The sequence below is a fragment of the Acinonyx jubatus genome, chromosome A1, assembly GCF_027475565.1.
Source record: "Acinonyx jubatus isolate Ajub_Pintada_27869175 chromosome A1, VMU_Ajub_asm_v1.0, whole genome shotgun sequence".
Taxonomy (NCBI): Eukaryota; Metazoa; Chordata; class Mammalia; order Carnivora; family Felidae; genus Acinonyx; species Acinonyx jubatus.
In genome coordinates, this window is record NC_069380.1 from 122,601,896 (window position 1) to 122,746,074 (window position 144,179).

The 144,179-nt window shown below is 36.6% G+C and overlaps 1 protein-coding gene across 7 annotated transcripts; it reads left to right on the forward strand.

Moving 5' to 3' along the window:
- Positions 1-17,608: 17,608 nt before the first annotated feature.
- On the forward strand, positions 17,609-103,236 carry DDX4 (DEAD-box helicase 4). Of its 7 annotated transcripts, none has more exons than XM_027041810.2 (22): positions 17,609-17,739; positions 18,502-18,597; positions 33,059-33,119; positions 49,334-49,411; positions 53,383-53,433; positions 54,967-55,017; positions 59,117-59,176; positions 68,136-68,237; positions 69,402-69,482; positions 70,472-70,519; positions 76,488-76,535; positions 76,646-76,693; positions 76,917-77,059; positions 77,721-77,873; positions 78,877-79,031; positions 84,184-84,313; positions 85,584-85,750; positions 89,772-89,917; positions 100,401-100,500; positions 101,683-101,953; positions 102,102-102,212; positions 102,910-103,236. In XM_027041810.2, the coding sequence occupies exons 2-22, from the start codon at positions 18,526-18,528 to the stop codon at positions 102,994-102,996; spliced, it is 2,163 nt and encodes a 720-aa protein (XP_026897611.1). In that variant the 5' UTR covers positions 17,609-17,739; positions 18,502-18,525; the 3' UTR covers positions 102,997-103,236. The 7 variants fall into 7 exon arrangements, with proteins under 7 accessions (XP_026897611.1, XP_026897619.1, XP_014928040.2 ...); XM_015072554.3 differs by lacking the exon at positions 53,383-53,433 and adding an exon at positions 53,236-53,313 and having other exon boundaries at positions 17,610-17,739; XM_027041818.2 differs by lacking the exon at positions 59,117-59,176.
- Positions 103,237-144,179: the final 40,943 nt, after the last annotated feature.

A 144,179-nucleotide genomic window follows, 5' to 3' on the forward strand; every position in this document is an offset into this window, starting at 1 on the left:
AACTGGGTGTCCTACCATTTAACTCAATTCTGATGCTATCTACCTGGACACTGAACCAGATTACAGGTTAATGGCTCAGTCCTACATGAATTCTCCCCCACTCCTCCACTCAGACACCCCTTGAAACTACAGATTGTTCCTTGTACTTGTGACCAACTGGCTATAGATCAGAGGTTCCCATGACTCTCTCCTTGGGTTTGACTAATTTGCTAGAGTGATTCAGAGAACTCAGAGGAACATTTTACTTAGTAGATTACTGGTTTATTATAAAAGGCTATAACTCAGGAGCAGCCAGTTGGGAAGAGATGTCCATGGGGAAAGGGTATGGAATTTCCATGCCCTGTCTATGTGCGCCACTCTCCTCAAATTCCCATGTGCTTATTATCTACCTGGAAGTTCTCTGAACTCCATCCTTTTGAGTTCTTAAGTAGGCTTCATATTACACAGACAGTATTGATTAAATCATTGGCCCCTGGTGATTGAACTCAGCCTTTAGCCCCTCTCTTCTTGCCAGAGGTGGAGAATGAAGGGACTGAAAATTTCAACCCTCTAAATACATGGTTGGCTCCACTGGCAACCAATCCCATACTTGAGAGTAGCCCAAAAGTTACTTCATTAACACAACAAAAGATATCTTTATCACTCTCATCACTTAAGAAATTTCAAAGTTTTAGCTCTGTGACAGAAAGGGGTCAAAGACCAAATATATATTTCTTAGTATAAATCGCAGTATCACATGGGCATATTGGTCATCATTGATACCTAGTCTCCAAGCTCTTTAGTGAACCATGTCTCCGGTTTTCATGGCTTCATACAGTTCCCTCTCCTTGAATCTCCATTGGCTCTGTGATTTTTTTTTTCTCCAACCAACAGAATGTGGCAAATGTGACACTGTTTTTTCTTATTCTAGGTCTGAAGAAGCCTTGCAGCTTCTGACTTGATCTCTTGGAATGCTGTCTTTGGAATGTTTGTTCACTTGGAATCCTCACTCTGGGGTAGCTCAAAGAAAGAGAGATAGATGCCTGACCAACACCCAACTTTTCCAACTATTGTGGCCAAGAGATCCGAGTAAAGAGGCCATATTGAATATTTAATAGAATTAAATTGGGAACTTAAGGTGAAATAAATTGCAGACAACATCTGATTATAACTACCTGAGCCCACTCAATCCACAGAATCTTGAAAGATAATAATACATTGTTTTAAGCCATTAAATTTTGGAGGAGCTTGTTATTTTTTTTTTAATTAAAAAAATTTTTTTAATGTTTATTTATTTTTGAGAGAGAGAGACAGAGCACAAACTGGGGAAAGGCAAAGAGAGAGGGAGACACAGAATCCAAAGCAGGCTCCAAGCTGTCAGAACAGAGCAGGGCTCCGAGCCCAGGACTCTCAGCCCATGACCTGAGTTGAAATGAGATGCTTAACTGACTGAGCCACCCAGGCATTCCTGGAGGAGCTTGTTATGTAACAATAGATAAGCAGAATGATGACTTCAACTTTGATCCCTTGGTTAAGATGGTGTCTGCTTGGTTTCTCCATTCTACAGTTACTGTTTTTTTTCTTTATAATTAATAAATAATTTATGGGGGACACTTTAAGACCTTATTAATGTCCTTTTCTTCACCAAACTGTTGCTACAAGTTTAATAAGCCAGATTCAAATATTACTGTGGTGGTTGCAAAACGATGATTTAAAAAAAACCCACAAAACTCTACATGTATTAGTTAACATTTTGCTGTAAGAAAAAGCTTTGTTTTCCTTTTTCTTTACTTATACATTACCAGTACATATGTATGGGTTTTTATTTTATTAAATGTATTATAATCTGTTATTATCATTTTCACTCTGATGCCCTAATTGTCCTGCATTTGACTAGTGGGAACCCATTTCATTTGGCTCTTCAGTGCTTTGGTAATTTTTGAAAGCTTTCTTACTTTTTGGTGCAAGATGATGTTTCAGACTTATCTTGTATATTTCCAACCATATTGCTGGTATCTGTTTTTTCCCCCAGAGTTGGTTTTTTGTAATGGGAAATGGTATCTAGAACCACAGTCTGTATGCTGGCTAGCTCCTTGCTAATGGGTTGGTCATTGTTTACAGGCTTTTTCAATAGAAAGAGTTAGGAAATACTTTTTTTTTTTTTAACATATATTTACGTAAAGGAGATTGTATATCATGAATTCATACTATTGTTTTCAATTCACACTTAGGAAAATAGCATTATCACTTACCCTCTTTGATTTTCTATTTCAATCTTTTTTCTCTTACACTGAAAATCTTAGTTCTTAAACAACATTAATTTAATTATATATAATTTTATTACTAATAATATGATTATAGAATTAGTTTACTTTTGCAGGTTTGTGTATGTTATTTCGCCTTTTGTCCCACTAAAGACAAATGGTCAAATTACTGTATTTTGGATCACTTGGAATAATTTTCATTGTGTGACTAAATCATTAACTCAGTATGTATTTATGTGTCTTTGTTTCCTTTGCTTTGAAATTTAATATTGGTTTTTAAATTTTAACTTAGTTTTGTTTTATAATTTTGCATAACAATCGTATGATTTCACAATCAAATCTACTTGCTCAGGGAAGTGTAGCACATATTCTTATCCTTCTCAACCCGTTCCCTCTTTTTTTGTCATAAGTAGTACTTTTATAAATTTTGGTGTATCCTTCCATTTTTTTTAAAAATATAAGCAAATGTATCTGTTTTTAGGTAAATGCTAGCATACCGGACATGTTATTCAACCTGCCTTTTTCTAATAAAATAGATCCTAGTGATCATTCCATTGCAATATATAGAGATTATCCTCTTTTTTTTTTTTTTAATAGCTGCAGCGTTCTCTGAAGGGGAGCAGAATATGCCACCCACAATCATGCCACTTTTGGATATTGATTATATTGAATTAAAGGTACTTTAGAAACAGCTATGCAGGAATGACTCTCTGAGCCTCCTTTGTGTCATCAAAAGCATGTGAAAGGTTAACCACCCTTCCCCTTCCCCCCACGTTCATACCAGGAAGGTGAAAGGCATCCTTATCGCCAGAGATATGGAATGTGGAGTCGAGAAGGCTGTATAAAGAAAACTTGTTATTTCTTCATCAATTTATTACCCTAAGTCCAAACTTTTTTTTCTTGTCAGTTCTTTAAAAAACATTTTTTGGGGAGTGCCTGGGTGGCTCAGTCCATTGAGTGGCCGACTTCAGCTCAGGTCATGATCTCACAGTTGGTTTGTAAGTTTGATCCCTGTGTCAGGTTCTGTGCTGACAGCTCGGGACCTGGACCTGCTTCGGATTCTGTCTCTCCCTCTCTCTCTGCACCTCCCCTGCTCTGTCTCTCAAAAATAAATAAACATTAAAAAAATAATTAACATTAATTTTGAGAGAGAGAGACAGAGTGTGAGCAGAAGGGCAGAGAAAGAGGGAGAGACAGAATCCAAAGCAGGCTCCGGGCTCTGAGGTGTCCACAGAAACTGACACAGGGTTCAAACCCACAAACTGAGTGATGATGACCTGAGCCCAAGTTAGATGCTTAACCGACTGAGCCACCCAGGCCCCCCTGTTTTGTCAATTCTTCACGGATTTATTGCTTGTCTAAAAGGTAATAAAAGCCTCCTGCTTTGGTCATTTCTTTGAATCTCATATTTTTGTAGGGCTCCTGTACATATGACTTAACTTGATTTTCCCCTTGTTAATCATTCTTATGTCAACTTAATTATTAGACCAGCCAAAGAACCTAGAAGGGAAGAAGGGAAAATTATTCCACCCTGCATGCGTTGATGTTACAGTCTGCCAATGAGGGACTTTTGAGTTTTCCAGTCTTTAGGTTTTAGTTCTGCAATTAATAACTTTGTGTACATACGCTTTTATATTTACTGACAGTGTATATTTGAGATAAATTCCAGAAATAGGAGTAGGGAATCGAAGGGCAAGTGCACACGTAATTTTGCTAGATATTGTCAAATCCCCTTCCCTCAGGACTAGAGGGTAGTGCATCACCAACAGAAATATGAATGTGACTGTTACCTTGCCGCCTCTCTAGTAGAATACATTATCAAATATTTGCCATTTTAATTTGTGAAGAATTGTATTTTAGTGTAGTTTTAATTTGCATCATTCTTAAAAGAAATTGAGTATTTCTCTGTATTATAGATATTAATCCTTTTTTGGATTATGTTAAAAATAATTTTTCCCAGTTTGTCATTTGTCTTTTGCCTTTGCTATTTATTTTTTGTCATGAGAAGTTTTATTTTTGGGATGCCTGGGTGGCTCACTTGGTTGAGCATCCAGCGCTGATTTGGGCTTGGGTCTTTTCTCATGTTCTTGGGATCTGACCTTGCATTGGGCTCTGCACTGACAGTGTGGATCCTGCTTAGGATCCTCTCTCTCCTCTCTCTCTCTACCCCCTCCTGCACTTTCTCTCTCTCTCTATCTCTCTCTCTCTCAAAATAAATAAATAAACATTAAAAAAATAAAAGAAAAGAATTTTAAGGATTTTTTAAATGTATATTTATTTTTGAGAGAGCATGTGCATGGAGGGACAGAGAGAGGAAGAGAAAGAGAGACAGAGAGAGAGAGAGAGAGAGAGAGAGAGAAAGAGAGAGAGAGAGAGAGAGACACTCCCAAGGAGGGTCTGCACTGTCAGCACAGAGCCTTATGCGAGGTTTGAACTCATGAGCTGTGAGATCATGACCTGAGCCTAAACCAAGAGTCAGGTGCTCAACCAACTGAGCCACCCAGGTGCCACAAAAGAAAAAAAAATTTTTTTAAGTTTTATTATTTTTTCATCTTTATGTAGTCACACTATATAAAATTATTGCTTCTGGATTTTGATTGCTTCTGGATAGGTAGAATGTTTTTCCAAGTATAGAGGAATTCACTAGTGTTTTCTTCTAGTATTTGCAGGGTTTTATTGTTTGTTTTTAAATTTTTTATATGTAATTTATTGTCAAATTGGTTTCCATACAACAGTCAGTACTCATCCCAGCAGGTGCCCTCCTCAATGCCCATCAGCCAATTTCCCCTCTCCCCCACCCCCATCAACCCTCAGTTTGTTCTGTTTTTCAGAGTCTCTTATGGTTTGCCTTCTTCCCTCTCTGTAACTTTTTTTATCCCCCTTCCCTTCCCCCCTGGTCTTCTGTTGAGTTTTCTCAGGATCCACATATGAGTGAAAACATACGGTATCTGTCTTTCTCTTCCTGACTTATTTCACTTAGCATCATACTCTCCAGTTCCATCCATGTTGCTACAAAAGGCCATATTTCATTCCTTCTCATTGCCACGTAGTACTGCATTGTATATATAAACCAAAATTTATTTATCCATTCGTCAGTTGATGCACATTTAGGCTCTTTCCGTAATTTGGTTATTGTTGAGAGTGCTGCTATAAACATTGGGGTAAAAGTGTCCCTATGCATCAGTACTCCTGTATCCCTTGGGTAAATTCCTAGCAGTGCTATTGCTGGGTCATAGGGTAGGTCTATTTTTAATTTTCTGAGGAACCTCCACACTGCTTTCCAGAGCGGCTGCACCAATTTGCATTCCCACCAACAGTGCAAGAGGGTTCCCGTTTCTCCACATCCTCTCCAGCATCTATAGTCTCCTGATTTGTTCATTTTGGCCACTCTGACTGGCGTGAGGTGGTATCTGACTGTGGTTTTGATTTGTATTTCCCTGATAAGGAGCGACGTTGAGCATCTTTCCATGTGCATGTTGGCCATCCGGATGTCTTCTTGAGAGAAGTGTCTATTCATGTTTTCTGCCCATTTCTTCACTGGATTATTTGTTTTTCGGGTGTGGAGTTTGGTGAGCTCTTTATAGATTTTGGATACTAGCCCTTTGTCCGATATGTCATTTGCAAATATCTTTTCCCATTCCGTTGGTTGCCTTTTAGTTTTGTTGATTGTTTCCTTTGCTGTGCAGAAGCTCTTTATCTTCATGAGGTCCCAATAGTTCATTTTTGCTTTTAATTCCCTTGGCTTTGGGGATGTGTCAAGTAAGAGATTGCTAGGGCTGAGGTCAGAGAGGTTTTTTCCTGCTTTCTCCTCTAGGGTTTTGATGGTTTCCTGTCTCACATTCAGGTCCTTTATCCATTTTGAGTTTATTTTTGTTAATGGTATAAGAAAGTTGTCCAGGTTCATTCTTCTGCATGTTGCTGTCCAGTTCTCCCAGCACCATTTGTTAAAGAGACTGTCTTTTTTCCTGCTTTGTCAAAGGTTAGTTGGCCATACATTTGTGGGTCCAGTTATGGGGTCTGTATTCTATTCCATTGGTCTATGTGTCTGTTTTTGTGCCAATACCATGCTGTCTTGATGATTACAGCTTTGTAGTAGGGGCTAAAGTCTGGAATTGTGATGCCTCCTGCTTTGGTCTTCTTGTTCAACATTACTTTGGCTATTCGGGGTCTTTTGTGGTTCCATATGAATTTTAGGATTGCTTGTTCTATCTTTGAGATGGATGCTGGTGCTATTTTGATTGGGATTACATTGAATGTGTAGATTGCTTTGGGTAGTATTGACATTTTAACAATATTTATTCTTCCAATCCATGAGCACGGAATGTTTTTCCATTTCTTTGTATCTTCTTCAATCTCCTTCATAAGCTTTCTATAGTTTTCAGCATACAGATCTTTTACATCTTTCGTTAAGTTTATTCCTAGGTATTTTATGATTCTTGATGCAACTGGGAATGGGATCAGTTTCTTTATTTGTCTTTCTGTTGCCTCAGTGTATAAGAATGTAGCTGATTTCTGTACATTAATTTTGTATCCTGCGACTTTGCTGAATTCATGTGTCAATTTTAGCAGACTTTTGGTGGAGTCTATTGGGTTTTCCATGTATAGTATCATGTCATCTGCAAAAAGCAAAAGCTTGACTTCATCTTTGCCAATTTTGATGTCTTTGATTTCCTTTTGTTGTCTGATTGCTGATGCTAACACTTCCAACACTATGTTAAACAACAGCGGTGAGAGTGGGCATCCCTGTCGTGTTCCTGATCTCAGGGAAAAAGCTCTCAGTTTTTCCCCATTGAGGATGATGTTAGCTGTGGGATTTTCATAAATGGCTTTTGTGATGTTTAAGTATGTTCCTTCTATCCCGACTTTCTTGAGGGTTTTTATTAAGAAAGGATGCTGAATTTTGTCAAATACTATTTCTGCATTGATTGACAGGATCCTCTAGTTCTTATCTTTTCTTTTATTAATGTGATGTATCACATTGATTTGTGAATATTGAACCAGGCCTGCAACCTAGGAATGAATCCCACTTGATCATGGTGAATAATTCTTTTTATATGCCGTTGAATTCGATTTGCTAGTATCTTGTTGAGTATTTTTGCATCCATATTCATTAGGGATATTGGCCTATAGTTCTCTTTTTTTTGCTGGGTCTCTGTCTGGTTTGGGAATCAAACTAATTCTGGTTTCATAGAATGAGTCTGGAAGTTTTCCTTCCCTTTCTGTTTTTGGAACAGCTTGAGAAGGATAGGTATTATCTCTGCTTTAAATGTCTGGTAGAATTCCCCAGGGAAGCCATCTGGTCCTGGACTCTTATTTCTTGGGAGATTTTTGATAACTGATTCAATTTCTTCACGGGTTACGGGTCTGTTCAAGTTTTCAATTTCTTCCTGTTTGAGTTTTGGAAGTGTGTGGGTGCTTAGGAATTTATCCATTTCTTCCAAGTTGTCCAGTTTGTTGGCATATAATTGTTCATAGTATTCCCTGATAATTGCTTGTATTTCTGAGAGATTGGTTGTAATAATTCCATTTTCATTCATGATTTTATCTATTTGGGTCATCTCCCTTTTCTTTTTGAGAAGCCTTGCTAGCCGTTTATCACTTTTGTTTATTTTTTCAAAAAACCAATTCTTGGTTTCGTTGATCTCCTCTACAGTTTTTTTAGATTCTATATTGTTTATTTCTGCTCTGATCTTTATTATTTCTCTTCTTCTGCTGGGTTTGGAGTATCTTTGCTATGCTGCTTCTATTTCCTTCAGGTGTGCTGTTAGATTCTGTATTTCAGATTTTTCTTGTTTCTTGAGATAGGCCTGGGTTGCAATGTATTTTCCTCTCAGGACTGCCTTTGCTGCACCCCAAAGCATTTGGATTGTTGTATTTTCATTTTAATTTGTTTCCATAGATTTTTTAATGTCTTCTCGAATTGCCTGGTTGACCCATTCATTCTTTAGTAGGGTGTTCTTTAACCTCCATGCTTTTGGAGGTTTTCCAGACTTTTTCCTGGCTGATTTAAAGTTTCATAGCATTGTGGTCTGAAAGTGTGCATGGTATGATCTCAATTCTTTTATACTTGTTAAGGGCTGTTTTGTGACGCAGTATGTGATCTATTTTGGAGAATGTTCCATATGCACTTGAGAACAAAGTATATTCTGTCACTTTGGGATGCAGAGTTCTAAATATATCTGTCAAGTCCATCTGATGCAATATACCATTCAGGCCCCTTGTTTCTTTATTGATCCTGTGTCTAGATGATCTATCCATTGTTGTAAGTGGAATATTAAAGTCTCTTGCAATTACCACATTCTTATCAATAAGATTGCTTATGTTTGTGACTAAATGTTTCATATATTTTGGGGCTTCGAATTTGGTGCATAAACATTTATAATTGTTAGCTCATCCTGATGGATTGACCCTGTAATTATTATATAATGCCCTTCTTCATCTCTTGTTACAGCCTTTAATTTAAAGTCTAGTTTGTCTAAGTATGGTTACTCCAGCTTTCTTCTGACTTCCAGTAGCATGATAGATAGTTCTCCATCCCCTCACTTTCAATCTGAAGATGTCCTCAGGTCTAAAATGAGTCTCTTGTAGACAGCAAATAGATGGGTCTTGTTTTTGTTTTTATCAATTCTGATACCTGATATCTTTTGGTTGGAGCATTTAGTCCATTTACATTCAGTGTTATTATTGAAAGATATGGGTTTAGAATCATGGTGATGTCTGTAGGTTTCATTCTTGTAGTGGTGTCTCTGGTACTTTGTGGTCCTTGCAACATTTCACTCACAGAATCCCCCTTAGGATCTCTTGTAGGGCTGGTTTAGTGATGATGAATTCCTTCAGTTTTTGTTTGTTTGGGAAAACCTTTATCTCTCCTTCTATTCTGAATGACAGACTTGCTAGGTAAAGGATTCTCAGCTGCATATTTTTTCTGTTCATCACATTGAAGAATCCTGCCATTCCTTCCTGGCTTGCCAAGTTTCAGTAGATAGGTCTGCTACTACCCTTATGAGTCTACCTTTGTATGTCAAGGCCCATTTATTCCTAGCTGTTTTCAGAATTCTTTCTTTATTCTTGCATTTTGCTGGGTTCACTGTGATATGTTGTGCAGAAGATCTATTCAAGTTATGTCTAAAGGGAGTTCTCTGTGCCTCTTGGATGTCAATGCCTGTTTCCTTCCCCAGATCAGGGAAGTTCTCAGCTATGATTTGTTCAAGTACATCTTCAGCCCCTTTCTCTGTCTCTTCTTATTCTGGAATTCCTATGGTATGGATATTGTTCTGTTTGATTGCATCACTTAGTTCTCTAATTCTCCCCTTGTACTCCTGGATTTTTTTATTTCTCTTTTTTCTCAGCTTCCTCTTTTTCCATAATTTTATCTTCTAATTCACCTATTGTCTCCTCTGCCTCTTCAATCCGTGCTGTGGCTGCCTTCATTTTATTTTGCACCTCATTTATAGCATTTTTTAATTCATCACTATTTTTTAGTCCCTTGATCTCTGTAGCAATAGATTCTCTGCTGTCCTTTTTGCTTTTTTCAAGCCCAGTGATTAATTTTATGACTATTATTCTAAATTATTGTTCCATTATATTGCTTAAATCGGTTTTGATCAATTCATTAACTGTCGCTACTTCCTGGAATTTCTTTTGAGGAGAATTCTTCCGTTTCATCATTTTGGCTAGTTTTCTGTCCCTTGTGCATTTTAAAAGCTTGTTGTGTGCTCTGCACCTGCAAGCACTGCTATAGCAAGCACTGCTATATATTAGAGGAGGGTCATACACTGTCCAGGGCCTGGCCCTTCAGGAGGTGTTTTTTTGGAGATGGTTACTTGCTCTCTGTTGTTGTGACTTTGGTTAGTTTATTACCCTACTCGTAGTAATATTTTGGACCCTCCACCAGGTGTGCTTTGATTTGTTCCTTGGAGTAGCCCTGTAAAGGAAAACCTATAGACAAACAGGAGACAAAAACACACAAACACACAAATAACACAAACAAATAAACAAGAACAGAAAACTAAAGACTAAAAACAAAAAACCCATAAACACCGACTACAAGTAAAGAAGAGGGTGGAAGCGGTGCTGATGGAAGAGCACATACAAAGAGAGAAAAAATAAACATTGATTAGGCAGAGAGACTAAAAGGCTTAATCCAGAGACAGAAAGAAAAATAAAGACAGAGGTGGGGAAAATGGAATGAAGATAAAGTTACCCAGACAGAGAAACTATATGGGTTGATTATTCCAGAGAGAGAGAGAAAGGATTTTAAAGAAGGAGGTATAACCAGCCTAGGGGAGGGAAGAGATAAGGAGGAGAAATGGGGGGCAGGGAGAATATATCTATATATCCAGAATTGACCTAGAGTTAATCTAGGCAATGCTGCATAGCATGTCGGGAGTAGCTGTCCACAGGGTCTGTGCTGCTCCAGTGGATACGCAGTTACCCAGTGCAAACGGGCGTGGTTTGGCGTAATCCGGACACACCTCCTCTATGGGCCTCAGGGTGTGATCCCTGAGGCCCAGCCTTGGTGATGGTGGTGGGGGGGGGAATGGTGATCCCCTAGTCTCTTCTCCAGGGACCTGGACCAGTGGACTCAGTTTGAGTGTACTCACTATGCTTCGGAAGCAGACAGGGCGGTCCTTCTCTCTCCACCAACTTCCCTGACCTGCGCTTGGCTAGGATTCAAAGTCCTGCTCCCTGTGCTTTGGCACTGGGGAAGTGCCTCTCAGTGTGGTGATATGTGGTCTGGACTGGTCTTGTCTGTGCTGCCGCACTTCAGGGAGGACACCAGTCTGTTTGCTGCAGGTCTCCTACTGCATATTGAGAGCCACCGCCCTTGCAGTGAGTCCCAGGGTGGCAGACACAGGCAGGCTTTGACTTTTCCCATAGCACTCCAGGGAGACAGCTGCCTTTTCCTCCTGCAGACTGCGCCCTTAGCCCAGCCACTGCTCCCTGGGGTGGCAGACGCAGGCAGGTTCTGTACTAATGTGCAGCCCTCCAGGGAAGGAACCACTTTCTCCAACTACGGACTGAGCCCCTGACCTACCACCCCACCCAGGGCTGGCTCCCCTCCTCCCCATGTGCGTGAAAAGGGAGCCAGCTCCAGTCCAAAGAAAGCCCTGCAGTTAGAGATTGGATCCCTCTCAGTCTCAGTCTGAGGTCTTTCTCCTGTCCAGCTATGGTCCTACACTTCCCTAGCTGCCCTTTCTCTTCCCTTTGTCTCTCCACAGAAGGGGGTCACTCCCCTCCGTGCCCATGTGACCTTTTTTTTTTTTTTATCTCCCCCAGTTTGCAGTTACCCACCTATCTTTTTCCCAGCTTTCCCATTTTCTTCCTAGTAGATTCAGTTTGTTTTCCTCCCAGGCTCTGGTGTTCAAAGTCCTTTGGCTTCTGCATTTCTTTGTTTGAGAGATGTGGGAAGTATGGATTTCCCCTACTTCTCAGCCAGGTTAGCCAACTCTGGTTTTATTGTTTTTACATTTGAATTTCTTATCCTGTTATATCGTATGAAGAACAGATCCAATTTTATATCTTTCTATATGGTTATCCAGTTATATTAAGAAAATTTTTGTAAAGAAGTAGTCAACAGTGTCAAAGACTAATAAAAGACCTGTTAAGTTAAGAATTGAAAACTGTCAGTCAGTTTTAGAAACAAGGAGGTCAGTGTTGCTATTGACCTTGGCAATATTGGTAAAGCTATGGGGTAAAAGCCAGAATCCAATGGGTTCAGGAATGAAAGGCGGGGAAGTAGAAAAATCAAGTACAGACAATTACTGTAGGTCCTGAATTAATAAAGTCTTTTCATTAGGCACCATATAAAAGATTCACAATTCTAAAACATAGATTTCAGGGAAAAATATTTTCAGTAAAATCTTTTTGTAAGTCAGTGACCAAGTAGGACAACAGAAACCATTACAAATATGTAAATAGAAGGAATTAGAAAATTGTAACTTATGTGGATGTATGCAGCTCTGCAGTGCATGGCGTGGTAAGTAGTATGTAGGCTGAGGTCAGCTCCTTCTTGCCTCTTGGCTTGGGGCCTTTGTGTAGGGCCTAATCATCTCAACTATAGCTGGTTAGCCCCATTTTACAGACAGAGTGATTAAATAACTTGCCCAAGTTCACATAGTTATTAAATGGACAAGTAGAAATTATCAATAGTGACTTCATAGTCAACTGCTATTAATTTCTTCCTCCCTGCTTGAAAGCTCAAAGTCTTTAGTCTTAGTAGGGGTAGGTAGAAAGAGATTTATCCCTGATTGAGTTTCATTGATTGGACCTGGTCACTACTTCTCTCTCTCTTTTTAAAATATAATTTATTGTCAAATTAGCTTCTGTACAACACTCAGTGCTCATCTCACAAGTTGTCACTACTTCTCTTGAGGTGAAATACTTCTCTCTTTTATATCGAGGAAGATTTACAGTGATGAAATTGTGTTTCCTTTGCCATTTGGGATACAGAAAAGCCAACTTTCTTTGTTAAGTACAGCTAACATCTAGTGGGAATGGAAAGGGCTAGACTTTGGTAATACTATGCTTTCCTCGTAACTGTTTACCATCTTCCATTATTCACTGGTGAAACACTGTTTTGCAGTGAAGGGCCAAGAAGACCGCTTTGTCTTAGGAAGGACTGCACAAGGTACACAGTATTTGGCTTGTATTATTCACTCACTTTTAGCTCTCATTAAATACACTTGTAAAACTACTTAGGGACTACTGGTATGTCATCTAGGAGGTCTGGTTGATTGCAGTCAGGAACTTTCAGGAATGCTATTTAAATAAGACTGGTTTCTAAACCAGAATCTCAAAATGTATTCATTCGTAATGGGGAGCAATTAAGGCTTATATGTCTTATCCACTGCACCTCCTTTCTTAGTATTGAAATACTTGGGGAAGTTGAACTATTATTTAGGAAGTTGCTAAGTGAGCATAGAATCAGAACAGGTTATGATGAAATATATTTACCTCACAATAGAGAAAATCTGTCTAGTTACCAGTCCCCATATCCGAAGTCTTTCCCATTTGCACCAATGTTTCCCAAACTTCAGTCCTTTGAATACCACCTTCATGATTTTTGCTGTTCCTGCATACCATTTATATTTACTTTTTCTTTAATTGAATAAACTTTTTTGAACTTAACTATTTAGTGTCATTCTAAGCAATTATAGTTCTGAAATCCTGGGTTTGTTATGATTCTTAGTTATCTAAAATATTAAAATAAATATTACTTTAAAATGAAAATTGTCTATGAATTGCCTAAAATCAGTGGTATGTGTACCACACATTGGTAAATAGTCCCTTAATCATAGAGATTTTTGATAGAGAAAAATAGAGATTTTCATGTCTTTGAACTCTGCTGGGGTATGCTGGAAACCCCTCTTTGGTGACTTTTTTCCTTAGATGTGTTACTAGCACCATAGTATCTTGGAGACACTATAAACCTCCCCCCCCCCCATCTATTTTGTGTTGATTTACAGAGCTCCAACCATAACATTAATTAAAAAAAGAATCTTTTTTATGGTTATGTGCATAGTAAGAGATTCTCAAGTATTCTTAGTACCTATGAATGAACATCTATTCTCCCCCATTTGAGGTGACCAATTTTTAGCCTACTGGAAGATTAAAAGAAAAATTTAACAGTCTTGACATGATATTAGGCACAGTTTACATCAATTGAAAAATCATTATTTGAGTAATGTGGAGATAATATTGAAAACATAAAAAGTCTAAGATATCAATTCTCTTTATCTACATTACTTTGGAAAATGCAATGCCTCTTTCTGAAGTGTAAAGGATCTTAACTGCAAACTTTGATTCTAAACTATGAAACATTTTTGAGGAAACTCATCCTACCTTATTATATGGGATGTACAGAATTTGGATAAACTCTATATAAACTTTACAGTGAATTTTCTATGACAGAAATCTTAAGATTTTAGATTTTTTTAAGTCCAAAGCGGGGCTTGAACTCATGATTCTGAGATCAAGACCTGAGCTGAGATTAAGAGTTGGATGCCCAATCAACTGAGCTACACAGGCACTCCCACAAATCTTAAGGTTTTATATTCCATTAGCCATGCCATTCTCTTCCCTAGACTTCTTGAGAAATTGGCTAATTTTATTTGTAGCACTTAGCATAATACCTGGCACACACTAGGTATTCAGTTAAAGCCTATTTAATCACTAAATGAATTCCTGCATTTTCCCTATGTTGCAATTTATTACCATCACTAATTTAAGATTTGTCAGAGAGAACCTGAATATAAAACATACAGGTCTCCTCCACTATTTGAAAGTGCAGTGTTCTTATGAAACCTTTCATAAGTCACAATGGTGTCAAATGAAGAAACAATTACCATTAATTTATATGAAAAAGTTTTTGAGACTTCTCAGACCAAATATATGACCTCTCTTAGACTTTTCTGATACTTGAGGACATGTCTTGCTAACAGATACCAAAACAAATTGAGATGCTCATAGACTTCTTGGGGAAGGAGCTTAGTGTCACTCGCTGCTCCAGGTCATGCTACTTCTATAAGGCATCACTGCAGAAAAACACTGAATGCTATTTTTGCTTTTGCCTTTTTGTAAAAGCAGAAATCCTCCTTGAATTTTTCTGTTAGTGAAAAAAGGCCCTAATGTAAGTCTTTTATAAAAGCAAAGTGGCAGAACGTGAGCTTTCAAAACATGGGAGATACCCATACTGGCTTTACTTTCTTGGCACACACATCACAGAGCAAGTATTTACTTAATTGTGTTTGTCTTTTTTTCACTGTTTCTGTTCAGTTTTTGAATTATATTATTTTCATCCATTGCTTATTTTTTCTTTCCTTAATATTAAACTTTAGTTTTCATTATAATTTACTTTTTCTTAACCAAAGCTAGCTCTCAAAAATTATATAGAATGTTTCATATAGATGTGTTTCATTGCAATACCTGAAAGCAATAACAATCTGTTCTAGGACTGAATGGCAGAGATTGTTGACTAAGTGTTTTCTTTAACCCAGAGAAAATGAAAACACTAATTCATAAAGATGTATGCACCTCTCTGTTTATTGCAGCATTATTAAAGTAGCCAAGATATGGAAACAACCTAAGTGTCCAATGATAGACAAATGGATAAGAAAGATATGGTATAGATGCACAATGGAATATTACCTAGCTACGAAAAAGGATGAGATTGTGGCATCTGACCCAACATGGATAGACCTAGATAGTATTATGGTAAGTGAATAAGTCAGATTGAGAAAGACAAATATCGTATTGGTCTTTATGTATCATCTACATGTCATCTACATTTGATTTCAGTCCTATGTAGACTTTAAAAAGAAAAAAAAAAGCAATATCAGATCTATAAATACAGAGAACCAACTGATGGTTGCCATAAAGGAAGGGGTTAGGGAGATGAGCCAAAGGGGTAAAAGGGAATGGGCTATAACAGGTTTCCAGCTATGGAATGAATAAGTCACAGGAATTAAAGGCACAGGATAAGGAATATAGTCAATGATATAGTAATAGGGACCTATGGTGACAGAGAATAGCTATGTGGTGAACATAGTGTAATGTATAAACTTGTTGAATCACTATGCTGTACATCTGAAACTAATGTAACAGTGTGTGTCAACAACATACAAATTTTAAAAAGTTATTTTCTTTAACTCTGTTCTGAAAAAAATTATTTTAGAAAATATGTCCAAGTTTTCTATATGTAAAACAGAATCTACTTGGTTATCATTCATCTACACAATTTAATACCTTACTCTTTTCACTTAATATTTTCCCATGACACAAAAAGTTCTGAAAGAATAACATTCAATTCAAAGTGAGTTAAAATACCTCAAGGACACCTGTTTACAGATTCAGAATGCCAGGAGTATTGGTGGCTCTCCCATACACGCACAGCAATTTAAGGTACTTGCCTCTTAAAGGGCATGGTGTGAAAATCTAGTTTAAAATTAGAAATTGTTGGGGTGCCTGAGTCGCTCAGTTGTTTAAGTGTCTGACTCTTGATTTCTGCTCAGGTCATGATCTTGTGGTTGTGAGATCAAGCACTGAGTCAGGCTCCATGCTGAGTGTGGAGCCTGCTTGGGATTTTCTCTCTCCTTCTCTCTCTGCCCTCCCCCTCTCAAAATAAATAAATAAACATTAAAAAATAGAAATGATTAAAAATTACAGTTAAAATATATTCTGGCTTGATCTTTGTGCTTTGTGTTTTGAAGCAGGCTCCAGGCTCTGAGCTGTCAGCACAGAGCCTGATAGGAGTCTCAAACCCAGAAACCATGAGATCATGACCTGTGCTGAAGTCGGATGCTTAACTGACTGAGCCACCCAGGTGCCCCTGATCTTTGTTAACAATAATCTTTTAAAAACAATTCACGTTGAAAATAGTGCTAACTAGATAAATAATGACATATTCTTGATGAAGACACAGAAACAATAATGGTGGTTCTAAAGATGAAAGAAGTTCAACCCGCAAAGTGCCTAATCCTCTATGCCCGAGTGTCAGACTATCACGAAAATAAAAAATGGAAACAATACTTCTAAAGCAGTTGGTTGTTATACTTTTTGGTTGAAGGGAAAATATTGAGAAATTTCCTTTACTTTTTTGTGAGGCAAAACAAGAATATCTGATTGGTCAGAGCATTAAGCATGGGAATGATCCTTGGTCACTCTTAGGTTTGGCTAGTACCCCTAGGGATACGAATTGGTGGGCCACAAATCCAAGCCTTGATGAATGAACCTATCCAGCACAATTTCCTTCCTTCTGCATCAGAGGGCATCTCTTTCCTGAAGAGAAGCACCTTCAACTCTATAGGAAAGGGTAACTTTTTTTTTTTTTTTTTTTTTTAACAGCATCCTGGATGAGGCAGGACAGAGCCTCATCCTAGCTGTCATGGGGAGGAAACGGAAACGTGCCAGCTCCACAGTCCTTAGCCACATGCTGAGGCAGCAGGAATCCCCAGTTGTGAAGCAAGCACCTCAGAAATAAAGAACCGAGGGACCAACGGCCAGGGACTACAGCAAGAAAACAGGAAGATCAAGTCAAAGAGGTTGGAGGCAGGGCATTACTCATCTTCCCTTTTATTTTTGGTATTATAAAAAGGGGGGTGGACATATTTGGTATTATAAAAAGGGGCTGTGCATCTTTGGCTTGCACAGAGAAAATCTAGGGCATCTCCACATTGAGGACCACCCCCGCCCCAAGAATCTAGAGACAAGTGGTTCACGGCCAGCCTTATACCCCCAGGCCTAACGGACCACTGTGTGAAGAAGAGAGCGGGTCTGGCTTTAGCGACCTCAGATGCGAGCAAATAGGGAACGCACGGCTGGAGATGGGGCGGGGTAACGCCGGTGGTCTGAGCGCTGATTGGCTGGAGGCACTCGTCGCCTGGTGCCATTTGTTGTTGAAGCTGCGCACCTGACGTAGTCAGCAGCGTCCTGCACGTGCAGCCGTTTAAGCGGCGTCGCCGCCTGAGAGGACCCCGGGAGAGCAAGCAGCGGAGAGGTGAGTGGCCTGGCGACTTTCTTCCTGGCGCGGGTCTCTGCTGGCCCCTGTGGGTTTCCCGGTAGTGGGAGTTTAGGCTAGATGAAGAACGGATGGGGCAGGTGGGCGTTGGAGCCGTCCTTTGGGGCTTTTTCTTTACTTGCCAGTGTAGGTCTTAAAGCCCGGCTGACGCCTGTAGGGCGAAGAGGCCTGTAGAGGAGGTAAAGAAGCATCTTTGCCCAGCTTGTGTGTGGCGTTTTATCCGAACAAGAGTGGCTGTAGTACCATTTGTGTACAAATGCCCCTTAGAGTAACTAGTTGTCCATTGTTGAAAGGATTTGGGCCACCTAACTCGTGACCCCTACCCCGCCAAGCTTGAAGGCCTTGGCCCTGGCTCCCTCTCTCCCAGTAAACTATCAAAACCTACAAACCAAACATCTTTACTTTTGAAGGGAGGTGTGCAAAGAGAGAAACATCGAGTAGTAGTTGAGAAATTTCCCTTACCCTTAATATCCAGTAAGCTGTTTGGGAGACCCTTGAAAGGAGAGGATAAAGTCAGTAAACAGATTTTGGAGAAAGGCCCAGTAGGAACATTGTGGTTGCAAGAGTGGTTAAGTAGTTCAACTCATTTTTAAAGATAAAAAATAAGGGGATCTTTGGGGAAGATCAGCAGCTAGTTCAGTAGTTTTGGGAGGTGTATGTGAAATTGTGACAGTTCATGTTGTTAAGTATATGATTCTGATCTAATAGAGGCCAAATGTACTTTTTTTAAAAAAAATTTAGATAAAAATAGAACTGGAAGCCACCATGGGAGATGAAGATTGGGAAGCGGAAATAATCAAACCTCATATGTCTTCCTATGTTCCTGTATTTGAGAAGGTAGTAAAATTTAAAGTTTGTGGTTATTAAACACTACAGATTTTATTGAAGTTGAAAATCACTGTGGTAGGAAAGTTCTAGATTACAGTCCGGTGGAGTGTGCTGTGCTTACCTCCATCTGATTGTTATTAACTGCCTTAGGGGCAATGAAGAGGAGGCACTCTAAGCCTCAAATGGAATAAAATAGTATGAGGTAATTTGATGATTAACTAAAATATGTGTAGTGATATTGACAATTTAAATGTCAGTGTTTGAGGACTTACTGTGGGTGGAAGCAGGCTGGTACAAATATGGTTGAACATGTTTGACAGACACTTGTATTGAAAACTGAAAAATACAGTTTGGTGTTGGGTGATATTTTGAATTCTATAAATTGATTTCCTACAAGTAGGATGAGTATGTTAGGCTGGTTGAGATGGTGTCATCACTTGGCTCTTCAAATGTGCAAATCATCAGATCTTTTTCCTTAGTGGCATTTGGAGAGTTATATTGTAATTCAAAAGAACAGGACTTGGAATAGCGTTTTGGGTTTCAGTTCTGATTTGAAAGTTGACTTAAAAAAAAAACACTCTACTTTAGAAGTTAATATATGTATTTTTAATGTTCATTTTTGAGAGGGAGAGAGAGAGAGACATAGTGTGAGCGGGGGAAGGACAGAGGGAGAGAGGGCGGGGAATAGAATCCGAAGCAGGCTCCAGGCTTTGAGCTGCCAACATGGGGCTCGAACTCACGAACCATGAGATCATGGCCTAAGCTAAGATCATGACCTGAGTCGAAGTCGGATGTTTAACTGACTGAGCTACCCATGTGCCCCTAGAAGTTAATATATTTTAAAGGATTGTTTTTGCACAAGTGTTATTTATTTGAAAATGTCTCAAAAGTTGGTATTCTTTTCTTTTCTTTCTTTTTTTTTTTTTTTTTTGAAGTTCATGTGTTCACTTTGAGAGAGACAGAAACATCATGAGCAGGGAAGGGGCAGAGAGAGAGGGAATCAGAATTCCAAGCAGACTCTGCGCTGTCAGCATGGAGCCCGCTGAGGGGCTCAAACCCACGAAACCTTGAGATCATGACCTGAGCCAAAACCAATAGTCAGTTGCTTAAATGACTGAGTCACTTAGGCACCACTATATTCTTTTTTTCTGGAATTTCCAGTTTGCATTTATGTTGGTCACTTTTTACAAACACTTCGTTATTTCAAGAGATATCTTAATGGAAGTTCTATCACATAAAAATATATGTAATCCTTTATTTCTCTTAATTGGATTTGATTTATATATAAAGTTTATTTCAAAATACTGAAGATTTTTGGGTGAGGGTGTCAAAATACTCAAGATCTTAATCTGAATTTCTCGTGGTTTTTTTTTTTTTTTTTTTTTGGAGCTTACTTGAGAAAGACATCTTTTGTGTGATACTTTTTTTGTTATAGTCCTGTGCCTATCATTAAAAAAAAATTTTTTTTTACAATATTGGGAAAAGAGGAGAAAAAGTACTTAACAATCATGTTTATTAGCACACTCTTGTAAATTTTTATTAAATTTTCTTTCCCCCCCCCAAATGACAGTACATAATAATATTTTTGATTCCAGCCTTTTCACTCTTGAGCACTATTCCATATTACTACTAACTTCCTAAAAATAATTTCTTAAGGTTGCATAGTACTTCAAGGAATGGATCTACTGTAATATAATTGATTTTCTGTTGGTGGGAATTTAAGATGTTAGCTTTTCACTGTAATGTTGTCATGAATATCTACAGCTTATATATATATATATATATATATATTTTTTAATTTGGGAGTATTTTTTAAAAAATGGAATTACTTAAAAGATATTTTATGGTTCTTTTTACCGCAGTTCTCAGTAAATTTATTATATTACAAAGTTTAGTTCACAGATACAGACTTTTTCACTTGAACTTAGTCATTTAATTTTGTTTCTTCTTAGTCTGAGATTTTTTTCTTCATTAAGCATTCTTTAAATAGTACATTAGACTCAATCATGTTGTACTTATTTATTGCATAGGCTGTCTGAAATTGAGGGTGGTTGACTGTCAGATCTTTCAGACTTACCTTTTTGGAAATATTTGTGCTATTTAGTAACATACCTTGTTTAATATTAAGAATACTAAATTAAATGTTAATACTAACTTTACCTTATGATTCTTAATATTTATGTGGGGCCAATTTGTAAATTTTTTGTATCTGTCTGCAAACTTAATTCCTGATGCTGTTGAGCAATTAGCTATCTGGCCTAGTTGACTTGGAGGAACGTGGTGCAATCAATGCCTTTGTCTGCTTTGGTTGAATAAAAAGTGCAGAAAGTGAGGATGATTACATGATATATACATGTGGGAGAGATCTGAAGTCTTTTATTTTGCCTAGTTTCATTTAAAGGCACCATTTTGATTGGTGGTTCTGAATTTCTATTTTAATTTTTTTTAAGTTTATTGATGTTGAGAGAGAGAGAGAGAGCATGAGTGGGGAGATCTGGAGAGAGAATCCCAAGCAGGCTCCATACTGTCAGTGCAGAGCCTGACAAGGGGTTCAAACTCACATACTGCTGAGATTATGTACTGAGCCGAAATCAAGAGTCAAATGCTTAACTGAGCCACTCAGGTGGCCCCCTGAATTTCTATTTTAAGAGACAGCTGGGCTTTTTGTTTTTTAGAATTTGTCTTCACCCTGCAGCTGTCTTGGCTTAATCTCATCTTAAACAATATGTGATCAGCCTTTTATGAAAACTTTCTAGGATTTTTATTTGGAGATTTAATATTTACCCATTCTTATATGATTTTGTACTGATAGGCCACTGGGAAGTGTACTACTTGGGTATAGACCAGTGAAAGATGTGAGGTTAGGAAGAATTTGATAATGCAGCAATTATGTAGTCCAGACATCTTAATTGTTAGGCATTTGCATATTTCATGTAAGCTTGTTGGAATGAGTTTTGGAGTGGTGAGTATGGTGAATGTAACAGGGTATTGGATTTGCTTACTAGCTGTGTAATGCATGCTTCTTGTTAGAGGACCATGGGAGTAGGTCTACATAGTGATTGCCTCCATCTATCTGCCTTTTTGGTGGCACATTTCAGAAGTCAAATACTCTTGTGATTAAAGTAGAAATAGCGTGAGATAATTGGCCCATCCACAATACAATTTTGTTAAGTAGTAGTAGCAAAGTTTGTAATAATTAGGTAAGAAAAAGTTCGGGGCTTCTCTGTTCATACTATGATTCTGAAGTAGCGAGAAAAAATATGGCCCTTGAACATCATTGTATTTGCAGACCTAAGGAAGCTGAACTGCTAGAACCTTAAGAAGATTTTGAGCAATTTCTGCCTATAATTATCACTGAGATGTAGGAGGATATTGTGTCTTCTACTAGAAAGCCGGGATATTATTATATGGTAAATAAGAGCAACTTGTGGAAGCTGATCAAATGGTCGTCCAAATGAAATGGCCATCCAGATAAAAGTGGCAGGCTTGGAGGAAGGAGCTCTGATGACTCATAATCAAAATCTAAACAATTTTTTTTTCAGATTTTTTTTTTTAATATATGAAATTTATTGTCAAATTGGTTTCCATACAACACCCAGTGCTCATCCCAAAAGGTGCCCTCCTCAATACCCATCACCCACCCTCCCCTCCCTCCCACCCCCCATCAACCCTCAGTTTGTTCTCAGTTTTTAACAGTCTCTTATGTTTTGGCTCTCTCCCACTCTAACCTCTTTTTTTTTTTTTTTTTTTTCCTTCTCTTCCCCCATGGGTTTCTGTTAAGTTTCTTAGGATCCACATAAGAGTGAAACCATATTGTATCTGTCTTTCACTGTATGGCTTATTTCACTTAGCATCACACTCTCCAGTTCCATCCATGTTGCTACAAAAGGCCATATTTCATTTTTTCTCATTGCCACGTAGTATTCCATTGTGTATATAAACCACAATTTCTTTATCCATTCATCAGTTGATGGACATTTAGGCTCTTTCCATAATTTGGCTATTGTTGAGAGTGCTGCTATAAACATTGGGGTACAAGTGCCCCTATGCATCAGTACTCCTGTATCCCTTGAATAAATTCCTAGCAGTGCTATTGCTGGGTCATAGGGTAGGTCTATTTTTAATTTTTTGAGGAACCTCCACACTGCTTTCCAGAGCGGCTGCACCAATTTGCATTCCCACCAACAGTGCAAGAGGGTTCCCGTTTCTCCACATCCTCTCCAGCATCTATAGTCTCCTGATTTGTTCATTTTGGCCACTCTGACTGGCGTGAGGTGATATCTGAGTGTGGTTTTGATTTGTATTTCCCTGATAAGGAGCGACGTTGAACATCTTTTCATGTGCCTATTGGCCATCCGGATGTCTTCTTTAGAGAAGTGTCTTTTCATGTTTTCTGCCCATTTCTTCACTGGGTTATTTGTTTTTCGGGTGTGGAGTTTGGTGAGCTCTTTATAGATTTTGGATACTAGCCCTTTGTCCGATATGTCATTTGCAAATATCTTTTCCCATTCCGTTGGTTGCCTTTTAGTTTTGTTGGTTGTTTCCTTTGCTGTGCAGAAGCTTTTTATCTTCATGAGGTCCCAGTAATTCACTTTTGCTTTTAATTCCCTTGCCTTTGGGGATGTATCGAGTAAGAGATTGCTACGGCTGAGGTCAGAGAGGTCTTTTCCTGCTGTCTCCTCTAAGGTTTTGATGGTTTCCTGTCTCACATTCAGGTCCTTTATCCATTTTGAGTTTATTTTTGTGAATGCTGTGAGAAAGTGGTCTAGTTTCAACCTTCTGCATGTTGCTGTCCAGTTCTCCCAGCACCATTTGTTAAAGAGACTGTCTTTTTTCCATTGGATGTTCTTTCCTGCTTTGTCAAAGATTAGTTGGCCATACGTTTGTGGGTCTAGTTCTGGGGTTTCTATTCTATTCCATTGGTCTATGTGTCTGTTTTTGTGCCAATACCATGCTGTCTTGATGATTACAGCTTTGTAGTAGAGGCAAAAGTCTGGGATTGTGATGCCTCCTGCTTTGGTCGTCTTCTTCAAAATTCCTTTGGCTATTCGGGGCCTTTTGTGGTTCCATATGAATTTTAGGATGGCTTGTTCTAGCTTCGAGAAGAATGCTGGTGCAATTTTGATTGGGATTGCATTGAGTGTGTAAATAGATTTGGGTAGTATTGACATTTTGACAATATTTATTCTTCCAATCCATGAGCAGGGAATGTCTTTCCATTTCTTTATATCTTCTTCAATTTCCTTCATAAGCTTTCTATAGTTTTCAGCATACAGATCTTGTACATCTTTGGTTAGGTTTATCCCTAGGTATTTTATGCTTCTTGGTGCAATTGTGAATGGGATCAGTTTCTTTATTTGTCTTTCTGTTGCTTCATTGTTAGTGTATAAGAATGCAGCTGATTTCTGTACATTGATTTTGTATCCTGCAACTTTGCTGAATTCATGTATCAGTTGTAGCAGACTTTTGGTGGAGTCTATCGGATTTTCCATGTATCATATCATGTCATCTGCAAAAAGCAAAAGCTTGACTTCATCTTTGCCAATTTTGATGCCTTTGATTTCCTTTTGTTGTCTGATTGCTGATGCTAGAACTTCCAGCACTATGTTAAACAACAGCGGTGAGAGTGGGCATCCCTGTCGTGTTCCTGATCTCAGGGAAAAAGCTCTCAGTTTTTCCCCATTGAGGATGATGTTAGCTGTGGGCTTTTCATAAATGGCTTTTATGATCTTTAAGTATGTTCCTTCTATCCCGACTTTCTCAAGGGTTTTTATTAAGAAAGGGTGCTGGATTTTGTCAAAGGCCTTTTCTGCATCGATTGACAGGATCATATGGTTCTTCTCTTTTTTTTTGTTAATGTGATGTATCATGTTGATCGATTTGCGAATGTTGAACCAGCCCTGCATCCCGGGAATGAATCCCACTATATCATGGTAAATAATTCTTTTTATATGCCGTTGAATTCGATTTGCTAGTATCTTATTGAGAATTTTTGCATCCATATTCATCAGGGATATTGGCCTGTAGTTCTCTTTTTTTACTGGGTCTCTGTCTGCTTTAGGAATCAAAGTAATACTGGCTTCATAGAATGAGTCTGGAAGTTTTCCTTCCCTTTCTATTTCTTGGAATAGCTTGAGAAGGATAGGTATTATCTCTGCTTTAAACATCTGGTAGAACTCCCCTGGGAAGCATTCTGGGACTGGACTCTTATTTGTTGGGAGATTTTTGATAACCGATTCAATTTCTTCGCTGGTTATGGGTCTGTTCAAGCTTTCTATTTCCTCCTGATTGAGTTTTGGAAGAGTGTGGGTGTTTAGGAATTTGTCCATTTCTTCCAGGTTGTCCAATTTGTTGGCATATAATTTTTTCATAGTATTCCCTGATAATTGCTTGTATTTCTGAGGGATTGGTTGTAATAACTCCATTTTCATTCATGATTTTATCTATTTGGGTCATCTCCCTTTTCTTTTTGAGAAGCCTGGCTAGCGGTTTATCACTTTTGTTTATTTTTTCAAAAAACCAACTCTTGGTTTCATTGATCTGCTCTACAGTTTTTTTAGATTCTATATTGATTATTTCTGCTCTGATCTTTATTATTTCTCTTCTTCTGCTGGGTTTAGGCTGCCTTTGCTGTTTTGCTTCTATTTCCTTTAGGTGTGCTGTTAGATTTTGTATTTGGGATTTTTTCTTGTTTCTTGAGATAGGCCTGGATTGCAATGTATTTTCCTCTTAGGACTGCCTTCGCTGCATCCCAAAGCGTTTGGATTGTTGTATTTTCATTTTCATTTGTTTCCATATATTTTTTAATTTCTTCTCTAATTTCCTGGTTGACCCACTCATTCATGAGTAGGGTGTTCTTTAACCTCCATGCTTTTGGAGGTTTTCCAGACTTTTTCCTGTGGTTGATTTCAAGCTTCATAGCATTGTGGTCTGAAAGTATGCATGGTATAATTTCAATTCTTGTGAACTTATGAAGGGCTGTTTTGTGACCCAGTATATGATCTATCTTGGAGAATGTTCCATGTGCACTCGAGAAGAAAGTATATTCTGTTGCTTTGGGATGCAGAGTTCTAAATATATCTGTCAGGTCCATCTGATCCAATGTATCATTCAGGGCCCTTATTTCTTTATTGACCATGTGTCTAGATGATCTTTCCATTTCTGTAAGTGGAGTGTTAAAGTCCCCTGCAGTTACCACATTCTTATCAATAAGGTTGCTTATGTTTATGAGTAATTGTTTTATATATTTGGGGGCTCTGGTATTCGGCGCATAGACATTTATAATTGTTAGCTCTTCCTGATGGATAGACCCTGTAATTATTATATAATGCCCTTCTTCATCTCTTGTTACAGCCTTTAATTTAAAGTCTAGTTTGTCTGATATAAGTATGGCTACTCCAGCTTTCTTTTGGCTTCCAGTAGCATGATAAATAGTTCTCCATCCCCTCACTCTCAATCTAAAGGTGTCCTCAGATCTAAAATGAGTCTCTTGTAGACAGCAAATAGATGGGTCTTGTTTTTTTTATCCTTTCTGATACCCTATGTCTTTTGGTCATTTAATCCATTTACATTCAGTGTTATTATAGAAAGATACGGGTTTAGAGTCATTGTGATGTCTGTATGTTTTATGCTTGTAGTGATGTCTCTTGTACTTTGTCTCACAGGATCCCCCTTAGGATCTCTTGTAGGGCTGGTTTAGTGGTGACAAATTCCTTCAGTTTTTGTTTGTTTGGGAAGACCTTTATCTCTCCTTCTATTCTAAATGACAGACTTGCTGGATAAAGGATTCTCGGCTGCATATTTTTCCTGTTTAGCACACTGAAAATATCGTGCCAATCCTTTCTGGCCTGCCAGGTTTCAAAAGAGAGATCAGTCACGAGTCTTATAGGTCTCCCTTTATATGTGAGGGTACGTTTATCCCTTGCTGCTTTCAGAATTTTCTCTTTATCCTTGTATTTTGCCAGTTTCACTATGATATGTCAGCAGAAGATTGATTCAAGTTACGTCTGAAGGGAGTTCTTTGTGCCTCTTGGATTTCAATGCCTTTTTCCTTCCCCAGTTCAGGGAAGTTCTCAGCTATAATTTCTTCAAGTACTCCTTCAGCACCTTTCCCTCTCTCTTCCTCCTCTGGGATACCAATTATGTGTATATTATTTCTTTTTAGTGTATCACTTAGTTCTCTAATTTTCCCCTCATACTCCTGGATTTTTTTATCTCTCTTTTTCTCAGCTTCCTCTTTTTCCATAACTTTATCTTCTAGTTCACCTATTCTCTCCTCTGCCTCATCAATCCGAGCTGTCGTCGTTTCCATTTTGTTTTGCATTTCGTTTAAAGCGCTTTTCAGCTCCTCGTGACTGTTCCTTAGTCCCTTGATCTCTGTAGCAAGAGATTCTCTGCTGTCCTCTATACTGTTTTCAAGCCCAGCGATTAATTTTATGACTATTATTCTAAATTCACTTTCTGTTATATTATTTAAATCCTTTTTGTTCAGTTCATTAGCTGTTGTTATTTCCTGGAGATTCTTCTGAGGGAATTCTTCCGTTTGGTCATTTTGGATAGTCCCTGGCGTGGTGAGGACCTGCTGGGCACTTCCCCTGTGCTGTGGTGTATAACTGGAGTTGGTGGGCAGGGCCGCAGTCAGTCCTGATGTCTGCCCCCAGCCCACCGCTGGGGCCACAGTCAGACTGGTGTGTGCCTTCTCTTCCCCTCTCCTAGGGGCGGGATTCACTGTGGGGTGGCGTGGCCCGTCTGGGCTACTTGCACACTGCCAGGCTTGTGGTGCTGGGGATCTGGCGTATTAGCTGGGGTGGGTAGGCAAGGTGCACGGGGGCAGGAGGGGCAGGCTTAGCTCGCTTCTCCTTAGGTGATCCACTTCAGGAGGGGCCCTGTGGCAGCGGGAGGGAGTCAGATCCGTTGCCGGAGGTTTGGCTCCGAAGAAGCACAGAGTTGGGTGTTTGCATGGAGCGAGCAAGTTCCCTGGCAGGAACTGGTTCCCTTTGGGATTTTGGCTGGGTAATGGGCAGGGGAGATGGCGCGGCGAGCGCCTTTGTTCCCCACCAAACTGAGCTCTGTCATCCGGGGGCTCAGCAGCTCTCCCTCCCTTTGTCCTCCAGCCTTCCCACTTTCTGAGCAGAGCTGTTAACTTATGACCTCCCAGACGCTAAGTCGCGCTTGCTGTGGGAAGACACTCCGTCCGTCCGGCCCCTCCGCTTTTGCAAGCCAGACTCGGGGGCTCTGTTTGGCCAGCAAGCTGCCCCTCTGCCCCGGCTCCCTCCCGCCAGTCCGTGGAGCGTGCAGCGCCTAGCCGCCCTTCCTACCCTCTTCCGTGGGCCTCTCGTCTGCGCTTGGCTCCAGAGACTCTGTTCTGCTAATCCTCTGGCGGTTTTCTGGGTTATTTAGGCAGGTGTAGGTGGAATCTAAGTGATCAGCAGGACCACAGTGAGCCCAGCGTCCTCTTACGCCGCCATCTTCTTCCAGCCCCAATCTAAACAATTAAGTCTAGAGTAGAGTGATGAAAAGATATGAGAAAGCTGAGGAGAAGGCTAAAGATTGCAAAGGTGGCAGAGATGTTGGTGGAACAGGTCTGGAGAATAGAGAAAACTGAATCCTCTTGAAGAAGAATCATAAATTTACAGCCAACAGATTCTAGTCAACTGATAGAGATTGGGTGACACCAGAGAGAAACTGAAACTAGAGAGCCTTTTGTTTTCTTTTTTCTCTGTCTATACACTATTATCATTTATAGTAGTTTTCTCTCATAGTGTGTGGGAGATGTTTTCACTATAAGTTTTGATTGTGAAATGTTTGGGGGAGAGAAATTTTATTTGGTAAATGCTCTCAGATACAGAAATTAGGGCCTACATTGTAAGCTCCTAGAACAGTCACATTTGTTCCTGGCTTTGGTTGTTTTTTCTAAATTTTGAGGTGTTTGCTTTTTGTTGTGTGACATGCTAGCTTTCTAGAACCTTAGATCTGTGTGTGATACATGAGACTCAAGAGTTGGAGTTTTTCAGCCCTGGAGGTACTGAAGTAACTGCAGTAATTTTAGGTGTCTCCATGTAGCAGTTGTCAAAGAAAGGACCAGGCTTCAACTGTGGATGTGAATGGGGCTGATCTGGCCGGGACTGATCAATCAGAAGAAGGGATGGAGGATAATATTGTCTGTATTTTGGGACTTTAATTTCTGTATGAGATCAAAGAAGGAGAAATAATTTGTTTGAAATTTAAATTTTATGTGACACTGTCTGATATAACCTGTCTGGTCATTTTATTTGGACAACCTATCTCAGCTCTATTTGACATGGAACCTAAAATAGGAAATGAGATCTTGGTACTTTGTATAAATTGATATATTCTTAGGCATTTCAGGGGATTCCGAATATAAAATGAAAGATATATTTGCTAAGGAATTTAAGGGGCTGGGGGAATAAAACATGAAATTGTCTGTATTGGACCCCAAATTGGACAGGGAGGAGGCATCTCCAAGGTTCATAAATTGTCCAGCTATAAATTCATTTGAACAGCAGCTCTGACAAGTCATTGAGATCAAAACCTTACTATGTTGGTGGAAATATTCATTTGCTTGAAAAAGACTTTTAAAAGAAAAAGACCTTTAAAGGGTGTGATATTTCATAATTGAAAATATTAAGAGTACATAGAAGGTCAAAAGAAATGTGTTTACCAGAATGAGAATGAATTATTTGTAGCTGCGTGTGAGAACCCTTATGTGTAAAATATTTTGAAATTTTTAATTTCTCTGCTGTGTCTTCCCATGGCCTTGGTTAACTTCTTTTGTGTCTCATAAGGACATTTTTAGTGACATTTAAGGCCTACACAGATAATCGAGTAATCTCTTCTTTTTCAGAATCTGTAATTATATCTGCATTCTTTTTCCAAATAAGGTAATGTGGGTGGCCATATTTCATCCTACTACATGTAGTGTGGCTAAAGCACTGTAAGATGAAACGAGTGGTAGAAAATGAAGTCAGAGGGAAAGGGAAAAGCAAAGGGAGAGGGGCCTGAAGGTAGTTGTGAGCTTAGAGTTAGTAGGACTGGCTTGACTGGGTGTGGGGAGTGAAAGAGAGTTATCAAGGTTGATGTCTAGTTTTTTTTTAATTTTATTATTTTATTTAATTTAAGTATAATTGATACACAATATTAGTTTTGGGTGTACAGTGATTTGACAAGTTTGTATGTTAAGGTATGCTGATGATAGTGTAGCTACCATCTGTAAACCATACAATGCTGTTTCAGTATCATTGACTATATTGCTTGTGTTGTACCATAGACTTCTGTTAAGTTTAAGCAACTGGATAGAAGATGGTTCCATTTGCTGAAATGGGGAATCTCCAAAAAATGTATAAGCTTGGGAGGGGTAAAAACAAAGAATGCTAGCTTTGTTGTGTTCAATTTGGGATGGCTATGAAAACATAAAAGTAAAATAGCTTTTATGCATTAGTTGCTTAGAAGAGGGATCAGGGATATAGATATAAATGTGGTAATTATCAGGGCGCCTGGGTGGCTCAGTCGGTTGAGCGTCCGACTTCAGCTCAGGTCATTATCTCGTGGTCTGTGACTTAGAGCCCTGCGTCGGGCTCTGTGCTGACAGCTCCGAGCCTGGAGCCTGCTTCGGATTCTGTGTCTCCCTTTCTCTCTGGCCCTCCCCCGCTTATGCTCTGTCTTTCTCTCTCTCTGTCAAAAATAAACATTAAAATAAATGTGGTAATTATCTGTATATTAATGGGATTTTTTAAATTTATTAAAAAAATTTTTTTAATGTCTATTTTTGAGAGAGAGCAAGAGAGCTGTGAGCAGAGGAGGAGCAGAGAGAGACAGACACAGAGGATCCCAAGCGGGTTCTGTGCACTAACCATGAGATCGTGACCTGAGCTGAAACCAAGAGTTGGACAGTTAACTGATTGAGCCGCCCAGGTGTCCCTGTGTGTTAATGGGATTTAAAGCTACGAGACTAGGTAAAGTTCATAGTGTAAAACAGATTTAGAGGGCTTGACCCTGGATAGTCCAACTTGAGAGGTCCAGTATAAGAGGAGCTGGCAAAAGGAGACTGAGGAGGAAGTAGCCACTGGAGCAAGAAAGAAAACCAGAGAATTGTGGGTTCCTTAAGCCAAGAGGAGAATGTTATAAAGAGGAAGGAAATAGTCTGTCATTTCAAATGCTGCTGAGAGCTCTGGTAGAATGAAAGATAAAAGTAGTAATTTTATTACATAATTTCCTTATTAAAAGCATTTTCATTGTAGAATGAGGATGGAAGCTAAACTGGAGTAGATTTAAGGAAAAAAGGGATATGAAAAAGTAGAGGCAGCAACTAACTGTAGGCATTTTGTTTTAAGAGAGCGAAGTGCTGCAGTAGCAGAAGGGAATATGAAGGTAATTTATTTTTAAGGTAATGAAAAAGGGTAAGAATCTTTAATGATGTTTTGTTTCAGAATTTGCCTTGGAATTTTTAAATTTCGTGTATGTGGAATATTAAATTCCACAGCCTGAAGGTCATCTAATAATAATTTTTAAGTTCTTGACTGCCAAAGTGTCTCATTACCTTTATTAGCTTTATATCACTTAAATAAAACCAGAACTTTTTTGGATTCTAGTCACTTGATAATACTTTGGCCACTAGGAAAAAAAAGTCTTCAGAATTGCACTTTAAAGATAGAAAACTAGATCATTCTTGTTTTAATGTCTATGGTAATTGTAAATTGGAACTTTATACTGTAGTAATTACCAAAATCCCAAAAGTATTTGCCTTTCTGTTCTTAATAACTCAGAGAATAATTGGGTGGCTTTTGGGCTTTATAAAAGTAGTTTTAAAAGTCATTTAGTGTCTTTTGTGAAATAAATCTTAGAAAATAAGTATTACTGAGGCACCTGGGTGGTCAGTTAAGTGGCTGACTTCAGCTCAGGTCCTGATCTCACCGTTCATGAGTTCAAGCCCAGCATAAGGCTCTGTGCTGACACCTCAGAGCCTGGAGCCTGCTTCAGATTATGTGTCTCCCTCTCTCTCTGCCCCTACCCTGCTCATGCTTTGTCTCTCCCTCTCAAGAAAAAAGAGTAAGTAAACATTGAAAAATTAAAAAAAAAAAAAGAAAAGAAATACTACTTTTGCACTCTTTTGACTTATTTAAAGGAACTTAGGTAAAGAAATATTGTGTCTGTTCTAAAGTAACCAGTTAATTAAGGTATCATCTTAAGTTTTAGGACACCTTTCATTTTTAAAGTATTGAATTCTGCTTTTCATGTGCAAGAATTTGAGACCTCTCTTCTGTAAGTTTTGTCCTAAGTAGAGGTAGCTTATATGAGGGGAAATTAAGGTGTCAGTTAATGATTATAAGAGCACCCTAGGAGTTAAGGTGAGAAAAAGGTTACTCAAGTTTTTGTTACCACAGAGATACACTAAGAAATATTGGAAGTTTCCCAAATTAACTTGACATTTAGCTATTGGTTTTATAACAAAAGTCGAAATTTCTGAGCCCAATAGAAATACATCCCTGGAAATGTAATACATATATATTAATTGCAAATACATAGTTTTTGAGACTAAGGTAGGGAAAATGGGATAGGTAGTATTTGAGAACATCATCAACATTTCAGCTGTTGCTGTGAAAAGTTTGATTAAAGTTAATGATGCATATTCTGATCCAGTAGGTAACATGAACCACTTCATTGTGTTTATACTGCATTTGCATTGTACATATATAGGTATATTGTTTTTAGTGCATCAGTGACCTTTTATTTTAGAGTGAATTTATTTTAAAAAATTGTGAACATGTTAATTTGTTTCCCTTTATAGAAACAAAGTTGAAGTTTTAAAGATAAATTCCTGTAGTACTTTACTGTAGAAACTATTGTCCACTGCTCTCCTCTGTGCTCTACTTTATTCTGTGCGTTGTTAATGAGTATAGTGTAAAATACAGAACTTTTAAAAATGTATATTGTCAGGCATTGATTTATTCATGTGTTATTTTGTTCAGATTTTATTTATATAATAATAGTACTTAATTATACTTTTCAAATATATGAGTGAGTAAACTTTTAAGTCAGATGTCAGCAAACTCTTTCCATAAAGGGTTAGATAGTAAATAGTTTAGACTTCACAGAATTTAGGATCTCTGTTGCAACTTTGGTATCATGGTGGGAAAGCAGCCATAGACATTTCTAGATGAATGAGGATCGCTATGTTCCAATATAACTTTATTTACAAAAACAAGTGGCTGACCGGTTTTGGCTCGTAGCTATAGTTTGCTGATCAATGTTTTAAGTGATACATTAATACGCTATACGTTCAGTATTAAAGTGAAGAGGTTTTGGAATAATTAAGGAATGAGTGGCGTAGAAAATCTTAGAGCCTGTTACTGTTTTGTTTGGAACAAAGTCCAGTTGTTAAAATTTTCTAGCATTTGTGATGACACATTCTTATTTTCAAAGTAGAAAATGAGTCTTTTCTTCCTGTTAACAGGAGAGGTATTCTTCTGGAGCAAATGGAGACACTTTTAACAGGACTCCAGCTTCATCATCAGGTATGTGTTGAGGCAAAAAGATGGATCCTTTTCTAGGTTAAAGGCTTCACCTAGTGAATAAGGAGCAGACTAGTAGACATCTTATAAATAGTGTTTGTTAGATTTCTGTGAGAATTCATTCTGTTGGGATGTTTTTAATGAGGGCCACTTCCAGCTAGAGGAAGGAAGAGAGGAGAGAGTATAGTGATATAGACCATAGTGCTTTAATATTATTTGGTTTTGTAGGTTTCCTGTAAATCCTTTGCCCAACTTGGAAGTTGTATATTTGTCTTTCATACCACTAGAGAATTGTCAGGGTTCCTGACATATGGAAGTAGAATATGGGATTATTAGGTTGTTGTTTGTTTTTACAGTGTAAATATTAAATATTTAATATGTAATATTAACACTACACAAGCAATGGGTCAGTTAAGAAATCAAATGGCAAATCAAAATATGTTTCAAAACAAAAGAAAAAGAAAACATAATATTCCAAAACCTATGGGATGCACCAAAAGCAGATGTTAGAGTGAAACTTAAGTTATAAATGCTTGTATTAAGAAAAAAAGTTGGGGCGCCTGGGTGGCTCAGTAGGTTGAGCATCCAACCTCGGCTCAGGTCATGATTTCACGGTCCATGAGTTTGAGCCCTGTGTCGGGCTCTGTGCTGATAGCTCGGAGGCTGGAGCCTGCTTCAGATTCTGTGTCTCCCTCTCTCTGACCCTTCCCCGTTCATGCTTTGTCTCTGTCTCAAAAATAAATACACATTAAAAAAAAAAAAAAGTTAAACAACTTAACATGACACTGCAGAGAGCTAGAAAAAGAATAAACTTAGCTGAAACTTAGTAGAGGAAGGAAATAACAAAAAACACAGACTAGAATAAACAGTTACATAACATTAAAAGTAATGACCAGTTTTTCAAAAAAAATCCCTGCAAAATTGGCAATGTTTTAATTCTATTAACTAGGAAAAAAAGACTCAAAATTGAAAAGAAATGGAAGAGAAGATGGTAGATAACCACAGAAATACATAGTGTGATAACAGATTATTATATACATTTAAATACAAATCAGATAATTTAGGAAAATAAAACATACAATTCCTAAAAACACACCAGTTACCATGATTGAATCATGAATCTTGAATCCAAGAAATAGGAAATCTTCTTAGACCAATAAAAAGAATGAAGCTGAATTAAGAATCAAAACTCCAGCATGGAAAAGCCCAAGACCTTATAGTTATATTGGTGAATTCTACCAAATATTAAAAAAAATTAATGATACTCTTTATCAAAGTTTTACAAATAATGGAATAGAGGGAACACTTTCAGAATCATTCCATGAAACCAGTACTACCCTGATACCAAAACAGGATAAAAACAATACAAGAACAAAATCTAGTTTGTCCCATGTCAGTATTGGTACTCCAGCTTTCTTTCCTTTGACATCCGTTTGCTGATAAATGTTCCTCCATTCCCTCACTTTGACCTGCAGATGTCTTTAGGTCTAAAATGAGTCTCAGGGCACCTGGTTGGCTCAGTTTATTAAGTGCTAGACTCTTGATTTTGGTTCCGGTCATGATCTCAAAATTGATGAGATCAATCCCCCCTACCATAATCTGCGCTGACAGCATGGAGCTTGTTTGGGACTCTCCCTCTCCCTCTCTCTCTGCCCCTCCCTCCTCATGCTCTGTCTCTCAGAATAAATAAACGCTAAAAAAATAAAATGAGTATCTTGTAGGCTATAAGGTTGTTGAAGTAAGTTGCAGTAGTAGTGACCTGTCAGGGTAATTGTTTAATCCTGGGAAGCCATCAAGATATCATGAGTTTTGGGGTGTCTGGGTGGCTCAGTCAGTTAAGTGTCTGACTTGATTTCAGCCTAGGTCAGGCTGTGTACTGAGTGTGGATGATGCTTAAGATTCTCTCTCTTTCCTGAGGCACCTGGGTGGCTTAGTTAGTTAAGTGTCCGACGGTTGGTTTTGGCTCAGGTCATGGTATCATGGTTTGTGAGTTCCAGCCCCAAGTTGGGGTGCAGAGCCTGCTTGGGATTCTCTCTCACTCCCTCGCTCTCTGCCCCTCCCCCACTCATGCTGTCTCTGTCTCATAAGTAAATGAAAAGACTTAAAAAAAATTTTCTCTCTCTCTCCCACTTTCCCTTTCCCCTGCTTGCCTGCACTCTCTCTCTCTCTCAAATAAAAAAATAAAAATTAAAAGCAAATTTTAATTCCCATGTTCACCTTTAGTTCAAAGTAATTATCTTGACAGAAGTTAAGAGATGCTTTTGCTGTTGTCAAGATGTATTTATTTTACATAAACTTTTAAATGTAGTGGTTTAATATAGAATATTCAGATTAAGAAAAGTTGATGAAATTGCTGCCTGCTGAAACCCCAGCAGAAGGCTAACTTTGCTTCCATCCTATGAACTACTTACATGCATGTGTACTTGAAATATCCAGAAAAGACAAACAGGTAAAAGATTCTGTGTTTATTTGCATAGATTACTATATCATCAGGAGAAACCTTGTTCTTTCAGGTGCTGAAAACCAATTTTTGTAAAGGAATTAAAATTTAGATGTATATCAAAGTAGAACATTGTTTTGTGGTGAAATCTTGAAGAAGCTAGATTGAAACAGCCACCAACTTTAGCATTAGATCTCTGAATGTTTAGGCAAATGAAATGAAATCAGGTAATGAAAAATGCTATCTACAAGAAGGTAAGCATGCAATTTACAAGTATTTTTTGTAGCTCTTTTTTTCTTTTTTTTTAATTTTTTTTTTTTTAACATTTATTTATTTTTGAGACAGAGACAGAGCATGAACGGGGGAGGGGCAGAGAGAGAGGGAGACACAGAATCGGAAGCAGGCTCCAGGCTCTGAGCCATCAACCCAGAGCCTGATGCGGGGCTTGAACTCACGGACCGTGAGATCGTGACCTGAGCTGAAGTCGGACGCTCAACCGACTGAGCCACCCAGGCGCCCCGTAGCTCTTTTTTTTTTTTTTTCATAGAAATGGACTTTTTATTATAGAAATGCATATGAAGCTAATGAATGTATCTATGCCAATACCTAAATATGTGCTTGGAGAAAAAAAAAAAAAAAAACCCTTAAATGCAGGTAAAAAGGAAGAAAGAAATGATCTGAAATTTTGGCCCCCAGATTAAGCCACCATTGGGAGTATGTTGACTGAGATGTTTTAGATTTCTGCATATATTCTTACATACATAACTGTATTCCAATGGCATATTATATACATGTTTTTAAAAATTTTTTATTGAAGTATAGTTGACATACAATGTTAAATTAGTTTCACATATACACCATAGTGATTCTACAAGTTTATACATTGTTATGTTCACATCTGTCACCATACAATGCTATTGCAATACAATTTACTATATTCCCTATGCTGTACCTTTTATTACTGTGACTTATTCATTCCATAACTGGAAAGCTTGTACATGTTCCTTTTTATCACAGCTATGTGTCTTGCTTTTCCTTTGTTTACCTACCATCCACATCCTTTTAACAATCTTAAATAGAATCTTGTTAAAATGCATATCGCTTTTGGCGTGCCTGGGTGAATCACTCGGTTAAGTGGCAGACTTGGTTTTGCCCCAGGTCATGATCTCATGATTCGTGAGATCAAGCCCAGCCTCTGGCTCTCTGCTGACAGTGTGGAGCCGGCTTGGGATCCTCTCAGTCTCTCTCTCTCTCTCTCTCTCTCTCTCTCTCTCTCTCTCTCTGCCCCTTCCCAGCTCATGGTTTGTCTATCTTTCTCTGTTAAAAAAAAAAAAAAATGCATGTTGCTTTTAATGATAGTCATAGAAACCCTCCTAAGTCAACTATTATAATCTTATTCTTTGCAAAATTCAGTGGAAAAAATTCATGTTAACTGATTTTAAAATGTCACATGGTAACTTCACACCATACAATTGAAAACATTTAGTTCCCTTTCTCATTCATCATTTAACTCAGTATCTATCATGAGTATTTAGCCTTTCCCCTTCCCTCGTGCAACCTCCCTCACACTTCTTCCCTTCCCATTCTCCTAATAGTTACACTTTTTGCTTAAAAATCTAAATTCATTTTTTATATCTGCATGGCTATGTATGCATCATTCTCATTTGAGACATAAAATATGTTATGGTTACATTTCTTTGTTATTTTATACAGTATGCTCTGTTATGTTCTCTTCTGTTTTGGTTTTAGTACACTTGCTGCTCTCTTGGCTCGCATCCCAAGAATTAATAACTTCACCTCTTCTTCATTCCTGTTCAGTTTTCCATGGATCCCATGTTTTCTCTGTCTTAATTTTTTTTCACCCCCCCCCTCACTTGGGTAGAGTCAGTTTTCTTTCATCTTGAGAAACGAAGAATAGGACATAAATTTGAGATATTACAAGTGTCTTTACCTTCATGCTTAATAGTTTAAGAATAAAATTTCAGGTTGGAAATAATTTCCTCCACAGACTTCATATTGCCTTATTGTACATTAAATTCTAATGAGTTCTGGTCCTTTGTGTATGACTATTTTTCTGAATTCTTCTAAAGTTTTAGGATCTCATTTTGTCTTCTGAATACTGAAAATTTAATGATTATGTACCTTGATGTGGGACTTTTTATTTATTGTGTAAGACACCTAATGAGCCTGTTAAATCTGAAATACATATTCTGCACTTTTGAGAAATTTCCTTGTGTTATTTTTTTCTCTGAGGATTGTTAGTTTTATTTGAAGGTTATTTCTGTTGTTACTTAGAGTTTTTTCTTTCCTGTGTTTTCTGTGTTTTTGATTTTTATTTTTCATTGTTTATTACTTTAATTTTCAGAAGTTTAAGAGTCAAAAAATTAGGGAACATTATAACATGTATCCTAGTATTTACCACTGATTTAGCATTTTTCTTCAGATTTCCTTTTAATGAAGTAGAATATGACAGATGAAACTGAAATCCTCTTTAGTCTCTCTTGAATATTGTTCTTTGTATCTGTTCTCTCTTTCAAGAAACAAATATAATGTATGTAGTAACTTTTCAGTTTTTAGTTTTTAAATACACATAAGTACTTATAAATAAGTCTACTTTGTATTTTATGCACAAATGCTTTGTTTTACTGTGCTTGCAGTTTTCATTTGACATTTTGAGATCTGTCCATGTTGATATATACAGAACTGATTTAATTTTGTATCATGTTCCATTATCTGAATATGTCACAATTTTTACTCCATTTTATTCATTGACCATTATGTGTTGAGCACTGTGAACTGCCTGTTTATATCCTTTGCCTATTTTTTTTTTTAACTGGATCACTTGTCCTTCATTTCTAGGATTTCATTACATAATTTGTGTATTGATTAATTGTTGGCTACATTAGGTTATAAATATTTTGTGTTGTATGTCTTCTCTTTTATGCTTATATTGTATATAAATTTTCAGTTTTGAGAAAATGTATCAGTCTTTTCTTAGGTTATTTTACTTTCTGTGTTGTAAGAAAACTTTCTATATCTAGTTTACAAAGATATTCAAAATTTTCTTCCAAAATCCTTAAGTTTTACTTGTTCTGTTTAGATTTTAAATTTATCTGGAATGTAATGGTGTATATTGGCGGTCTACCTTAATGTTTGCTTCCAAAAAGAAAGGTCATTTGTCCCAACACTTCTTTTGAAGGTTTCTGTATTAGTTTCCTAATGCTGCTGTAACAAAGCACCACAGCTGGGTGGTTTAAAACAATAAAAATTGATTCTCTTAGAGTTTTAGTGGCTACAAGTCTGAAATCAAGGTGTTAGCAGAGCCACGCGGTCTCTGAAGCCTCTAGCGGAGAATCTGTTCCATGCCTTTCCCTTGGCTTCTGGTGGTGGCAGTTGATCCCTGGTATTTCTTGACTGAAAGCTCTTTAATTCTAATCTCTGCCTCCACTGTAACAAGGTTTTCTCCCTTTGTGTGTCTGGGTCTCTGCGTCTACTTTTATAAAAATACCAGTCATATTGGATTAAGAGCCCACCCTACTACTCCAGTATGATAACTCAACCAGTTATATCTGCAACAACCTTACTTCTAAATCAGGTCATAATCTGAAGTTCTAGGAAGGACATGAATTTTGGGTAGACACTGTTCAACCCAGTAGAGTCTGCATCTGTGTTCTCTTTTGGTTTCCACTGCTCTGTATGTCTATCCATGCACAAATAGAGCTCTATTAATTCTATGGCTTATTGTAAATTTTATTATCTGCTAGGATGATTCCCTCTTCATTGTTATTCTTTCAGAATCATATACTTGACCTTATTTTTCCAGATAAAAATTTAGTATCTGTATTAATTAAAAAAATTTTTTTAATGTTTATTTATATTTGAGAGAGAGAGGAACAGTGTGAACAGGGGTGGCAGTGCAGTGTGGGCAGAGAGAGATGGAGACACAGAATCTGAAGTAGGCTCCAGGCTCTGAGCTTTCACAGCCTGAGGTGGGGCTCAAACTCACAAACTGTGATATCATGACCTGAGCCGAAGTTGGGACACTTAACCTACAGAGACACCCAGGTGCCATTTAAACTTTTTTTTTTATTATTTAACAAATTAAAAAAAAATTATTTATTTTTGAGAGAGAAACTGAATGCGAGTCGGGGAGGGGCAGAGAGAGAGAGGGAGACACAGAATCTGAAGCAGGCTCCAGGCTCTGAGCTGTCAGCCCAGAGCCCGATGAGGGGATTGAACCCACGAACCGCGAGATCATGAACTGAGCCAAAGTCAGACATTTAACTGACTGATCCCCCCGGTGCCCCTAGTATCTGTATTTACATTCAGAAAAATCTTACTGCCATTTTGATAAAACTGCAGTAAATTTATGTATTAACTTGGAAGGAAAGTGTCTTTGGGGCACATAGGTAGCTCAGTCAGTTGAATATCTGGCTCTTGGTTTTGGGTCACGTCATGTTCTCACAGTTTATGAGATTGAGCCTGGCATCAGGCTCTGCTCTGACAACAGGGAGCTTGTTTGGAATTCTCTTTTTCCCCTTCTCTCTCTGCCCCTCACCCACTCACAAGTTCACTCTCTGTCTAAACTTTTTAAAAAAGTATCTTTACTGTAGTTAGTTTTTCCATATATGGGCCTGGTTATCTCCTGTTTATTTATAATTTTTCCATAAAGGTGTCACATATCTTTTGAATATTTAACTCTAGTAATTATGTTTTCTTGGTTGAGACTATTAACGCTGTTTGGAAAGTTTTTGTTTTAATGTTTGTTTATTTTTGAGAGACGGAGACAGAGTGTGAGGGGGGAGGGGCAGAGAGAGAGAGAGAGAGAGAGAAAGAGACCGAATCCAAAGCAGGCTCCAAGCTGTCCGCACAAGAGCCTGATACAGGGCTTGAATTTAGGGATCGCGAGACCATGACCTGAGCTGAAGTCAGATGCTTAATGGACTGAGCCACCCAAGTGCTCTGACGCTGTTTTGAAATTAATAATCTGATGAATTTGTTAAGTAATCAGGAAATACGGTCAATATGAAAGTCTATAAGATATTTAAAAAAAATAAATGGCAAGCCCCTCTAAACCACAATTACAACAGAACAGTAAATAATTAAATAATGTTTACTCTGCTTATGTTTTCATATCCTATTCCTTCTAACTTGTCTTCCTTGCTTGTTATACTCAACACAAACAGTAACACCTTAGCAGGCTGAATTATATTTAAGCTGCTGCCAGACATCATTTCAACCACTCAGAATCTTAAATTTTTTTAAAACACTTATTATGGATTCAGTAACTATGATATAAAACTGGCTGAGCTCTAAGACCCATCGCAGGCAGCAGACCAATTTCTCTCCTTTCCCTTGTCTGCCCCTGCCACGCTTGGGTGCCCCTGGCCCAGGCTGGGCTCACTTTTGAGTTGGCCTGGTCCATGCTTAGTTTGTTCAGGAGTACAGCCATGGACAAGCCCCAGAAGTGGCATCACTGCTTCATGTCAGGGTCCAGAACTTAAACTTGGAGTTTAGTGTGACCCCCAGACTCCTTTCCGCGAAGGAAAGGAGTGCTGCCCCACGAAGATCCTGGATGTTGGCCACCAAGCCAGAGCCTGACGACCTGTGCCGAGCACCAAATCTAGGTGTCTGCCTGGGGAGCCTTTCTTACTGGAGCCGGCTGGGCCAAAGTCTGGTTGTCCTTGCCTGCTTTTTTTGTATTTGAGTGGGCCATTGAAAATGCTGGTAGGAAATCAACTTTATGTGCATGGACACAGCATGTTGAGTGCTTGGCTCCTCTATCAAGTAATGGGGCCAGGGCCAGGCTGTTTTGTTGGGGAGAGCAGTTTCCCTAGAGAGGAATTAGCTAGTGTTTGTCAAGAGGATTTATGTTTTTATTTATTTTTATTATTATTATTTTTTTAAGTTTATTTATTTTGAGAGGACAAGCAGTGGAGGGGCAGAGAGAGAGAGAGAGAGAGAGACAGAGAGTCCCAAGCAGGCTCCTCGCTGACAGCATGGAGTCTGATGTGGGGCTTGAACTTAATGAACCACGAGATCATGACCTGAGCTGAAACCAAGAATCAGACAATTGACCCACCCAGGCGCCCCTAAGATTTAAGTTTTTTAAACTGTTTCCTATTTAATTTTCCTCTTTTGTCATTCCCTCCTCTTTATCTCATTGTATGACACAATGGGGAAGAGACAGGAAGAGACACAGAATCTGAAGCAGCCTCCAGGCACTGAGCTGTGAATACAGAGCCTCATGTGGGGCTCGAACTCACATACTCTGAGATCATGACCTGAGTCAGTTAAGTCTGTCGCTTAACTGACTGAGCCACCCAGGCACCCCAGTATGGCACAGATCTTATGTTGCCTTTGCTGATTTTTTTAATTACCCTTTTTTGAATGATTTGAATTAGTCCTAGATGAGCTATTTATGTAACGGAGGATCAGGTGCTCTTTTCCCCCCAAAGGAACTGTTCTTCTTTATGTGTGTTTTAAAACATGCTGTTTTGTGTGCCTGTTTTTTCTATGCGTGTATTTTTAACTTAGAAAAATGTAATTGAGGTAAAGATCTCATTCTTTCCCACCCTACCACTATGCTTAAGACTTACTTGTAATGGAGCATTGATTTCATTGTTTGTAACTACTGCAAGGTATTTAATACCCTTTGTCTCCAAGTTTTATTTACACCCCACCCCCACTCCCATAATGGACCCTGAGAATACATCTTACCACCCTCCACTACCACAAAGGTGAACATTTCTGTACATATCCCTTCATAGACTGGAGTGAGAATGTCTTTGGGTAATGGACACAGGAGAGGAATTAGAGGGTCATGGGTGTATGTGTACTTAATTTGACTGAATACTTAATAATTGCTCTCTAGAATAACTATGCCAGTGTATACTCCCATCAGTTGGATATAAAGGTTTTTATATCTCCATTGATACTTGATACTATTCAGTCTTCTAAATTTAGCCAGCCTATTGGGTATAAAGTAAAATCTCATCGTTTTAAATACATTTATCTGATTAACAGCTGAAGTATCTCTTCATATGTTTGGTAATATTTTAGGTTTCTCCTGTAAGTTGCCTCTTCATGTTTTCAGCCCATTTTTCTATTATGCATGCACTGTTTCTCTTATTGATTGGCAGGCATTCCTCCTGTATTTTAGATTTTGTGCTCTTCTGATTTATACATGGCCAATATTTCCTTCCATACTGTAATCTGTCATCTTTGTCTGTGATGCGTCTTACTGTTGAAAATTTTGTTGTGAGGTCATTGAACTAATTTTTTTTACTTTCTGATATGCTTTTGCAGTTTTGATTAAACTCTGTCACCTCTGCGTTAGGGGTAACCACCTGTTACTATTAGAGTTTTTTACTTTTCACACATTTAGCTTTTAATTATCTGACTCTGTCCTTTAGAAAAAAAATTCATGGTAACTATTTCAGTGACAAATCAGAACATTGTGTATTCAGTATGAGTGAATACAGGATTCACAAAAGATCTTTGCATTTGGGCTTTTGTGGTCAACCCAGACCATGGGTCTATAGCAGTTAAAATGAAGTGTTATTTTTTTTTTTAATTGTGGTGCAATAAACATACAACGTAAAATTTGTCATTTTAACCATGATATTTTTAAATTAAAAAAAATTTTTTAAGACTAGATTTTTTAGAACGGTTTTAGTTCATAGCAAAATTGAGGGGAAGGCGTAGATATTTCCCATGTGACCTATTCCACACCTGCGTAGCCTCCCCCATTATCAACATTCCCAACCAGATTTGTACATTTATTACAGTTGAACCTACACTGACACTTTATAATCACCTAAAGTCCATAGTTCACATTATAGCTCACTCTTGGTGTTGTATGTTCTGTGGGTTTGGATGAATGTATAATGACATGTATCCATCATGTATCAAAAAGAGCATTTTCAGTGCCCTAAAAATCCTCTGTGTGCTGCCTATTCATCTCTCTTCCTCCCCTATCCCCTAGCAACCAATGCTGTTTTTACTGTCTACATAGTTTTACCTTTTCTAGAGCGTCACACAGTTGGAATCATACAGTATGTAGGCTTTTCACATTGGGTTCTTTCACTTAGTAATATGCATTTAAGCTTCCTCCATGTCTTTTCATGGCTTGATAGCTCAGTTTTTGTTTTTTTTTAAAGCAATGAATAATATGCTGTTGTCTGGATGTAGCACAATTTTAAATTTATTCACCTGCTGATGGATGTATTGATTGCTTCCAAGTTTTGGCTGTAAAGCTGCTATAAACACAACCATGTGCAGGTTTTTGTGTGGATATGAGTTTTCAGCTCCTTTGGGTAAATACCAGGGAGCACTCTTGCTAGATGATATGGTAGGAGTATGTTTAGTTTTGTAAGAAACTACCAAACTGTCTTGCTAAATATCAATACCCTTTTACCTTCCCATCAAATAAATGAGTTCCTGTTGCTATATATCCTTGCTAGCATTTGATATTTTCAGTGTTAATGGATTTGGGCCTTCCATATAGGTATATGGTGGTATCTTAATGTTTTAATTTGCATTTCTCTGATGTCCTATCATGTGGAGTATCTTTCCATATGCCTGTTTGCCATCTGTGTATCTCTTTTGTTGAGGTCTCTGTTACGGTCTTGGACCCATTTTTTAATTGGATTTGTTTTCTTGTTGAATTTTAAGAGTTCTTTGTTTTGGCTAACAGTCCTTTATCAGATGTGTTCTTAGATATTTTCTCCCAGTGTGTGGCTTGTTTTCTCATTTTTTTGACATTGCGTTTTGCAGAGCAGAAGTTTTTAACTTCAGTGAAGTTCAGCTTATCAATTATTTCTTTAATGGATCATGCATTTGGTGTTGTGTCTAATAAGTCATCTCCATACCCAAGGTCATCTATGTTTTCTCCTATGTTTTCTTCCAGATGTTGTATAGTTTTGCATGTACATTTAGATCTGTGATCCATTTTGAGTTAATTTTTGTGAAGGGTGTAAGGTTGGATCTGTTTTCTTTTTTTTCCCTCCCTGTGGGTGTTTAGTTCTAGCACCATTCTTTGAAGACTGTCTTTGCTCCATTGTATTGCCTTTTGACCCTATTTATGTGGATGTTTCTTGGTTCTCTGTTGTGTTCCATTGATTGATTCTTTTGCCAATACTACACTTTTTTTTAAATCTTTTTTTGAATATTTTATTTACTTATTTTTAAGAGAGAAAGAGCACAAGGAGGGGAGGGACACACAGAGAGAGGGAGACACAGAATCTGAAGCAGGCTCCAGGCTCCAAGCTGTCAGCTCAGAGCCTGACATGGGGCTTGAACCCATGAACTGTGAGATCATGACCTGAGCTGAAGTTGGACCCTTAACCAACTGAGCCACCCAGGCGCCCCAATACCTCACTGTCTTGATCACTATAGGTTTATAATATAGTATATAGTATACTATTGAAGTTGGGTAGTGTCATTCATCCAACTTTGTTCTTTTCCTTCAATACTATGTTGGCTATTCTAGGTATAGAATGTAAAGTCTCCATATAAAAATTTAGAATTGGTTTGTCAATATCCATAAAATAACTTGCTGGGATTTTGATTGGGTTAGCATTGAATCTATAGATCAAGTTGTGAAGAACTGACATCTTGACAATAGTTTTTGTATCTATGAATGTGAAATATCTTTCCATTTATTTGGTTCTTTGGTTTTTGTTCATTAGGGTTTTGTAGTTATCCTCACAGAGATCTGTATATTTTGTTAGATTTATACCTATTCACTTTTTTTAAGTGCTAATGTAAATGGTAATGTGTTTTATTTTCAAATTCAACTTGTTCATTACTGTTATATAGTAAAGCAGTTGGTTTTGGTTTTGTATATTAATCTGGTATCCTTATCCTTTGCTATAATTGCATATTAGTTCCTGGCATTTTTTGTCTGTATTTTAGATTTTCTACATTAATGATAATGTCATTTGTGAAAAAAGAGTTTTATTTCTTCTTTCCCAATATGTATACCTTTCATTTTCTTTTTTTGCCTTATTACGTTAGTTAGAACTTCCAGTATGATATTGAAATGGAGTGATGAGAGGGCACATCCTTGACTTGTACATGATCTTCGTGGAAAAGCTTTGAGATTCTCAGTATTAAGTGTGATGTTACCTCTGGGTTTTTTGTAGATAGTCTTTATGAAGTTGAAGAAGCTTAACCTGCTTAACCATTTTAAAGTGTACAGTTGAATCCTTTATTTTGAATATGATGTAAAATAGAGATCCATTTTTTTTCTGCATAAAGTTTTCTCTGCAACATCTGTTAAACATGCTCTCTTTTCCCTAGTGATGTGTGATGCAGATTTCATCTCTTAACACAGATTTTGTCCTTTTGTTGTCTTAAAGTAATGAATAAAGCATATCATTCACTAAATAGTAATAAAAATAATAATCATTTAGACTTTTCTCAATTTCAGTTAATGCTCCCAAATTTTTATAATTAAAGTATGATGTTTGCTTTAGGCTTACATTAGTTGTTTTTTAAATCATGCCAAGGAAGTTTTTTTCCACTTCTGATCAAATATTAGTTTTGTTTAGAAAAGGCAGTTGAATGTTAATAAATGCTTTTTTAAAAAAATTCCTTGTATCTGTTGTCTCCTTTAAATCTCTTAATGTAGTGTTGTAAATGGAGTTCTTTACACTTGAACAAAATTTGTATTCCTAGTATAAACCCTGCATAGCTATTTTATTGTAGTTTTCAGCGAAAAGAGATGTTAATTTTTTTATTTAGCACTTTAAGATTAATTTATTAAGATTGGCCTCTAGTTTTCTCATGTCCTAATTTAATTTTGATTTTATGCTTTTCATCTTTTAAAAAAAAAAACCTCTGGAACATGGAAATTACCTGCTAATTACAAGGTTAGTTGCCTTTGTCCTCAGATCTATGTAGACCAAGTTCTTTTTTTAAAAAGAATTTTTTTTTGTGGAAGCACAGTGTACACACAGATTCACTATTTTAAAGTAAGATTCACATCATAAATGTACAGCTTGCTGGATTTGAATAAACTAAACATACTGCTGTGTTGAGTACCCAAATCAAAAAATAGAACATTAGTGGAGCTCTAAAATCCTTCTATGTCTTCCTTCGAAGCACCATCATTCTGACCAGGAGTAACTGCTATAGTGATTTCTGGCAGCACAGATCAGTTTTTCCTGTAAATTGGAATCATTTACAATGGAATTATATATTCTCTTGTGTTCAAGGTTCTCTCCATGTTATCACAAGTAGTTGTGAGTTATTCTTGGATATATGTTGTCTACTTTGTAACTGTGCTGTAAACTGTATTAATGGGCATGTGGATAGTTTATAGTATTTCCTGTTTTGAATATTTCTGCTGTGAATATTTTCTGGTTTGTCTTTTGGTGGATATAAAAATCGTGTTACTCCGAATGTGGTTACCAGAGTAGTAGCATTGATGTTACCTGCAAACTTCTTAAAATACAGAATCTAATGCTCCAACCAAAAGGACTGCATCAGAATCTACACTTTAACAAGATCCCCAGTGCACATTACCTTTATAATTGCGTGATCTCTAGATGGAAGACTCAACATTGGTGATTTATTTATTTATTTTTCAATATATGAAGTTTATTGTCAAATTGGTTTCCATACAACACCCAATTCTCATCCCCAAAGGTGCCCTCCTCAATACCCATCACCCACCCTTTGCTCCCTCCCACCCCCCATCAACCCTCAGTTTGTTCTCAGTTTTTAAGAGTCTCTTATGCTTTAGCTCTCTTCTACTCTAACCTCTTTTTTTTTTTCCTTCCAACATTGGTGATTTATAAAGGTTTAGTCTTTGAGCTACTTAGGATAATGAAGGGGATTAGAAGTTAGGACAGCTGGTAGCCCTAAAAAATGAGAAGTTGTTTTAGAACTCTTTGCCACAAAGTCTTTCTCATCTTCCCTTAACCTTTTCACCTTGTGTTAAGCAGATCATTTCAGAGGAAGGTTGGAAGATCATAGAGGACTAGAACTCATACTGAAGTCCCATAGTTGTTGGTACTTTTGCTTGGTTCAGTATGTGAGTTGTTGTTGTTGTTTTTTTAAGTTCAAAATTTGCTCCTCCTTCCTGGATCTGGTCCAAATGTGACTATATATGAGATATAATCTTTGGTCACTGGGTGGGAATTGCTTTCATTAATCTGATTTCATTTTAAATGGAGTTTATTTTTATTTCTTTTGATTTGTTTTGATAGGGTTCAGAGCACTATAGAAAAATAGCTATGCTTCATCATTTATTTATATTATGGACTTCTGTACTGATGTTTTTCTTCCTATGTATTTTGTTGGGGATTGAACTGGATAAAATTCAGTGATGGCACTTAGTTAAATTTCTGAAAGTGAGAGCAGTAATCCCTAAAATTACTAAAGAAAAATTAAACATGAAGACAGTATGAGTGGGGGAGAGGGACAGTGGTAGAGAGAGAAAGAATCTCCAGCAGGCTCCATGTTCAGCATGGAACCCCACATGGGGCTCAATCCCACCATCCTGGGATCATGACCTGAGCTGAAAGCAAGGGTCAGACCCTCAACTGATGGAACCACCAGGCATCTGTTTTCTTTTTTTTTAAAAGAAACTTATTACATATGTACACTGTATGCTGTATTTAAGATTGCTTGAGTTTTACAAAAATGGTAACTTACTATATATAGTCTTTTTCTGCAATTTGAATTTTTCACTCAGTTTTCTTTTTAAGTTTTATCCATGTTGACAGTTGTTTTGGTCCATTTATAATCATACTCTTACATGAATACACTACACATATACAATATATATAATTCTGTATAATAAATTATAGAACATATTTACATATGTAATACTCTTGTGTGACTATGCCACATATTTTTATTCTCTTACTGATGCACATATGAGTTGTTTCCTTTTTGCTGGTACGAACAAAGCTGCCATGAACATCCCTTAAATTGCTAAGTATATGTTTTTAAGTCATAAATTGTGTTGAGTTATATCATAGACCTATGGAGGTAGTTTTTCTTTTTAATATGTTGACGTTGTTAATTACCTTTTGAAGACATTGTGATGTTAAAATGCCCTTGCATATGGGGAAAAACCCAAGTTGGTCATAATGTTTTGTCTGTTCAGTTTCCTTTGGGGTTGTTTTGCTAATAATTGTTTTGGAGATATTGCATCTACTTGTGAGAGTTTTCCTTGTCATGTCAAAATTATGTTCACTTGGTAGAATGGGTTGGGGAATAATTCCTCTATTTCCGGGAATGGTTGTAGAAAATTGAAATAATTTGTTCTTTGAGATTTGGTAGAGCTCACCTGTAAAACTGTTTAGGCATGATGTAGAGATTTAAGTATTGATTCAATTTCTATATGACAGTTTGATTTGTTTATCCAGAGGAGAAGTTAATATACTTTCAAAAAGTATACTCTTTTAAAATTAGGATTAAGATTGATTTATAGCTTCACTATAGTATACGATTTGTTCTTGTTTCCCTATGTCTTTGACTGGTTTTGTTATTAGCAAACTTAAAACTGTTTTCCAGTCAGTCATGTGGTTGAAAAAAGCTATTTCCTTCCTTTGATTTCCATTCTGTTTAGTTGAGTAAGCTTTAGTTACCATTTATTTTTCTTTTGGAAAACTCCCTTAGATAGGCTACTAGGCTGTTTGTTTTTCTTATTGATTTATATAATTCTCCTTTGTCCTGTGGGTGGTACATTGGAATGGCTTAAAATTTGTGTACCACCAGATGCTAATTTGGATTTGCTTCAAAATGTTAATTGCTTTAGAAATGGATGATGGACCTTCTGGAAGAGATCATTTCATGAGAAGTGGATTTGCTTCTGGGAGGAGTTTGGGAAACAGAGGTAAGTATCTTTGTCTTTCATTAAAACTTCTCAACTGTTGAATGGTAGAATGAATAGAGACTATTATGGCTGTTGAGTGCAAAGCTAAATCTGTTATAACTCTCTGCAGAGTAGACTTTGAGGTAATGAGTTTATCATTTTTTCAACTATGAGTGTTCTTTTTGCTTTTTTTCCTTTTCTGGGATAGTAGGAGATAGTTCAATTGATAAAAATAGATTGGTTAGATTGATTAAAGATAGTTGCTTTACAGAGCTGCTACTTAATGTGTTGATTATTGATTTCCAACAATTGGCATGGGAGGAATGTTGGTAAAAACTTCACAGATGAGGGTGAGAAGAACCTGTTTTTTTTTAAATTTCTCAAGAAAGACAGCACAGAAGGATTTCTCTTAGGTCATTAATATTAAGAGATTATTTTCCCAGTGTTGAAACTTTTCATTGTTATTTTTAGATCAACCGTGTGATCTGATAATGACACAGCAGAACACCTTACTATGGCCCATTTTTAGAATTGTTATTAAAATGCTGAAAGTATTCTTTATGTTTTAGTATAGTGTGATAAAATATGAGAACCTCCAATTTATTTAAATATCTTTATGACCATTTATTTCTTTTACAAGATGCCATAAATAAGGGCTAATTGGTAGTTTTAAATACACAAAACATTTAATCTTGAATTCATTAGATGTTGAAAATTCTTACTTCTAAGGATTTTTATTCATTGGAAACTAAAGGTGTGGCATTTCATTTGATATTTGGAAAACTTAATTTCTTGTTTGGATTCAGTTAACATAGTTAACATGTGGATCTATATTTTGATATAATTTGGAAATAATTATTTAAAAAAATTAAGTTTATTTATTTTGAGAGAGAGCATGAGTAGGGTAGGGGCAGAGAGAGAGAGAGGAGGGAGAGAGCACCCCAAGCAGGCTTGGCGCCATCAGCACAGAACCCAGTATGGGGCTCAAACCCATGAACTGTGAGATTATCACGCAAGCCAGAATCAAGAGTTGGATGCTTAACCAACTGAGCCACCTAGGTGCCCCAATTTATTCCTTAAATATGCACATATATTCTGTTTTTAAAACCTTCATAGTAAGAAGCATTGATGAATAAAAATCATGTAATCTTGCCAAGAGGTTCAGGTGTGGGTTTTGTTAGTTATTACTAACATTAGAGATAATATCTTAATATTACACTTAGAGAAATATTTAATATTGGATTTACTTTAAAACTTTATTTTTGAGTAGATGTTTTTAAATCCCATTTTAGAATAGATGAGGTGATACTTTTTGATGTAGATTTCAAAATATTATTGAAAAAAATCTTTTTAAAAGTTTAAATACTTTATTTTTACCAAAGCCAGAAATGTTTTGAATTAACTATTTTTAAATTTTCAAGTTCAGAAAGTATACTTATATATCTTGTTAAAGTTTTACATTAATTTAATATACTTTTTTTCTCTTTTTTTTTAATTGAAGTATAGTTGACCTAAAATATTGAATTAGTTTCAGGTGTACAATGAAGTAATTCATCACCTGTGTGGGTTGTGCTATGCTCACCACAAATGTAGCTACCATCTGTTACCATACAACACTATTAACAGTATCATTGATTATATTCCCTATGCTGTACTTTTCATCTGTGTGACTTACTCATTCCATAACTGGAAGCTTGTATCTCTGAATAAAAGCTTTTTAAATGAGAAAAACACCACTTAGACAGTTTTTACTACACGTTGTTAATTTCATATGGGTTAGGTTGAAAAACAAACTTATCAAAACTCTTGGTTGAATGTTAATACTTAAAAAAGTTACCATTGTACCACATACAATCTTGGGAATTCATAGACCCATTAATATAACTCCTTTTCGTTATTGTTAACCCGTTATTTTAGTTTCAACCTCTGTGATATTTTTTTCTCAGAACTTGCATAGCTAGTAATTTGTTTTTGAAATTGTCTCTTAATTGCTTATAATACAGCATTGATCCCCTTTTTATGTTCTATAAAGTATAACATAAATAGCTTTAACTTATTGAATCACACACATCTTTAGAATCTGATGAAAATATGGATAATTGCTCTTACGCAGTTTTGCACGTGGCTTTAGAAGTTTTGCAGGTCCTTTAACTTAGTTGTATTAAGATATTACACAGATAGGTAAGACACAATTTATGAAGACCATAAGATAACACTTTAATTTTTCTAGTGTTAGTGTGAAGTGGCAGTTTATGTTGTTTCAGATGTCTTTTGTTCTAGTGTTTTGTTCTAAATAACCATGCTTCTTGCCTTAGCACCTCTGCCCTCAGAAAGATTAATGTAGTGATAGAGAAACACATGCAAAGAAATAAAGTGGTAGTGTGCTGTGGGAATGTGGAGAAAGGATTGATGATGATGGGAGGTCTGAAAGAAGACTTCTTCAGATGAGGTTGCCTTTGAACTGGGGTTTTGAAGTGTGAAAGGAATTTTGATAGGAAAAAATAGGAAAACAGGGAATGCCATGCTGAAGAATTTTGGTAGGAAAATATGAAAGCAGGGAATGCCTTGCTGAAGTATACAGGAAGGTACAAAGTATTAGAAGTTCACAGTGTGGAACATGGGACATTGTTTGGTGTGAATTAAAATGTTGAGAGCTCAGTGTTATGTGGTAGGAGATAAAGTTCAAAGATAATATGAGTAAAGATGCTGGAAGAGTGGAGAGGTGATAAGGGGAGTGGCAGTCACAGCTTTTATTTCTTTATTGCCTAGTTCCTTCCTAATTTGAATTTTAAAAGTGGAAAGATTGAGAAGTTTAAATGTTAACAGAATAAGTAATAAATAATTAAAAAATCGTACAAGAATATAACATGTTCAGTAGCATGTAACCTGCATACAGGGGCATAAGTTTAAGTAGCTGGCTCTATACAGGGTGAGGTTTCAATATACAGAAAATCACAGTTGAATTTCCTCATTAAAAGTCAGGAAAAGTCATTCATGAAATAACAACTAATAGAAAGTTGTATTTCACCAGTAGTATATTTATGGTTTTACCTTAGTATTATAACTTATGAATTTTTTATAAAAAGTTGAAGCATATTATATAAGTTCTTATACTTGTTTCTCCCTATCCTTGGAGGTACCTTTACCCTAAAGATTCATTTAAAATAGGGACACCTGGATAGCTCAGTTGGTTAAGCATCCAACTTTGGCTCAGGTCATGGTCTCACTGTCTGTGAGTTCGAGTCCCACGTCGGGCTCTGTGCTGACAGCTCAGAGCCTGGAGCCTGCTTCAGATTCTGTGTCTCCCTCCCTCTCTGCCCCTCCCCTGCTGGCATTCTGTGTCTCTCTCAAAAATAAGTAAACATTAAAAAAATAAAAATAAAAATTATTTAAAATAAAATTAAATAATTTACTTAAAGGTTTTTTTGTTTTTTTTTGTTTGTTTGTTTTTTTTGAGAGAGAGAGAAAGAGCATAAGCAGGGGAGGGGCAGAGAAAAGGGGATACAGAATCCCAATTAGGTTTGGCACCATCAGTGCAAAGCCCCACACAGGGCTTAAACCCACAAACCATGAGATCATGACCTGAGCCAAGTTCAAGAGTGGGACATTCAACCAACTGCACAATCAAGGCACCTCCTGAAGACTTTATTTTTAAGTAATTTTTACATGCAACATGGGACTTGAATTTACAACTCTGAGGTCAAGAGACCCAGCAAGGTTCCCTCCTTTTTTTTTTTAAAAAGATTTTATTTTTAAGCAATCTCAAGGAGTCCTTTAATTTCTAGTCTTTGATGGCACAGTTAGTTATATGTTTTAAAGAGTTTTAACTCTGTCTGAATTTTCAGATGCTGGCGAGTCTAGTAAAAGGGAGAATACATCCACAATGGGTGGCTTTGGAGTTGGAAAGAGTTTTGGAAACAGAGGTAAACTGCTGACGATAATCTTATAATCACAATTTGAGTGAGCCCTAGTTTTTTTTTCCTGTACTCAAGACTCTTCCCCTGTGGCCCCCAGCAAGAGATCCATCTTATATACTTCAAAAGGTAAATTTGAGTTGAGCAAAGAACCAGTAGTAGCTTTGAAGTTACATTTTTTTTTTCTTAAAAACTAAAAACTGTATATCAGAACTGGAGCATAATTTAAGATCAAGACTGATAATGTGAAGATGGACAACTTTACCAAGCATTTTGGAAACCAGACAGTTGAAGAGGGTTGAATGTTGGGAAAGGTCAGTTGTGGAGGGTAGTAAGTAGATTATAATCCTTTCTGAACCAACTTAAAAGATTGCAAATACTGACATGAACTAAATAACTGAAAACTTAGGTTTTATGGAATATGCTATTTCTGTATAGATTATCTTTATTTGGAAATTATGTATCTTTTTAAGGAAAAACTCTTTTCATCTAATTACACATTGAAGCTATAGGGTACTTACTTTTATATCATAATTGTGTATTAGATTTCTGTGTTAAAAGGGATGTTAGATTATTTTGTATGTGAGATATTAAGTGACTTTATATATACATTCTGCACATAAATTTAATACCTGTCAAAGTGATTAGTCTCTGTATTGCAGAAGCCATCATTTAATATAAACATATTTTATAATTTTGCTTAAATACTGATTGACAGGCATCTTATATTGACATTTAATTTTAAGGTATATTATTCCATGAATATCTTTGCACTAAAGATAATTTTAGTAAGATTCAACATTTAAAAATTTTATGAAATATTACTGATAGATCCTTTTAAAATTAATTTTAGAGACATATCTGTATGTTCCAGAGACACCTAAATCTACGTACAGGTTTTTATTATATGAGAAATCTGAAAGTAGAGTTAAATGAAAGATGTAAAAAAAACTTGCTGAAAATAAAAAATGTTAGAAAAATTTCCTTATTACTGAGATGGGAAAAATTACTGATTATTGGATTATAATTGAGTAATATTGTCCTCTGGCACATGAAGAGATTGATGGTTTTAAAACATTTGATATTTTGAATAGGAAGTATGTAGTGTGTTATGTTGATATATAGCCCTAGTTTGACCATATAATATAGAAGAATATATGACATCTGAGATGCTATAACATTGGCTGACATTTTACCTTAGTTAATTGACACAAGGCAGAAATTGTTACCCAACCCATGTGAGTTTTAAAAAAAATATATATATTTTTTAACATTTATTTATTATTGAGAGACAGAGAGACACAGAGCATGAGCAGGGGAGGGGTAGAGAGAGGGGGAGACAGAATCTGAAGTAGGCTCCAGGCCTCTGGGCTGTCAGCACAGAGACTGATGTGGGCTCGAACTCACAAACTGTGAGATCATGACCTGAGCCAAAGTCGGTTGCCTAACCAACTGAGCCATCCAGGTGCCCCCCAACCTGTGTGAGTTTTTATTCAGTATTTATATTTATAGTTCTGTGTAGTTTATCCTGTATTAAAGGGGCATCATAACAAGTAGCACTTGTTTTGCTGTTTTTTGCCCTTTGTCTTTTGGTTTGTTTACCACAGAGATACAGGTAATTGTTTTCAGAAATTTGCAAGTTTAATTTTCTATTTTGTATAGGTTTTTCAAATAACAAGTTTGAAGAAGGTGATAGCTCTGGTTTCTGGAGACGTAAGTTTAATGTTTTTTGTAGTGGCTTTTAAAATTGAATGTTCAGAGTACATGCTAAAGGGAAAACTAGGATTAAGTGTCACAGTGTCACAGTGGTTTTCAGTTCTAATTTATTCAAACCCACTTTCATACAGCAATTATAACCAGAGCCCTGACCAAGAATTCAAGCATCCTAGTTTGGCCTATTGCCATTTGACTTAGTCTATGAGGTACAACTTCTGAATGGTTTGCTACCTTAAGAAAAAGGGGATAATAGAAAGAACAAGTTAAGAATCAAAACTCCATGTCCATATACACATAGAGTTTGGGACATGCAGATCCCTATTCAGACTTACATAATTCTTGGCATTGGAAAAAGATTCATGAGTATGTAGATGACTGCTGCTATCAAGGCATTTCTATCAAAAGTACTGACACACTGGTTTGGAGGAGTAAAGAGAATGATGAGAGTAGAGTAGTGTTATCAGAAGATAGATTATAAAATTAATAGTGCTTTCTACTGATTAAGTAGATTTGGATGAGGCCTTGGAACCTGTGTTTAAAAAGCCTGCCTGGTGATCCTGATGTCATTTTGTTTGGTAATCACTTATCTATGGAAACATAATGACATAATACATTTTGGATTTGTAACTTTGTTTCCTGGCCCTGCTTTGTGACCTAGTTAAATGACTTAGAGCAAGTTGCTTAATTTGTCAGAGCCACAATTTGCTATTCTGCAGAGTGGAGGCCATCATATTAAAAGGTTGTTAGGCAAACTTAATGAAAATGTGTGTGAAAATATGAAGTTTAATACCACACACATTCATGGTAAACAGTAAATGCCATCCATCTTCATGATTTATTTGAGACCTAATCTTTTTATACTCTTAACAGTGATTCTCAAAATCAATACCAAGCCTAGAATGATCACCTTAAAACCTGTTTGGAGTTAGATGGGGTTTTAATATCTCTAATAAGACTGTTTCCCTAAACTGTCGTCAGTCTCATCCTGCCTAATTGTCTCTGCATTTTTTCATATCTTATTCAAATGAAAATGTACATAACATAGAAGTAATATTTGACAGAAGAAAAAAAAACAATTTTTATTCTTTTCCATTTTTGTTCTACCTAATCTCCCATTTTTAAATCAGTTAATATTTCAAGATCATGTTCACCTAACCAATTTGTGCTTTTGAGCACAAAGTCCAGTTTCTCCTGGCACCTGAGAGAACTTGTTTCCTCTAAAATGGTCTGCTTTCTTCTCTTTCGTCTTCTTTCTTCTGTTCTCAAGCTTATGTCCCCTTAAAAAAAACAAAAAAAAAAAACCCAAAAAAACCCCACATATATATGGATTGAATTCTTTTGTTCTTACAGTTGTTGTTGGCAAGCCCAGGAACAGATTTTAATATCATGATAGAAGCTATTACTCTGCATGCAAATGAATAGCATCTTTTGTGGTTGTTATTTGCCCTGCAGTCTTGTTTCCTCTAGCTGGTATAGCTTTTATCTATTGATAAAAGATGATAATACCCATTTCATAAGGTTTTTGTGAATATTTAAAAAGTTAGTACATATTATTCATTTAGAACAGTGCTAAACTATACTGAATTCTGTTATTACTATTAATTTTTAATAATTTTATGTGATATTATTTATATAAAATGCTATAATATATGTGACATTTTTGCATACTAATAATATATATTTGATATGTTTTATATAATCAATGTATTATGTGTTATTTATGTTTATATGTTTAAAGTGTCTTTATATTTTATTTAAGTTACATATTTTATACAGTTTTAGTGATTTTTATGTAATTAATAATATGTGGTCATAGCTGATGTTGGGATAATCTCTCTTTTTTATCCTTGGCTTTATCTTCTAACTCTACAGTGATTTTATTTTTTAACTTACTTTTTAAAATTTACATCCAAATTAGCGTATACTGCAGCAGTGATTTCAGGAGTAGATTCCTTAATGCCCCTTACCCATTTAGCCCATCCCCCCCTCCCACACCCCCTCCAGTAAACCTCTGTTCTCCATATTTATGAGTCTCTTATGTTTTGTCCCCCTCCCTGTTTTTATATTATTTTTGTTTCCCTTGCCTTATGTTCTTCTGTTTTGTCTCTTAAAGTCCTCATATGAGCGAAGTCATATATTTATCTTTCTCTGACTAATTTCACTTAGCATAATACCCTCCAGTTACATCCACGTAGTTGCAAATGGCAAGATTTCATTCTTTTTGATTGCTGAGTAGTACTCCCTTGTATGTATGTATGTATGTATGGTATGTATGTGTGTGTGTGTGTGTATATATATACACACATGTATACATATATACATGTATACATATATATACATGTATACATACATATATATATACATACATATATATATATACACACACACATACATACCATATATACATACATATATATATATACACACACACACTTACATACCATACATACCACATCTTCTTTATCCATTCATCCATCAATGGACATTTGGGCTCTTTCCATACTTTGGCTATTGTTGGTAGTGCTGCTATAAACCTTGGGGTGCACATGTCCCTTAAAAACAGCACACCTGTATCCCTTGGATAAATACCTAGTAGTGCAATTGCTGGGTCATAGGGTAGTTCTATTTTTAGTTTTTTGAGGAACCTCCATACTGTTTTCCAGAGTGGCTGTACCAGCTTGCATTCCCATACAGTGATTTTTTAAAATAGCTTGTTATTTTGAAATAGTCTAAGACTTACAACAAGTTAGAAAGTTAGAGTTAACGTTAGAGTGTTTCCTTCACCCCTCTGCTAATATAATTGTGCCCTTCACCCAACTTCTCCTAATGCCATTAGCCTATTTTAATTCCCACTGTGGTCAAAATATAGGTTTATTTTAGGGAAATAATTGGACAAAAATAATGTGAGACTTCTTTCTCCTTCTCACTTCTCAAATTAATTCATAGGTTGTTTTTTTTTTCATATAAGGCAATAAGTGTTAGCTGTCATCATTATTCCAGGGTGTGCTAACCTTTCCCCAATTTTTTCCTTCTTGTTAAGTTCCCTTGTAGTATTAAATCCTGCTTTCTAGAAAGTTGTCTGGTAGTTAGATTGTTCTTAAGGAATGTTTGGTAGTTGTTGACTTCATTTCAGGTAGGAGCCTGCAACAAGAGCTCTGGGTTATTTCTTATAGAACAATATTAATTGTTAAATTAGCATTTTTGCAAGGAACTTAACTGATAGCTTCTAAGCTGTCTAGCCACTTGATAACATTACTGTGACTTAAACTTCTCAGATTTTAAACATTTCATGACATGTATAAAGATCTCTTGAAGCCATTTCTTTATTTCCCAAATGTGGCTTTGTTGGAGTTTTCTAGAAAGAGTTTTGTAAAGTTATTCCTAAAGGTCATATTAGTAACATATTTTTAAATTTTGAAAAATTCATCTTTTGTTGCTCTTACCTATTCTTTCAAAATAAACATCTGTGGGGGTGGGTTCTAGGAATTTCCTTTTAACCACTTTGTAGCTTATTCTTAGCCTTCAGTGTAGTTATTCTCTATTTAAAAACTGGTAATGTTATTTGATAATGTCACTAAAAATAGAAAAGATGGGATATCTGCAAATTCTTTCATTAGGATGATTAGGGAAAAGTTAGCATTAAAAAAGGCCTCTAATGTCTGAGGTTTATTAAGAAAGGCAAATTACAGAAATATTGATAGCATTATAAAAAAAATAGCCATGTATTTCTAGTGGCCTATGGCCTACATTTCAGAACCACTTGACTACTTAATAGTTTAGATGTTTCTGAAACCATTTTTAGTCATACTAACATTTTGCAATTCCTATTTTTTGGCTTGTGTGTGGCACTTGGCAAAAAGTGAGTTCTCAATTGTATGCTTAACATTTAACATTTAGATATATTAAATGATTTGTATAGGGAGTTAACTGAATAATGTCTTTTTATTTGTTGCTAAAATTGTTTCAAGAATTAAAATGTTATTTTACTTTAAGAAAATATTTTTTCACTAATTTGTCCTGTGACAGTGCTATTTAGATATTTCACCTTTAAAGTTAATTATTTAGATACTATTCACATGTTAAATTTTTATTCAAGAATCTAGTAATGACTGTGAAGATAATCAAACACGGAACAGAGGATTTCCCAAGAGAGGCGGTAAGGACCATATTTTGGAACAGTTTGTACTTACACTTTCTAATGTCATTGGGTTTCTTTCCCTGAAGATCTCCAGAATGTGCTATGAAGTACAGAATAGGGACTATGAGTTCTGGCCATTCACAATATATATGAACTGGGATGTCATTGTCTCTGAATAGGGTATTTGGAGATGAGGGAAAGGGAAGAAATTGTAGATTATTCTTTGTTCAAGTCTGGCAGTGCTCTATCATACTCTGCTAATCCTGCCTCTGATGAAGTTGAGGTCAGATGGTATAAACATTACCATGCTTAATTCTTGATAATCATTTATGGGTAGACATGTGGGTTTTATTTTTGATATTTCAACAACACATAGTGAACTTATAAAATGGATAAAAATTACTGAAAATCCTTACATTAAAAGATATTAAATCTCCTTATATTAAAAGAGTTTATCCTTAGGAACTATATAATAATCAGATACATTAGTATTTTCACCATAACTTGGGAACAGCTTTTTCCTTCCCTATTGAATAGTTAGCCCACGCTCCCTAGTGAAGCTAGGACTTGTGGACTTCAGTATAACCTTCTTAGGGCTGTGAGGTAGGGAGGAATTTGGTGGTGAATGAGGGATGGCTATTTATCTCATAAATTGAATTTTTTAATGATAATTGCAGGGGGACATGTAATAATGGCAAGGATATTTAAGTAAAAGCCAGACTCCCCTTTTAGAATTGCTTTTCCTTTAACAAGCAATTTTAACACTTAATATTCCTAAAGTATTGCTCTTAGTTTTAAATTTTTGGTTGTTTTCTGCAGAACAGTGAGTATCTTTCTCTTTAAATCTACTTAACTCATACTTATGGGATGCAGTCAGAAGCCAAAAGCTCTATGTGCTTGATCCTGGCCTATTGACTAATACAGGGTGACTCACAGGGAAACAGTCATTTTTGGGTATTCCTGATTGCTGTTCTTTGGAGTTGTATACATTTGAAGGTAGGGAAAGCGTGCACATGGTGGTGAGTAAATACAAGTATGTGTGCATAAATAGAAGTGTATTTAAATTTATATTGAAATATGACATAAAGTACCAGACGTGTGCATGCATCATACATGTTCATAGGCATCCAGATCAAGAAGTAGAAATTACTAGCACCTCAAAAGCGCCTTTTGTGATCATATTCACTCAGTAGCAAGTTGCCCCCCACAGGGGTAATTTGTATTCTGACTTTTGGCGGGACAGATTAATTTTCTCTGTTTTTGTACCTAATATAAATGGAATCATACAACATGCTGTTTTGTCTCCAGCTTCTTTCTGCTTAATGTGTTTGTGAGATGCAATCATAGTGTTGGTTGCAGTTGTAATCATTATCATTACTATATAGATTCTTTTGTTTTACTGTTCTGCTGTACACAACAGTACATGGCTGTTGGGATGTCTTCCAATTTTGGACTATTTTGAAACTGCTGCTGTGGATATTCCAGTACATTGCTTTTGGTGATACTGTTATATATTCAGAAATAGAATTGTTGGCTCATAGATTTTGTATATTTTTTTTACTGTCAAATGTTTTCAAGATAAATATACTGAGGTACACTCCCACATCCTCACCTCACTTGGTATTTTCGTCTAAATTTTAACCATTCTGTTAAGTCTGTGGTAATATATTTCATTGTGGTTTTAACTTGCCTTTTCTTGATGGGCTAATAAAATGTGCAATGCATCGTATGTTTACTGGCGATTTGCACATCATCTTTTGTGTAGTGCTGATTGAAGTTTTTTGCCACCTTTTTTTGGGGTGTCTATTTTTACCTTTTTATTTGCAAATTAACACAGAAAATTTGCAAGAACAATAAAAATAACTCTTGGATAACATTTATATTTGGAGACTCTTTGCTCCCTTTAAAGTAATGGAGATACTGTCTTCTCTTTTTCTTGTTAAATTTTATTTTTTTAGCTTCCACATTCAGATTGTGATTCATCTGGACTTCATTTTTTATATGGTGTAAGATAGGGATCAAGGTCCATTTATATTCCCCATAAGGGTGTGCAGTTGATCCGGTATCACTTTCTGAAAGACTTTCCCTTCCACTCTCCACTGCTAGGCTGCCTTTGTCCTAAATCACGTGACAGTATTTATGTGGAACTATTCCTGGACTTGGTTCCTTTCCATTGGTCAGTTTCTGTATTTTCACACCTTTGCCATATAGCCTAAATTAGTGTAATTTCATAATATGTCCTAATATCTGGTAGTGTAAGTCTTCCAAGTTTATTGTTCTTCAGTATTACTTGGGTTATTGTTAGTCTTTTGCATTTCCATGTGACTTTCAGATTCAGTTTATCAATTTCCAGGAAAAAACTTAATGGGATATTTTGGGGATTGCACTGAATCTGTAGATTAGTTTGAAGAGAATGGCCATCTTTGCAAATATTGGTGCTTCCAATTCCTGAATATCCCCATCGTAAATCTTGAGTTTTTCCTATGTTTTGCAGTTTTCACTAGTGAGTGATTATACGTCTTTCTTTACTTTAGTATTAGATATTTTGTGATACTTATGTTTATTTATCTAATTTGTCATATAACATAAGCTTCACCATTTTGAGGTATATAATTCAGTAGTTTTAAGTATATTCACTGTGTTGTATGTCAAATCATCACTCTTTAATTCCTGAACATTTCCTTCTCCCCACTCCCCAAATACCTTGTGCCTATTAGCAGTTCATCCCATTTCCCTTTTATCTCCATCTTTCAGCAACCCAACCACTAACTGACTTTCTGTAGCTATGGATTTGCCAATTCTGGACTTTATGTAAATGAAATGATATAATATGTGGTTTTTTTGTGTCTTCTTTACTTACCATGATGTTTTCAAGGTTTGTCCATGTTGTAGCATGTGATGGTACTTAATTCCTTTTAATGGCTAATTAATAATTCACAGTGTACCATGTTCTGTTTGTTCATCACCTGATGGATTATTGGGTTGTTTCCACTTTTGAGCTATTATGACTAATGCTACTATAAATATTTGCGTGCAAGTTTTATGTGAACATGTGTTTTCATTTTTATGGTGTACATACTTAGGAGTGAAACTGAAAAATTGTTTCCTACAGCAGCTGCACCAATTTACATTCCTTCCAACAATGTAGGAGTGTCCCAACTTCTCTGTATCCTCACCAGTCTTTGTTATTGTGTGTCATTTTGGTAGTAGTGATCCTTGTGGGTGTAAAATGGTATCTCATTATGGTTTTGATTGGCATGTCCTGATAACTGTCATAAGACATTTGCCCTTTTCTGTCTGGCTTAATTCACTTAGCATAACGTTTTCAATGTTCATGTTGTAGTATATATCAGAACAAAGAACTTTTCTTTTTATGGTTGAATAATTATCCATTGTATATATAAAATGCTCTTATGCTCGTATGAACATTCATATATGTTTATCTGTTGGAGTCGTTGTTTTTGCATCTTTGGAATATATGCCTAGAAGTGGAATTGCCAGGAGATGGGACTGAAGTAAGTTGAAATATGCCACAGAGTTCACCGTTCTGAGAATCAGCTTAAAATATTCTCTGGGTTACTGCAAGTCTGATTAAGTTTCATTTTGGAAAATTTTTATTCTGACAGTTTTTGTCCATTTTTTTTCTTTTTTTGGAGTAGCAGAATATGGAGTTTGTTACTTTGCCATTTTTGCTGATGTCATTGATCAATATCATTTAAAAATTTTCATTTTGTTTCCTGGTATATAGAAATATAATTGAATTTTATATATTGAAGGTTGAGTGACCTCACTAAATTTATGGTAAGTACTTTTTTAAATGAAGAAAAGATGTTTATATTTCTTTTACCCGAAGTTTAAATGATTTATAAAGTTACGCCTTTTTGAGGATTGTTACCAGACATCATTAAGAGCTGTAAGAGTTTGTCACCTGTCCCTTATGAAATGCAGAACGCACCTCACAAAGGACTAATGTGTCACCTTTAAAAATACATTAATGTTGGGGCGCCTGAGTGGCTCAGTTCGTTAAGTGTCCGGCTTCAGGCTCAGGTCATGATCTCATGGTTTGTGAGTTGGAGCCCTGCGTTGGGCTCTGTGCTGACAGCTCAGAGTTTGGAGCCTGCTTTGGATTCTTTGTCTCTCGCTCTCTGCCCCTCCCCCACTTGCTCTCTGTCTCTGTCTCTCTCTCTCTCAAAAATAAACATTAAAAAAATTAATGTTATTTATGAAAAGTGACTTTTAAAGTGGTAAATTTTGAAATATTTCAATAACTCAGAAAAGCACAGAATGTTCTATTACAAACACTTGAATACCACTACCTGGATTTAACAGGAACCTTTTGTCATGTATATTTCATATATAAAAAGATACATAATTGTTGGAAGATTCATCTTCCCTTTATATTTTATATCTTCTTCTTCCCAGAGTTAATTTAACATTGGTGTGTGTATATATTTCATATTCATACTTTGATAAAAATTTATTATACCTTTTTGTGACTTATTTTTAAGATTTTATTTTTAGGTAATGTCTACACCCAACGTGGGAATTGAACTTAAAACCCTGAGATCAAGAGTTGCATGCTCTACTGACTGAGCCAGCCAAGCACTCTCCCTCTTTTTGTGACTTTTTTTATTCCTTGTTTTTAAAGATTTATATGTTGAAAGTGTAGATCTAGTTCATTCATTGTAACTTCTGTAGTGCTTTACTTACCTTTTAACCTCTTTATTTAAAAACAAATTATTTTTATGACCATGTGGGATACAGTGTCCCTACCTTCAAACAAGAAGGTCATGCAGATTTTTAATTGTATGTAACATCCATGCTATTTTTACCTCAAGTTAATAGACTTCTTACATAACTGGAAATTGGCATTAATTACAGGAAAAGGAAAGCATCTTCATTTAAATGTTTGTGTTTCTCTTGTGTACAGAATTATTAAGCTTTGGTACTGGAAGTACTGAGTCATTTTATAATCGTTGGCTCAGCAGAGAAGATAGTTTTGAAAAGGAACCAAATTGAATTTACAGAAAGCAGTAGTGATTGGGAGCATAATGAATGGATTAAACAGATTAAAGATGAGTAGAATAAATGAGTCCATATAGAGATCTGAAGAAATTCTCTAAATTTGGGAATGGAAAACATGAAGATATCTTCTAGGGAAGGTAAAATAAGAAGCTCTGTTACTCTAACATATGTCTCTATATCTCCTGAGGAAAGAACACAAGATGAAAGAGGGACGGGAAGAATACTATTCAAAGAATAGTTCAGAGACTTTTCTAGAGTTAAGGAGGCACAAGATTACAGAGAGAATTAAAAAAAACTTACACCCCTATATGTGTATTGAAATTGCAAAATTATGAAGATAGAAATATTTTGAACTATCAGAAAAAATACTGATCCACCTGTAAAAGAACATTAGATTGATAGCAGAACTTTTGTGCAGTTTTTTTTTCCAATAAAGTTAGAGATCAGAATAGAGGAGTATGTAGAATTCTGAGGAGAATAGTTCTGAATCTGAACTGTTATATCCAGAAAATTTAGTTATCAGAGAGAAATAATACCATTGAGATAAAGACAGTGTTTAGTACTGTCATACCACTGAGGAAACAACTACTAAATCATATTTACTAGTAAGAGGAAACTGCAACAAGAAGTAGGAAGCAATGATGAACAAAACTAAATAAATACACATTTTAAAAATGGTAAGCATCTTGGTAAGCCTAAGTAAGTATTGCTTGTAGAAGATAGTAATAAATGATGGTAATTAATTTAGGTGTTTTAGAAACAAAGAACCAACATACTAACAAATGAAAAGACTTTAGTTCTTTGTCACCTCAGTAGGAAAGATAATGGATTGAAACTAATTTCAGGATTTCTTAAAAATGGTAAAACTGAAAGATAATAAGAAAAAGTACATAATGTATAACTCACTAGTGGAGGAAATCCAGTAGAAGGGCAAGACTTTGTAGTAAATAGACAAGGTTGAAGATAATTTATTTTTTAATTTTTTATTAAAAAATTTGTTTTTGATATTTATTTTTGAGAGAGAGAGAGCACAAGCAGGGGGAGGGACAGAGAGAGAGGGAGACCCAGAATCCGAAGCAGGCTCCAGGTTCTGAGCTGTCAGCCCAGAGCCTGATGCGGCGCTCAAACCCACGAACTGTGAGATCATGACCTGAGCTGAAGTTGGATGCTTAACTGACTAAGCCACCCAGATTCCCCTAATTTAAATATTTATAAAATATTCATGGTGAGATTGAAGGATATCAGTAAAGGCATAAAATGTAGCATTTGGGAAATCTAATAGAAGGACAGAAAGAACAAAAAAAGTTGAAAAAAACTCAGGAAAGAGAAAACACAAAAGAGGATGAAAGAAGTAAATCAATGTCAGTAATCATAATATGTGTATAGTTACATGTATTTCAGTGCAGAGTTGCAAATAGCAAAATGTCAGTCCAATATGAACCCGCAAAAGCTGGTATAGAAATAGGAGACAAAATAGACTAAAGCAGACATATTAGGGATAAAGAAATAATTACCTAATGATAAAAGGCATGTTCACTGGGAAAATATTACAGTTTGGAACATGGTTTGAAATCTAACAATATATTCTTATGTATATAAAGCAAAAGTAGACATAATTACATGGAAAAAAATTGCAAATTCTAGTTAAACCATTAATCTTAGGTTTAAACCATTTTTCCGTTACAAACTGATAGAATGAGCAGACCAGAAATGAGTAAGACTATAGAGACTACAGTAGATTTGAATACTAGTTATTAAGCCTGATTTAATATTTCTGTTTGGAATAATACACACCCTTCTTTTACACATTCTTTTACAGCATCTAGAAAATAGATATAATTTTGCCATAAATTAAGGCCAAAAGGAAGTCTCAAAATATACTGTTAATACTTGTTAAAGTATTGTGAAAACAGAAATCCATAATGAAAAGCCTAACCCTTGTGGTTTGGAAACTGAATTTCTCAATTTCTGAAAATTCATATGGAAATAATAAAGTATTTAGAACTGAATGGACAGTAAAAACATCAAAACTTAAGGGATACAGCTAAAGCAGCTGACTTTTTGAAGAATGTTTGTAGTCTTAAATGCACTGAGTAGAAAAGAAATTAATGTATTCAACTTAAGTAATTAAAAAACTCAGTAAAAGGAAGTTAAGATAATAGACATGAATGAAACCGATACAGTGGAGTGTTATTCAGCACTAAAAGTGAATGAAGTATGCATCAACAAAAAGTTGAATAAAAGGAAGCAAGATAAAAAATACATATTCTATAAGATTCCATTATATAAAGCTCAAACACAAACTGAACAATATGTTGCATAAAGATATGCACATAGTTGGTAAAATTAAAATAAGAACAAGGAAATGAGAAACAATTCAGGATATTGGTTGAGGAAGGGGGAAACAGGGTGAAAGACTATACATGGTCTCCCTAGGTCTTGGGAATATTTTTAGTTTGTTTTCTTTTTTTAATATATTTATTTTTGAGAGCATAAGCTGGGGAGGGGCAGAGAGAGAGGGAGACAGATCTGAAGCAGGTTCCACGCTTGTCAGCACACACCCCGACTTGGGCCTTGAACCCATGAACTTAGCATGACCTGAGCTGAAGTTGGACTGGGCTGGACCAGCTGAGCTACCCTAGTGCCCTGGGAACGTTTTTAGTTTTAAGCTGGCTAGTAGGTCTATAGGTTTTCATTTTATTATTCATGTGCTCACACCAAAGTAACATACCTTAGAAAGAAGTGGGTCAAAAAAATAAACTGTTTCTTGAGAAGAGATAAACTCTAACAAGGTTTATTCAAAGATAAAGAGGCACAAATAAATAATTTAGAAAAGGTGGATATAAGTATTGATAAAGAGATTGTTGCTAGATTGAGGAATCTAAGTTTGAGGTTGTAGATGTATCACCATGAATCTACCTTGAATTAAGTCTGCCCTATTTTATAAATAGGCTTTAAAAACACATATAATTCAGTATCAAGAAATACAGGTAGAATTTTTACCTTTATTGAGAAGTTTGTTTGTAAATAGTGGCAAGTTCATAAACTGAATCTCACTTTATTTTCTGTCCAGTTGATGTTTTGGTTTTGAATTGACCTCGTTCTGCCTTAGGTGGGATCATATGTTACTTGAAATATTTATACTGATTTTTGGTATTTAATTGAATTTAAAGTGTTTATAGTAGGAAATCAGGCTTTATATATGTCTATATGTCTCTGCTTTGAGTAAGATGTTTTACTGTTTTCTGTAAAGAACAAATGTAAGCCTAGATTTATCTAATGCTTCTGTGAATTGTAGAAATGTTGTTAATGATACATTTGTGGTAATTTTCAGTGTTTTGCAAGTGACAGTTTTTTCGTCAAAAAAAATTTTTTTTTCAAATAAACTCTTCATCTCGATGTGGGGCTTGAACTCAAGACTCTGGAATAGAGTCACAAGCTCTACTGACTGAGCCAGCCAACTAACTACCTCTGGTTATTTTTCGTTTTGATTCTCAGAAAGCAGTGGGTTTTTTCTTTTTTTAAATTGTAGCTATATCTGTTTATGGTAGTGAAGTTGAACATTTAATGTTTATTTTTAACAGAGAGAGACAGACAGATTCAGGGACAGAGCATGAGTGGGGGAAGGGGGAGAGAGAGAGGGAGACACAGAATCTGAAGCAGGCTCCAGGCTCCGAGCTGTCAGCACAGAGCCGGACACGGGGCTCGAACTCACAGATTGCGAGATCATGACCTAAGCCAAAGTCGGACGTTCAACCAACTGAGCCACCCAGGTGCCCCAAAGTTGAACATTTATAGGTCAAATATGGCATTTCTTTTTAGTAACTATTAATGCCTTAAAATATGTAAAGTTACTGAATTATGCAAGGCTTAAAATAAATTTGGACACCATTTCTCCAAGATTTCTTTGTTGTTATTTTGTGTTGTTCTTGTGTGTGTTTTCATATTATAGGCTATCAAGATGGAAATGATTCAGAAGCTTCAGGGTCATCCAGAAGAGGTGGAAGAGGTGGTTTCCAAGGTCGCCGTGGAGGATTTGGTCTAGGAAGTTCAAGTTAGTAGTGAATTGCAAATGGTGTGCTTTATCTGTTAAGAAGGAAATGATAAAAAATAAAACCTATCAGTTAAGCTTGTTGAGAGGATTATATGAGAAGAGCTTACACTGTAGCTGGTATATAATTGCTTACATTATATATGACATTTTTAGACACATATCTAATTGCATACCTGTTGGAATAGATGAGTCTTTATAGAAGTTTGTGTGACTCAGCTCTTTAATCTTACTTTGTTTTTTTGTTTTTTTTTTTAGAGTTTATTTATTTATTTTGAGAGAGGGAGAGAGCGGGAAAGGGGTGGGGGTGAAGAAAGAATTCCAAGTGGACTCTGCTCTGTCCACACAGAGCCCAATGCAGGGCTCAAACTCACAAACTGTGAGATCATGACCTGAGCCAAAACCAAGAGTAGGGTGCTCAGCCAGCTGAGCCACCCAAGTGCCTAATATTACTGTTTTAAAGCCTTCATCATAAAAGCCAACCTTAGAAATAGGTAGCCTTCTCTAAGACTGTACCCTCCTTTATACCCTCTTTTACCAATTTGGCTTTCTAACAACTTCAGCCATCGTTTCTTAGAGCTGGGGGTATTGACTTCAGAAGTCACTGCTGGATTGCGTGTGTCTCTTAATGGAGGAGGAAAGATGCGTGGTTTTGGAAGTCAAAACTAAATCTGTAATAATTTAATAGATGTATAGGAGATTAGTGAATTGTCACTTTTAAAAAAGTGTAAGGGTCTAGGGGTTGTTCAGGACTTGTAAGGTTTGATTTAGCAACAGTGGGAGCAAGCGGGTACTGTTCTGGAGAATAAGCAAAAAGGCTATGCAATGTGAAGTTTCTGGGGCAGTAGCAGTGCTATTTTTTGGAGGTTATTTAACTTTTGTTTATATGATATTTTAACATAGTACTGGCCCTAACTTTTTAAAAAAATAATTTTAATAAAAGTTTTGAGGAAGTCGTTTGTAATTCAAAGAAATAATTTATGGAGAAATCCTTTGTGTGATTCTTAGAAAAATGCTCATTGTGATTCCTTTACAATTTAAACTATTTTGCCTCATATCTTTAACTTCTGGCACTGTCACTTGATTTTCTTGTTACTCTTTTAGATTTTCTTCTCTTTATCATTTTAAAACCTCTTAAAAGTAATATCTCATTATGTACAAATACAGATAGTGAATATGAGCAAGATGAGGGGATGCAGCGTGCTGGTGGCCTTTTTGGTTCTAGAAGACCAACTTTAAGTGGTGCAGGTGAGAAATAGAATTTCTTATTGAATGTTAAACATTCATATATGTTTTTAGCTCTACAATTAGTAAACTAATAGATGTATTTAAGTATACTTGGTTAGCTCATAATTTTCTATGATTTTTAGATCTGCTTTTTATACATGGGCAGTTTTGCCTTCCTTATAAAATTTGTGCACTGTGAATTACTTCTTTTCTCTTACTTACCAGTTAATTTGATGTATAAATATAGCTTGAATTGGAGGAAGGAAAATGAAGTTTGCAATGGTTTCAAAGAAAGAACTCTTTAGGTGATTTGAGGAGAAAATGAAAAAACACAGCAACACAATTGTTGATAAAAATGTGCAAATGTGTATATACTGGTACATCCAAACCATAGACTGTTATTCAGTACTAAAAGGAAATGAGCCATCAAACTATGAAAAGACCTGTAGAAACCCTAAATGCATGTTACTAAGTGAAAGAAACCAATCTGAAAAGGCTACTTACTAAATACTTTCCAACTTTAAGACACTCTGGAAAAGGAACAACTTTGGAGAAGGGTAAAAAGAATAGTGGTTGCCAGGGGTTGGGGGCAGGAAGGAATAGTATGAAGGATTTTTAGAACAGTGAAAATACTTTGTATGATACATCAATGGTGGATACAGGTCATTTTATGTTTTTTCAAACCCATAGAATGTATAACACCGAACATGAGCCCTACTATAAACTTTTAATATGATAAACTTCTAATGTTGGTAATGGGGGAGGCTGTTAAAATGTGAGGGCAGGAGGGAGGTATCAGAGAAATCTCTGTTCCTTTCTCTCAATTTTTCTGTGAACTTAAAACTCTCTAAAAAAAAAATGAAGGCTTTAAAGTGTTCACATGAGGAAAAGATTTAAATTAAATGTAGAATTAACAGATGGATGGACAAAGGGACCAGGTATCCTCAGTACTCAGTATTTGAATAGAAATAGCTATATGTCTAAGTAATCTGCACAACAATTCCTTACAGGTAATGGTGACACTTACCAAAGCAGAAGTGGCAGTGGAAGTGGACGAGGTGAGTTTTTACTTGGTTTACCTACAAGGGGTTAACATTATTGTAATCCAAATTTAATTTTTTTTAATCTAATTTTTTTCCAATATATGAAATTTATTGCCAAATTGGTTTCCATAAAACACCCAGTGCTCATCCCAAAAGGTGCCCTCCTCAATACCCATCACCCACCCTCCCCTCCCTCCCACCCCCCATCAACCCTCAGTTTGTTCTCAGTTTTTAAGAGTCTCTTATGCTTTGGCTCTCTCCCACTATACCTCTTTTTTTTTTTTTTTTTCCTTCCCCTCCCACATGGGTTTCTATTAAGTTTCTCAGGATCCACGTAAGAGTGAAAACATATGGTATCTGTCTTTCTCTGTATGGTTTATTTCACTTAGCATGACACTCTCCAGTTCCATCCACATTGCTACAAAGGGCCATATTTCATTCTTCTCATTGCCACGTAGTACTCCATTGTGTATATAAACCACAATCTCTTTATCCATTCATCAGTTGATGGACATTTAGGCTCTTTCCATAATTTGGCTATTGTTGAGAGTGCTGCTATAAACATTGGGGTACAAGTGCCCCTATGCATCAGTACTCCCGTATCCCTTGGGTAAATTCCTAGCAGTGCTATTGCTGGGTCATAGGGTAGGTCTATTTTTAATTTTTTGAGGAACCTCCACACTGTTTTCCAGAGTGGCTGCACCAATTTGCATTCCCACCAGCAGTGCAAGAGGGTTCCCGTTTCTCCACATCCTCTCCAGCGTCTATAGTCTCCTGATTTGTTCATTTTGGCCACTCTGACTGGCGTGAGGTGATATCTGAGTGTGGTTTTGATTTGTATTTCCCTGATGAGGAGCGACGTTGAGCATCTTTTCATGTGCCTGTTGGCCATCCGGATGTCTTCTTGAGAGAAGTGTCTTTTCATGTTTTCTGCCCTTTTCTTCACTGGATTATTTGTTTTTCGGGTGTGGAGTTTGGTGAGCTCTTTATAGATTTTGGATACTAGCCCTTTGTCCGATATGTCATTTGCAAATATCTTTTCCCATTCCGTTGGTTGCCTTTTAGTTTTGTTGGTTGTTTCCTTTGCTGTGCAGAAGCTTTTTATCTTCATAAGGTCCCAGTAATTCACTTTTGCTTTTAATTCCCTTGCCTTTGGGGATGTATCGAGTAAGAGATTGCTACGGCTGAGGTCAGAGAGGTCTTTTCCTGCTGTCTCCTCTAAGGTTTTGATGGTTTCCTGTCTCACATTCAGGTCCTTTATCCATTTTGAGTTTATTTTTGTGAATGCTGTGAGAAAGTGGTCTAGTTTCAACCTTCTGCATGTTGCTGTCCAGTTCTCCCAGCACCATTTGTTAAAGAGACTTTTTCCATTGGATGTTCTTTCCTGCTTTGTCAAAGATGAGTTGGCCATACGTTTGTGGGTCTAGTTCTGGGGTTTCTATTCTATGTCATTGGTCTATGTGTCTGTTTTTGTGCCAATACCATGCTGTCTTGATGATGACAGCTTTGTAGTAGAGGCAAAAGTCTGGGATTGTGATGCCTCCTGCTTTGGTCGTCTTCTTCAAAATTCCTTTGGCTATTCGGGGCCTTTTGTGGTTCCATATGAATTTTAGGATTGCTTGTTCTAGCTTCGAGAAGAATGCTGGTGCAATTTTGATTGGGATTGCGTTGAATGTGTAGATAGCTTTGGGTAGTATTGACATTTTGACAATATTTATTCTTCCAACCCATGAGCACGGAATGTCTTTCCATTTCTTTATATCTTCTTCAATTTCCTTCATAAGCTTTCTATAGTTTTCAGCATACAGATCTTGTACATCTTTGGTTAGGTTTATCCCTAGGTATTTTAGGCTTCTTGGTGCAATTGTGAATGGGATCAGCTTCTTTATTTGTCTTTCTGTTGCTTCATTATTAGTGTATAAGAATGCAACTGATTTCTGTACATTGATTTTGTATCCTGCAACTTTGTTGAATTCATGTATCAGTTGTAGCAGACTTTTAGTGGAGTCTGTCGGATTTTCCATGTATAATATCATGTCATCTGCAAAAAGCAAAAGCTTGACTTCATCTTTGCCAATTTTGATGCCTTTGATTTCCTTTTGTTGTCTGATTGCTGATGCTAGAACTTCCAGCACTATGTTAAACAACAGCGGTGAGAGTGGGCATCCCTGTCGTGTTCCTGATCTCAGGGAAAAAGCTCTCAGTTTTTCCCCATTGAGGATGATGTTAGCTGTGGGCTTTTCATAAATGGCTTTTATGATCTTTAAGTATGTTCCTTCTATCCCGACTTTCTCGAGGGTTTTTATTAAGAAAGGGTGCTGGATTTTGTCAAAGGCCTTTTCTGCATCGATTGACAGGATCATATGGTTCTTCTCTTTTTTTTTGTTAATGTGATGTATCACGTTGATCGATTTGCGAATGTTGAACCAGCCCTGCATCCCGGGAATGAATCCCACTATATCATGGTAAATAATTCTTTTTATATGCCGTTGAATTCGATTTGCTAGTATCTTATTGAGAATTTTTGCATCCATATTCATCAGGGATATTGGCCTGTAGTTCTCTTTTTTTACTGGGTCTCTGTCTGCTTTAGGAATCAAAGTAATACTGGCTTCATAGAATGAGTCTGGAAGTTTTCCTTCCCTTTCTATTTCTTGGAATAGCTTGAGAAGGATAGGTATTATCTCTGCTTTAAACGTCTGGTAGAACTCCCCTGGGAAGCCATCTCGTCCTGGACTCTTATTTGTTGGGAGATATTTGATGACTGATTCAATTTCTTCGCTGGTTATGGGTCTGTTCAAGCTTTCTATTTCCTCCTGATTGAGTTTTGGAAGAGTGTGGGTGTTTAGGAATTTGTCCATTTCTTCCAGGTTGTCCAGTTTGTTGGCATATACTTTTTCATAGTATTCCCTGATAATTGCTTGTATCTCTGAGGGATTGGTTGTAATAATTCCATTTTCATTCATGATTTTATCTATTTGGGTCCTCTCCCTTTTGTTTTTGGGAAGTCTGGCTAGAGGTTTATCACTTTTGTTTATTTTTTCAAAAAACCAACTCTTGGTTTCATTGATCTGCTCTACAGTTTTTTTAGATTCTATATTGTTTATTTCTGCTCTGATCTTTATTATTTCTCTTCTTCTGCTGGGTTTAGGCTGCCTTTGCTGTTTTGCTTCTATTTCCTTTAGGTGTGCTGTTAGATTTTGTATTTGGGATTTTTCTTGTTTCTTGAGATAGGCCTGGATTGCAATGTATTTTCCTCTCAGGACTGCCTTCGCTGTGTCCCAAAGCGTTTGGATTGTTGTATTTTCATTTCATTTGTTTCCATATATTTTTTAATTTCTTCTCTAATTTCCTGGTTGACCCACTCATTCGTGAGTAGGGTGTTCTTTAACCTCCATGCTTTTGGAGGTTTTCCAGACTTTTTCCTGTGGCTGATTTCAAGCTTCATAGCACTGTGGTCTGAAAGTGTGCATGGAATGATTTCAATTCTTGTATACTTATGAATGGCTGTTTTGTGACCCAGTATGTGATCTATCTTGGAGAAGGTTCCATGTGCACTCGAGAAGAAAGTATATCTGTTGCTTTGGGATGCAGAGTTCTAAATATATCTGTCAAGTCCATCTGATCCAATGTATCATTCAGGGCCCTTGTTTCTTTATTGATGGTGTGTCTAGATGATCTATCTATTTCTGTAAGTGGAGTGTTAAAGTCCCCTGCAATTACCACATTCTTATCAATAAGGTTGCTTATGTTTGTGAGTAATTGTTTTATATATCTGGGGGCTCCCGTATTCGGCGCATAGACATTTATAATTGTTAGCTATTCCAGCTGGAGTAGCCATACTTATATCAGACAAACTAGACTTTAAATTAAAGGCTGTAACAAGAGATGAAGAAGGGCATTATATAATAACCAAATTTAATTTTTGATGTTAAAAGTAATTGTTAGTATTTTTATACACTTTGAGGAATATACATTTGCTCTGCCTGTTTTGGGAGTTACTTAAAACTCAGTATAGCAGTTCCATTATAGGAATTATATATCATAGATGTATTTGCTCAGTGTATGCACAAGGGTGTTCACTGAAGCTTCATTTATAATAAGTAAAAACTGAAAGTCAACCAGAATTCATCAATAAATAATGGTTTACTAAATAATATAACCATAAAATGGGATACTGTGCAGATGTTGAAGATTGAAATATGTATGTATAAGTTCTTAAGACAGTATGTTTTGGGGGGCGTCTGGGTGGCTTAGTGGGTTAAACATCTGACTCTTGATTTCAGCTCAGGTCATTATCTCATGGTTTGTGAGTTCCAGCCTTGTTTGGGCTCTGCCCTGACAGCACTCCTGCCTTCCCTGCCCCCTCTCTCAAAATAAATAAAAACAAAACAAAACTGTGTTTTCTTATGAGATAGTGATTTGATTTGATTTGGTAAAAGAGATATATGGTGTCGAGTATACATGATTTTGTACTATGAAAAATTTTTTTAGAGTTAGAAATATTTAAATGTCATATAAAAGTTAAAATGCTTTCCTGACCAGGAAAATAATAAAGCTTGTTTTATTTCTCTGAAAAGTCCTCAGTGATCATTAGTACTCTCAGAGCATTCAAAGAGACAATTCCTTTGAGCTGCCTCTGTTTTACCCTCTTGATTCTTAGGTTCTTCATTATAGAAAGAGGTTACTAATGGCTAGTTAAACCATATTTACAAATGCTCAAATCTTGTCTGGACAAGGATATTCAGGACAAAATTAGCTTACATGTAAAAATGTATCTTGTTAGATTTTTAAATCTAGTGCAGTCCTTATTCTTTTTTTCTGATAATACCTGAAAGTGGCACAATAGATAACTATTGTCTAAAAACCATAGGGTATTATATGGAAAAGAGCTAACGCAACAGTCCTGACTGTTGTTCTTTGAATGTCCTGCTTACAAGGTTGTTCTTTGTCTAGTATTCGGGAAATTGGATTTGGGGAGGGTTCTCACCACCCTGAGTAGTGTAAGAATGGCTCACTGTGCCTGAATTGTTTGTACAACAATGTAGGGTTTTGTTTTTTTTTTTAATGTTTATTCTTGAGAGAGAGAAAGCGCAAACAGGGTAGGGGCAGAGAGAGGGAGACACAGAATCTGAGGCAGGCTCCAGACTCTGAGCTGTCAGCATGGAGCCCCACACCGGGCTTGAACTCATGAGCCATGATATCATGAGTTCTCATGAACTGAGCCACCCAGCCAACAGAGCCACCCAGACGCCCCAACAATGTAGTTTCAATACCTTCTTTTCTTTTGAGAGTCTGAAATTTCTGCCTGGTATTTGCAAGGCAGAAAGTGGCTACATTATCAGCCCCTAATAAAAACCGTGAGTACTGAGTCTCTAATGAGCTTCTCTGGTAGGCAGTGTTTCCAAGGTGTTGTTACAACTTGGGGCTAGGGAAATTAGTCCTGTGTGACACCACTGGGAGCGGACTCTTGGAAGCTTATGTCTGGTTATCTTTGGATTTTGCCCCATACACCTTTTTCCTTTGCTGATGTTACTTTCTGTCCTTTGTAATAAATCATAATTGTGAGTATGACTATATTCTGAGTCCTACTGAATCATACAACCTGGGAATGGTAGTGGGGATACCCCAATACAGATGGACTTTTAGTTCATTTTACAAAATAGATTCCTTTGCTGAGGAGTATAGGAATTAGGAAAGGGACAGAACAGCTGAAACAAAAACTAATAATATATAACAGTATCAGCTGCATTTTGAGTATTAAGGAAACCTAATTGTTAAGGTTAACCTAATTGTTAACCTAATTGTTAAACCTAAAATTGTTAAGGATTTTATTTATCAAAATTGTCTTGTTTGTGTGAAGGGACTTTAAAGATGTCTGTCCATTTTTAGAACTTATTTTCTTTGAAAACAAGCAATGAAAATAAAGATGTGCACAGCCTTTTATCTTGACTAATTGTCAGTATGGATTTTTTTAAATTAGGTGGTTACAAAGGTTTAAATGAAGAAGTAATAACAGGCTCTGGAAAAAGTAAGTTTTACTTTAGATAAAGTATTTGATTTTTATGGTCAAAGTTCTTTTACCCTTCAATTAAAAAATAAAAACCATTTATATCTTGTTTTGGTTTGATTGCCTTTAAGATTCTTGGAAGTCAGAAGCTGAAGGAGGAGAAAGTGGTGATACTCAAGGTATGCTAATTTTTGTGTGATCCCATGAATTTCTATTGTATTTTAATAAAAATGAAAAATACTTAAAAGCAGAGTTGACTTTTTCTTATTTGAAGTGAAAAGTTGAATGGTAAACATTGGGAAGTTCTACAGCATTTAAAATTTGATATTCAGTTCTTGTTTTCCCTCTTACTTTTCTTCTGGTCCTTGTGATGTAAGCTCTTTCTTTTATTTGAATTCTAAGGACCAAAGGTGACCTACATACCACCTCCGCCACCTGAGGATGAGGATTCCATCTTTGCACATTATCAGACAGGCATAAACTTTGACAAATATGATACTATTCTTGTAGAAGTATCTGGACATGATGCACCACCAGCAATTCTGGTCAGTGTGATAATTATATCTTTATTGACTGTGTAGCAAACTTTGTTTTTAAAATAGTTGGTACATTTCCATAGGTTGATACGAAAGAATATAAAAATCTCATTTTTAGCACTTAATGGCATAGGTTAGAAATTAAGAACCACATCTACCATGTACAGTAGAATTAATAACTATGTTGAAAGAGTATTAAATTTCATCTCCACATTCCCAAACCAGGATGAGAACTTCATTTAAATCTAAAAAGGATATTTTTCTAGAGATTCAAGATGTCTGCTTCCTAAATATTTGAGAAAGTCTATTTTAGGAGAATGATTTTCTAAGGAGTAGGGGAGCTTACAGTCCCCTGTTGATTAATGAGCCATTATTACTGATCAGAGTATTTGTATTTCACAGGTTTTGAGAGATCAGAGAAACTGTTTTTAGAACTAGTATCTATAGGGAATATTCTTTAATTCTATGAAGTAATAATATATAGGCTCTGTTTATTACTTTTGAGTTAGGGGCATCTTGGTAAAGTAAGTTTAGTATATAGAATGGAATTAGCAAAAACTTAAGAATAACTCAAATGGGATATGTTTATGGAATGATCTGCATGTGATATATGGAATTTAATCACTGCCCCCCCCCACTCCCCTGCCTTGTTTTTTTTTTTTTTTTTTAGACTTTTGAGGAAGCTAATCTCTGTCAGACACTGAATAACAACATTGCTAAAGCTGGTTATACTAAGCTTACTCCTGTGCAAAAATACAGTATTCCTATTATACTAGCAGGGCGAGATTTGATGGCATGTGCTCAGACAGGGTCTGGAAAGACTGTAAGTCCTTTTCTAACATGTATTCTCCATAATCAAACTATTAATAGTTTTTGAACTTAATTTTTTTTCAAGTAGTTTGAATCTTTTCGGTTGAATGGTAGATCGATAATTTCAATGAACTGTCATAAATACTCATGTTTTTTGCTTCTGAATGAAGCAAAATGAATGTTTAATCCATTTTTTTAAGAGTGCTCAACTCCTTCTGGCACATGTTAATATCTGAAATAAAATGATAGAGGGTCAAAGCCCTAGAGGTTATAAATATAACCTCAGGTTATGCTATCCAAAAGAACTCGGATGAGATTGGGCTGTTCTTAAGACTTACCTCTGGGATCTGTCTGTTAAATAGGGTTCCATGAGATGAGTCTTAAAGACTATGCTTTCTGAATCATGCAGTTTTGGTTCATGCTGTTTTAACCTTAATCAGCCTCCATAGTAGAGTTGAGGGGATAATAAGTGAGTTATATAATATAGCAGCTGATGTGTGACTTAAACCTTACTTTGGAGGTAGATTTTAGTATCTTAATGAGAAAACTATTACAAAACATTTCTTTTGCCCCATTAACTTCAGTAAGGGTGAGTAATCCAAATGAATGATTTCCCAATTTTTGCTCTGTGTAACACTTTTGTCATGATTTCAGAGTGATAATTTTATCACTACTCCAAAAGGACAGATTTAGAATAATTGCTAAATGCAGTGATTTACATCAAGTTATATGTACATTCCCCTCTATAAATAAGTTAATATTAATTTATTTAGAATCAATGGGTGTGCTTTTTAAAAAACAGAAAAATATCCAAAATTTTATATTGTGTAATATGAGCATAAAGATTGAGGTGTTAAAAACTCACTGAACTAAAACTGTTTTCTTCTGTCATCTTAAATTTACCAGCAAGATGGAGGAAGAATCTAGAGACTGTAAGGAAATAAGGAATAGATTTATTTCTACAGGGAGAAGGATGATGTATTATAAATTTGTATACTATGTAATTTAACTTTTAGGCAGCTTTTCTCTTGCCAATTTTGGCACATATGATGCGTGATGGAATAACAGCCAGTCGTTTCAAAGATCTGCAGGAACCAGAGTGTATTATTGTAGCACCAACTCGAGAGTTGATCAATCAGATCTATTTGGAAGCCCGAAAATTTTCTTTTGGGTATGTACATCTGGAATGCCATCCATTTTATTTTTAAATGTGTATTTATTTATTTTGAGGGCGGGAGGGCAGTGAGAGAGGGAGAGAGAGAATCTGAAGCAGGCTCCATGCTCAGCACAGAGCCCAGTGTGGGGCTTGATCTCACAACCATGAGATCACAGCCTGAGCCGAAATCAAGAAGAGACTGAGCCCCCCAGGGACCCTGGAATGCCATTCAAAACAAGGTTTTCTTTAGAGATTTTTCTTAAAGTCTCAGTGGAGTTCTCAGAAGAACTCAGTGCAGCCATGTAATTAGTATTACTTGATTGAAGTGTGCTTTTTTTTATAATCTTTATGGAATCCCAGTTTATTTAAAAATTTTTTTCAATTTTTTTTTTTTGAGACAGAGATACAGAGTGTGAGCCAGGGAGGGGCAGAGAGAGAGGGAGACAGAATCTGAAGCAGGCTTCAGGCTCTGAGCTGTCAGTGCAGAGCCCAATGTGGGACTTGAACCCATGGACCGTGAGATCATGACCTAAGCTGAAGTCGGACACTTAATTGACTGGCTACCCAGGCGCCCCCAAGTTGTTTTGTTTTGTTTTACCTATTTATTTTGGTTTTGTTCTATTTATTTTTGGGGGGTAGGGAGGGAAGGTAAAAAAGAAAAATTTGGTTTTTGTTTCAAGGAGACTTCCTAAAGAGTAGTAACTCATTTGTTACACATTACCATGGATGAACACTGTTGTTTTGGCTTTCATGACCGTTTGAATTCAAGGTAATGTGCATAACCTGTATTTTTCTGAAATTCAGTGTGTTCATTTGGACAGACACGGGCTGACTCTGTATTTTTGTAGGAAAGGGACTGGCACTTTGGCATCAAGAACAAATAATTCAGCAATAGTGGTCTTGGATACTTCAATGCCCTGTGAACCTACAATTAACAAAGAGACTGCTCATTCTAAGAACCATGCAAGCAAGAAGGGAATAAGGGAAGAGTTAGAAGTCTCATGTTCAGAGCAAAATATCAGTCGTAATATCCTTCTCAGTTCTCTGATATATATAAAGTAGAGGGTGAGGATAAGACTTATATGAATATGACAAATAAAAAGTGTATACAGAACTGGGAAAGTATTTTTCATTAAGTTGGCCAATTATGCTAGTTCAACAAGCTTGTGAGGAAAAGAACTAAGGCCGAATACAAGTTACACTGTTAAGAACTTCTTGAAAGCAAAAAAAAGAATACTAGTCAACTAATCAATGGTTTGATTTTAATTGTTTTAAAACGTGTTATTTTTAACTTGAATATCTGTGTTATGCCTTGGAAATTCAAAGCAAAAAGTAAAATCAAAAAGCCAGAAATGTCATTGACACGTCTACACAGATGTTTGCTTGTAGTTTTTGATATCCAAAACCTTTTTTCCACACATTGCACAGATGGCCTTTTTGTAGGCATAGCCCTAGCAGTAATGAGCACCTGGCTGGTGCACAGAGCTTTTACAAACTCTGCAAGTGGAGAACTTATTTTTTCCATATGGATTGAATCTTGCTTTTTTTTTTTTTTTTAAAGTCAGAGCTTTAGTTTTATTCTGCTTTCTTCCACCATTTTCTGTGGTATTCCTTGCTGCTGAGCCACCCAGGCACCCTGGAATCCCAGGGTGTTTTTTTTATTTTTAAAAGAAACATGGGGAGCCCTGGAATCCCAGTTCATTTTTATTTTTAAAAGAAACATGGGGTGCCTGAGTGGCTCAGTCAATTAAGCATCTGACTTCCACTCAGGTCAGGATATCTCGATTCGTGAGTTCAAGCCCCGCATCAGGCTCTGTGCTGAAAGCTGGGAGCCTGGAGCCTGCTTTGGATTCTGTGTCTCCCTCTCTCACTGCCTCTCCCACACTTACGTGCATGTGCGTGCTCTCTCTCTCTCTAAAATAAAGATTAAAAAAAATTTTTAGAGAAGCATGCTTACAAATCAGATGATAATAGATACATAATAAACATTGGTGGTATATTTTCTAGTAGTTTTTAGTGCATGTTTAATGCACTTAGGATTTTCTTAATAAACTGTTTAATATAATTTAATAATATAAAAGATGCTTATTTCATAATTAGACTTAATTTTTAATCATTTTCAGATTGTATCTTATTTCTGTATTTTGGCACATTTCGGTTGTTTCTAGTTTGGGACTACTATAAATAAAATCATAATGAGCAGATTGCTAAATAAACTTTTTCTATTTTTATGTTTTAAGTTTTCCTTAAAGTAGGTTTTTATAAGTTTAATGTTATAGGGTATGAACTTCAAGCCAGTACCGATAGTTCTGTTAGCAGTGTATGAGAACGCCAGTTCACTCTACACTTTGCCAACATTTGGTATTATCTGTTTCTAACAAATTACCTAAAACATAGTTGCTTAAAATGATAAATACTGTGTAATAGTTTCTGGGGATTAAGAGTTGGGGAAGAGTTTAGCTGAGTGCTTCTTGCTTGAGGTCTCTCTCAGGAGTAGGAGATTGCAGACAAGATACCAGCCAGAATTGTAGTTTTCTGAAGACTTGTTTATACCTGTCCCATAAGGATGCTTGATTGTCCTTAGGAAATGACAACTGGCTTGCTTAGACAATGAATGAGGAAGAGCAAGGAGGAGGCTACAATGTCTCGTATAAAATAGTCTGAGTCACTTCTGCCATATTGTGTTCATCACTCAGCAAGTTACTAAGTCTACCCCGTACCCCAGGACTGCCATGTCATTTGCTTGAACAGTGCAAAATGGAAATGCAGGGTCCTTTTTTCAATAATTATTATGGGGTCACCTGGGTGGCTCATTCGGTTTGAGCTGCTTTCTGACTCTTGATTTTCACTCGGGTCATGATCCCAGGGTCATGGGATTGAGCTCTACATTGGGCTCCACGTTAAGTGTGGAGCCTGCTTGGGGTTCTCTCTCTGTCCATTTGCCCCTCTCCCCTGCATGTACTCTCTGTCTCTAAAATAATAGAAATGGGAGCGCCTGAGTGTCTCAGTCTGTAAAGCATCTGACTTCGGCTCAGGTCATGATCTCACGGTTTGTGAGTTCAAGCCCCGCATCGGCCTCTGTGCTGACAGCTCAGAGCCTGATACCTGCTTCGGATTCTGTGTCTCCTCCTGTCTCTGCCCCTCCCCTGCTCATGCTCTGTTTCTCTCTGTCTCTCAATAATAAATAAACATTAAAAAAAATAAAAGTAAAATAATAGAAATTATTAAGAATTTTAAGACTGCATATAGCAGAGCATTAAACGAAGCTAAGGACTCTTCCTATCTTGGGACCCTATGTGACTGCACAGGTTGCACTCCTATGAAGCCAGCCTTCACACACGCTTAAGGGGAAAGGGAGTTAGGATCTATATTTGAGGAAAGGGACAAGTATCTTTACTTTTTTATTTAAAAGGCGAAACTACTTTTGGAATGCTTAATAAATTTTCCTTTGTTAATTACACATTGGTGTATACCACTTTATCTAATGGGGTGTTAGTTTTGTTTTTATAGGGTTTTTTTTTTTTACAGATTTTTATGTAGAAATGGTTATATTTTATTTTCTATGAATCAGTTTATTTTAAAATGAGAAGAAAAACTAAAGTTATTAAAAATCCTTTAAAGCCTGAAGAAAGTGGATATATATTGCTTATAACAGTGTTTTTTCTTGATAATCCCCATGTACTGTGTTGCTTTTAGGCTTTTAAATCAAGTAGTAAAAAATAACATTTTATTTATTAACTTTATTAATTTTTTAAAATTTACATCCAAGTTATTTAACACATAGTGTAGTAATGTTTTCAGGAGTAGAATCTAGTGATTCATCACCTACATATAACACCCAGTACTCATCCCAACAAGTCTCCTCCTTTGTGCCCCTTGAACAAATACTATTTTAAAAACAAAAACATATGCATGGCAAATTCAGATAATAGTCATGCACAAATTGAATCTTTGTACCTGGAAATTTGTTGCAACGTTTTGGCAAAACTGAAAAGTAAATACTTATCAGTCAAGGACTGGTTAAGTTATAGTACACTTAGAGTACTAATGGTAATAATGAAGTTATTGAATACTTAGCATTTGCTGAGTTATAAATATTAAATGTGTTATTTTATTTAGGCCTAGCAATAGCAGAAAATAGAATCTGTTTAAAGCAATGAGTTTGTTTAATAAACATAAAATTTTGGGGGTACCTGGGTGGCTCAGTGGTAGAGCATGAAACTCTTGATCTCAGTGTTGGGAGTTTGAGCCTCATGTGGTGTGTAGAGATTACTTAAATAAGTAAACTTAAAAAAAACCCTACAACATAAAACTGTCCTGCACTCTTGACAACCCTCCCCCCCCCCCCAACTTATTTAATTCTCCTCTTCAGAGTTAACCACTGGTAACAGTTTCACATGAATTAGTGTAAAAACAGCTGGTGCACACATACGCACTTTAATCCTTCTTCCAATAAGTGGGTAGTACACTAAGCTGTTGTCACTCTCTTTTTTTAATGGTAAATGTTAATCTGGAACTGTTGCCCTTTCTATGGGAATGCACAAGTATCTCTTGGGATGAGTGGACTGTAATTACAACTCTTCTACTGTTTTGATGCTAAATAGTTGGCAGTGAATATTTATGTAAATTCATCTTTGCCCATTTGTGGGGACATACTTAAAGGGTAAATTCATATATGTGAATTTATTGGGACAAGAGAGAAGTTTTTACAATTTTAATAGAGACTAATTGTGAAAGAGCCTGTCTCATTTTATCCTATTAAGTGTCAGTTTCCCGACACCATGGCTAACATGGTATTATTACACTTCAAGGAAAATGTTATGTTTGTCGTAATTTGTCTTCCTTTTTAAAGTAATGTTGACCTTAAAAAAAATGTTTAAAAGCCAGTTGTATTTCTTATGAACCACATGTTCATGTTTTTGGTCAATATTTTTGTGGGTGGTATTGGTGTTTACCATTGTTTTTGAAGAACTGTTGCTTGGATAGATTGCAGATTTTTTTTCATAGTTTTTAATTTCTTTTTCAACTTCTTGGGAAGAATTTAATTTTTTTAGATAATGAGAATGTATTAGTTTTTTTCTTTATGGATTTCTTTTTATAGTTTATTAGAAACAGATGTATAATTTTCATAAAACTAGAAAATAACATTTATTTTTCTTGTAAATAGGACCTGTGTAAGAGCTGTTGTTATATATGGGGGAACCCAGTTGGGTCATTCAATTCGACAAATAGTACAAGGCTGTAATATATTATGTGCTACTCCTGGGAGACTGATGGATATCATAGGTAAAGAAAAGGTAGGCCCTCGAGGGATGACAAAATTGTGGATTAATAATTTTTTTTTGTATGGGAAAGGGGAAGAATGGTATATAGAGGGATATATATTTATTAGAGTACGCTTTATATGTTAGGCCCCCATCAGAATCTTTGGATGGACTATTACATAATTCTTAAAATAATTCCAACATGAGATAAAAAGTATTTCCTATTTTGTGTTTGAGAAAGCAATAAGTGTTATTATGCAGTTTATTTAAAATCCCTCACTTAGCTCTAGTGATAGAGCTAGGGTTAGAACCTGGATCTGACTAGAGTCTATATTCTGTACTCCACTACACTGGGAGAAATGCATTACATGCTCCCATAGTTTCATATAAGTTATGATGACATATTTTCTTCCTGAATTGTGTACTAGTAATTTTGTTTCCTGTTGAAGCATAGGAGTAATATTAACCAGGATTATTAAATTTCCAAGTCTTTAAAAAGGCATTTTAGAGTTATATATTTAGTGTAGGTATTCACATACCACATTATTAAATCACTAAATCATTGCTTTAAATTCACGTTCATGAACCTCTTTTGCTTTTTTTAGGCTCTTCTCTAAAGGGGTTACTCAAAATACGGTCTTTCTGCATAAAAATATGATACTTATTCAGACTACCCAGAGAAATCCACTTTGATTTCTCACTTAACATCTTACATGGTTGTGCGACATTCATGTGTTTTTCTTGCAAATGTCTGTTTCTCTTGGTAGTGATAAGTGTTCATGCGAAGAAGGTGAGAGAAGTTTCTCAGTTGTTCCCAAGTGATTACAGAATGGAGAGTTTATTAAGAGTTTAAAGCATTAGAAATAAATTTACCAGTTATAAGACATTTGAATATGTCATGATGTTAGGAAATGTTTCCTTACATTTAAGAATCTGACTTTATCAGATAATAAGATGTAGATCTGTGAGGTCCACTATGGTAGTTAGCCACATGTGGCTGTAAACATTTAACAAGGATATAAAATGAAAAATTTTGTTCTTTAGGCATACTAGCCACAGTTCAAGTGCTTAATAGCCGTATGAGGCTAGTAGCTAACATGTTAGTGAAGATCAAGAATTGTTAATAAACATTTAAATAAACAGTACTAGTGTTACGAACCAAAACAATTCTCATCATTTTATGCATTGATTTCTACTTTACATTCTTAAGAATAAATCAGTAGTTGGAATTGTGGACACATTTTACTTTAATATATTGACTAATATGCATTTTCTGCTCTAACCCTTGAAAATATCCTGAAAGATTGGTCTCAGACAAGTCAAATATTTAGTTTTGGATGAAGCTGATCGCATGCTGGATATGGGTTTTGGACCAGAAATGAGGAAGTTAATTTCCTGCCCAGGAATGCCATCAAAGGAACAGCGTCAAACCCTTATGTTTAGTGCGACTTTTCCAGAGGAAATTCAAAAGTAAAATTTTTTTCTTCTTAAAAATAATTGTTATGTACATAAATGGCTTTATGAAAGGAGAAGCAATGTGACTCTATGATTTTTAAGAGTTTTTTTAAAATTTAAGGTAACACAGGTAGTTTAAGAAGTGGATGTAGTCCTAAAAACTTAACTGCATTTTTCATTGTTTGTAACCTTTATCCCTGGCTTTGCCACACTTTATAAAATTTGTAACATTTTATTAAGTGTGTGTGTGTGTGAGTGTCAGTACACAGCACCTAGATAGGATTTAATAAGTGCTTACTCAATGAAGTTATTTTTTGTGTCTTGAAACCAAAATTGTAGAGCTTGCAAAAATTGGGCCTTTTGTAGAAAATTCACATACCAACTGTTGACATATATTGAGTATCTTACTGTATATGGTTTGGTGAATTCTGAGATGAGGATGACACATCCCTTGTAGATGATGTGTCCCTTCTAGAGTTCTAACTCTTCTTCCTGCTTGCTGATCCCTTGGCTCTAGGGAGCCTGAAGTGTCTCAACAGCAACTTCTTAGCTTGTCATTTAGTTAGACTCCTGCGTATTTACTCTGATAGAACTTTTTTTTCTTTGGGAACCAAGACCTCCACACCTGCAGAATCTGTGGCTGTGGGTGGGACAGGACACACAGTTTCAAATATGAGTCACAGGGAGCAATGGTAAGTGGACCACTCTTGCTTTGCATGCCTTGCTCTCAGACCCAATGTACCATATAAGGATTTCTGGTTGAAAGTTACCGTGCCCTGTTGAATCATGTGCCATATTCAGAAAGAAACACTTCCAAGCACTTGTTTAAGTGGATGTTCCACTTTCTGTAGCCTGGCAGCATCTCACTGTTGTCATGTGATATGACCTGTAGACGTTACGGTTATGGGCCTGCTCTGTCACTTATTTTTCTGTAAAGTGGGTCTCCTGGTCTGATTGAGTCTTACATGGGATGAAATACTTCACAAGCCACAAGTTAGTGGTGCTGGCTATTGATTTGTTTTACTTAATAGATGATTTAAAAAGTCTTTGTATAAAGTTAAAACGAGCTCTTTATTGGGGGAAAAAATCTAAATCATAAGAGAGCATTTGACCAGTTAGGATTTTTTCTTTCTTAGTGGTACATAAAATAATAGTTTCTTATAATAACTGGTGTCTTAAAACTTGAAAGGTGGTATCTGTATTTCCCTTATCACCTTTGCAATTAATAATAAGTAGATAATTACCTACCTAAATAGCAGGTGATATTCTGCTGCCTATATGTTTTTTTATTCACCCTGAAATAGGAAGGTATTTGAATGTTGGCTAGCCAGAATGACTAATGTGTACTGTCATCAGTAATATTTGTTGAGGGCTTTTTATGAGCCATATTTGAGTATAAGTCCTGGGTATGTAGGGTAAACAGTAGAGTCCCTCACCTTGAGGGACCTTGCCCATTATTCTGTCTGAAGTCCAGTGTTATCATTCTACATATTCACTGAACTATTGCAGCATCCATTTCCTTGGCTGATGTTTCTTTCTGTAACTGTCCCCAATGTATTACCTGAATCCTTAATCTCTCTTTGGATTGCCAGACTTGAGGATTTAATTCTTCAGGAGTATTTTATTCTTAGATGAATTACCTGTACAGTTCACTATGTCCAAAATGGAAGCTCTTCTTCAATGCCCTCTTTCCTGTTCAGTTTTCCTTACTGGCAGTGTTGTCTTTCCAAGCCCAAATCCTTTCATTCATCTTGATTGCTTTAATATATTCTTTTAACTTTATGCCTTTCAAAAACAGTCATTTTGGCAGTTATCTCTAAAATATTTCAAATCAGTTTCTTCTGTTTCCCACCTTAAGTCCTTTTCACTTTTCTCTCTACTCATTGTCAGTAGCTTTCTAACCTGTCCTCCCTGACTCTAATCTCAATTTTGTGTCAGTAATAATTCCAAAATAAAGTTTTAGGTTTTTTTAAGACATTTATTCAAAATAAGCCCTCCTGGGGCGCCTGGGTGGCTTGGTCGGTTAAGCGTCCGACTTCGGCTCAGGTCATGATCTCGCGGTCTGTGAGTTCGAGCCCCACGTCGGGCTCTGTGCTGACAGCTCAGAGCCTGAAGCCTGTTTCAGATTCTGTGTCTCCCTCTCTCTCTGCCCCTCCCCTGTTCATGCTCTGTCTCTCTCTGTCTCAAAAATAAATAAACGTTAAAAAAAATTTTTTTTAAAAAACAAAATAAGCCCTCCTGTGTCTTCCCATTTCCACAGACTAACAAGATTTCAAAGTGTACATAGGATCAAATCTTTGCTTTTTCTGCTACTTTATTACCTGGGATTGTATGTTTCTTTTCTATTAAAACTATTTCTTGTTGGCTGAGCAAGCCAAATTCCATCCTTCCTCATTATTTTTTCTTGTTTCTCCTTTCTTCTTAGAATGTTTTCCCCTAGTCATCACGATTATACATTCTTGCTTGCTGCTGCTTAGATCTAGCTCAGTACTTGAAGACTCTTGGAAATACACATCACTTCATCCATTTCTTGCCATTGTATTTGTCAAGCAACCATTTTAAACACTTGGCACATTTTTTTGAATATGGTAAATGTTTAGTAGATGTTAACTGTTAAAACTGGAATATGAAAATATATTAAATACTAAAACGTTTATTTTTTTAATTTTCAAAAATTTTTAAAAATATTTACTGTCAAATTTTGTCAAATTGGCTAACATACAGTGTGTACAGTGTGCTGTTGGTTTTGGGGTAGATTTTCATGGGTAATTATATACAACACCCAGTGCTTATCCCAACAAGGGCCCTCCTCAGTGCCCATCACCCATTTTCCCCTCTCCCCCTCCCCATCAATCCTCACTTTGTTCTCTGAAATACTAAAATGTTTTATATATGATTATGCAATATTAAAAATTGTTATATACTTAAAAGTGTAGTAATTATTTTTTATATAACTATATCTTACTTGATGTGAGCATCTCACTGGCAGAAACTATCATATTCATCTTTGTATTCCCAGTACCTTGTATCATGTATGCCTGACACAGACACACAATTAATGTTTTAGTGAATGAAAAAAATATGATGGAAAGTAATGAACTGTAGATGGTTTTAAGATTTGTGCTTGAGAGGGTGCTTGATTCTTGAAGGAAGGACTTCAAAAAGAAGCTTTTCTGTTTCTTTTATGGTAACAGCAGGTGAAGAGAAAGAAGCAGTAATGATTTATTAAGATTCTGGATATGCTTTGCTCATGAGATTTTCATGAGACAGCTAAGAAGTAGGGACTGCTAAATGGGACAGAGGAGGACTGATGATAGATTTGGCCCTCCTCCTTAATCACAGAAAAACTCAGTTCTTTGCCAGTTCCCTTTCTCCTCTTCCTCTGTTGCTGGATGATTTAAAGCAGGCCTTCTTAATTGTATGTTGTCTGTGAGTTATGTGTGTGTCCACATGCTGATATCCTCAGCGTTTGGGGTGACCATACACAGCCTGATGTGAGCTAGCCTCTAGGCCCTTCACCTCCTGTCTCATTTTTTTGCTCAGACATACTGTATAAATGCTACAATTTTTTGTATGTGTCATGACATGAAAAGCACTGACCTAAGGTCTGGTTTGCTGATAATTGTTCAAAGCACAGTAGTTTAACAAGTAATATTTTCAGAAAACAACTTTTAGCAATAACATACGTAAAAGGATTAGTGAAGGACAGAATTTTTGCCCTAGGCTTGCATTTCAGTTTGTAACAAAAGTTCCTATTTGTTGTAGTCTGATACTTTAGCATACTTTTCTATTGTTATATACACATTTTAAATAGTTTTGCATGGCCACGTTTCACTAAGTTATTTAGTATTTTACAAAATCTTAATGTTTTATACTGATCTTTGGAATTAGTACTTGCATGATGTAAGTTATTTACCTTGTTATAGTTGTTATAATCTGTCTAATTAACATTAAATAACACTTGGAATAATTCAGTGAATATTGTGAGTGTTAATGGAAGAGGATAAGTTAAGGAGTAATCTTTTTGTCTTTGAAGGTTGGCTGGGGAGTTTTTAAAGTCGGATTATTTGTTTGTTGCTGTTGGACAAGTGGGTGGAGCATGTAGAGATGTTCAGCAGACCATTCTCCAAGTTGGCCAGTACTCAAAAAGAGAAAAACTTGTCGAAATTCTGCGAAACATAGGTATCTTACATTGATATTATTTTTTTGTCATAATTTTGATTTTTAAAAAATGCTTATTTTTTAAATTATTCTAAAAATTGTTTGTTATGGGTTTTTAAATAAGTGTGTTTTCATTATTTCCTCTTTCTCTAAAGCTTTATTTATAAAAGGTTTTATGATTTAGTTTCCTCTGTAAATTATATAGCAGTTTAATCTTTTCTTCATAAAGATTAAAAAAAAGGATTTGAGACTTGAAATATGTGACTAAAAGCTATTCCAGGAGAAATACATATATTTTTCATTGTAAGAAATAAAAAAGCCTCCTTTACATTAAACTCTATTTTCTTCACCCTGAGTTATTTTTACTTCATAGTTTTTGCTTCCAAAATATTTCTATAATTGTAGATTCAAAAAATTTTAGAGGTGAAGGGAACTTTAAACATCTAGTTCTGGTTTTTACAATAGTGATGAGAAATTTCTCACCCCCCCCAAATAATTTTTATAGAAAGTCATATTTCTTTGATTGAGTTGGGCTTAGTTTGTGCCGAAAAATAAAACTTTTTAATATTGCTATTTTATTTATAATTTTTTTCATTATAGGACCTACTTTATTACTGAGAAAAAATGTTTTATTTTTTCCACCATATGTAGCAAAATTTATTTTTCCTTTTTTAAAAAATCTTAGTTTTAACATATAGTGCAATATTGGTTTCAGGAGTAGAATTCAGTGATTCATCACAGCAGGTGCCCTGCTTAGTACCCAGTAATAATATTTTAATTTCTTCTTATTACCTCACAGGCTAAGTGTACTTACATGCTATATATTCCCCGTCCCCTTCTTCATTTTAGTAATTGTTTCAATTTGAATGTCACTGTTGGGATGGAGGAATGAGGAGAGGACAGGAAACCATCTAATTTCCAACAATGAGGAGAAAAAAAAAGTTGACTTAGAAAACACTTAAAAAAATTTTTTTTTAATGTTTGTTTATTTTTGAGACAGAGACACAGCATGAGCAGGGAAGGGGCAGAGAGAGAGGGAGACACAGAATGTGAAGCAGGCTCCAGGCTCTGAGCTGTCAGCCCAGAGCCCGACACAGGGCTCAAACTCACGAACTGTGAGATTGTGACCTGAGCCGAAGTCGGACGCTTAACCGACTGAGCCACCCAGGCGCCCCTAGAAAACACTTTTAAAGGCTTCTATTCTTTAGTTTCTGCTGAGTCTTAAAAAAACACAAAACTTTTAAAACCAAATGCTCATCATGAGTTGGAGAAATTTTACTGGTTTGCTTCATCCAGTGTTTCATAAATTACTGTATATGGCATATTAAGTTAAAATAATAACTTCTGTGGGCCACATACTATTCTGACTGTTTTACGTGTATTAACTCATTTAATGCTCAAAACAACTTTCTGAAGTAAGTTTTGTTAACCGCATTTTAACATTGAGGACACTGAAATACAGAGAGGTCAAGTAACTTGTCAGGTATAAATTGAAGTTCCATATGCAGAAGAGATAAGCAATATGTAGTTTTGCTGAAGTTAGAACATTTTTAGTATAAATGTTAAGATTTATAAAACCTTAAGATTTTTTATGTATGAATTTGTGCAATAAAGATTATTTGAGAATAATTCTAATGAGAGTTTTCAGAAGTGCTGGTTTGCCTTTGAGAAATCTTTGAAGTCACTGTATGAGCACTATTGTATACTTCTGTATTATTTAAACTGTTAAATGTTCTGCAGTTTAGAGTTAATTGTTTTGATAATTTATGTATGTATGTATTTTTTTTAATCTGCATGGAATATCCATTCAGTATATCCTCAAGTTTTACATATATTTGTTCATATAATTTTTTTTCTACTTTTTAAGGTAAATCTGCTAGCCTATCCCCTGTGCCTTTAAAATGTATAGGTATAATTATTTTATAGTAGTATAACCAGCTGCCTTTTTCATAATTTAATTTTTTAAATGTGTATTTATTTTGAGAGAGAGAGTAAGAGACAGCACTTTCAATGCAAAGCCCTGTGCGGGCCTTGATCTCATGAACCATGAGATCATGACCTGAGCCGAAATCAGGAGACAGACGGTTAACTGACTAAGCCACCTAGGTCCCCTCATAATTTAATTTTAGTTGAACATGTATTAAACATTTTATTGAGCTCATTAATTATTAGGAGAACTAGTAAGATGTTATAGCTACTTTGAGCAATTCAAAGAACACGTATGTGTAGGATATTAGGAAAGCCCAAATAAATTTACAAAAAAAATGTAAAACTGGTCAATATCCACAAAGCAGTAATCAGTTACATTTGAGGGGCAACTTCATTTTTATTTTTATTGATAAAAATCATTTGCATTGCTATCACTTGCAATAGAGGTATAACAGAAAAAATAGAGTAAAAGTCACATAACCATGAAGGGTGTGCTAGATGGTAATTTTTCTTGGTTATTTCAAAGTCTTTCACAGTTTTTCCTGGCAGCTATATCCTCTCATGATCACAACAATCTCAGAGATTATTCTTGGTCACAGAAAGGCTGGTCTCATTCTGTTAGGCTTATTTGCATAGATGCAGCAAGACTATTAACAATATAGGCCTCTTTGAGTTTGTTTTGCACATCAAGAGCCAAACGATATTGAATAATAAGATCACAAAATTAACTTCTATCTGGAAGTTTTCATAAGAAATCTGACATTGAACTTTTAAAAGCCTCCATTATTTGCTTAGATAGGAAATTAAGTCTGGGAAACTCTCATACATACATAGCAGCTTAAGTGAGTTCCTATCTTCTAAAGTTTCCCCGGATTTTTCATGTAATTAATTCTTGTTCCATTGCATCTGTTAGACTTTCATGATTCTTTCTGCTTCTGAACTAGTCCTGTAAATTCTGCTTGTCCAGTGATAGGGTCTAAAAGTTATTAAAACAATGTCAACTTAGAACCTTCTACCCTAGACTATTTTTTTTAATATCAGTAGTTAGAAGTGCTTGATAGAGACACAAATATACAAACTCTGCTATCTGGCTTATAGTATAGCCTTTGGGAAAGTATCAAGAGAAAACAAAAACTATATAGTTAACAAAGACTTAATGATCCTGGTTAATTTATTAGTGATCATTATTGAAAATGAAAGATTTAATGAGGGTTTATAATAAGAATAATGCTAGTAGTAAGGAAATTTGGTTGTTTCTGTGGCATTGCAAAATAAAGGTAATAAAGTCATTTCTAAGAAGTTTTAGATGAATGTCTAAATGATGATGTCTCTAATGAAATGTCTCTAATGATAATGATAAGCCTATTTTCAAAGAACTATGTAAATGTTACATCTGATTTATAAAAATGGGTTGGGTCTAATTTTTCATACCAAGAACATCTGGTAAAAAGATTAAGTGCAAATAGGATCTGCTTTTCTGTATTTATACAGAATGCCACATGTGAGTCTGGTGTACATCCCATTTGAGAACCACTAGCCTAGAAGGTGCTATATTAAAATTAAGAAGTGAACTATTTCTTTTAATTAAAAAAATTATTTTATATATATTTACTTATTTAATAAATATAATTTATTGTCCAACTGGCTTACATACAATACGCAATGGTCATCCCAACAAGTGCCCTCGAGAAAGAGCACGTGCGCCAGGGGAGAGGGGCAGAGTGGGGGGAGAGAGATTCTTAGGCAGGCTCCATCCACACTCAATGCAGAGTCCCATGCAGGGCTCAATCCCACGACCCTGGGATCAAGACCTGAGCTGAAATCAGGAGTTGGAGCCTCAACTGACTGAGCCACTCAGGCACCCCTACATATAAACATTTTAAATAATAAGTGAAATTATGATTGGCAACACTATGCTGTTGTATTAGGCACTGTGCCTCTAGCCCTCTGATCAATATAGAAAAACTCTAGAGAGTTATTTCCTAAGTATTTTAGTCAATGTTTCTCCTGTAGGTGTAAACATATGGGCATTTATACATCTCCAGGGACTTCCCAGAAGGTATACATTTTGAAAGTATTTCCATAAAGTCTACATCTTACCTATGCTTTTTAACCTAGAGGAAGTTTAATATCTGTTCTGACTTGACAACTGTTGCCATTCAACTCTTAAAAATAGTAACACATCAAACAAGCCTAATTATTTTTAGCCTCTCTTTTATTTTTTAAGGTGAGATAACAAACTTTTGTGCTTTTCCTGGTGTTTTCTGAGAAATCACAATGATAGTTTAGATGGATTTTTTTTTCTTAATTTATGGTTCATTTTTAGAAAGGCAGAATCAAGAGTTGTCAGAGGAGAGTTGAACATTGGATTAGTGTAGGATCATTGGTGGCTGAGAAACAGTACTTGGTTGCCAGTTTAATTAAATGACAATAAAACCTTTAAAAATAAATATAGAAGGTAACATGATTGTTAAGAACCATAGCTCTTTCATAAATATAGTACTTTTGCTGCTTTTTTTTCCTTTAAATAACCAAAAAACATAATAAAGTCAGCACAGTCTCTGCTATATAAGCTGATTAAGGAAAAGAAAGAATAAACTTTAATACTGTAATTACTGAAAATAGCTGTAAGTTATTTTCTGGAGTAAACTGACACTTCAGTTTAGGACAAAATGAGTGTTCCCTGGGTCCCCTAAGACCTTCTCGTAGGATCTCTGAGGTAAAACAGTTTTCATTTTTATACTGAGAATTATTTATTTTAACATAATATACATGCCAGTAAGTATTTCAATTTTTTCTTGGTTTTAAGTTTTAATATGGTAAATTTAATAACAAAGTGTTTGGGATTGTCAATAATATAAGAATTTAAGAATTTAATGGGGCCACAGACCAAAATTTTGAGAGCTACTACAGTAGGGAAAAACTACTCTTTTTTTTTTTTCCTTCAAAACAGAAGCACATACAGTTTCTATCTCTGTTTTTATTACTCCTTCTGTAGTCTCACTTAACTTATGTTAATTATAACTTTTAACCATAGTAACTTCTGTTTCATAGAGGAAACTGGAGGCAGGAATGTCAGACATAAGTGTTGTAGCTGACTACCAGAGCTCGTGAACTTTTTTTTCACTTTTTTTTTTTTTAGTGTTTATTTTTGACAGGCAGTGCGAGCGAGCATGCGCAAGCAGAGGAGGGGCAGAGAGAGAGGGAGACACAGAATCCGCAACAGGCTCCAGGCTCTGAGCTGTCAGCACAGAGCTTGACGCAGGGCTCGGACTCACCAACAGTGAGATCATGACCTGGGCCAAAGTCGGATGCTTAACTGACAGAGCCACCCAGGTGCCCCTCATGAACTACATATACTACTTTTTTACGGCACACTTTGTTAAAGTATGAAAGTGCTGCAAATTTTTAAGTGGCAAAAATGAACATGTTTATTAACATGCCTCAAAGATACTGCATATGAAAAATAAGCAAAAGAACATGAACTTAGGTTTAGTAATTAATATGTGAGAATTCTAGTGATCACTAATTTACTCAATATAATCTACTCGTTTAAGTTACCTAAAGCTGAAGATGTTGGATATTATTTTCAGGATGACATTATGCAAAATATAAATACTGTTGGATAATGAATCAATTTACTGAACACAAGTTTGTTTTTATACTTTTAAGTCTTTAAAAAATTTTTTTTTTAATTTTTGAGAGAGTGTAAGAATGTGGGTACAGAGAGAAAGGGAGACAGAATTTGAAGTAGGCTTCATGCTTAGATCTGTCAGCACAGAACCTGACGTGGGGCTAGAACCCACAAACCATGAGATCATAACCTGAGTCAAAGCTGGACCTTAATCGACTGAGCCCCTATGTTGTTATGCTCTTAAACATTATGGAGAATATTAGCTTATTTGAGTGGCTAACCTACATAGGCTAAGGAAAACCCAACTAAAATAAGGTGTTTGTATTATGCTTAAAACTGATAAATCAGAGAAAAGATGTGTGTTTTTTTAAACTGAAGTTATTAGTCTTGAGTTTATCAAAGATTTCACTTATGTGTACTTGTAATCTTAAATTTTTCAGATTTAATTCCTGTAGGAAGATTTTTTTTCAAAAACAGTTCAGTTTTAGAAATTCAGTTTCGTTATTCTCTGGGAATTTTAGGAATGTTTGCTTCTATAAATTATTTTTCTGTTTTATTTAACTCAGTAAACCAAATCAGAATTAATTTGATAGACCTATAAGACACTTTTTAAAAGATGCTTTAATAGACTTTTATAATTTTTTTTTCTAGTTTTGCTTCTCCCCTCTTCCTATTTTCTCCTTCTGCAACAGTAATTAGATAATATTGATCTTCTTGTTCTGTCCTCCATATTTTGTAACCTCATTTTCATATTTTCTACTTGTTCTGGGTTGTATTCTAGATAGTCTGGGTAGTTATTCAGATTTACCATCACTTTTGCAGAAACTGGTACTGGTACAGTGTATATGTATCGTTCTCTGCCATTTTGCTACCTGGGTGTATTTGTGTAATTACCACCAACATCAAGATCCAGAGCTACTACCTCACCACAAAGATATCCCTTGTGCTGTTTTTATAGCATACCCACCACTCCTACCCTCACTGCCTATCCCTATGTCCTCACAACCACTAATCTGTTTTCCATCTTTATAATATTATAATTTCAAAAATACTATGTAAATGGAATCATGTGTATGTGACCTTTGAAATCGTTTTTTCCTTTCGCTGTAATGCCCTTAAGATCATCAAGTTGCTGTGTCAGTGGTTGATTTCTTTGTATTGCTGAGGAGTATTCCATGGTATGGATATACTTGTATTTTTGGTTCTTAGCCCTTCTGTCGATTTTATTCCTTTTAATTGTTAAATTTATACCATTTAGGTTCATTGCAATTATTAGAGGTTAGGGCTTAATCATTTCATTTTTTTTAATGTTTGTGCCATAGAACATTTATTTTTATGTGTGCCAGTAAACATGAAGAAGTTAGGTTTGATTTTACAAGACTCTGAAAAGGACTGAGTTCAGATTCGTCCATGACATTTGCCTATTCTTTTTTTTTTTTCTTTTTTATTTCTTATTTTTAGTTATTTTTAAATTTTTGTCCAAGTTACTTAGCATATAGAGCAATAATTTCACAAGTAGAATCCAGTGATTCATCCCCTACATATAACACCCAATGCTCATCCCAACAAGTGTCTTCCTTAATGTCCCTTACCCATTTAGCCCATCCCCCAGCCCACAACCCTTCTAGTAGCTCTGTTTGTTCTCCATATTTAAGAGTCTATTATTTAACCATTTCTGTCTTCTTTTTGTTCCTTCTGTTTCTTATTTCTCTGTTGTTGTCTTCCTTGAATGTTTTTTAGAATTCAGTTTTGATTTTCCTAGTTTTTTGAGTTTTTAAGTATATCTTAGCATACCTTTGTTAGTGGTTGCTCTCAAGGCATTACACTGCACATAAATAATTACAGTGTGTCAGTACTGTTGTCTGTATTGTGTCAGTTTGAGTGAAGTGTAGATACCTTATCTCCCTTTGTGTTCCTTTATCCTCCCTTATTTATTTATTTATTTACTTTTTTCTTTCCATAATAGTACGTGTATTCTTTAATACCAGTCATCTATTTCACCCATTCATTCCCCACCTACTTCCCCTCTGGTAACCATCATTCTGTTCTCTGTAGTTAAGAGTCCTCCTTGATTTTTTTTTTCTCTTTTTTTCCCCCTTAGCTTGTTTGTTTTGTTTCTTAAATTCCACATATGAGTGAGACCACATAGTATTAGTCTTTCTCTGTCTTATTCGGCTTAGCATTATACTAATCATTAGCTCCTTCCACGTCATTGCAAATGGCAAGATTTCTTTTTTATGGATGAATAGTATTCCATGGTATGTATATACCACATCTTCTTTATCCATTAATCAATGGACACTTGAGCTGCTTCCATAGTTTGGATATTGTAAATAATGCTGCAGTAAGCATAGGGGTACATGTATCCTTTTGAATTAGCATTTCTGTAATTTGTGGGTAAATACCCAGTAGTACAATTAATGGATCGTAGGGTAGTCCTATTTTTAATTTTTTGAGCAACCTCCATACTCCATACTGTTTTTCACAGTGGCTGCACGAGTTTGCATTCCCACCAATGGTGGAAGAAGTTTCCTTTTTCTCCACATCTTTACCAATACCTGTTGTTTCTTTTGGTTTTGATTTTAGCCATTCCTACAGGTGTGAGGCTTTTTAAAGACGCTTTAAGAGCTGTTGTAATTTAATTTTTTAATATTCTCCACAAGGTATTAACATAATTATTACATATAATAAAAAAATCCTTTCTGAATTACACATAAAGTGCTTTAGTTCTACTGCTTTAAGCCACAGTTCTACCACTTAACTTTCTGGGGTTAAGAATGACCCCAGAAATACAGAGAATTGCAATCTAGCTACTATTCTATTAGGAGATAGTAGAATCTATTAGAATTATTTTTAGATTCTTAGTTGATTTTTACTTAACTCACAATGGACTAACAAAATGGATACTCCATCACTTCTCACTCAACAGAATAGAGATTTATAATTCATCTGTTTATAGAGATCACTGAATGGTCTGATCATAAAGCTAAATTTGCAATTATTGCTATCACCAGTGGTAGTATGACCTATTGTCTGAACTAGAACAAATACAAAATCATTAGAGAGGAAGAATTCTAGAGAAAGTCAGAGTTAAATTCTTATTGCCACTGGGATTCATACTGAAAACCAAGAAAAGAGATCAGGGCTTAAGTTGCTCAAGAGTGTTAAGTACTTGATACTATCAGTTGTATCAGTTTTGGCTTTGGGCATCTTATTGGATGACTTCCAAAACTGTGGAAAAATAATTGATAAAAAATCACTATTCTAATAATATGAAAATGACTATATCTCAAAGATTTAACTGATTTATTCCTGTAGGAATCACTTGCCCTTTGATTTTTCTGCTTGCTTGTTCACAGGTCTGAGAGTTAATGAAACCCACCTCTGAGCCTTTTTTTTCTTATAGATCTCCTATTTCAGTTAATGTTAGTTCTGTTTTTCCAGTTACTCAGACACAGTCTTGGGAGTCCTCCTTCATTTCTTTCTTTAACTGCATATATCATTTCTGTTAGCAAAATCGTTTTGGCTCTAACAACAGAATTTATTCAGAATCCATTAAGTCCTTAGTTAAAACAAAGACCAGATCTTGTCACTTTGTTCAAAACGTAGTGGCTTCCCTTCTCAAAATGAAGAAGTTTTTTTTCAATGGCCTTCACGATTCTGTGTGACACAGCTGCCATTACTTCTCTGTCTTCATGTTCTGCTGTCTCTTGCTCACCCTACTCCAGCCAGACTCCTCATTGCTGTTCCTCACACGTGCCAAGCACGTTTCTCCGTCATGGCCTTGTTACTTGCTGTTCCCTCTACCCAAAATGTAGGGGTCACATGAGGGCCCCTGTGTGTGTGTGTGTGTGTGTGTGTGTGTGTGTGTGTGTGTGTGTGCACGTAACTCCCATGTCTCTTAGCCTTTCCTTTATATTTGTCCTTCCCTGTGCCTTGATGTTCTTCCCCAAGTATCTCAGTAGTTCATTATTTTATTCTTAGTTCTACTTAGATGTCATCTAATTAGAAAGGGTACATCTAAAGTAGCCCTCTTGGGACTCTATTTATCCTTGTGGGTTTTTTTTTTCCATTTTAGGGCTTATTGCATAATATTTATTATTTGCATCTCCACAATGAGAGCAAGGGCTTTGTTTTCTTTGCAGTATTTCCAACACCTGGAATAGTGACTGGCATCTCTTAGGCACTAAATATTTGTTGAATAAATGAAGCCAACTAATAGGGAAATGAGGGAGAGGAATTATGAACAGTAATACAGTCTTCTTTCCATTAAGGCTATAAATTACCTTCTTTCGTCTCCAACATAGGGAGATTCCTTGTGTGAAAAAATTTCTGGCTCATGCTTGAAGTTCTACCAATTAAATTCTTTAAGCTAACTGGTAAATATTTTTGACTCATAAAATCCTAGGATAAAGTCACTTAGTTTTTTTGATAAATAATACCTTGGAAATAAAAGGGTTTGAATTAACAGAGAATGTTGAAACACAGAAGGTTGCAGAATTTGTCAGCCTTGGGTTGGATGCCTTATAAATAGTTTGGGCAATCAAGGCAGAATGCAAGATTGGATTATCTCGGGAGGTAAGGAGCAAAGGCATTAATTTAATGAGTGGGAAATGAAGGTCCTGAGATGAATTTGGAACTGCTAAGAGTTGGCAGGTAGATACCATTTATCTTGCCCTTAGTCAGGTTTTTGGTGTTGGCCTGGGAGGGCAAAGGTCAAGCACATTTTTTTAGTCCCTAAAGTAGGAAACAGTTCTGATAATTTATCTTTGACATTCATTCATTCAGGAAATATTTGGGCTGCTGTTACCTACCAGGCCTGGTCTCGGTCTTGGGAATACAGTGATGGATGAGACTATTTCCTACTAATACCTCCTGGCTTTTTTTTCCTTTTCCTAATTTTATAGTTTCTGTGTTTATCACTGTTTCATTGTCTTGTAGGTGATGAAAGAACTATGGTTTTTGTTGAGACTAAGAAAAAAGCAGATTTTATTGCTACTTTCCTTTGTCAAGAAAAAATATCAACAACAAGTATTCATGGGTGAGTAGATTAATACGATTTCATAGTAGGGAGGTGACACTTGTATTTGTCATTTGCTAAGAAATAGCAGTGCATGTAACTGACATGACATAATCCTAAGATTCAGAATTCTCAAGATCTAAACTGTTAGTCATTTTAAGTTTTTATAAGAACTAAGAGGTGGGGATGGGTGAGTTAAAGGTTTGTCTTGGACTCCTCATCATGAGGAGTGGTAACTTCTCAAGAGATCTCAATAAGTTTTTCTCTTCTGCTGAATCCAATCTTTTCTCTTGGTTGAAATTTTTTATTGAAGTGCATAAAAATGTCATATGAGCACAACTTCATTGACACTTTACTCATGGATCTGAAATACTAATGAATATACAGAATTCTGAGATTATACTTAAACAATTTTTTTGAGAAAACATTCTAATCAAATAGTTGTGTATTGTCAAGACAAGTACAAGATTAATGGGTGAGATTTAATGTTTGTCACACTTATTAAAATTTTTTTTTAAAGTTTATTTTTTGAGAGAGAGAGCGCACAAGTGGGGGAGGGACAGAGAGGGAGGAGGACAGAGGATCCAAAGCAGGCTCCACATTGACCGCAGAGAGTCCAATGTGGAGCTCAAACTCAAGAAATGTGAGATCATGACCTGAGCTGAAGTCAGATGCTTAACTGACTGAGCCGCTCAGATACCCTGATGTTTGTTTGTCTGACCTAAATTTGTGTTGTAGCACTCTGTACTACCTTTGTTACCTTACTTCATGTGCAAATGAGGATAATTGTTCCACCCTCAAAGTATTACTGTGAGAATTAAATAAAATGATGGCTTGAAAAAAATTAGTATAATACCTGGTATGTAAGAAGTAGATAGCAATGTTGATTGCTGCTATTTTTACTGTTACTGAAAACATGTTGAACTTGAATGGTTCACTGTAGTAATTTTTTTAATGTTTATTAATTTTAGAGAGAGCACATGTGAGCAGGAAAGGGCCAGGGAGAGAGGAGGGGATAGAGAATCCCAAGCAGGCTCTGTACTGTCAGTGCAGAGCCTGATGTGGGGCTCAAAATCATGAACCGTGAGATCATGACCTGAGCAGAAATCCAGAGTCAAACACTTAACCGACTCAGACACCTAGACACCCCACTGTAATAATTTTTTAAGAGCTGTCCTGACACATGCTTTCTTTGATTTCTAGTGACCGAGAACAGAGAGAGAGAGAGCAAGCTCTGGGAGATTTTCGCTGTGGAAAGTGCCCAGTTCTTGTTGCTACTTCAGTAGCTGCCAGGGGGCTGGATATTGAAAATGTTCAACATGTTATCAATTTTGATCTTCCTTCTACCATTGATGAATATGTTCATCGAATTGGACGTACTGGTCGTTGTGGAAATACTGGCAGAGCTATTTCCTTTTTTGATCCTGAATCAGATAACCATTTGGCACAGCCTTTAGTGAAAGTACTGTCAGATGTAAGTTTTAAATGTTTAAAACTGAATGGTATTATTCTATCATTGAAAGTAGACCTTGTATATCTATGTATATTGAGGAAAAGTAAACTGCTGTAATCTTTGAGACTAGATGCATATTGAATATGAAGTTAATAATTTCTTTTTTTAGGCTCAACAGGATGTTCCTGCATGGTTGGAAGAAATTGCCTTTAGTACATATGTTCCTGGCTTCAGTGGTAGTGCAAGAGGAAATGTATTTGCATCAGTTGATACTAGAAAGGTTAGTTGAGGGAAAAATTTAGAACTTGGCTTCCAGTTACTCTTTGTGAATGTTGTAGTTAATATTGTGAAGTAACAATAACGTTTAATAATTATCTTGTCACTTTTTATACTGAAAAGTTTAATATTTCTTAAAGTTTTATGTATGTATGTATTTTTGGTCTTAAAAGTGAGGAATAATATAACCTTTCAATTCACACTCAAACATCCCTCCTTTCTCAAATTTGCTGGCATTTACAGTTCTCCTTTGGATTCTTCTGAATTTCCTGTAAGAATTCCTTATTGTTAGAGTTCTGACAGTATTATTAAGTAAGACAGAATACTAGAGATAGTGAGTTGCATGTCCTTTTTGATGTGTCTGTTTATAGGCAGCACCACTTTTATACAGCAACAGTGAATGCACTAACCATTAAATATTTATGCTTATTTATTAAGGTATAGAGCTTTCAGTTTTTCCATCTGCCAAAACTACTGATTAAAGAAAGATTTTCTTGAAATATTTTGTGTAATAATTTAGACTACCCAGGCTCATATGGGCCTTTATCAAATGGATTAAATTTAGTGAGAATCCAGTCTTTTATATTTTTGGGGAAAACATGGTGGGAAGCTTGAGTACCTTCTCTGAGTCTGGGAATGTAATTTGAGAGATATCATAAAATTAAATCTTTCTTTCTTTCTTTCTTTGTTTCTTTTTAAAGAATTACCAGGGCAAGAATACTTTGAACACAGCAGGGTTTTCTTCTTCACAAGCTCCCAATCCAGTAGACGATGAGTCATGGGATTAAAGCTAAAACATCCTTCAAGTTTATGGTACAGTTTTGATGCAGAGAAGAAAATAGTTTTGATTTTTGAGTTTAACAGAAGTGCAAAACCTGACACTCTAGTATCTCTGTCCTTCTGTTCTTATTCCTACCCTTAAAAAAAAAATTCTTGCTGATTAGTTATGTGAAATACTAAAAATTAACAACATTGCAGTTACTGATATAAATGGTGTTAACTGGAAAGATTAAAGCGTTCTGAATGTCTTGCTTATTTCTAGTGTATTCTTCAGGGGTTTTAAACATGTTTCATGTCTAAATACATAGTCTTAGTGTGGTGTTTATTGATCCTAAAACAAGCAGTAGGATTTATGACAAACTTTTGTTTAGAAACTGAGTCTCCTTTTTTTGCTTAAAAAGGAGCCTTTAAAGCAATAGTGTGTCACTGAAATATGGTAACATGATTTTCATGTAACAGACAGTGAAAGACATAAGCCTTTTAAAGTGATTTTGACTTTAGGTCATCACATATGTGATGAAAATTGTTAAATGCAATGTGAACTCTGTACACAATGACGTAACAAATGTTTGTTTTTATTCTATACAGACTTTCCTTGAAAATAAAGGATGAAACACTTTGCCCCCTTAGTTTTCTAACAGCATTTAAAATTTTTCTTTCTGGCATATCAGAGTTCTCCTGTATTTTGAAATTTTGAGCCTTGTAAAATCAATGAAGTGAACAAGGTATTACATAAATTAAATATTAATGTATGATATACATTCATACACAAATGTAATAGTGAAAATCATTATTTGAAATCAAACTATATCAACAAAAAACAATACTGTTCACTTTTGCCACAATTAATTTTTTGATATTTTAAGAATAATGAGGGAAAGAATCGTTTTTACATTTACTAATATATATCTTAAATATGTCTAGAATGTAAGTAGTTCTTAATAAATCATTAAGTAAATGAACCAAAACATTAAGACATGGAACAAGTAAGAATTAGGGAGACAAAAAATTAACCATTACAAATGTTTGTTATCATTAACTTAAAATATCCAAAGCAACATGTCCTCAACATATATCTTGTTACATGAATTTGGTTTATAATGAAGGCATCACACATGAAAAGAGAAGGTCTGTTTAACACATGTTTTTAGGATTAGATAGATACCTACCCCATGCCATATTCAATATCAGTTCCATGTGCATTACTAAAAGTTAGAACTACAAAAAATACAGTTAAGTATGAAAGCTTTGAATTGGGGATGAGAGTTGAGTTAAAACTCAGAAGTCAGAAGTCCCAAAGGATTTGTGCACAAAAGGATGAGTTGCTTATTTAACGAGTAAACAACAAAGAAAAATATGACTACAATGATTACAATGATTACAGTGACTACAATGGATTATCAGTGAGTAGTTCATGATAATGTGGATATGTAGGAATACCATTAGAGGAATGCACAAAGAACAGACAACTCAAGGGAAGTTCAAGTAATGAAAATATGGGAAATATTTAACATGTACTGTGTTATCTCATTTCTGGGAAAGGTTAAATTAAGGAAAGCATTGGTGTCATTACTCATAGTACCTGTGTGTCTTAATTTTCTCCTCCAGTTTGTTTTGTTTACAAAGGGTATTTACAGGCCATTTGTCTTTTTTGTTTCTTTTTTAAATGTTTTATTTATTTCTGAGAGAGAGAGTGTGTGCAAGCAGGGGAGGGGCAGAGAGAGAGAGTGAGACAGAATCTGAAGCAGGCTCCTGCTTCAGAGCCTGATGCAGGACTGGAACCCACAAACCATGAGATCATGACCTGGGCTGAATCTGGACACCCAACCGATTGAGCCACCCAGGCGCCCCTTTTTTCTGTTTCTTGAAAGAGCTTTTGGTCATACCTGGCCTGATTGCTTTAAAAATATTTTTGAATTTGCCTGATTTGTCAAATTACCATAATAGCATTACTGAATCAGTATAAAAAAGGAAATAAAATTGTACCAGTTACAGTATCATTACATACCCACTGTTAATGTCCCCATGTTCAGTTACTTTCTGCATTTCTAGGTATACATTTGAATGATTTCTTTAAAATACATCAAAGTAACAGGTACAGGTGTGATTAGAAAATAAAATGCTATTGAAGAGTTTATAATAGGAAGAAGTATTCTGCCTCTTTCTTTCAAATTGCTATTCCACATCCCATGTTCAATGGTCTTTCACCATTTCTGGTAGTTGGTATCTCATGTTTTATTTTTATCTCACCAAGCTGAAATTTCTCTTGGCTTTCTGTATAATAGGTAAAGATTTAACTGACCTCAGTCTTACTTCTTGGGTAATTTTAATATAGTTATAAGTATACTTTGTGAGGTGATCGTAAAGTCACCCTTTCTCTTCTGTTAGGGCTTTTATAGTGTATCAACTTCAAACTGTGCATTAACATTTCCAGAGTTAACATTTCCACTCTATTCTAATAACCATAAAGTTTCTCTTTTATATTTATAGGTTGGTTCTAAAATTGGAAATCAACAGGCAGGGTTTACATAAATAAAAACTTAAAAAATAAGAAAAACAGAGGAAAATATTGTTTGCTGAATGGACCAATTAACACAGTTTGATTTCCTTTTTTTAAATTTATTTTTCCAATTTTATGATCTCTGTTGTGTTTCCAGGAAGAATTCTAAATGTCAGGGTCAAATGAAAATTGATCAAAACCATTCCACATACTAATTTGCTTTAAACTTGAATCATAGTCTCTTTGAGCAGTTTTACCTTTGAGCAATTTTACCCTTCGGTTTGTCTTTGTTTTTTCTTTCTGGGAGAAGAAACATGCTCTTTTCACCATATCATTACCTTTCTGGGTTACTGTATTGACTCCAAAAGATACTGAGTTTTCTAAATTTTTTGAGTGGGCTTTTTAATTCTGGCTAGTAGTTGGTGTGTTTAGCAGATCATTCTTTTCTGGACCTGAAAGTGTTTTGTACATTGTCTCATAATTTTTCCTAAGTTTTCTTTCTTCTGTCTATATCCAATCTCTCATGTTTTTTGTCTTTTGGCTTGTTATGTTCTGGTAGAATTTTTACTATTTTTTAACCCTCTGATTTTTAAAAGCAATTTCTTATTTCCAAGCGCAATCTTACTTTCCTCTGTTTTTCTTATTTTTTAAGTTTTTATTTATTTTTTAAAAATTTTTTTAACGTTTATTTTTTTTTGAGACAGAGACAGAGCATGAACAGGGGAGGTTCAGAGAGAGAGAGGGAGGCACAGAATCTGAAACAGGCTCCAGGCTCTGAGCCGTCAGCACAGAGCCTGACGCGGGGCTTGAACTCACGAACCGTGAGATCATGACCTGAGCTGAAGTTGGACGCTTAACGACTGAACCACCCAGGCGCCCCAAGTTTTTATTTATTTAATCTGTACACCCAGAATGGGTTCAAACCCACAACCCTGAGATCAAGAGTTGCAGTGCTCTTCCAACTGAGCCAGCCAGGCACCCCTCTTCTGTTTTTTGAAATGTTGCTTAATAGTGAATTTTCTGCTTCACTTAGGAATTTAACCTGAAAATCTTTTTTTTTCCTTTTTTTTTTTTTTTTTTTTTTTGCATTCACCAGTTGTTCTGCTGCTTGGCATCAGAAATCTTAAGCCTTGATCAGTTTGTAAGTTGTATGTTTATTGAATGCTAGCTTTACTCAGATACAGTGATGTCTACCTTTCCCAGCAGGGCCTACAGGTTAAGTGCTCTTCTGTCTCTCTGAATTTTTTTACATGTTTTATTCTTGAGAGAGAACGAATGAATGGATGAATGGGGGAGGGGCAGAGTCACAAAGGGACTCAGAATCCGAAGCAGGCTCCAGGCTCTGAGCTGTCAGAACAGGGCACAATGCAGGGCTCTAACTTAGAAGCCGTGAGATCATGACCTGAGCTGAATTTGGTTGCCCAACCGACTGAGCCACCCAGGAGTCCTTGTGTCTCTTTAATTCTACAATCACAGCCTGTTCTCTAGAGAAGGCATAGGTTGGGATGTGAACAATAAAGCTTAGCTTTTCTTTCCTAGAGGCTTGTGCATTTTTAATGAGCCAAAGGCTCTGGCCTAAACCAAAGTAGGAAGCTCAAAATGTGGAATATGAAGCATAATGTGAAAGTTTGGGAATAATGATGATGCAGTAGCAAATAAAGGTGAAGAGTGGTCCTGATTACAGTTAGGGTAAACTTACCTACTTCATCTGTCCCTCCGTTCTTGAAGTGGAGTAGCTATGGCTTTTCTGATTTACGTTTTTCAGCATTGATAACTTTTCTATATAGAGCAGATGCCTTGGTGGGACGTTTACTCTTCCAACCCTGCCCATAACTTTACACTTACCCATTTTGCATAGTTAACGGCTTTATTTATCCGATTAATTTGGGAGAAGGCAGCTTTTCATTTTGGTTCGTTTGTGTGCTCTTCACAGATTTTTAAATGTGTTGAAGATAGGGTACCTATCTAGTCTTTAAGTTCTGAGAGCCCTTTTTCAGTCGTTCGCCAGCATGCGGCTGCTATCTGTGGTGGGCAGACAGACGTTGCTCTTGCTTGCTATCGGCATGATCCCCTCCTGCCCCCTCCCCACGCCCCCGCGCCACTCCCTGCCCTTTCGCACCCCTTGCCTAACTGCGCGCCTAATACATCTTTTGTAAATATTAGCCCAGCATTGTGCCCCGAGATCCTGAGGAAAGGAGCTCTCAGCATCCAACCAGGAGAGAGCCGAGCCTGGGCACGCAGGCGGCGGTGGCCACTGTGAAGCTGCCGGTGCTGCGAAGCAGTTTCCGCCTGCGTCCGGGCTTCTGGAGGCGGCTCCCAGGTGCGGCCCCAACCTGTGGTTCTTCCGCTCTCCAGGACCTGGCAGAGCTCATTCCGAGGCCCGGAAATGACAGCTAGCGAGGGCGTGGGGCAAAGGGAGCCTTTGGGTGGAGTAGGAGGCTGGCCTGAAGGGACCCAGGGGGCTGAACCGCAGCGGAAGGGTGCCTGCATGGGCGACCGGTGCACTGGAGGTGGGATGGCACTGTAGGCTGTCCTTGGACTTTCCCTTTAGCATTCCTAAACTTTCTGGATCACATCTACAGAGCCCAATTGTACATTAAATCTCAGGGCTCTTATCAGCCTCTCTCAAATCCACTTATACCCCCCACCCAAAGGGTTCAGAACAGCAGATTTAAGACTCCTACTCTAGAGAATATACGGTAGTGCCATGAGGAATTCATGTCAAGAGAGGACAGACGCTGAAATAGAAGTGAGCAAATGATGTGGCCTCAAGTTTCGGGGCTGGAGATTCAGGTAAATTCCTTAATCCTTTAAATGATTGATTGTTTTGCTGTAATTTAGGGAATAATTTTCAAATCATCACAGTGGGGTATTGGAATTTACTTTTCTGTGGGGGATTTTGAGTGTGAGAATTCGTAAAAGGATTTTTTGTCTCCATCACTTAGTGTGTTCTGGAGCTGGAGTCTAATGTGTTTGTGGGATTCTTTTTCACTATTCCAGGGACAAAAACCACCTTTTCTTCTCCTGAATATATGAGCTTATTAATTATCCCAAAGTCTTGGATATGTCCATTTTAATTTGATTTTTGTCTTTGTTTTGGAAGGGGGGTTACAATGTAAGGGATTAAAACATTTTCAACAGAAATCCAAACACTTTACTTAAAAGCTTACATGTGTTGGAGGAGAAGCTCTTATATAGCAAGGTAGGCATGATGCTTCAAAATAAAGAACTAGTTGGAGTAACCTTAACATTGGCTCTATTTGTTGACATGTGGTGCCTAGTGCTATCAGTGATCTGCTTTAGGCCTTGGTTTGCTTATATATAAAAATAAGACAATAACTGGTTTTTTTTCCATGTTCATCTCTAATCAATGAAGAAGTCACACAATGCATGCATTAAAGTGTTTTTTTAACAGAGGCAGTCTGAAGACTGTGTAAGAATGCAGAGTATCATAGCTAAATGTTGGTATAGTTGTATTTTGATGTTCAAGTCTTATTCTAGTATTGCACTAGCTGCTTTATCAGTGTTAAATGTATAGTTGAGAAAGAAGTCAGATCACATCTGCAGCTATAGTGGTTGAATCTCTTTATAAATATTACATGGGCATGAGTGATGCTTGTTAATTGACTGTTCTGGCATCTTTATACTTCATCTTTTCATTTTTTCATCGTCCTTTAGATGTTCCACCACTGAAGATTTATTCATGATAATTCACACGTGGTAATGAGCCAGTGTGTTCTTGCCAGGTAAATGTAATGCAGGTTCTGACAGTTTCATCTTAAAATGTTTGTTGTTTTTCTGAATTATATTACTGGGTTACCAGTCATCTGTGTTTGTAGAAAGTTTGGTTCCAGTAATTTTTTTTCAATTCTGAAACAGAAGTATTGTTGATATAGTGTCACAAAGTTAATATCACCATTTGATATAGAATGCAGTACCAAAACAAGTACAGTTTATCATAGTGTGGGTATTAGATATAAAATACATAGAGTGATGCTGATTGCCTATTTAAACAAAGTTCTAAAGAGACCTTGTAGTTTTCTCATCTGTGTATATAATTTGGTAGGAAAATGAACCCTACTGTAGTGAAAAGACTCAAACTGACCTAAGTTCAAACCCAGCTCAACAACTTACTAATAATTGTGTGCTCTGAAACAAGTTAACTTTTTAATTTTTGAACTTGAAACAAAATTTACATATAATCAAAGACACAAATCTTAAGTATATGGCTTAAATTTTTACTGCATATGTTTCTAAACATCACCCAAATCAAAATATCTATCACTTCTATGACCTTCTTGCCCCTTTCCAGTTGAATTGCTGCCCAGAGGTTATAACTATTCTGATTTTTGTTACCATAGTTAGATTTGCCTGTTCTTGAACTTGATATAAATGGAATCATAGAGCTTGCCCTGTTTTGTGTCTGGCTTTTTGTGCAACGTAAAACCTGGGAAATTTATCCATGTTGGTTTGTGTATCACTAGTTTGTTCATTTTTTTTATTCTGTCATATGAATACATTACAAATTGTTTTTCCAGTTTCTTGTTGATGGGCATTTCAATTGTTCACGATTTTTTATGAATAAAGTGCCTATGAATATTGTGCAAGTCTTTTGGTACATAAGCACTCAATTCTCCTAGGGGTGGAATTGCTGGGTCATAAAGTAGGTATGTGTTTAACTTTATTAGAAACAGCCAAAGAGTTTTCTAAAGTGGTTGTACTATTTAACGTGGCCACCAGCATTTTAAGACTATTTCATTTGCTCAACATCCTCACTATCACTTAGTATTGCCAGTATTACTATTTCTAGCTATTAATGTGGTTTTAATTCATATTTACCTGGTGGTTAGTGATGTTGAGTGCCTTTTCATATGCCTCTTGGGTATATTTGTGTCTCTACACCTGTTTACATTTCTACCTAGTCAGGTTTTGCAAACCATATACCATGAGTGGTATAAGATAGTGGAGAAAAAATGGAATTAAGAGAGATGGGGTGCTATCTTGCTCAATAGTGACAGCAAGATATGTGGAAGTGTTTTGTCCTTTGGGTCACTGACTATATCTATTAGGGTGACCCTACCTGTTGCTAACCCCTAAAACTTCAGTGACTTATGATAGATTTACTTTTTTTTGCCCACCTTGACTGTCTAAGGAGTGTATTCCCAGTAGGTAGGTTGCCTCTCAACTATTTACTTAGAATTCCAGGATTCTTCCGTCATGTAGATCTGTAATCTTTGATACATGGCTTACGAGGTCTTTATGCTTCTCTTCATCAAGCTAGAGAACGGAAGAGAGTGGAGGCAGAGGAAGGAGGACAAGGACATATGGAAGATTTTGATGGGTCAGGCAAGGAAATGGCATATACATCTCTTTTCACATTCTACTGTTGAGAACTTAGTTGAATGTAACTGTAAGGGAGCTTGGAAAAGTAGTCTTCTTCTGTGTGCCCAGGAAGCTGGGAATCAGCCAGCAGTCTCTGCCAATACTGATGAAATGATATGTTCTCAGGAATAGTCAACCGATTTCTGTATTAAACTGAGTCAGGACAAAAACTAACTTCTTGATATCCTTCAAATAGCAATGAATCTATGTAAACTTATAAATAAGGCATTTCTCATTCTTTTTGTGTACCCTCACAGTGCTGTAGGAGTTGGAGAATGACCATTAGAAGTACAGATAATGATAACTTAATGAGTCCATTATGTGATGGTTAAAATACTTTGTTGAAAGCTCTTTTCCATTTTATTTATTTAATATGTCATATTTATAAAATAAATGTAATTTAGAATAAGGTAATTACTTTGTCCTTTAGTAATATTTCAGGACTTTGTGATTTTAAAACTTTAAAAACCCCTTAAACCATTTTTTTTGAGACTTAATAGAAAATGACTCCTGATACTGTCCTTGCAGAAATGCAAAGCTCTTTGACACTTTCCCTTAAGTTTCTAAGATGTTCCTAATATGTTGGAGTTGCTGAGTCATTGCCCTGTTCTTCTTTTATTAAGTTCTAAACCAGTAAGACATAGATTGCCTTGAATCATCTAAGCCCTGGGTCAGCAGTCTTTCTAGCTCTTAAGAGTCCAGTGCACATCATTGTTAGAAGGAGTAGGGAGAAGAAAACAAGGGAAGAAAGAAGGGAACAGAAAGAAAATGCGTGTATGCAGTAGAGTTTCTTAAGTTGTTCCGTGTTTAAGCTTTTATGGGCAAAGTATTGCTCTACAGCAGTCCTGTACTTTAGAAATACAACGTGAGCCATATATGTAATCAGTATATCCCAAATATCATTTCAACATTTTATCTTTATAAGAATTAGATATTATAAATTTTCTTTGTACTAAATCTTTGAAATCCACTACACCATATTATAATTACCTCATATCTCATTAAATTTTTTTTTAATGTTTATTTATTTTTGAGAGAGTGAGATAGAGTGCAAGTGGGAGAAGGGCAGAGAGAGAGGGAGATCCAGAATCCGAAGCGGGGTCCTGGCTCTGAGGTGTCAACACAGAGCCTGATGCGAGGCTCAAACTCCTGAGCCGTTAGATCATGACCTGAGCCAAAGTTGGATGCTTAACCAACTGAGCCACCCAGATACCCCCACAACTCATTTTAGATGTGGTTTTCATTGGAAATTATTTAGTCTTTGTAAAATAGACTTAATGTATTAGGATTCACATATGTACTATAGATACCCAAGTTGTTCCAAACATACTTAGAAAAGTTTCCAGTAGGTGAGACAATTCTCAGATTTTAATTTTAATTAGATTAAGAATTCAGTTTTTCAGTTGTACTAGCCATGTTTTAAGTACTCAGTAGCCACATGTGACTACTGGCTTCTTGGTCAACAGTTTAGCTCTAGAGTATAGACTCAGTTTGAACTGAAAGCTCTAGGAAAGCATGAACTTCTCCCTGGCATTGAAGAGTACTTAAATATTTGTGGTTTGAAGATATTATCAACCTATTTTAATGTTAGTGGAGTTAGAAAGTGAGGCATAATAAATAAATTAATTGAACAGCTGGAGCGAAGCCAGGCTTCTTTTTCAAAAATTAATTGCTCCTTAAATTAGCTTTCAGAGTGCAACTATTTAGACCAGAATGGTTACACTTTTTGGAGGATGCCTCTATCCAGCCCAATGGCTATTAACTGGCCAAATGGCCTATTACTTGTCACAGGTAAACAGTTATGAGGGAAAATACTCAAGTGCCCTTTCTATAACCCACTAGTTAGGATTTGGGGAATATAAACCAAAGGAAAATGTAGTCGAAACAATTAAGGTTGAAAGTATGGAAAATAATCCTACATCCCATTCCATGTTACTCTGCAGAGGAAAATAGGTTCTTGTTATAGAGGCATGCACCTCTAATTTACCAAAAAACAAAACAAAACAAAAAACCACAAAAACAAAAACAAAACCAAAATCCCACAAAACCCTAACCTGGAAAATGTTCCTCAGTGTTAGAAAAGGACTCTTTATATTCTTTGATAGTGGGAATATTATACTCTAATAGGCATATGTTTTGTCCACTAATTACCCAAATTGTACTAGTTCAGTGTTCTGAAGATGGTTTCCTTTCACAAAGTCTTCCTTGATTACCGTAGTTGAGTTGCTTCCTTCTTTCCTTCAAGTCCTTTCTCATGAAAATAAAATATTTTTATCATCCAAATACATATCTACAGTGCTGTGAATTGTTTCCATTGGATAAGTTTTGTCATGTCTAGCATAGCCAAGTCAGTGTTCTCATAAGCGGCAGTTGCTCAATATTTACTTGAATACACAGAAAAAGAGAACAATCCTGAAATCGTGGCTGACGAGCTTCTTAAGAACCTCTGACTATGGCCATGCTTTGTGTTGAGATTTCCTGACTGCATTCTGCTGTACTTGACTGATGGCAGAAACTCAGCTGAGCTGCCAGGTATTGGAGTAGTGAATTAAACGAGCCAAAATGAAAGTGACAGTCAAGCTTTTAGTCACTTATTGCAGTTAAATAAATAGGAGTCTAAACCAGAGAAAAGACTTCCCAGTTCCACTTCTCCCTATGGAATGGCCTACAGAGTGAGGATCAGATGCATCAGCATGGATATTGAGTGGTGTTGAGTGAGCCACAAACAAAAGCCTTCTGCAGATTTATGGACTGTTGGAGGAAGGAGGAAGAAGGGCTAGGAGTGAAAAAGTATTCAGTCAGAATGAAGGAGTTTGCCTTACAGTTTTCCCATATAGGGAGACCTCCAAATGGAGTCACCTGGGCCAGAGTCCTTTACTGCAACAGCTTTCAGAGAATACAGTGTACTGGTTGTACCCCAAACTGGATGTGGGGAGGACAGCTTTCTCCTGTGAGGCCTGCCAGGTAAATCCTGTGTAATTGCCTGTGGCTGGTCCTGAAATGTCATACAGGTTTTTTTGTCTAGAAGCTGTACTCCTCAAATGGAAAATCACTTCTAAAGATTTTAAACTATTTTCATCTATTGCAGGATGTACATGTTCTTACTTTTTAGTATCAGGATGCATTTTACAGTTGATGCTAGCCAGGTAATAGTTGTGATCTAATTGTGTGAAACCTTCCATTGACACCTTTGAATAAAATCAAAAGTATCTTTTCCCCATTGTGTATTCTTGCCTGCTGTGTTATAGATGAATTGATCATGTAAGTGTGGGTTTATTTCTGGGCTCTCTGTCCCATTCTATTGACCTATGTCTCTGTTTTTGTGCCAGTACAATCCTGTTTTGATTATTACAGCTTTGTAGTATATCTTGAAATATGGGATTGTGATACCTTCAGTTTTGTCCTTCTTTCTCAAGATTGCTTGGGCTTTTCAGGGACTTTCGTTATTCCACACAAATTTCAGTATTATTTGTTTTAGTTCCATGAAAAGAGCTATTGGTGTTTTGACAGGGCATTGAATCCGTAGATTGCTCTGGGTAGTATAGACGGTTTAGTGGTTGTAAGCCTTCCAGTCTATGAGCATGGAGTATTTCTCCATTAGTTTGTGTCTTCTTGAGTTTCTTTCATCAGTGTTTTTTAATTTTCAAAGTACAGGTCTTTCACCTCCTTGATTAAGTTTGTTCCTAGGTATTTCATTCTTTTTGGTGCAATTGTAAATGGGATTGTTTGATGAGATGTAGTATCCGTTTACATTATTTTATCCTCATAAACTACCTTTATAGGTCTTGAGTTGGGCACCTTATGTCTCCATTTTAGACCTTTTTAATATGTTCTGATCAGTTAGATTGAGGTATAGGGTATAGAATAGGAAGGGAATATAATGGAACATTCTCAAGCAAAGAGGCTAATGTCTAATTAATCTTTAGTGGTTATTACCCCATATTTTATTATGAGAGCTTCCCATTACTAAGTAAGTTATTTCTCAGCCCCCTGACAGGACTAAGTATTCTGTTATATTTTTCTGACCAAAGGCCCTTATCCTGTTAAGGTCAACATAGTCTAAAAACACTTGTCAAATCTCTGTCCTTTGTTTGTTTGATTTTTTAAATTTTTATTTATTTTTTACTCTCTCATGTTTATCTTTTCTAGGGATTTTTTAAACCTCTGCCAACCCTTTCTGGATATGACTTGAAATCTTGCTTTGTAGTTTTGGAAAATGAGACATGACTGAAAATGAAACTTAACCCATTTGGCTATTTCATGATCCTGAGGGAGATGTGAAGAGACTATACATGTGAAAAGGACATGTACTCTTTGTCAGGATTGCTGTTTCATAAGCTTTGCCAGGGCAGAATAAATGAATTAAAGCACGGAATGTTTTCATGGGCTTTTGTAGGATCATCTGGATCCATTTCCTAAAATAGGACCGCTAAGCCTGTTCCAGGATAAGGTCTGGGGATGATTCTGATGATACCACACTGGTGTTCCTCTTGACTCTAGTTTGTCTTCAGTGCAATTTGGAAACCAAATCCAAATGGTACATAGAAGCAGGAAACCAAAGGATCCTGAGGGACCACATGAAGAACATGGTGAGCCAGGACCCTTCTGTAACAGGGAGATCAAATCTTGGGACAATGGCCTCAACAGCCTCACCTGCCATGTCCTGAACCAGTCATTGGAATCCCACTGGAACAAAATGGACTTTGTCTTCTTTCATTTTTGTTACCCCGCTTTACTTTTCCCATATATTTCTCCTTTCTAGCACTCACCTTAGCCCTGGGTTATTCTGATAAACACCCTTGCTTAAGAACCACTGGTCATACTTACTTTATAAAGAAATATCACATATAGATAGATGTATATTAATAACTTTCCTGTTTTCTCTCTTGAAATCTGTTCGAATTATCACTGCATAATAAATTACCTCCAAACTAAGTGACATAAAACCATATTATTTCACCGTTTCTGTTGGTTAGGTTTCTGCATGTAGCTGAGCTAAGTCCTCTGTTTCTGGGTCTTTAACAAAGCTGCTGTCAAGGTGTTACCTGGGATGTAGTCATCTCAGGGCTGGATTGGGCAAAGATGTGCTACAAAGCTCACTCAAATTTTTCACAAGATTTAGTTCATATCAGGTTGTTGACTGAAGACCTCAGTTTCTTACAGCTTATTGATCAAAGGCTGTCCTGTGAGTTCCTTGCCATGTATGGCTCTCTGTAGCACAGTTCACAACATGGCTGCTAGCTTTGTCAGGGCAAGTGAGAGGGCAAAGGAGTATGAGAAAGACAGAAGTTAAAGTTTATTTATTTATCAAATATATTTTACCTTATTTTTTAATATGAAATTTATTGTCAAATTGGTTTCCATACGACACCCAGTGCTCATCCCAACAGGAGCTGTCCTCAATGCCCATTACCCACTTTCCCCTCCCTCCCTCCCCCCATCAACCCTCAGTTTATTCTCAGTTTTTAAGTCTCTTATGGTTTGGCTCCTTCCTCCTCTTTTTTTTTTTTTTTTCCTTCCCCTCCTCCATGTTCTTAAGTTTCTCAGGATCCACATAAGAGTGAAAACATATGGTATCTGTCTTTCTCTGTATGGCTTATTTCACTTAGCATAACACTCTCCAGTTCCATCCATGTTGCTACAAAAGGCCATATTTCATTATTTCTCATTGCCAAGTAGTATTCCATTGTGTATATAAACCACAATTTCTGTATCCATTCATCAGTTGATGAACATTTAGGCTCTTTCCATAATTTGGCTATTGTTGAAAGTGTTGCTATAAACATTGGGGTACAAGTGCCCCTATGCATCAGTGCTCCTGTATCCCTTGGGTAAATTCCTAGCAGTGCTATTGCTGGGTCATAGGGTAGTTCTATTTTTAATGTTTTAAGGAACTTCCACACTGTTGTCCAGAGTGGCTGCACCAGTTTGCATTCCCACCAACAGTGCAAGAGGGTTCCCGTTTCTCCACATCCTCTCCAGCATCTATAGTCTCCTGATTTTTCATTTTAGCCACTCTGACTGGCATGACTCAGTGTGGTTTTGATTTGTATTTCCCTGATGAGGAGCGACGTTGAGCATCTTTTCATGTGCCTGTTGGCCATCTGGATGTCTTCTTTAGAGAAGTGTCTATTCATGTTTTCTGCCCATTTCTTCACTGGATTATTTGTTTTTCGGGTGTGGAGTTTGGTGAGCTCTTTATAGATTTTGGATACTAGCCCTTTGTCCGCTATGTCATTTGCAAAAACCATTCCCTTGGTTGCCTTTTGGTTTTGTTGATTGTTTCCTTTGCTGTGCAGAAGCTCTTTATCTTCATGAGGTCCCAATAGTTCATTTTTGCTTTTAATTCCCTTGCCTTTGGAGATGTGTCAAGTAAGAAATTGCTACGGCTGAGGTCAGAGAGGTTTTTTCCTGCTTTCTCCTCTAGGGTTTTGATGGTTTCCTGTCTCACATTCAGGTCCTTTTCCATTTTGAATTTATTTTTGTGAATGGTGTAAGAAAGTGGTCCAGGTTCATTCTTCTGCATGTTGCTGTCCAGTTCTCCCAGCACCATTTGTTAAAGAGACTGTCTTTTTTCCATTGGATATTCTTTCCTGCTTTGTCAAAGATTAGTTGGCCATACATTTGTAGCCAGTTCTGGGGTATGTATTCTATTCCATTGGTTTATGTGTCTGTTTCTGTGCCAATACCATGCTGTCTTGGTGATTACAGCTTTGTAGTAGAGGCTAAGTCTGGGATTGTGATGCTTCTGGCTTTGGTTTTCTTGTTCAATGTTACTTGTTAAGTTTACTTGTTAAGTTTCTCAGGATCCACATAAGAGTGAAAACATATGGTATCTGTCTTTCTCTGTATGGCTTATTTCACTTAGCATAACACTCTCCAGTTCCATCCATGTTGCTACAAAAGGCCATATTTCATTATTTCTCATTGCCAAGTAGTATTCCATTGTGTATATAAACCACAATTTCTCTTTTGTGGTTCCATACAAATTTTAGGATTGCTTGTTCTAGCTTCGAGAAGAATACTGGTGCAATTTTGATTGGGATTACATTGAATGTGTAGATAGCTTTGGGTAGTATTGACATTTTAACAATATTCTTCCAATCCATGAACATGGAATGTTTTTCCCTTCTTTGTATCTTCTTCAATTTCCTTCATAAGCTTTCTATAGTTTTCAGCATACACATCTTTTAAATCTTTGGTTAGGTTTATTCTAGGTATTTCATGATTCTTGATGCAATTGTGAATGGGATCAGTTTCTTTATTTGTCTTTCTATTGCTTCATTATTAGTGTATAAGAATGCAACTAATTTTGCACATTGATTTTGTATCCTGCAACTTTGCTGAATTCAGGTATCAGTTCTAGCAGACTTTTGGTGGAGTCTGTCAGGTTTTCCATGTATAATATCATGTCATCTGCAAAAAGTGAAAGTTTGACTCCATCTTTGCCAATTTTGATGCCCTTGTTTTCCTTTTGTTGTCTGATTGCTGATACTAGCACTTCCAACACTATGTTAAACAACAGCGGTGAGAGTGGACATCTCTGTCGTGTTCCTGATCTCAGGGGGAAAGCTCTCAGTTTTTCCCCATTGAGGATGATACTAGTTGTGGGCTTTTCATAAATGGCTTTTTATGATGTTTAAGTATATTCCTTTTATTCTTTCTCGAGGGTTTTTATTAAGAAAGGATGCTGGGTTTTGTCAAATGCTTTTTCTGCATCGATGGGCAGGATCATATGGTTCTTATCTTTTCAGTTATTAATGTGATGTATCACATTGATTGATTTGGGAATGCAAAAAGCCCTGCAGTCCAGGAATGAATCCCACTCGAACATGCTGAATAATTCTTTTTATATGCTCTTGAATGCAATTTGTTAGTATCTTGTTGAGAATTTTTGCATCCATATTCATCAGGGATATTGGCGTATAGTTTTCTTTTTTTTGCTGGGTCTCTGTGTGGTTTGGGAATCAAAGTAATGCTGGCTTCATAGAATGAGTCTGGAAGTTTTCCTTCCCTTTCTATTTTTTGGAATATCTTGAGAAGGATAGGTATTATCTCTGCTTTGAATGTCTGGTAGAATTCCCCAGGGAAGCCATCTGGTCCTGGACTCTTATTTGTTGGGAGATTTTTTGATAACTGATTCAATTTCTTTGCTGGTTATGGGTCTGTGCAAGTTTTCAATTTATTCCTGTTTGAGTTTTGGAAGTGTGTGTGTGCTTAGGAATTTGTCCATTTCTTCCAGGTTGTCCAGTTTGTTCGTATATACTTTTTCATAGTATTCCCTGATAATTGATTGTATCTCTGAGGGATTGGTTGTAATAATTCCATTTTCATTCATGGTTTTATCTATTTGGGTCCTCTCCCTTTTCTTTTTGAGAAGCCTGGCTAGAGGTTTGTCAGTTTTGTTTATTTTTTCAAAAAACCAACTCTTGGTTTCATTGATCTGCTCTACAGTTTTTTTAGATTCTATATGGTTTATTTTCTGCTCTGATCTTTATTATTTCTCTTCTTCTGCTGGGTTTGGAGTGTCTTTGCTGTTCTGCCTCTATTTCCTTTAGGTGTTCTGTTAGATTTTGTATTTGGGATTTTTCTTGTTTCTTGAGATAGGCCTGGATTGCAATGTATTTTCCTCTCAGGACTGCCTTTGCTGCATCCCAAAGCGTTTGGATTATTGTATTTTCATTTTAATTTGTTTCCATATGTTTTTTAATTTCTTCTCTAATTGCCTGGTTGACCCATTCATTCTTTAGTAGGGTGTTCTTCAACCTCCATGTTTTTGGAGGTTTTCCAGACTCTTTCCTGTGGTTGATTTCAAGCTTCATAGCATTGTGGTCTGAAAGTGTGCATGGTATGATCTCAATTCTTTTGTACCTATGAAGGGCTGTTTTGTGACCCAATATGTGATCTATCTTGGAGAATGTTCCATGTGCACTCGAGAAGAATGTATATTCTGTTGCTTTGGGATGCAGAGTTCTAAATGTATCTGTCAAGTCCATCTGATCCAATGTATCATTCAGGGCCCTTGTTTATTAATTGATCCTATGTCTAGATGATCTATCCATTGTTGTAAGTGGGGTATTAAAGTCCTCTGCAATTACCACATTCTTATCAATAAGGTTGCTTATGTTTGTGATTAAGTGTTTTATATACTTGGGGGCTCTCGTATTTGGTGCATAGACATTTATAATTGTTAGCTCTTCCTGATGTATAGATCCTGTAATTATTATTTAATGCCCTTCTTCATCTCTTGTTACAGCCTTAATTTAAAGTCTAGTTTGTCTAAGTATGGTTACTCCAGATTTTTTTTGACTTCCAGTAGCATGGTAGATAGTTCTCCATCCCCTCACTTTCAATCTGAAGGTGTCCTCAGGTCTAAAATGAGTCTCTTGTAGACAGTAAATAGATGGGTCTTGTTTTTTTTTTTTTTTTTTTTTTAATCAGTTCTAATACCCTATGTCTTTTGGTTGGAGCATTTAGTCCATTTACATTCAGTGTTATTGAAAGATACGGGTTTAGAATCATGGTGGTGTCTGTAGGTTTCATTCTTGTAGTGGTGTCTCTGGTACTTTGTAGTCCTTGCAACATTTCATTCACAGAATCCCCCTTAGGATCTCTTGTAGGGCTGGTTTAGTGGTGATGAATTCCTTTAGTTTTTGTTTGTTTGGGAAAGCCTTTCTCTCTCCTTCTATTCTGAATGACAGACTTTCTGGGTAAAGGATTCTCAGCTGCATATTTTTTCTGTTCATCACATTGAAGATTTCCTGCCATTCCTTCCTGACCTGCCAAGTTTCAGTAGATAGGTCTGCTACTATTCTTATGTGTCTACCTTTGTAAGTTAGAGCCTGTTTATCTCTAGCTGCTTTCAGAATTTTCTCTTTATCCTTGTATTTTGCCAGTTTCACTATATGTCGTGCAGAAGATGGATTCAAGTTTCATATGAAGGGAGTTCTCTGTGCCTCTTAGATTTCAATGCCTTTTTCCTTCCCCAGATCAGGGAAGTTTTAGCTATGATTTGTTCAAGTACACCTTCAGCACCTTTCTCTGTGTCTTCTTCTTCTGGAATTCCTATGATACAGATACTGTTCTCTTTGATTGCATTTCTTAGTTCTCTAATTCTCTCCTGATACTCCTGGATTTTATTTCTCTTTTTCTCAGCTTCCCCTTTTTCTATACTTTTATCTTCTAATTCACCTATTCTCTCCTCTACCTCTTAAATCCGTGCTATGGCTGCCTCCATGTTTTTAAATATTTCAGTATTTTTAATGTTATTTTAAATGTTTATTCACTTTTTAGAGAGAGAGGAGCAAGCAAACAGGGGAGTAGCAGAGAGAGAGAGAGGGACACAGAATCCAAAGCAGGCTCCAGGCACCCAGCTGTCAGCACACAGCCTGATGTGGGACCTAAACTCAGGAATTGTGAGATCCTGACCTGAGCCGGAGTAGGATGCCCAACCGACTGAGCCACCCTCGTGCCCCTGAAGTTAAAATTTAAAAACCTTAAGTGACATCCCTTAACTTTTGCTGTATTCTTTTAATTAGAAGTGAGTTACTGGGGCATCTGGGTCGCTTGCTTGAGGGTCTGACTCCTGATACTGGCTCAGATCATGATCTTGTTGTTGTGGGGTCAAGCCCCATGTCAGGCTCTGTGCTGAGTGGAGCCTGCTTGGGATTCTCTCTCTCCCTGTCTGTCTGCCCCCCCAACCCATGTGTGCATGCACTCACTCTCTCTCTCTCTCTCTCTCTCTCTCTCTCTCTCTCTCTCTCTCTCTAATAAATAAATAAATATATAGATAAATAAATAAATAAACAAACTAAATGTACATTACTAGTTCCAATCTACATTCAAGACAGCATTATACAGAGTGTGAATAACAAAAGGCAAGATCACTGGGAGACCTTGTGTCTAGAAGCTTTGTAACCACAGAATATAAATTATTACATAAATGATATAAAATTAAAAACAAGAGTGTGGATGTGAATCCTGTTCTATATGCTTAAATATAATACCACAAATTAAAAGTTCATTTGGAATCTTCTATCTGATTGAAATAGTAGGGAATTTATCTCAGTCATTATGGGGATCACTCTAACCCCAACACATGGAGTTGGCTGGGATTTTAGGTCATGAACACCAACCACCAAAGCTGTGGGCAGGCCCTTCAGATCAAGCTCATGGAACCTCCAAATCCTTAATCTGTCCCCAATCTGAAGTTGGGTCAGAGATTTTTTACTGTTACTCTCTGTTTCCCTTCTAGGCATTTCGTCTCCCTTCCCTGAGTTACCTTTTCCATTAATCTGGGCTTTCCCTAACCACTGAACGAGTCATGTACTTCACGTAGACATTTCCAGTTTGTTCACCTTCCTGAATCAAAAACAACAATGATCCTGTTTCTTGCTCATAATGGGGAAGAAAGGAAAAATAGTGGAATGTTAATATCTCAAAACTATCCTGTTGCACAACATATAAAGAGAAAAACTTCTTAGATACCATTTAAAGATTTTTCACCAAGCTGTTCAATATGGTTATTATCTTAGGGTTTCTGTTTGTTGGTTCCACTATCTGAGTCATGTCTTAGTTTGGTTCTGCTAACTATATCTTGACAAATTTTACTCAAATTCCATTCATGGGTAAAGAATCAGGTAAATAATTTTCATACCTGGAAATAGGTGTACTTCTTCTGGCAGGCCATCAGTGTGGGGACTTGATGCAGCCTAGCCAGATTTTGAGCTTGGTTTGAGCTTCAGTGTATCCTATCCTAGGCTGCAATTTTTTTTTTTTTTTTATTTAACAGTGGGTTGCTGTTACCTTTTGCTTAGAGTGAGGTCTGGGGTCTACCACAGCAGGGGTCTCTCTCCCCCATCAGAAGACCGTGGGTGCTGATTACCTGATGCTATACTTATGGCTGTCCTGGCATAACAGAAGTTGTCCTATGGAAGACTTGTACTCCTAAGCCTTGGGGGTGAGACTTTCTCAGCATTTCTACCTTTCCTCCCCTTGGCAGCTAGCCTGTGCCTGAGATCTGTAGTTGGTCTAGGGCAAGAGAGGGTTTACTCTGTATTCCAGTGGTAGCAGATTTTGAGATAGAAGTGCCAGATACTGAGCCTGAGTTGCTTTCCTGCCCCTGCCCAATGAGTAGAGAGGTTTTGTTTTTACCTGTTTCCCAGTGGCTAATGGATCTTCTCCTGTGTCCTGAAGTTAGAAGATTTTCCTGTCATCTTCCAGAGGCAGTGAGGTTTGCTTTTATCTCCTTACAGAAGAAGTGGAGTTTTGTCTGTGCCCTAGTGGCGAGGGGATTCTTTGTGCTTTGATACTGTTGTAATCAGTTGATTTCATCTTGCCGTTTGCTTCACTGCGGAGGTCCGGTGGGGGTGGGTGAGTGCAGTCTCTTGGCCCATCCCAGTATTTCTTGTGAAAGTCAATGGAGGAGTCTGGTAAAGAGCTTGTTTGTGACTGGGTTCTCCCAACTACTTGAAAAAGAAATGCTAGTCCACACTTGGCATTAATGATTCATTATAAGTCTTGGTGACCTGTTATCTATTTGTATGATGGTCACTTCTTTTTCCTTTTCTTGTTTAAGGTGAAACAGTTGGTATGATCTGTCTCTCTTTGCAGCAACTTGCCCATCTTTAGAATTCCTTTTATTGGTTGCCTTAGGATCTCAGGTCTTTGATGGGCTCAAGAAAAATCTTTGTGTATTAGCTGGCTGTGTTTGTTGTTGTTAAGGTGGAAGTTAAATTTTCTTGGAGTTTTCTATATTGTAAGCAGAAGTCTAAGTTCAATTTTCTGTAACAATAAATCAGCAATTGTATTTCCCACAAACACAAATTTAAGTAATCTCAAAGGTAAAGGTTGTATTACAAAAACAGAACACAAAAGTCCCTACTCTTAGTTAATGTAGAATCTCCTAGAGTGCTTCTTACTGGAACAAAAGCAACAGCAGCAACATGCACACTGTAATTAGAGGAGGAGTGTACATCCATCTGCTGGGAAAGGAACCTTTATCCCAACTTGGTTAATGCTTATGTTCTTAGTGTCTTCAAGATACCTGTTATTTGCATAAATATCTTTCAGTTTTTTAGTTTATCCATAGTACAAAATGCTACCTGTGTCAACTGTTTTTCCCTTCTTTCAAAATTCTTTATTAAATTGGAGTTTGAATCCTGTGGTCTCTGATTTCAGCTCTATATTTCCCAGAACTCATTTGGATCCTATGCTTCTTAGTACCTAGACCTTTATTTTTTATCTGCTCCTCTGGGCCCTTCAAATAAATGTGTGTGTGCATATTGTAAATCAGCTCTCATTTCCACTTTATTTTTTTTAATGTTTATTTTTGTGAGAAAATGTGAGCAAGGGAGGGACAGAGAGAAGCAGACAGAGCGTCCAAAGCAGGCTTTGCATTGAGAGTGCAGAGCCCAATGTGGGGCTCTAACTCATGAACTGTGAGATCATAACCTGAGCCAAAGTTGGATGCTTAACCAACTGAGTCACCCAGGCACCCCACTCATTTCCACTTTATGATGGGTTTTTTTTTGTAATAAATTTATTCTTTCTTCCCTTTCCCTTCACATATCCTCTGACTACCAGAACATAGATCTCTAGAATTGACAGAAAAATCCAGAAATTAATCTAATTTGTGATAGGAATAATACTTTGATTCAGTAGAATAAGAAATCCTTGATGAATGAAAAGTAAATTCCATATAGATTAGGTATTTAAATGTAAAAGATTTAAATGTAGAATGAAAAAAATCTCAAAACTTATAAATCAAGATTGTAAAAAAGAAGCTATAAAAGAAAAATTGAACGGTGAAGGGGATTAAGAGTACATTTATGATGAGCACTTAATAATGTATAGAATTGCTGAATTGTTATTTCACCTGAAATAAATATAACACTTTGTCATAATTATACTGGTATTTAAAAAAAAAAGAAAAATAATTCAAAACAAAAGCTCTTAGTTAATACTTCTGCAGCCGAGCCATAGACTCTACTTTGAAAAGTCAAGTTCTAGGGCACATTGACTAGTTCTCAGCTAGTATTAACACAATGAGAGAAGCTTGACTATTATCTGTGTATATCCTTTTTATTTATAATGGTTTAGATGTAATGATGTGGAAAAACCATTTGGTATTTGTGGTTATATGAAAATGCAAATAATGTTTTCCATTCATGGGTCTTAAACATTCTTGAAGATTAATTAGTGAGGTAAATTCTTGAAAGGCTTGTAGAGTTTCCCAGAAAGCACAATACTCCATTAGCTCTTGGCATGATAACATAATGGATCCATTTGTAAGAGTTTCCTTGGAAAGTTATATGATTCTATTATATTTCAGAAAAATAGACTTCAAAAACCCACTTTATTTTTCAATTTTAAGCTTTTTTTGTTTTAATTCTACTGTAGTTAACATACAGTGTTGTGTGTACAACATAGTTAATGTACAGTTTCAGGTGTACAGTATAGTGATTCAACAATTCTATACATTACTCAGTGCTCATCAGGAGAGTATACTCTTAATCTCCTTCACCCCACCCACCTCCCCTCTGGATAACCATCTGTTTTTTCTCTATAGTTAGGAGTCTGTTTCTGGATTTGTTTCTCCCTTCCCCTCCCCCTCCCTTTGCTTGTTTGTTTGTTAAATTCCACATTTGAATGAGATCATATGATATCTGTCTTTCTCTGACTGGCTTAATACTCTTAGCATTATACTCTCTAGCTCCATCTATGTTGTTGCAAATGGCAAGATTTCATCCTTTTCGTGTGTGTGTGTGTGTGTGTGTAAACACACCACATCTTCTTTATCCATTCATCTATCAATGGATACTTGGGCCGCTTCCATAGTTTAGCTATTATAAATAATGTGGCAATAAATATAGGGTTGCATGTATCCCTGTGAATTAGCTTTTTTGTATTTTTTGTGTAAATACCCAGTGTGATTACTGGATCATAGGATAGTACCTTTTTTAACTTTTTGAGGAAACTTCCTACTGTTTTCCATAGTGGCTGTACCAGTTCACTCCCACAAAGAGTATGTGAGGGTTCCTATTTCTCTACATACTGTCCAACACTTGTTTCTTGTGTTTTTGATTTTAGCCATTTTGACAGGTGTGAGGTGATATCTTACATAGTTTTGATTTGTATTTCCTGATGATGAGTGATAATGAGCATCTTCTCATGTGTCCGTTGGCCTTCTATATGTCTTTGAAGAAATATCTGTTCATGTCTTCTGCCCACTCTTTAATTGGATTATTTGTTTTTTGGATGTTAACTTTGATAAGTTCTTTATATATTTTGAATACTAACCCTTTATTAGAGATGTCATTTATGAATACCTTCTCCCATTCAGTGGGTTGTCTTTGAGTTTTGTTGATTGTTGCCTTCAGTGTGCCCAGGCTTTTTATTTTGATGAAGTCCCAGTAGTTTATTTTTTGCTTTTGTTTTCCTTGCCTTAGGAGACACATGTAGAAAAAACTTGCTACAACTCATGTCAAAGAAATTACTACTTGGGTTCTTTTCTAGGATTTGTATAGTTTCAGGTCTCATATTTAGGTCCTTAATCCATTTTTGAATTTATTTTTGTGTAAGGTGTAAGAATGTGGTCCAGTTTCATTCTTTTGCATATAGCTGTCCAGTTTTCCCAGCACCATCTTTTGAAGAGGTTGTCTTTTTCCCATTGAATATTCTTGACTCCTTTGTCAAAGATTAATTGGCCATATAAACATGGGTTTATTTCTGAGCTGTCTGTTCCATTCCATTGATCTATGTGCCTATTTTTGTGCCAGTACCAAAATATTTTGATTTCTGCAGTTTTGTAATATAACTTCATATCTGGAATTGTGATGCCTCCAGCTTTGTTTTTCTTTTCAAGATTCATAAATGGACCACTCAGCATCTGGATTGGTACTAATTATGTTCCATTCTTTGTGAAATGGAATTGTCATTTAAGTTCTTGTTTGTAGTTTAGATGAGAAGCCTAGATGAGAAGGGCTGCCAGAGATTCTTGCAGTTTTAATACAGTTAATTTACAGATAGCTGTGTAATTATCTCCTGCTATAATTATTAAAACAGGAAGATGGAATCAAGAGTTTAGTTAACAGTAATGGAAACAGAAACATCCCTCTGACCTGTGCCTAGAGGATATTCCTTGATTTTCCCCTATAGTTGTTTTGTCCTGAAATAATAAAGAATTAAGTCTTCATATGAGTGCCACAGAAACATGAGGATATTTTTCACCAGTCAGCCTCTGAGAATAAGAACGTTTCATTTTTAGCTGTGTAGGATCCATGGTGTCACTCAGTTACCTTGTCCTAAGCAGGATCTGGTCCCTAGTGTGCTTTTCTCATTAGGTAAATGTCACTGCTGTCCTTAGATCCTTTTCTTAGCAGATGGCCATTTCTCCTATTTTAGTGGGGGAAACTGAGGCTATTAGGTGGAAAGGACTCTAATCTACATATACATTCATTCAAGCCCATTCTTATTTATTTGAGAGAGAGAGCTAGAGAGGGAGCATGCACCAGTTGGGGAGGGGTAGAGAGGGAAACAGAAGATCTGAAGTGAACTCTGTACTGATAGCAGAGAGCCTGATGGGGGGGCTCAAACTCATGAACCGTGAAATCACGACCTGAGCTGAAGTCAGATGCTTAACCAACTGAGCGACCCAAGCGCCCTAATTCAAGCCCATTCTTAATTCTGAGAGGACAAATAAATACATACACTCTACCTTCCATTCCACCAATGTGTCCTTTTTTACAGTGTTCTTATCAGACTTAAGCTTCTTTCAGAGGACATGCTGCTTCCTCATTGTGCACCCCTCCTGTTGCATCCACTTCCTGCTGCCAAAACCTCATTGTAGCTGGCTCCAAGAATACTCTTCAAGAAGAAAATGGATTTATTTTAACAAAACATGTGATTAAGAGTTGGGATGATTATGTATTAGGTGGAAGGTATAGGCTTCTCATATCAACAAAAGAATAGAAAACAAAAACTTGAGGAAAAACAAAAAGATCTACTAGAAAGTCATTGTCTAATTAGGAGGAATAAATGGGGCATGATATTGAGGATTAGAGTAGAATTTAGGAAAAGATAATCCAGTTGACTTCTCCTCCCTTTTTTTTTTTTTTTTGAAGTATACTCAATCTAGTGTGACAATTTGAGGGACATGGGATTGCATTTCTTTTTCTATATGTGCAAAACACTACTTGATTCTGCTGTGATTACAGATTAATCATATTATAAATGCTATTTATTAACATTTAAGTTTAAGAATCAAGGTATAGGAAAAGCATGGATGACCTAATTAAAATAATGTAAAATTTACAAAACTTTGAGAGTATAAAACTATAGCTGAAGATTCTCAGAAGAGGAATAGGGGAGAAGAGAGGTCAGGGTAAGTTTGATTAAAACTAGAGCAGCTGTTCTCCAACAAATGTCATGCAAGCTTCATTTTAAAAAGTAAAAAAATGTAAAATTATGATATATTTAACCTAGTGTACTTAAAATGTTATTTCAACATAAAATCAGTAGAAAAATTAGTAATAAAGAATTCTACCTTCTTTTTGTATTAAGTCTTCAAAATCTGGTGTGTATAGTACACTTCCAGCACATCTCAGTTTGGAATTACACCTCAATAGCCACCTGTAGCTAGTGGCTACCACATTGGACCTACCACAGTCCTTGGCACGTAGTAGATACTAATAGATGTTCAGAGACTGAAGGAATTATGCAATTGGCATATAAGATGAAGAGACCTAATCCAAGGTAGAGGGACCACAAGACCTACCCTGCGGAGGGTTGTAAGTGGTGGTTAGTAGAACTGTGCTTGTTTTGGTCTCTGGACCATTTGATACTCTCAATTTTTCCATCCTCTCCCCTGATGTGAATATTTAGTCTGGAGCCTGAAACCATCAGTGTGGTACTTACAAAAGAAAGCTTAACTGCTTTCTATTCAGTGACCCTTTTTATTGGTAAAATTTCACACCTGTTAACCTTTTCTTTTCTTAACAGCTTACTCTTTGAAATTACTCATGTGTTTAGCAATTACCATTTTATTTCAACCTCCTTATATATTTTTAAAACCAAGTTACTGCCAGGAATCATTGTTAAATTGAGGATCATTTGGTTGCAAGGAACAAAAACGGATTCAATGTACTTAACAGAATATTGGAGTGACATAGCAGATAATGTCATGGATATCCACAGGCAGAGAATGCACCTGAGTTTCATGTGTTCCACACAAACAACTAGGAAGTTGGGTATTGAACTTTCCTCACCTGGACTCTCCCCTTTGCTTATCTCTTTGCTTTTCTTCACTGTCTTCTTCATTTTCTTGCATGTCTAGAACCTGACAGCACTCACGACCTGAGCCTCATTGTCCACCACAGTCTAGCTGATTCACTCCCACATTACTAGATGAAAGAATTTGATGGATTAGCCTTGCCTGTGAATCACATGCAATTTGGTTTTCTTGGACTATGTAACAAGGTACCACAAACTGGGTGGCTAAAAACAGGCATTTATTTTCTCACTTCTGAAAGTCCAAAGTCCAAAATCAAGTTATCCATGGGGTTGGTTCTTTCTGGAGGGTCTAGGGGAGAATCTGTACCACGCATCTCTCCTTGCTTCTGGTGACTGTAGCTGTTCTTGGCTTCCTTTACTTGCACACACGTTGCTCTGATCTCTGGTTTCCTAGTCGCATAGCTTTCCCCTGTGTCTCTGTGTTTTCTTTCTCTTACAAGGACACTAGTCTCTGGCTTTAGGACCTGCACTAATCTATGATGATCACATCTAGAGATCTGTACCTTAATTACATCTGCCAAGACCCTTACTCCAAATAAGATTATATTTTCAGGTTCTGGTTAGATCTGTCTTCTGGAGGTCCAGCATTCATCCTACTTCAGGAAGTATACTGAAGGGATACTAGTATGGCTTCTATGAATCCGTCCCAAGTGCCAGCAAATGTCTGGCTATTACACTTCTCTACACAGAACATAATTTCGTACATCTTAGTGTTCCACTAAAAAGTCCCTTTCTCTTATTTTGGGGGTGGAATTAATGACTCCCTTTTGTCATTTTTTTGTAGCACTTTGTACACGCCTCTTTGGCAGCCCTTGCCATATGAGTTTATAGCATTGTGTTTACATGTCTCTTTTCCCCGCTTAAATTGTGAACTTAAAAAAAATTGTTTTAAATGTTTATTTTTGAGAGAGAAAGCATGCACGTGCAAGCAGGGGGAGGGGCAGAGAGAGGGAGACATAATCCAAAGCAGGTTCCAGGCTCTGAGCTGTCAGCACAGAGCCCGATGCAGGACTCGAACTCACGAATCATGAGATCATGATTCAAGTTGCTCTCCTCCACCAGTTCACATTAATCTTCTCTGTTGCACAGATGTTATTTGTGGTAATTCTGTTCTCTCTCTCTCTTTTAATGTTTAATATTTGTTATTTTGAGAGAAAAAGCTAATGGTGGAGGAGGAGAGAGAGAGAGAATCCCAAATAGGCTCCATGCTATCAGTGCAGAGCCCAATGTGGGGCTCGAACTCATGAACCTAAGATCATGACCTTAGCCAAAATCAAGGAGTCAGATGCTTAACCAACTGAGCCACCCAGGCACCCCTGTGGTGTTTATGACCTACAAAGTTGCTGAATTATTGAATAAGACACCATTCTCTCTAGGCAAATAACAAGATTGAGTTCCTGCAAGCCTCTGGTTACAATTATTTCATTAGTTGATCAATATATAACCTTGTTTTATGTGTGTTTTGGCTTAAAGACACCTTATTTAATATGTATAGTTGTGTAATCCATGCCTAAATGAAACTTAGCTAATATACATATTTTCTCTGTAAGGCACATCACTTCTTCCACTTGGGAACACTAGCCAGCACCTTAGACCTGTTCTCCAGGGCCATTTTAAACAGCAAAACCACCAACAAAAATGCAGAAAACATGGCTCTAAATAGATGATGAAAAGGATATTTGTATATAGTATGAGATTAAAGTGTCATCTTGTTTCACCACAGCTGGGAACGTGAACATCAGGTGACTCTGTTTTTGCCAATACACATGTTTGCAAATGACTGTGAAAACATCTAGAGTATTGATTTCGGGGGTACAAATTAAATTTTAGAGGGTGGATTTGCAAACATGGAATCCATGAATAATGAAGATAGATTGTATTCACCTGGTGTCTCAAATTCCTGAACCATTGTGTGATTCCACCACCCAATTCTTCGTCTTGGCACCTCTCTGAGGCATTTTTAGGTTCCAGCTTTTCTTATTTTTACCAATTCAGTTACCACTTGATTCACTTCTCATTTTCCCCAAACTTGCTGCCATCCTTTATTTCATGTGTTATTTTCTCTGCTCCCGTTTATTTTGTGTTGTGTTTCTATACCTTTCCCATAATTTTTGTGGAGTTTGCTGAGAGAATACAGATGAATTAATCAAAAAATTCTTACCCAGGATTTTATGTCATACCCAGCACTTTCAGTCAGGTGTTACACATATACTGGGTGTTTACTAAGTACTTGTTGAACAAATTAAAGAAGTGCTATTTTTTTAATGTTTATTTTTTAGAGAGAACACAAGCAGGGGTGAGGGGCAGAGAGAGAGGAAGACATGGAATCTGAAGCAGGCTCCAGGCTCTGAGCTGTCAGTGCAAAGCCTGACATGGGGCTCGAACCCACAAGCTGTGAGATCATGACCTGAGCTGAAGTCAGACCCTCAACCAACAGAGCCCCCCAGGTGCCCCAAAGAAGTGCTATTTTTATGCATAAGTTTAGTGATGGTAAACAATAAATGGAGTTTTTAATATCATATGTAGGTAAGGGACTACCTCTTTGTCTCCTTATTTCTGATAAATTCTTTGACTTAGGGAAACATTGCCTGAAGATGATGGGGAATGGGTTTAAAATAAAACAGGCTGGAAGGCATACTTTGTTTTAAAAATAAGTTTTCTTTCCCTTTGCATCATAATCTCTTCCTTAATCTGTTTACTTCCTTTACAGTTTTGTCAGTTGCAAAATAAGGTAAAATTATAGTGCTCACATGAATCCCAGAAATAATCTAATTTAAACTTTTGATTTGTAGGAAACTGAGGGTCAGGCTACCTTAGCTCAATTCTTTGCCCCACCACTAAGTTTGGACAAGTTTCTCAATTGTTTTGGCCTCAGTTTCCTCACCTGTAAAATGGAAATAAACATACTATCGATAATTTTAAGATTGTTGTGAAGATCAAAGGAGATAAATAAAGTTCTTAGTACTGTGCCTGACAAGTGGTAAGATCTCCACATATAACTATCATAATAACCTGCTAAATAATCAGCTTAGGTAAATAAGTGGTTTAGTTTGGGCTCCTGACTCTCAGTTTAACATGTTTTCTTTTAGATATAAATTAAAATTATAAACCTCTTTTCTGAGTTAGCTACTATTATTTTCTTCCCTTCATCTCTTTCATTTAAAGATGATCACATGATGCATATTTCTATTTCTCTTTTCTAGCTAAAGATATTCTCAGCATTTCACCCATTACCACATTTTTAATCACTTCCTGAAGAGAAAATTTAAAATTTAGTCATTCCTTTTAATTGTTTATGACACTTTCAGATGGTATTTTTCCTGTAAAGTTGAGTACTCTCACAGAAGCACATTTTTTTCCAGTTACAATAATGTACTTCACTTCCCAGCATAAATGGGTTAAGTGCCACACTGGCTTGAGCTTTGCTTAAAAGCAAAGAGAAAGCTCCCAGACAACCAGAGAGGAAATAGTCAAACATCTCTATGTAGATAAATTCCAAATTCCACTCCCTGTCCTAACATGGTCTGTAGGGGACAGAGCACTTTTGATGGGGATACTTTGAACCGGCAGGACATCTTCTGGATACCACAGAGAGGTGAGTGCCACATTCAGAGTCTAATAACTCCAATCCTTGCAAATTGGGCCTCTTTTTCTATTATGTGAGGGTCTTTTTCTGCTTTCTTCAGTGAAATTATGGGTCAGAACCCAGCACATAAATTACTCCTTAGTTAGACTGCTCTTTGGTAATTACAGGGAATCTCATCTTTTGGCAGCTAATATTTTAATGTTTGTTTATTTTTTGAGAGAGAGAAAGCAAGCTGGGGAAGGGCAGAGAGGGAGAGAGAGATCCCAAGCAGGCTCTATGCTTTCACTGCAGAGCCCTATGTGGGGCTCGAACTGACAAACTGTGAGATCATGACCTGAGCTGAAACCAAGAGTGGGACACTTAACTGACTGAGTCATCCAGGTGCCCCTTTTGGCAGTTAATGTTTTAAAATGCTGCAGCAGGGGTGGAAATCATGGGGGCCAGAGGTCAGGGGCTGGTGAAAGTATGTGAATATAATGGATTTATCTTTCTGAAACTCTAGGCTAGAGAAAATTAAACCTAGGAAGAAAGGTTCAAAAGAAGATTCTTTTGTGTATTGGTGTTTTGTGGCAGCAGGGTTGAGGGACAGTAAATCACTAATAGCTACTGTTTTTGGTAGAAAGAGTCTAAGCTTTGGAATAAGACAGTCATGGGTTTGAATCTCAGCGATGCCACTTATAAACTAAATGATTTTTGGACTGGTTACATAATATCACTGAGCCACAACTTCCATATCTATAAAGCGGAGATAATAATATCTTCTCCATAGGGATTTTTAGTAGACCAAGATATAATTTGTGTAATATAATTAGCACATTGGAGACTCTCATTATCACATCACAATTATGTTTTTGCCAATCTTGCTGCTAGCATCTCAAAATGTTCTTTGTATGAAGGCACCTTGAGTGGATTTATAGATTTTGAAACTGAATGTGGTATTTTGACAGCTTTTTACATTTAGATACAATGGCACATAACATTAGTTTTAGGTGTACAAAATAATGATGTATATTTGTATATATTGTGAAATGATCACCACAATAAGTCTAGTTAACAACCATTATTATACATAGTTAAGGAATTTGGTGGGACTGAATGAGGCTGGGCAGCTTGCTGCTTGCTTCCTCTCTCCCATCAGTAGAGTTCACGAGTTCTTAATTAAACCTGCAGCCAGAGTGCTGTCCCTAGAATTTATTCCTTCTTTTCCCATCCTTTAAAAACCCAATTCCATGCTATGCATGGTTTCTGACAGAATGGATATCAACATACATTAAGTGAATGTATGAATAAATGAATGAATGAAAGTAGGACCAGTGCTAGGAAAACACATACATTTTTGTACAAGTGTATTCAGATGAAAGTTTGCATCTAGGATGCACCCTTGAGTGGGAACTTTTGAGTTGCCAAAGGACACCTTTGTGTGTGTGTGAGTGTGTGTGTGTGTGTGTGTGTGTATAATGGAATGCTAGACAGTAAACCCCCCCACACACTATTTCTTTTGCTTTGGTCATATGAGATAAGATGCAGTAAGGCAGAGATAATTTAACATGTTAGCATTTTTAGCAGAAACTGGCAGAGGAAGTATATCCTCCTTTGTTTCTTGCTTCTTGTCCCCAGCTAGTGTGCATAGCCAGTAATAATTCCTTGGATTTGTTTTTAGTCCTTCTAAAAGTAGCTATTACTGTGTTTATACCTTTAAGGATAAGACACCACAGGTTACTTAAGTGGCATCACTATATATTCTCAGAGTCCTTTAGTCCAACATGGAATATTCATAGCGTTGTTTGAGAATTCTGGGTCTCCATTAAATGCTGTATTCATCTGAGGTCCCATAATGGATGTATATTCCTAGGAAGTGACCTTTTATTGAAGACAGTTGTTCAAAGCTGCTGCATTTTAGAAGTTAGGGCTGATGACCAGGGAGTACAGGAAATGATTTGCTTTCCTCCAGAGCAAGGCATAATCTTTCTGAATTTTCTGTGGCCCAGAGTGTTGGTACACCTCGAATTGCTTAGATTTAGGAAGGCTAATTTACCTCATTTAAGACTTCAAGAGACTGATGTGGGGTTTTTTTTTTTAATACAGATTTTCATGAAATTATTCTTGTGCCTAAATTCAGACAATAGCTTCGAAAAGGTAGCCTAAAAAAAAATAATTTATGCATGTCTTCATGTAAGCACATGCTTTCAAGTAAGTTTTAAAAGTTTCCAGAGCCTTAGGAATCTATCTTTACCGCCTACCGGTTCTGATGAAGGTGATATGTGATACCAATCACACCCTCCTCCTGAACTGTCAAAGTTCTCTCCAATTTGCCAGGGAATGTGCTAAAACAGCAGAGCACAAAGTCCTCCCCTACATAGTAGATCCATTCGCCATGGGGAGATAGCACAGCTAACAAAGTCACCACCTTCTCTGTTGTTGGAACTAAAGCTTTTGTTACCTGCATGTTCATGAGGACCACTGTGTTTGATCTGTTGGACACCACAAAGTGCTCTGGGTTTTTAGGAAGCAGTATCACACTATTGACAGTGATATCTGTCCCTGTAGTACTGCCTAGAGATTTAAAGGTATTTGAACATTATGTGGTCTTCATATCTTTGCAGTGCCATCATTGGTGCAGGATGCACCAATAATGTCATCTTGTGTAAAAGTTGTTTCACTAACAAAGGAAGAATAGCCATGAAATTCCTTCAGGGTTTTCCCAGATTTTAACATTAAAAAAATTTTTTTTAAATGTTTAATTTTGAGAGAGAGCACGAGTGGGGGAAGGGCAGAGAGAGAGGGAGACACAGAATCTGAAGCAGGCTCCAGGTTCTGAGCTGTCAGCACAGAGCCCAGTGCAGGGCTTGAACCCATGAACCATGAGATCATGACCTGAGCCGAAGCTGGACGCTTAACTGAGCCACCCAGGTGCTACATCCCAGATTTTAAACCAAGAATTCTAATTGGTCAAAAGAGGCACTAAGGATATGACTCCTATGATAAGAAGAGTTTAGACAGGTGACACCTGTACTGTGTGCCCAAAGAAGGAGAGGATAGTCTTTGTAATGACTCATATACCTTGTTCAGGCTCTCCTCCTCTAAATCATTCATCAGAGAAGTATTCACAGAATCACAGCAATGGTGGAGATTTGTAGTTTTGAGTTTTCTTTCATCAAGATTGTGGTTAGGTCTAGCAGTTGCCTTTTTTGGAGTATACCATTGCAGTACCAAGAAGTTTCATCATTTCCTCCAGGAGATAGTACTCTACCAACTTCTACCTTTTTTAACCGTCAATGTTTTAAGGTCTGAGGTGAGCTCTCCTTTTTGTTCTCAAAGTCTCCTTCCATTTAAGATATAATTAGTCAAGTAGTTTCCTGCAACTAAATGACAATGATGGTTTTCCAGGTCCACCTGAGGTTACACCCAGATTTTTCTTGGCTGGAGTTTAGAGTGTACTCAAGCTCTTCAACTGCATATTTACCCACTGGTTTACTCTCACAGATAACTACGATGGCTTTGTACACAGATTTTGCTACTTGAACTCCCAACTGAACTTATTTCTAAGTCCCTGGGAGGCACCTCACATTTGTTCATATCTACTACCCACAAGTAATCTCTTTGTGGTGGGCCTCTGGTATTGGAGAGAATGTGGAAAAGGCACTGGAGGATAGGCAAATGGTAGAATGAGGGGCGCTCACCATATTGCACCATTTGTTGGCTTTCTGCAGTCATTAGAGTCAAATGAGTCATTGGCTCATTTCTCTCTTTAGATGCTCTGCTCTCGTTGCACTATTAGAATTACAGCACTTACCATGTGGTATTTGCTATTACTATCCATGATTCTGTCTCTGCAAGTAGATCTATGGTTCTCAATTCTTTTTTTCTTCTCAGACCCATTTGGAGGGATATGATTTGGAGCCATCAGTAATAGTAGCTCACTCTGGACTGGCATCCTCTCCACCCTCTGACTCCCTTTCCTTGTTAAAAAAAAAAAAAAATCACTGAACTAGGGACACCTGGGTGGCTCAGTCGGTTAAGCATCCAACTTCGGCTCAGATCTTGATTTTGCATTTCACAAGTTCGAGCCCCACATCCGGCTCTGTGCTGACAGCTCAAATCCTGGAACCTGCTTCGGCTTCTGTGTCTTTGTCTCTCTCTCTGCCCCTCCACTCATGTTCTTTGTCTCTGTCTCTCTCAGAAATAAATAAACATTAAAAAAAAGCCACTGAACTAGAGTGAAATTGGGGGCAGGATGATCTTTTATTCCAAGCATCTGATGTGTGTCTGGGACATTGCTGAATGAACAACACAATGCCAGAGGCCACCAGCTGATTCAAGGGAGAGTCAGAGCTAGAACGCAGGCAGTGTCAACTTCTAGAATGCTCCTTTCTTCAACTACTGCAGTTTTTCTATCTTTGTCTCTGAGCATGATTTAGTACTGTTGATTTTTTTCAGAAAGGGTCTTTTTAAATTCACAAATAATAGATGCGTGTTCTCATTCCCATTAAAAATATTCCCATTGTTTTTAAAATATTCAACAGTTAACATTGATGAGATTTTAAAAACATAAAACCCCATGTTAGAATAAAAATTTTACCTTTAATATCTATAATTCTTCATTTACTCAATTACTGAGAATTTGAGCTTTAATACAGTTTTCATGGTTGGGCCTCCCTCCATTTCCAGAATGCTTTTAGATCTAATATAAAGGTGTGACTTCTAGCTAAGAAATGGAGAAAATTAAGACAATGTTCTGAATAATTAGGCACTAAAAATGCCATTAGTATTACATTTAATTTTAAAGAACACATTTATTCTTTATTTAAAAATTGTAAAATTTCTCTTTGTTTTGTGCTCATTAAATCAAAACATTTATTTCCTGAGAGAATAGCTACTGCTGTTGAGTAACACGTGTTTACTATTTGCTATTGTGGAAGCAGCAAACATTGTTTCCTGATGGTATTTTTATTATTATAGACCCAAATTCTTTCTGCTTTATTGCCATAGGCATTTTCAATTAGTAAGATATTTCAGTTGATTCGCGTAAGAGAAAATCTTATTCCTTGTGGTTTTCTCCAGAAATGATGCTTGTGAACTTTTCTCAAATGATTTGTTGAGAACTCCTTTTTTTTCTTATAATCTGTCAAATGAAAATGTGGCATCCTTTATCTCTTCCTGAAATGAGTTCTTGCTTTTACATTTGCTTGACCCTTAGATTATTCCACCATCTCACGTGGGATGAGATAAGAAGGAAGCAGCCTTTTTGTCCTAATCAATTCCATTACCAGTATTGTATGCCTACCATGCCTACCTTAAGTAGGTACTTAAGTAGTTAGGCTTCAAAGAGAAATAAGAGAAGCTTCACTATTCAAAAGCACTATGTAGAGAAGCCAACAGGTAAACTGTTAAACACCAATCTGTGTGACACATGCTAAGGTATAAGTGGCATGGAGAAGAGTTGGTGTCCAGGGAGGAAATGGCTAGCCAACTCCATCTGAGGCTTCAGGGAGGTGTTCAGGGAAGGTTAGCCTTGAGATGAGTCTGGAAGGTGGGATTAGTTTGCCAAAAATGAGGCTAAAAGGACATTGTAGGCAGAAGGAACCACATGAACAAAGCGTGGGGATGTAAAATAACATGACAATTTGGGGAAATTGTGAGTTGTTCTATTTGGCTGCTGTGTTTAGGGCCTGAGGCAGACACCAGATGATGGTCTCAGATCTATACAACCGAGAGTACTTACTTCTGGAGTATATTTTTCGTAGCTAGTGTACTTTTCACATTACATAGTAGAATGAATTATGGACAAATTAAATGTTGACTGGGGTTGATGCAGTAACTATGAAAGGATCTATATGATGATGGCCAAAAATATAGTAAGATGAAAAAAAGATTCTGCCTGAAACCCCCCAGAATCTGTCATTGGAAATGGAGTTGTTTAAGAGATAGGAAACTAACTTTTGACTGATGACGTTTTCAGTTCTCTCCTCAGCCTGCCTGCATTGACTTGGGGATGATGTGGGCCCATGCACTGTGGACACTCCTACTCTGCAAATTCAGCCTGGCAGGTAGGTTGACCTGTGCCTTTTTATGGATTGTGTAGTTATTTTTAGCTTCTTTGGATAAGAACTGTTAATTTGAGTGCAAAGGGCCTCCTGGACCATGAGCGCATGTGGGTGAGCAAGGGATTCGTGACCTCCCTGAATTTGTGTGGGTGGGTGTGTAGATGTTGATGTACACATATGTGTGTGCAAATTTGGCAAGATGGCCTATCACATTTTCAAAGGGAGATAAGACCTCCCAAAAGGCCAACATCCACTGTTTTAGAGTGGTAGTAAATTCTTGTATCAGTAGTTTTTGTGTGAGGAGCAGTGGTTGCATATAAACACACACAAAAATAAAAAAATATATTTTCACAGTATTTTCAGTAATTTCCAAGGATATAAAGGGAAATGATGAAATACCGCATTTTTACAAGGGCCCATCTCAAGACTATGTGCCTGATATTCATAAACTACCTTGCAGATGTAATATCCGTTAGTTTGATTGCATCTTATGTTAAAAAAATTAAGACCAGAGAGGAAAGGTGGGGATTGGGTACTGGGAACATAGAGAAGGCATCATGTACCGCTTTGCTAGGGCTGTCATAGCTACAAACTGGGTGGCTTAAATGACAAAATTTTTTTTTCTTATAGTTTTGTAGGCTAAAAGTCCAAGTTCAAGGTGCCCGTAGGGTTGATGTCCTGACACCTCTCTCCTTGGGGCATAAATGGCATTCTTCTTGGTGCCTCTTCATATGGTCAACCCTCTTGTTTGTCCTAATTTCCTTTTCTTATAAGTACACCAGTTGGATTGGATTAAGGCCTACCCTAATGGCCTCCTGTTAACTAATAGCTCCTTAAGGCCCTGTCTACAAATACAGTCACTTTCTGAGGTACTGGGGGTTAGGCTTCAACATATGAATTTAGGCATATACAATAAATACCGTCACACGTAGTAATTGGAGGTGACCAAGAGGCAGATAATGTCTTCCAGACCTCTCTTTTGCCATGGCCTGCCTTGTTGCCCCCTAGGGTATTCCCGTGGTACTTAGGAGTTTTATAGACAATATAGACACGTAGGCCTTTATCTCTCTGTGTCATCTAACCTCTTTTGGCCCATTCAGAAACCAAAAATTGGTCCCAGTTACCCAATTTACAGTTCAAATTATGTGCATCATGGCTCCTATCAACTCACCCTTCCCCTCAACGTACCTTTTTCTGTCTCCTATCTGTGGCTTCTTCTCTTATTACCTTTTACTTGTACCATGTTTTATGTAACTGGCTCCAGTTTCCACCAGACTTCCCTTCTAGACTATCCTTCCTTTGATCTCTGATCAGCCCTGCCTTTCTTCTATTACAAGACACTTTTCAAAACACTAACTTTGGGGGCACCTGGGTGGCTCAGTCAGTTAAACGGCTGACTTTGGCTCAGGTCATGATCTCGTGGTCCGTGAGTTCGAGCCCCGCGTCGGGCTCTGTGCTGACAGCTCAGAGCCTGGAGCCTGTTTCAGATTCTGTGTCTCCATCTCTCTGACCCTCCCCTGTTCATGCTCTGTCTCTCCCTGTCTCAAAAATAAATAAAACATTAAAAAAAATTAAAAAAAAAACTAACTTTGCAACAGCACCTAAGTGATATAAGCATATAGGAAAGAAGGGAGATCGGGAACATTTTAATTTTGAAAAATGTTCTTTTTGCATGTGGACAGTTCTCTGATAAGCAAGAATATTCCCCTTAGAGGAAGTTAATGAATATTTCCCTTTTTATACACATAGGGAAAATAGTTATTTTGAGAAATAGGAATATAGTTGTGGATTGTTTTTGAAGGTGTGGGGCAAGGATAGATATGTACCAATGGTAAATCTAGCTTTCAGATGTCCATTTTTAAAAAATAAAAATTCTGTTTTTGAATAATTTAGATTTATAGGAAGCTTGTGAAGATAGTGCAGAGAGCTCTTACATAACCCTCATCCAACTATCCCCATTATTAATATCTTATTATACCATAGTACGTTTGCCAAAACTCAGAAACCGATACTGACACATTAGTACTGACTAAATTCCAGACTTTATTTAGATTTCACTAGTTTTTTTATTAATGTTTTCTCTCTGTTCCAGGATTGAATTTAGGGTACCATATTGCATTGCATTGTCACAATTCCCTAGTCTCTTCTGGTCTGTGACAGTTTGTTAGTCTTTCCTGGTTTCTCAAGGTCTTAACACTCTTGAGTACTTGCCAGTGCTCCTGGGTTTTGTAATAAGTACAAGGGAGGTGAAGTGCCCTTGTTATTCTATCACAGGTTGTGGCAGCCTTCAGATGAAGAGTTGATATCCTAATTAGAGATCATGAATAAGACCTAAAATCAGCATCCTGTTTGCCAACATGTGGAAACGGGAGGATGATAGATGTATAGGCTCTGTGAATCATGGTGGTTCCATTACATAAAGTAAAAGCAGTTGACATGTGCAGGGTCACACCAGATAACTGAGGCTGGAAATGTAAGTAAAGCAAGCAAGTAAAAGTGAAGCCTAATATTGTTTGTTGATTTGGTTCCTTCTTCTTCCAGTTCTTTCCAGCCTCCTATTTGTGATAAAACAAATCTCAAATGACCTAAAATACATAGATAGAATGTTATGAGGATATATGAAAAGAGGAGAGAAAACTGATAAAATGAATTCTACCCCCAAGTCTTAGAATCCTGGATTTTCACAGCAGACCATTTTTTTACATTAGTCAGGGAAACTTGTTTATGCTGTAAAAATAAACAAGCCTCAAATCTTAGTATTCAGAACAGCAAACTGTGTATGTCCATCAGAGGTAAGTAGGATCCCAGGGTGATGAAGGCTCTACCATCCTAAGACACTGTCATATCAATGTGGATTTTCAGTGTGTGCAGGAACGGAGGAAAGAGAGAAAGGACAATTGTACACCAAAACTTAAATGCTCCTCTCATGTCATTGGCCACAGCAAGTCATGTAGCCATGGCTAATTTCAAGGGAGCAAGAAAATAAAATCTTACCATAAGTCCAAGAAGGGGAGATATTGATGAACACTGAAGATACTACTGAACTTATATTTTATTCATCACAAATCTCTTCTCTAATACTAGAGTAGGAGATCAGAATACTCCATTCCAAAATATGCCATTGGGATTATTTTGATGTGGAGGTAGACGAGAATCAACAAATGCAGTAATGAAGCCTACTCCATTAGTTTCCCACGTGTATTTACCTTCCTGCAGTTTGCTACCCTTGAAAACCTATATTCCTTTTCCTTTGTCTGGTCTCTTCACAAATTTATTGTATTTTTAAGATACTATGTGAGCCCAAGATTTAACCACCTTTTTGAGTTATTCTTCACTGAGGTTTATCCTGCATCATGTGCACTGCATATGTTAATAAACTGTTTTCTCTTTTTTTTTTAAATTTTTTTTAACGTTTATTTATTTTTGAGACAGAGAGAGACAGAGAATGAACAGGGGAGGGGCAGAGAGAGAGGGAGACACAGAATCTGAAACAGGCTCCAGACTCTGAGCGGTCAGCACAGAGCCCAACGCGGGGCTCGAACTCACGGACTGTGAGATCATGACCTGAGCCGAAGTTGGACGCTTAACCGACCAAGCCACCCAGGCGCCCCAACTGTTTTCTCTTTTAATCTGTCTTTTGTTAGTCTCATTTTATAAGAACCCAGCTGCAGAGCATAGGAGTGTAGGAGGAACAGGATTTTTTCTTCTCATATACCAATATTTATATAAGAATATTGCTTTCTTGCCATATTTCAAGCAGTAAGGACAAGACAAATGTAGCTCCTTTAAAAAGCTCACATGGAATGGAAATCATTTTTAAAACCACTTTCTACTTTCCTGATACCTGGGGAACCAAATGGTTCTGGTTATGGGAACAAGCTGTTTGACTCCCCTTTTGACCCATGCCTTTTATATATATTAATTAAAGCTTCTGAAGGAATGAAGGAGAGGTATTCAAAGATGACCAGGAAAGTAAAGATATTGAGTTTTGACATGGTTGGTTTTGAATCATAAGAACTTCTTCCTACATGAGATTTTGTGGCTGGCTTTGGATTCAGCCAGTGCAAGGCAAAGTAAGAATGAGAAGGAAATAAAATAGGACTATAAGAAGCCAAAATGAGACTAGCACAAGACCAAAGAATATCCTGGGAATACAGAGAAAAACTTCTTGTTTCCTTGTTCTCCAGCAAAGGCTCAACTTTGAAATCCTGCTAAAAGTGAGTGTAATGGGTGTAAGTGAAATGGAGGGTGAAGGGCAAGCTAATATTTAATGAATATTTCAAGCATCTTGTCCAAAGAATTGAAGACCGACCCACATGTATACACAAATGCACACATGTGTATCCTGCCATCATCTCTGAGTCACGGAGGCAGAGCGAATTGGTCAGTGTGAAAGTTGTTCCTCTCGGGATATTATGGGATGACCTTTGGTTCACTGCCTCGTAGGCTTTTGCTTGTTTCCACTGACAGTTGTGAATCTGTTTGTATTCTGATTGCTCACCCAAGAAATTCTCCATGGAGGTTTTCAAGCTGCGTGGGCTCTTAGAAGAATGTGTTACTGGTCTAGCTTCTAATTTCCATTTACCATGAAGCAGTTGGTTCAGGTCTAGTTATGCTGGTCTTTTTAAGCCCTTGGACTTGGAGATCACCATCTTTGTCATGGTTTTCAGCATAAAAATAGTAAAGATGGAAAATCTTTTCTAAATTAAGTTTTATGTTAATTCCAATGTAATTAGCATACAGTGTTAAATTAGTTTCAGGTGTACAATATAGTGATTCAACAATTCCATACATCACCTGGTATTCGTCAAAACAAATGAACTCCTTAATCCTCTTCACCTATTTCACCCATCCCCCACCTCACCTCCCTTCTGGTAATCATCAGTTTGTTCTCTAAGGGTCTATTTCTTTGTATCTCTCTCTGTTTCTCTTTTCCCTTTGCTTGTTTGTTTTGTTCTTCAAATTCCACATATGAATGAGATCATATTGTATTTGTCTTTCTCTGATTGATTTATTTTGCTTAACATTATACTCTCTAGCTCCATCCATATTGTTGCAAATGGTAAGATTTCATTGTTTTTTATGGCTGAATATTATTCCATTATCTATCCCATTATATCTGTATCTGTATATATCTATATATACATATATATCTATATATATAGTGGAATATTTATATATATATATTTATATATATACATAAAATTCATCTTCTTTATTCATTCATCTATCAATGGACATTTGGGCTGCTTTCACATCTTGGCTATTGTAAATAATGCTGCTATAAACATAGGGATGTATGTGTCCTTTTGAATTAGTGTTGTTATATTTTTTGGGTAAATACCAAGTAGTATGATTACTGGATTGTAGTATAGTTCGGTTTTTAAC

What these genes read in the sequence shown, in the direction of transcription:
- DDX4 (XM_015072554.3), top strand. Translation starts at nt 18,526, where the DNA reads ATGGGAGATGAAGATTGGGAAGCGGAAATAATCAAACCTCATATGTCT. An exon ending in AGAAAGTGGTGATACTCAAG is followed by an intron (nt 76,694 to 76,916) that starts GTATGCTAATTT and finishes TTGAATTCTAAG; the next exon opens with GACCAAAGGTGACCTACATA. An exon ending in CGAAATTCTGCGAAACATAG is followed by an intron (nt 89,918 to 100,400) that starts GTATCTTACATT and finishes ATTGTCTTGTAG; the next exon opens with GTGATGAAAGAACTATGGTT.